The sequence below is a fragment of the Colossoma macropomum genome, unplaced genomic scaffold (assembly GCF_904425465.1).
Source record: "Colossoma macropomum unplaced genomic scaffold, Colossoma_macropomum, whole genome shotgun sequence".
NCBI lineage: Eukaryota > Metazoa > Chordata > Actinopteri > Characiformes > Serrasalmidae > Colossoma > Colossoma macropomum.
Genome location: NW_023494786.1, coordinates 33,260,868 through 33,402,299, shown reverse-complemented (window position 1 = coordinate 33,402,299; position 141,432 = coordinate 33,260,868). Strand labels below are relative to the sequence as shown.

The 141,432-nt window shown below is 39.9% G+C and overlaps 7 protein-coding genes across 15 annotated transcripts; 1 reads left to right on the top strand and 6 right to left on the bottom strand.

The window, feature by feature from the left end:
• Positions 1-21,549: 21,549 nt before the first annotated feature.
• Positions 21,550-50,716, bottom strand: ndc1 (NDC1 transmembrane nucleoporin). Of its 2 annotated transcripts, none has more exons than XM_036565402.1 (18): positions 50,556-50,716; positions 46,293-46,413; positions 45,948-46,049; positions 43,651-43,825; positions 41,577-41,709; positions 39,766-39,871; positions 39,258-39,309; positions 36,199-36,331; positions 34,171-34,263; positions 34,007-34,088; positions 32,138-32,299; positions 31,677-31,955; positions 30,880-30,992; positions 28,802-28,852; positions 27,365-27,428; positions 26,882-26,982; positions 23,427-23,587; positions 21,550-22,092 (listed from the first exon to the last, which is right to left on the bottom strand). In XM_036565402.1, the coding sequence occupies exons 1-18, from the start codon at positions 50,592-50,594 to the stop codon at positions 22,029-22,031; spliced, it is 2,031 nt and encodes a 676-aa protein (XP_036421295.1). In that variant the 5' UTR covers positions 50,595-50,716; the 3' UTR covers positions 21,550-22,028. The 2 variants fall into 2 exon arrangements, with proteins under 2 accessions (XP_036421295.1, XP_036421293.1); XM_036565400.1 differs by having other exon boundaries at positions 21,551-22,092; positions 39,766-39,874.
• A 2,934-nt stretch (positions 50,717-53,650) lies between these two features.
• zgc:113691 (uncharacterized protein LOC503529 homolog) lies at positions 53,651-54,409 on the bottom strand. The gene has a single exon (XM_036597823.1). It carries the CDS (start codon positions 54,407-54,409, stop codon positions 53,651-53,653), a length of 759 nt encoding a protein of 252 aa, XP_036453716.1.
• Positions 54,410-56,456: 2,047 nt separating this feature from the next.
• On the bottom strand, positions 56,457-69,106 carry yipf1 (Yip1 domain family, member 1). The gene is made up of 11 exons (XM_036565399.1): positions 69,040-69,106; positions 68,808-68,914; positions 68,453-68,507; positions 67,182-67,336; positions 67,017-67,097; positions 64,210-64,297; positions 64,004-64,120; positions 63,639-63,805; positions 61,160-61,342; positions 58,580-58,688; positions 56,457-57,084 (listed from the first exon to the last, which is right to left on the bottom strand). Exons 3-10 carry the CDS (start codon positions 68,484-68,486, stop codon positions 58,593-58,595), a joined length of 921 nt encoding a protein of 306 aa, XP_036421292.1. The 5' UTR covers positions 68,487-68,507; positions 68,808-68,914; positions 69,040-69,106; the 3' UTR covers positions 56,457-57,084; positions 58,580-58,592.
• A 1,650-nt stretch (positions 69,107-70,756) lies between these two features.
• Positions 70,757-77,906, top strand: lrrc42 (leucine rich repeat containing 42). The gene is made up of 7 exons (XM_036565398.1): positions 70,757-71,655; positions 72,713-72,844; positions 73,024-73,142; positions 74,389-74,474; positions 74,545-74,658; positions 75,746-75,824; positions 77,270-77,906. The coding sequence occupies exons 1-7, from the start codon at positions 71,189-71,191 to the stop codon at positions 77,545-77,547; spliced, it is 1,275 nt and encodes a 424-aa protein (XP_036421291.1). The 5' UTR covers positions 70,757-71,188; the 3' UTR covers positions 77,548-77,906.
• Positions 77,907-78,958: 1,052 nt separating this feature from the next.
• On the bottom strand, positions 78,959-82,916 carry LOC118826743 (low-density lipoprotein receptor class A domain-containing protein 1-like). Its single transcript, XM_036597813.1, has 6 exons — positions 82,881-82,916; positions 81,983-82,104; positions 81,878-81,897; positions 80,493-80,852; positions 79,430-79,435; positions 78,959-79,223 (listed from the first exon to the last, which is right to left on the bottom strand). Exons 1-6 carry the CDS (start codon positions 82,914-82,916, stop codon positions 79,051-79,053), a joined length of 717 nt encoding a protein of 238 aa, XP_036453706.1. The 3' UTR covers positions 78,959-79,050.
• A 1,799-nt stretch (positions 82,917-84,715) lies between these two features.
• Positions 84,716-101,234, bottom strand: tmem59 (transmembrane protein 59). Its single transcript, XM_036565397.1, has 8 exons — positions 100,974-101,234; positions 96,859-96,964; positions 92,389-92,483; positions 90,278-90,430; positions 90,074-90,149; positions 88,607-88,733; positions 87,031-87,148; positions 84,716-85,548 (listed from the first exon to the last, which is right to left on the bottom strand). The coding sequence occupies exons 1-8, from the start codon at positions 101,124-101,126 to the stop codon at positions 85,396-85,398; spliced, it is 981 nt and encodes a 326-aa protein (XP_036421290.1). The 5' UTR covers positions 101,127-101,234; the 3' UTR covers positions 84,716-85,395.
• A 2,400-nt stretch (positions 101,235-103,634) lies between these two features.
• Positions 103,635-134,535, bottom strand: LOC118804756 (U2 snRNP-associated SURP domain containing). Of its 8 annotated transcripts, none has more exons than XM_036565388.1 (26): positions 134,413-134,535; positions 127,817-127,915; positions 125,701-125,812; positions 125,434-125,555; positions 124,459-124,526; positions 124,283-124,371; positions 121,298-121,333; positions 121,045-121,127; positions 120,501-120,666; positions 119,599-119,810; positions 117,035-117,078; positions 114,665-114,769; positions 113,570-113,636; positions 113,310-113,476; positions 111,368-111,530; positions 110,997-111,076; positions 110,823-110,910; positions 110,458-110,598; positions 109,753-109,939; positions 107,860-107,937; positions 107,689-107,752; positions 107,440-107,602; positions 106,106-106,216; positions 105,872-105,990; positions 104,259-104,426; positions 103,635-104,131 (listed from the first exon to the last, which is right to left on the bottom strand). In XM_036565388.1, exons 1-26 carry the CDS (start codon positions 134,455-134,457, stop codon positions 103,993-103,995), a joined length of 2,916 nt encoding a protein of 971 aa, XP_036421281.1. In that variant the 5' UTR covers positions 134,458-134,535; the 3' UTR covers positions 103,635-103,992. The 8 variants fall into 8 exon arrangements, with proteins under 8 accessions (XP_036421281.1, XP_036421283.1, XP_036421282.1 ...); XM_036565390.1 differs by having other exon boundaries at positions 107,440-107,599; XM_036565389.1 differs by having other exon boundaries at positions 107,860-107,934.
• Between the last annotated feature and the right edge of the window lie 6,897 nt (positions 134,536-141,432).

Sequence of the window (141,432 nt, the reverse complement as noted above, 5' to 3'; positions counted from 1 at the left end):
TGCACATCATTGCATTTTGTTTTTATTTACATTTTGCACAGCGTCCCAACTTTTCTGGAAATGGGGTTGTACATGTATGTACGTATTAAAGGTCTGGTGAAAGTGTAACTTGTGCACTGTTGTTCTCCAACAGCAGCAGAATGAATAAAAGCGTGTTGTTGGAAATGAGAAGGTAAAAGGCAGACCTGGTGAAGAGGTGCTGGTATTTAAGGTGGTTAAGTGCAGGTTGGTCTCACAGATGGAGGCATTTATTCCCACAGGCATGGTGGCAGCTGAGGTTCCAGTCATTCTCGAACACAGCAGGAGTCTGACGAGACGTTTACATCTTCAGAGTCTTCCTGCCTGTTCAGCAAAAGAGAAAACAGCAGAAGTTAATGTCAATTTTCTGTCCTTTGTAGTGGATCTGATGTGGGGGGTTCACAATGCCAGCCAGGCAGCCTGTATAATGAAGGATCACTGATTTCTGAATTCTTTCTCGTGAAACCCCCTTAGGAGAAAAGAGGAGATCAACACCAGCATTTCACTGTAAGAGGTTCTGGTGATGAATGAGACAAGCGTGAGTTCTCCTTCTGCACTGACAGACTGCTGAGAGGGTTCTGTGATCTAGAACAGAGCTGTATAATTAAACGATGAGGTCTCACAATCCCCCATGAGCGTCGCCAGTGGCAACAGTGGCAGGGTAAAACTCCCTAGGCCAAAGGGGAACCCATCCTCCTCTGGACAACACCGGACAGCAAACAGTGCTAGAATGAAATATTAAATACAAAACAGGGAAAAACAGGTGGAACAACAGTTAATTAGACAGTTTGAGTTTATGCAGCAGCATCAGCAGCAGCAGGAGGGTCAGTTCATGAAGGTGAAGTTTGCGTGGTCAATGGTGAAGCTCAATGGTGGTCAAAACGGTCCAGTAGGCTGAAACAGTCCAGAAGGCTGGCGAGCAGTGGGCACCCGATCAAGTCAGAAGAAGCAACAGCATCAGACGCACAGGATGGACAGCTGTTCTCAGGAGCCGAATTTGAGAAACAGGAGAAAAGGTCTCACTCTGATTTCACTTCTGGACTTAACTGTGTCCAGATGAAGAGCATGAGATTAAAAGGAGATCTCATTTAGAGTATTTCTTTCCTCTGGGGAGTGTGATGAATGCAATAAGGCAAGAACTGTGTGATTAAAACCCACAGTCAAAAATACAATCATTAAATGTACTCATGGGCTCGACATCTGGCCAAGTTAATCCCAGCGATTTAAACTTTCCATTAAAATGGTGTTGGCAGCAGCGCTATTTCACTTTTACAAGTTTTAGATTATGAAACAGACAGTTCCGGTTCTAAAGTCTCACCAGCTGAACCGTGTTTGAAGAAAGAACCTGGTTCTGTTTAAACTGAGGGGCTAACAACTCTTCTTAACTAGAACTGGACTGATTAAAGAGCTAACAGACTAAACAACTCTTTAATTAACATCACAGGCTTTGAATTCTAGTACTTGCAATACGATGTACATCATACATCGTCTAAGCGACGGCCCTGTCATCATCAGGAGATCGCGAGTTCGATCCCTGGTGATGCTACAGCCGTCCACGAGTCCGGGAGAGCACAACTGGCCTCGCGCTCTATGGGTCCACTCTATTACCTTGTCAGTCCACCTTGTAGATGTAAAGTCAGAGACGATAGCTCATCTGCTGCTGCACAGTTTGTGCTGGTCATCCTCTAGTCCTTCATCAGTGGTCACGGGACACTGCCCACAGGACGCTGTTGGGCTGGATATTTTTGGTTGGTGGACTATTCTCAGTCCAGCAGTGCTGAGAATGATCCACCACCCAAATAGTACCTGCTCTGTGGGGGTCCATGGGGGTCCTGACCACTGAAGAACAGGGTAAAAGGGGGCTAACAAAGTATCAGAGAAACAGATGGACTACAGTCTGTAACTGTAGAACTACAAAGTGCACCTATATAGTAAGTGGAGCTGATAAAATGGACAATGAGCGGAGGTGGTCATAATGCTATGCCTGACCGGTGTATATGATGATTGTAAATCACTGCGGTCGTGACAAAAAGCTCGTATCTCTGAAACAGTAACCGTACAGGATGAGGAACAGGCGCTATTAACTTTGAATGGAAGTTCATGGAACAATTCATTTTGGAGCATTTCTGTTTATCCATTTATTATGACAATTTTAACACATTGTGAAGGGCGGCTGATTTTCAGGTCCTGTAAAGAAATAACAATAATAATAACAATAATAATAATAATAATTATGATAACAGAAAAACAACAAAAGTGAAGATAAAATGTTGTAACCTTACTGAAAACAACACATTCTGACTACTGACTTCTGCATTTATGTTCATCTGTATTTATTCTAATGTTTTACAGTGTCTGAACTGTTCAAACACACTTACTGCCCAGATTTCCTGGCTGTCTAAAACCTTAGTTTTTGCACAGTACTGTATCTATTTTGGCACATATGTGCTTGTTTATCTTTTGGGGGAATTCTACTGTACTAAAATGCAGCTGATTAAGCTCATAAAATTGCATAAAATGATGAAAATGCTGACAGTCCACATTTACGTGAATCACACAAATTCACCCTCAAACTACACACTACATAAACATAGTGCAGCTGTTTTAAAAGGACCTTTTAATGTAAGTGATCAAACTTTTACAGGGAGATTAAAACATGATAGTAAAGGAAAATAAAGGACAATAAAAAACGAAACATTATTTTTATATTCTGTGAACATTTAATAATAAAATGGCCCAAAATGACTTAATGCAAAATCCACTTTAAATACATACAAGAGTGTTTTTACCATTTCAAGAGATGGACGGTTTTGTTGCCACAGCGATGATAAAAACCACACTGTACATAATAATTACACTGCAAAAAATCATATCTTAGCAAGTGTAAACATCTTAAACGTAGTCAATAAATCTAATATTCCTCATTATGAGACTGTTGTAAGAATATAATCAGATTATTCCACCTGTTTGTACATTTTTACTTTATTTATTATTTTTACTTTAATTTTGCTCATTTCAAGAAATAATGATTAAAACAAGGAACATGATCTGCCAATGAAATAAGACACTTTTATAAGATAAAACTGCTTAAAAACAAGTAAAAATGTCTAGAAATAAGTTCAATAATCTCATAATAGTTTTACAACAGTCTCATAATGAGAAATAGTAGATATATTGACTACATTTAAGATGTTTACACTCACTAAGACATCATTTTTTGCAGTGTAAACGTTTAAGCTCAACTTTTTACCTTATTCTGCTTATTACTTTTTTCCAGGTGAAGGATTTGTCTACTGATATGAGCTCTTTAGTAAAGACCTGGGGCCTTTCTGTGCTCAGATGTTGTGAGAGGTCTGCTGAAGCACCCTACGTGAATCACTGACCGCTCCCATCTGTGCGGAAGCGTGTGCAGTAGGCTGATTATCAAAGACTTCTGAAGGGCCACTTTTTTAGTCCAGATGGGCTTTTGCTGACATGCTGTGTTTCAGTAAACCCTTTACGACTCTTCCAGTAATGCGCTGCACTCAGTCAACAGCCGTGTTAGCATTTAGGGTAATAAGGGAGGAGGAGCAGGAGCAAACTCACTCAGAGCCCGAACGCCTGCGAGCCTAATCACGTAATAATGTGGCTCATTGATCAGCACACGTTTGAAAATGAGTTCAAAATGTTTTCAGATTTCTCTGATCATCTCACTCGAACTGACCTGTGATGAGGTCAGTTAACATGCTGCAGCGTTGAAACCTTAATAACCAACGTCGCACATGCCTGATTTATTAGCGGCGATCGTAAACTGGTCATTAGACACACACAGTGCATAAGCGAAGATCGTAAAGAGAGCAGTGGAACATTATGAGAACCAGTATTCTGTGACTAACACAGTCATTTAGCATTACGGGTCTATTAGGACTTATCAGTTAAACTCTGTACAGTGTTTTATTCAATAAATATGTGCCTTATAGGCCAAACTCTCTGTGTCACTCTCCCAGAAGGCTTCAGTGAGGTTAAGTATCTGATCAACATCTTAAATTAATACAGAAAATCGCTGATGTCGGAAGAAAACCTCGTATCTCCATTTTTGTCACATTTCAGTTTTTGACATTATTTGAAAATACCTGTCTCCCTTTACATTGTGTGTACATTTCATGAAGAATGGACCAAAAGAAATGGCCCAAAAATACTTGGAAAAAAGTCTGGTTCCATTGACTTACATTAAAAGTAAAGTAGATTTTTTCCTTCTCCTGTAAAGTTATCATTTTGGAGATACGAGGTTTTTCTTCCAACAACAGCAAAATATTATCAAAATGCTAATAAAATCTAAACTAACTGTTTAAAAAAATATATTTTGCATATATTTTTATGGCATGTCTGTACGCATATAAGGGCCACATCTGGATCAGTTTGTTGCTGATGTGTGTAAAATTGCTTGCAATGTACTCAATCATTTCGCACTGAGTCTGAAAAGCTGCTCTGTTGCCTTAAACACATCTTTGAAGAAAAATCTGTCCGTCCACTTTATTATTATTATTTATATGGTTTTAAATGCCAAAACTAACCTCTCTACAGCCCTGTGTTTTGTTACTGTGGCTTTAAAACCAATAAAGTCTTAACACCCACCAGTCAAATTACAAATAAAAGTTAGCCGACACATCCTGTACAGGGAATAATCTTAAATATGGACCAACAGAATTTTCTTAATAGACTCAATCATTTTACACTGAGTCTGGAAGGCTGGTCTGTTGCCTTTAATCCATCTATTAAGAAAATTCTCTTAGTCTATTTATGATATTTATATGGTTTTTAATACCAAAACCACATGAATAGCCCTGTGTTTTGTTACCTCGTGGTCAAATTACAAGTGAAAGTTAGTTAACACATGCTGTACTGGGAATAATCCTAAATATGACATGTTCTGCTAATTTGAGTGCCAAAAGGTGCCATAACTTTTGCACAGAACACACTTCATGTTTACATTTTTCCCCCCAGTATGTTAAATTCAGCAAAAAAACAAAAAAGTAATTGTGCATTAAAATGTGCAATAAAAGGGTCACTTGACCGGGGCGCCCAAACTTTTGCACACGACTGTATATGTAAATGAGCTCTGTTCAGATTGGCTGCCTTGTATTGCGCCTCATTCAAACGCAGTCCGAGCTTAAACACTGCTTATAACTTCAGCTCGAGTGGGTGGGGCTAAACCGCTGCAGGCTGAATAGGCGGGTATTTTTAGATGCATCATTTTTGTGACATCACAAAAACAATGACTTCAAAGCTGCTTAGTTTTCATTTATACAACAGTCAGTTCCGGCCACGCAAGCTGATTGGTTGAGAAGTGTTCTAACTGGGCTGTTATTTCACCACAACATCACAGGTTTTTTCACAAACACTGTTTCACTCCGCTGAGACGCCGTCGCTAAGCAACGACTTTGACAGCTGTAGGAGACGCTCAAGATATTCGAACGTTTTTACTTCTTACTTTGCCACAAACAGAAAATGGACAGTTTTAAGATCACATTTGACCGACAGCCGATTTGGTCAGACTCTGAAGATGAGACGACACTAAATTCCCAAACTGTCATCACCACTGAGCAGCTTTTCAGTCGGCAGCTGAGACAGAAGAACAGCTAAACAACCTGGAATCAGCCAGAAATGAACCCAACACCATTCGCCAAACTAAATGGGCTGTAAGATGCTTTACAGACTGGCTGGAACAAAACAACATTAATACTGATCTGGCAAAAACTGACAAAACTGAGCTGAACTTGATATTGCGGCAGTTTTATGGCTCAGTCTGATTTGGTCAGACTCTGAAGATCAGACTACACGTTTGGCGAATGGTGTTGGGTTCATTTCTGGCTGATTCCAGGTTGTTTAGCTGTTCTTCTGTCTCAGCTGCCGACTGAAAAGCTGCTCAGTGGTGATGACAGTTTGGGTATTTAGTGTAAGGAGCTGGAGAACGAACTGCCGGCTGTGCAGCGAGTGGGCGGAGCTCGTTACTCTGACGTAGCAACAAGCTGCTCGTTAAGGAACTATAATTTGGTGAAGGAACTGTGAACATTAAAACATATTAAACGCCGCGTTCACGGCCCAGTTTATTAATTTATTACTTTATTTATTTAACTGTTGTATTAAAGCAATAGAACACTCGAGGAGTGTGTTATCGCCAATAACATCACGGCTGTGATGATCTACGGTGACCAAATCACAGTGATGTTATTTCACGATAACACACTCCCTCTGTGTTCTATTGCTTAAATATGGAAGGTACATTTACACACTTTCATATGTTTACTTAACATGTTAAACTCTACTATATCAAATAAATTAGAGAAATTCAGTGTTGAATGATTTGAGCTCTTTAAAGAAAGGTTTAAAACTATTTTATTTCACTCTTAAAGCCCAATTATTCCACTTTTAAAGCCAAACTGTACTGGATAAAATAAATATATATTAGATGTGATTGTGAAACTCGATACAGGGAATGATGAACGCAGCTGTTTTCCATTTAAAGCGTTAGACGGCTGTAATGGATGTTTTGTGCAGGAGTATTTGACGGGATGAATGTCCTGGACGCTGAGCTGAATATGACCAAACAGCCTCATAAAAGCAAACAGACGTTAATGCCTCAGTTAATTAGTTTTATTTTTCCGCTGACGCTGTGCAGCTGCCAAGCACCTGCTAATAACTGATCATACCCTATTAGTTATTACGCTGCAGGTTCATTAATGTCGTACTCACACTTTTCTGGCCCAGTAAAAACGTCTGTTTGAAATGTTGACTCTGACAGATGAAACAAATATAACACCACAAACATCACTTGCTTAAGTTTTTCCTGGGTTATTAAAACGGCAGCGCTTACTGAATTCCCGTCACTCCGGCTGACTCGGTTACAGGAACTGGGCTGAACTGAAAAGACTGTCTCACTTCACTTTTCATAGTTAGGCGAAAAATTCAAACGTACAGTTTTTCACCCTTTTACCCCAAACAGCTTATCAGCTACGGCATGTTTGGGGTCTGGAGTTGGCTTCTCTAGTGTAGCCCTGCTACGAGGCTAATGTGGCTAACAAGCAATGAAAGCTTATATCAGAGCCAGTTTATTATTCCATTAGAAACAATAAATGGGAATAAATGGAGCTAATTAGCTAAAAATGATAAATTAAACATGTTTCTAATCATTTGGAACAGGAAAATTCGAACAAGAAGCTGGCTGATGCACCATTTAAGGTGGAACGGGAAAATTTGAACAAGAAGCTGGCTGACGCACCATTTAAGGTGGAACGGGAAAATTTGAACAAGAAGCTGTCTGACGCACCATTTAAGGTGGAACGGGAAAATTCGAACAAGAAGCTGTCTGACGCACCATTTAAGGTGGAACGGGAAAATTTGAACAAGAAGCTGGCTGATGTATCATTTAAGGTGGAACGGGAAAATTCGAACAAGAAGCTGTCTGACGCACCATTTAAGGTGGAACGGGAAAATTCGAACAAGAAGCTGGCTGATGTACCATTTAAGGTGGAACGGGAAAATTCGAACAAGAAGCTGGCTGACGCACCATTTAAGGTGGAACGGGAAAATTCGAACAAGAAGCTGGCTGACGCACCATTTAAGGTGGAGCGGGAAATTTCGAACAAGAAGCTGGCTGACGTACCATTTAAGGTGGAACGGGAAAATTCGAACAAGAAGCTGGCAAATAAGAAGCTAACTTCAGGTCCATATAAGAAGGTTCTAACGTTAATCTATTATGAATATCTACACAGATTAAGGAAGCTATAACTTACTGAGCTACAAAGCTTTAACCATCATTATAAATAAATAAATAAATACTACATAAAGTTAAGATCCTGAATAGACTATTAAATGAAATAAGCTTAATATAAAACCAGAGGAAAAACAATCACATCAACAGGTTCTCTGTGCTTCACCAACCACACGGCCATATCTACATAAACATCACACAAACAATACGCATCACACTAACATGAGTGTGGATCACTGCGTTCCCTCTGTTATATAATCCTATCCCACTTTCTGAGAGTAATATTATTGAAATAGTGTAATTTTGGACAGTATCTTTCTTAAACTGCCGCTCTGTAATGGTACTGAACGCAGTCCAGCAGCGATGTTGACCGCCCTAAAATGGCGGCGCTGTCGACGTGCCTGGCTGGACCCAACGCTGCATCTAGGTATGTATATCTATGGTTTGCACCTACAGGTGTCAAAAACTTAAGTTTGTGCATAAAGTCTACTGAGTCCTTAGTTTCAAAATACCACTTTACTAAATTCAGTTGCACCACAAATCCCTAAGTCATGTCTTAGCCAGCAACAACTAGCTAATGAAGTGCGTCGCTTTAACATGACGATAATATGTTCAGAACCAACCTATAAACCCACTGCCAAGGAAATGTGACGGCGGCTTGCAAAGTCTTTTTGCAGTCCATGAAAAAAATCCAGGTCAGAAGAAAATGGTGTTCACATGTTCTTACAACTGAACAGAATACATAAATATGGAAATGGTGTTCAGTGACCTCAGCTGCCAAGATTATTGATCACAGATATTTGCAGTAGTAGAAATGAGAGCAGTGAAAACTGGCAGCTGAATGAAGACAAACTACCATCAGAGATATAGGATTGTGATTAGCTGAGTCACTGATGCAGCGACTTTGACTGTCGGAGGATGGCCCAGCTAGAAGCACCCAACATCAGTTCGCTGAGGTAAAACCAGAGAACTTGCAGAGAGGAGAATTATGTCTCTGTAATGTCTTCTGGGTGTCTCAACGCTAGAGGGCGCTCCCGAGCGAGTCCATAATGAATGGGTTAAGAATGAGCATTTGAGCAAAATCATAGTTTATAAATGCTGAAACATTTTTATTGTAAATGAATTAATTAATTTCCTGAAAACAGAACAGAGTAAAACATTTTAACACTGCTGTTATATTTTAAGAGCTTTTAAACTCGAGTTATAGGAGTTTAAAACAGCGCCTCATGTACGTCTATGAGGTCTGTGAGCACGAACAGCCAATGAGCTGCTCTGCTCACCAACCAATCAGCACTCAGTAACAGTAATGCTAACCAATCAGCACTCAGTAACAGTAATGCTAACCAATCAGCACTCAGTAACAGGAATGCTAACCAATCAGCACTCAGTAGCAGTAATGCTAACCAATCAGCGCTCAGTAACAGTAATGCTAACCAATCAGCGCTCAGTAGCAGTAATGTTAACCAATCAGCACTCAGTAGCAGTAACGCTAACCAATCAGCACTCAGTAGCAGTAATGCTAACCAATCAGCACTCAGTAGCAGTAACGCTAACCAATCAGCACTCAGTAGCAGTAACGCTAACCAATCAGCACTCAGTAGCAGTAATGTTAACCAATCAGCACTCAGTAGCTGTAATGTTAACCAATCAGCACTCACTAGCAGTAATGCTAACCAATTAGCGCTCACTAGCAGTAATGTTAGCGTCCTGCTGCCCAAAACCCTGTTTACTGTAGAAAAAGGAAACATACAGGTGAGTTTTCTTTGCTTTTTTAGTGAAATCCATCCTTCTACTGTCTAAAATTAGAGGAAAGTTCTGGTTCAGTGATTAGAAACTATTTAACTTTTTGTTTTTAGCCGTTGAGCTCCATTCACACCCATTCATTGAGGACTCCCTCGTGGGCGCCCTCTGCTGTTCAGCAGTCCTGTTTTTGATATAATGGGGGAAATAGGAAGCGGCCAGACTCCTCATAAACCAGCTCTGGTAAAACATCAGCGTGAGCAACGCTAACGTACTTTAGTCCATGTTTACAGATAACAGTGTGTCATACAGTGTCAAACACACAACCAAGTCTATTAGAGTCTCCTGTGTGATGATTTAATTGGTGTTTCTATGAGCTTCTATTACTTAGCTACTTTAGCCTCGTAGCTCCAGAGCTAAAACTAAAGAAGCAAATTTCAGACACCAAACATGTCTTGGCTGATCGGCCACATTTGGTGGGGTGAATATTTGATTTTTGGCCAAACTGTCGCTTTAAGCTCTGGCTAAAGGATGAATCAGTGGAGCTGCAGCCAGTTAGGATACTGAGCAGTGAGTGTGAATCTGTGAGAAAACTCAAATGAACGCAGATGGCAGGAAATTCCAGTGAAATTACAGCGGTCCAGTCCAAAACCGCCAGACACGGACCGAGCTCGTCTTCTAAATACACTGAGTGGACAGCGCATACTCACACACTCGGTGTTTACGCACCCGTCACATCTGCCAGCACACTGGCAAACACACACGTTTACAAGGCCTCTGTAAAACACTCCCAGTGATCGGCTGTGACGCGAGCTGCACATTTCAGAGCGTATAAAAGTGTGGCGAGGAGGACCAGGCCCTAAAAAATAGAAGTAGCTCAGATTACATACCTAGTTCAAGTATTCAGTGTTGAGAATCTAAAGGCGCACAGTCTAAAGTATTAGACATGTTTGTACGATGCTGAAATTGATAAACCCAAACTGGGTTTTTTTTTTAATTTCCTGTGCCACAGCAGTTCTTAGAGCTCTGAGCACAAATCCGAAATTAAAATGCAGCGTCTGATTTTCTTATTTCTAATTATTTTCTTACAGTCTTTGGTCCAAAAGACTTATTAAAAAAAATACATATTTTCAAGAAATATTAGTGTTCTGTTCTGTTCTGAAACTGAATTAAACTCAACTAAACTGAACTAATTTGAATTGAATTGAACTAAACTGGGCTGAACTGAATTGAACTAAACTGAACTAAACTAAACTGAGCTGAGCTGAACTGAACTGAACTGAGCTGAGCTGAACTGAACTAAACTAAACAGAACTGAACTATACAGAACTGAACTATACAGAACTGAACTAAACTAAACTGAACTGAACTAAACTGAACTGAACTGAACTAAACTGAACTGAACTAAACTAAACTGAACTAAACAGAACTGAACTAAACTCAGCTGAACTAAACTGAGCTGAACTAAACTGAACTAAACAGAACTGAACTAAACTGAGCTGAACTAAACTGAACTGAACTGAACTGAACTAAACTGAACTGAGCTGAGCTGAACTGAACTAAACAGAACTGAACTAAACAGAACTGAACTAAACTGAGCTGAACTAAACTGAACTAAACAGAACTGAACTAAACTGAGCTGAACTAAACTAAACTGAACTGAACTGAACTGAACTAAACTGAACTGAACTGAACTAAACTGAGCTGAGCTGAACTGAACTAAACTAAACTGAACCAAACTGAACTGAACTGAATTGAACTAAACTGAGCTGAATTAACATAACATTGTTTATTGACAAACAGAACATTATCTTTTCATGTAAATATGTAAAAAATTAAACTAAAAAGGTATAAGAAAACAATAAAAAGTACAAGGAGATGGAATAATAAGTCAAATTACAGTAATATATAGGTAACTTGTGGATAAAAATGAGATTTTTAAGAGAAATTACTGTCCAAAGTTATTTCTGGAATTTTGACTAAAATTAGAGACATAAGAGTTATTTTAAAAATTCAAATATATGTTGCTGCAAAGAGCAAATTTGAGCTATTTTTGTCAAACGGAAAAAGTCAGTATAATAAGTCGTTGGGCATGAATGAGTTAAACATCCAGCAAAGTTTAAATTCATAACAAAACTCACCTTAAAACCACTGATCACACCAATCTGAGAACTGTGTGGGTGCGGCCTAATATTCTAATGAGCATGCTTGATTGACAGTCCAACAGCACGAGTGAAGCGAAGTGAAACAGGCTCGACGTATACATGTTGCATTGTAGACCCAGACAGATGGACAGATAAGGTTGCTTGATAGCTCAGTCATGGTAGCTTTCGCTTGGTGGTGAGCTTCTCCATCTCGAACACAGAGACTGTAGAGGAGCACAGTTTGTTACAGCTGTGTGGGCGGGGCAAACCGCATCAGCCTTGTGATTGGTCAGGGTACCTCTTACGTAAGCACTACCCATCATTAGGACTGCACGGTTTATATCGAAAGATGTCAAATGGGCCGTCCCAATTGAACTGCTTTACACCTGTAGCCTTCTTTCATACAGCTCATGGGAACTGGAGCTCCACTAAGCTGCTGCTGCTTTTGTTAGTTTGCTGCTTGTTGATTATCCATAGTTCTCCTGCGAGTGTCTGTCCAGCGTGGGCTGCTGGATTATATCAGAGCGACATACAGCGCAGCAGCTGGGCTTCAGCCTGAACTACAACACTGCAAAAAATAATATCTTAACAAGTGAAAACTTCTTAAATGTAGTTAATAAATCTAATATCTCTCATTATGAGTCGGTTGTGAGAATATTATAAGATTATTCCACCTGTTTCTGTACATTTTTACCTGTTTTAAGTGATTTTATCTGGTGAAAGTGTCTTATTCAACTGGCAGATTAATTTACTTGTTTTGAGAAATAATGAAGATAATTTTGCTGATTACAGGAAATAATAATTAAAACAAGTAACATGATCTGCCAGTGAAATAAGACACTTTTATAAGATAAAACTGCTTAAAAACAAGTAAAAAGGTCTAGAAATAAGTTAAATAATCTCACAATATTCTTACAAGTCTCATAATGAGAAATTTGAGATTTATTGACTACATTTAAGATGTTTACACTCATTAAGATACCATTTTTTGCATTGTACAGATGGGTTGAAGGGTCAAACTGAGAAAATGTGTTCGCAGCATTGAAAAACATTAGTGCCAGCCCTAAATAAAAGCCCAAAACAGTTAATGTTGCTAACAAATGCAAACAGCCACCATCTAACACTATGAAAATGCTAAATGGGAGCTACTACTAGCCACAGAGCTACAAAGCAGGACAAATCTGAGTCCTGTAAACGATCCATGCACACAAACAGACCCCCAGCGTGGCTGTTTCAGACTCAGTCACTGCTGCTTTTGGGTCTTCTGCAGGAAAAATACTTGAGGATCCCCTACAGCCTCGCTGTGATCTGTTCCATGAACATGCAAGGAATTTTGGATTCAGATAAAGCCAATGTGTGGTTGGGCCATTTTAAATATCTGAACATTACAAACTGTAAAAGGGAGGAATGAGCCCAAATAAAACAACACATGTTAGAGATCCTCTTCAAACCACGACCAACAGCTTAATTTGGCGTAATATCAGTCAAAATGACTGACCCATCTGTTTCAGTGCTTTCTCAAATCAGCAGTAAAGTTTAATAAAAACTTTAAACTCAGGTTCACAAATGAGTTTCCTTTACTAAACTGCATCTGTAGGTCTCTGTTCATAAACATAAACCAGCCTAAACTAATTTACTATAAAATGAAATGTGTTTGTATAAATTCAGAATAAAGTCACGTCAGTCACAACTGCATATGAGTACATATTTCTATATTGTGGTCTGTTTACACAAAGTTAGGTTAGTTCATCATTTATGTTTAATAGACTCTCCCAAAATTTTACGCTGCTGCACTGATGTTGAACCGTGTGCTGCACTGGGTCGGTATGACCAACAGGTCAAAACAAGCTCAAAACAAAGTGACCGCTGTGCCCTGATTGGTGTTCTTACTTTGCGCTTCTTTCGTTTTGACATGTTGCGTTTTTATACACACATGAACCAAAAGGAGCGACAGATTTCTCATAATGTAGTGGAGTAAAAAGTGAGATATTAGACTCTGAAATGTAGTGGAGTGAAAGTAAAAAGTCACCCAAAATGGAAAAACTTCAGTAAAGTACAGATACACAAAAAAACTACTTAAGTACAGTAATGAATTACATTTACTTAGTTACTGTCCACCACTGTCTAAAATACACGATACATGTGAACAGTATATTAAACTATTTACGCCCAAACTGGAACGTTTACATTTCCCTGACTAAAGTGGTTCTTAGAGCTTCACTGAGCTGATCTGAAAACAAAATCAAAATTGGTTAAACACTGACACTGTCCACAGCGTCCGAATTTCTTATAGTACTACTTTAGTAATACTACATATAGTACATTTTATAGTAATACTTTTAGACTTTGGTCCAAAAGGGCTCTTATGTGTTAACATTGGTTACTGCTTTATACATTATCTACACGCCTATTTTCAAGAAGGGTAACTGTGTTTGATTGTAGGAGTTTATTTATAGTTAATGTAGAAGAGATTTTATACAGTGGGGTCCAAATTGGTGAAAATGCTTCTATTCTGCAATTCTTTAGGCTACGTTCACATTACAAGCCTCGTTGCTCAAATCCAATTTTTTGCTCAGATCCGATCTCTCTGACACGATGGTTCACACTCGTTTAGGTAAGTGACTCAAATCTGTCATTAATGTGACGAACCGGCGTCCTGAAATGACCCTCATGAGCTCATCCTACTCAGTAACGTCACGTGAATGAATCACTGCATCATCAGCACAAACTAACGAGCAGAACGAGCTTCGCTGAGAAGATCATTAACTCTGATCAGCTCTCAGCTTCATTATTAGAGCGAGACGAAGGAGAAAAAGGTGAGATGAGCTGCTTTTCCACCGTTTACAGGCTTTAACTTCTGTTCGGCGCTGCTGCCATGGTAACGCTGAATGATGGCGCAGCGCAGTGGAAAAAAAGCACATGAATTCCGATCTGAGCATCACATTAAGGTTACATGGCCACGAATCAGATACGTATCTGATCTAGGACCACATATGAAAGTGGCTCAGGTCGGATTTGAAAAGATCAGATTTGTGTCCACACAGCTCTGAAAACATCAGATCTGAGTCACATTAGGGCAAAAAATCTGATTTGTGCCACTTCAGCCTGGTAACGTGAACGTAGCCTATGCTCACATTACAAGCCTCGTTGCTCAAATCCGATTTCTTGCTCAATCCGATCTCTCTGACATGATGGTTCACACTCGTTTAGGTAAGTGACTCAAATCTGTCATTAATGTGACGAACCGGTGTCCTGAAACGACCCTCATGAGCTCATCCTACTCAGTAACGGATTTGGGCCACTTCAGCCTGGTAATGTGAACGTAGCCCGGGTTGAAGTGGCACAAATGCTGTAGATGGTTCTATATAGAATCTTTCTGAAAAGGGTTCTTTTATTATTACAAGCTTGACATCGCAACAATAGAAGAACCCTTTTGGGCGCTGTATAGAACACTTCTCAGAAAGATCCTATATAGAACCATCTACAGCACATTCTTGTGATGCAAAACCCTTTAATCATGCAAAGGGTTCTTTGGGGGTCTATATAGAACCATTGTCTTTAAAAAAGAGCCCTTAAGGAAATTTTTTTTGAGTGTACAGGGATTTTCTTTATTGTACTTTAGTGCTCTCTCTCTCACACACACACACACACACACACACACACACACACACACACACACACACACACACACTCTTATTACTTGCCTCTGTCACAACAACCAGTTCTGAGATGAAAATCCTGGTAATGAACTGAACTGAGACTCTTAGGCAGCTAAGAAACATCGTCTCTCAGCTGCTCTCAGTCAAAGCCAAGACTCCCAGCTATCTGAGATAACCGGCTCACACTGGGAGACCTTCACAGGACACGCAGTGAGACACATGGACCCCATTCTGCATTCCTCACTTCTTATAATCTGCACTGTAACCTGCACAGGCCATTTCTTCCACTCGTTCAGCAGAATCCTTTTAATAAGTTCCATCTCCAAACATGTTTGTTCTAAATCACCCAGTTAAAAAGCCATGAGAAAGATGAGCCTCTGTCCCAGCTCCACTAACCCCTCTCTACTGGGACAAACATCTCAAATCAAACCCAGGCCGGGTACAACAGCCTGGAGCGCTTACACAAACAATCGCGTTTCACAATGCTCGAAAAAATGACCCCAACTGCCCGTGAGACGCGGATCGGACGAGTGACAAGTTTCCATATGGTCTCACGAGAAAGATCTCCCACCGTGGAGGTCATTCTGTATCTGCGGGAACTTTATTCCACAGCGCAGATCTTCAGATTAATCTGAGGACTTCAGTACCGCTCTGTTCACTGACTTTTGCAGGTCTGTGTAATATATGTATTCACTGCTCATACCTTTCACACTAAATACTGTATGTATGAGCTTTATTTTATAGTTATTTTTTGATTTTTTCCATAAATTTGCATTGTAATATGTTGGTGACTGCATCAAGACAAATTCCTTGTATATCTTAGATCATATTGGCAGATAAACATTCTTATTTTGATCTTTTTAAGGCTGCCTTGTGATGATTTAAATTATAAAAGGCTTTACATAAATATAATATTCAACAATATATATACATATATATATATATACACACACACACACTCACCGATCAGGCATTACGTTATGACCCCCTCCTTGTTTCTATGCTCATTGTCCATTTTATCAGCTCCACTTACTATATAGGTGCACTTTGTAGTTCTACAGTTACAGACTGTAGTCCATCTGTTTCTCTGCATACTTTGTTAGCCCCCTTTTACCCTGTTCTTCAGTGGTCAGGACCCCCATGGACCCTCACAGAGCAGGTACTATTTGGGTGGTGGATCATTCTCAGCACTGCAGTAACACTGACGTGGTGGTGGTGTGTTAGTGTGTGTTGTGCTGGTCTGAGTGGATCAGACACAGCAGTGCTGCTGGAGTTTTTAAACACTGTGTCCACTCACTGTCCACTCTATTAGACACTCCTACCTTGTCAGTCCACCTTGTAGATGTAAAGTCAGAGACGATAGCTCATCTGCTGCTGCACAGTTTGTGTTGGTCATCCTCTAGTCCTTCATCAGTGGTCACAGGACGCTGCCCACAGGACGCTGTTGGCTGGATATTTTTGGTTGGTGGACTATTCTCAGTCCAGCAGTGACACTGAGGTGTTTAAAAACTCCAGCAGCACTGCTGTGTCTGATCCACTCAGACCAGCACAACACACACTAACACACCACCACCACGTCAGTGTTACTGCAGTGCTGAGAATGATCCACACACACACATATATATATGTCATACTCACTTTGTAATGAATCCAGGCTTCTGCTTAATTATTCAAAACAGCCTATAATTTATCTTTTACTTTTATCCAGCTAATCAAAAAGCTTTCCCACTCCATACAGGGTTCTAGACAGGGTCCTTCTAACAATGTACATTCACTAATGCAGATAAACGATCTCCTCTTTGTAATTCCTTAATAATCCTATTAATGCAGACAATTACAGACTGACACACAAACATCAGATTCAGTTTATAACACTGATGACAACAGAAAATACACAAAGTATTTTAAACGCAGAACCATAATCAATTTAAACAATATACTGAGCCATTTTATTTACCTTCCAGATCCTCCAGTGAACCTACACGTGTCTGAGAGTTTATATGGATGATTGATGATGGTAAAACAGTCATAAACCTGGAAAAACAGCCTAGGTTTTCTCTGGGGACTACTTTCCCTCACCTTGCATGTGTCTCTCCACCAAGTGTGGAAAAATCTTCTCAAAACTTTCATAAAACAGTGTCTCAGTCATCAGGCAGTGAATTCATAACCATTTCATGTAGGAACTTTCTGTGAGGGAGCTTTTAGAGGTGGACGTCTGGTTCCTATCACCACCACTGTGAACAGTTCTGACTCGGTAAGTTTCTCTAGAACAGAACGTTTCACACCAAACCACTCTGAACGACTCTGTTTATGTCTTAACCACTTAATCACTGAGGAAAATTTGGAAAACTGATGGAATTCCCCTTTAAGCAGAGTTCAACCCCCAGCTATGTGACCATCTCAGCTTAGACTATAGTCCAGCAAATTCCATATTTTCAATGTAATGCCCTTCATTCAGATACACAACTAATCTAGTGTACTTTAATACAGATGAACCTCCCCCCTCAGCCTGCTTTGCACATTGAAAATAACTGTTAAAGCTGAATACGTATTACATTTAATGTAATGACTTTCTGTGAGGGAGCTTTTAGAGGTGGACGTCTGGTTCCTATCACCACCACTGTGAACAGTTCTGACTCAGTAAGTTTCTCTAGAACAGAGCGTTTCACACCAAACCACTCTGAACGACTGTTTACAGCTAAACCCTTTAATTTGGAAAATTCGGTGGACTTGCCTTTTATATGTTAGAATGAACACCTATTAGAAAACTATTTTCATCGCTTTGGTCTTTTCTGACACTGAGATATAAACTACATAGCTAAATCAGGACAACAAATACAGGTTTAAAAGACGCTGAAGATGTTATTAATCGTTATTTTGAACATTAAAAGCGCGGTTATCGTTAATATTAGTGCAAATATCGTTATTAAAACTGTCGTAGCGCTAAAAATGACTGTGGTTGCTATAGTAACAGTACTCACCCCGCTGCTCCGCTTCAGGCCGCCGCTGCTTCACTCAAACGCTGGGAGAACGGCAGATGGATAAACCCCGCCCTCCTGCGCTCGGATTGGCTAGTGCGGCCTCGCCCCCAGGGCTCCGATTGGCTAGTGTAATTCGACCTCCCTCACCCGCACTAGGATTGGCTATTAGTCCATATTTACCGTTATAGAACGCTTCGCCGTACGTTCTAGAACTCGGACACAGACGAATCCGCCGTTTTAGAACGATGAGGTCGAAGTGCTCTAGAACTGCGCGGTACTTCGAGTATGAACCACCCGCCAATCACAGCGAAGGAGGCGGGACACTACCAGCCAATCCCGGCGAAGGGGGCGGGGCCGGCCAATCTGTACAGAACACCGTAAAAGCTTAGAGTAAAAAGCGAAAATAACTAAATAAACAGCGAGTTTTAAGAAACTATGGTGTAAATTTATTTTTGTATGTGTTTTAATGATCAGCAAATATTAGTCATATTTTGCCTCTCTTATTTCCCTTCAGTCTTGCATGCAGCGCTGTGTTACAGTGAGATGATGTTAAGTAAAGGTTAAAGGGCGACTCCACCGATTCCTCAAAATTTCTTCAAAATGAAACGGTTAAGATGTAAACAGAGTCGTTCAGAGTGGTTTGGTGTGAAACGCTCTGTTCTAGAGTCAGAACAGTTCACAGTGGTGGTGATAGGAACCAGACGTCCACCTCTAAAAGCTCCCTCACAGAAAGTTACTACATGAAATGGTTATGAATTCACTGTCTGATGACTGAGACACTGTTTTAGGATAGTTTTGAGAAGATTTTGGCCTTAAGATCCATTCATGGTGGAGGGATACATGCAGGGCGTTGTGAGGCAAAATAGTCCCCTAAGAAAACGTATTATTTCAGATTCTTCACTATTTTATCATCATCAAAAACTCAGAAGACCCGTGTAGGTTCACTGGTGGTTCTGGATAGTAAATAAAATGTCTATATTTGTGTTGTAGTCATGGCGACCCCTGGTTCCTATCACCACCACTGTAAAGACATCTGAACCATTTCACACCAAACCACTCTGAATCACTCTGATTACACCTCGCACACTGAATCATGGAAAAATTGCGAAAAATTGGTGGAGTTCCCCTTTGAGTTTAAGACATTTTGAAAGATGTTTTTCTCAGGCTGTCTACAGATCAGCATTTAAAAATGGACTAAACACAGTGCTCTAAAGCAGTCTTGGTAAAATGAATATATAAAGTACTTTTCTCATCTATTCATTTGAAGCCATCAAAGAAGCTGTAACCACTAATAATGACCAGGTTTGCTCATTTCTACTCAGAATGATCCGCATAATTAACAGGAAACTAAGGAAAATCACTCAAACATACGCAGGACAGATGTTTCCTGTATGTTAGTCAGTACTGAGTGTTTAATTTAGGTCTGTATTTGTTTATCAATTTATTTCCTTGATTTGTGAATTTTCAGTGTGTCTAAACTTTCTCACTGACAGTTTGTTACACAGAGGCAGTATTTATTTAGACAGATTAATTCAGCTCAGTATCGATGTTTTCTTTCAGAATGGTAATGAAATTGTGAGAGACAAGTTTAAATAGAGCAGACACACGACAATCTGCACATTTTAGTGTCCCAACATTGTTTTTGGCAGTAAAGCAGGTGTTTAGGTGAACGTTTTTTAGTTTGATTGAGTTGGACCCGTGATATTGATTGAATAGTTGTAAAAAAATTGTATATTTTGGAACAATGTAAAAGATTTCTGAATAAACTGAATGTACAGCAAGTCTTTTCTTGAACTATAATCATTAAAATGTTAAAATCAACAGAAATATACTACTGCATTTTGCGATGCGTCCACTCGCATCTCACTGTACTTTCCAGAAATCAGCGATTAACTTTAATGAAACAAAAAATGAATTAGAAATTAACTTTAGTGAAGGTCCAGCACTTCCAAAATCCATATCATGTCAGAAGAACCTCCGTATACATTATTTACACTGATCAGGCATAACATTCTGACCACCTCCTTGTTTCTACACTCATTGTCCATTTTATCAGCTCCACTTACTATATAGGTGCACTTTGTAGTTCTACAATTACAGACTGTAGTCCATCTGTTTCTCTGATACTTTGTTAGCCCCCTTTTACCCTGTTCTTCAGTGGTCAGGACCCCCATGGACCTTCACAGAGCAGGTACTATTTGGGTGGTGGATCATTCTCAGCACTGCAGTAAGACTGACGTGGTGGTGTTGTGTTAGTGTGTGTTGTGCTGGTACGAGTGGATCAGACACAGCAAACAACCGGCAAATATTCACTGTGATATCGACTGTTTTTAAAAATGACCCTGTTCACCTGCACATCTCTCCTACGAATGTGAATAAGGATGTTTTCTTTCTGGATCTACAGTAGTTTTTCCGTAATGCGGTAATGAAATTAGGCTCGACCCGCTCTGTTTATGTGCTATGTGTAAGTGTGAATTTAAATAGCATAAAATACAGACATTACTGTACCTTTTTAATACATTGTCAGTACAACGTCACTTAAAACCTGCAATAAAAGTGCAACAAGGCCTGAAATCATTAGAGCAACAGCGACACCTGCTGTTCATTCTGGCAAACTGCAGTTAAACCTATTGGATGACTTTCAGTGCAAACTGCAGGCAGACAGCAGAAAGAGCAGACTGTAGGGGGCAGCATACAGAAGACGTACAAACCTTTATTTACTTTCAGTAAAGCCAGAATATCTAAATATGATTCTTTTAACATGACAATTTTCACCAGGTTCCTTTGCTGGATCCACAAAACAAAAATAAACCATGTGGAAAACAGTTAACTTGCAGCTCTCAATCTCAGTATTTTGCAATAAGGAAAAGCAGATGTAGTTAAAAGCAACACAAACTGCAGTTAAATACCAAAATTATGGATGGATTTTGTTTCAGAAGTTTAAAACCTTCCTTTAAAGGTGGGTGATTTCCACTAATTTTCAAATTTTCTACATAACTGAACTGTTTAAATGTAATCAGAGAGATTCAGAGTGGTTGGGTGTGAAATGGTTCAGATGTCTTTACAGTGGTGGTGATAGGAACCAGGGGTCGCCATGACAACAACACACATAGACATTTTATTTACTATCCAAAACCACCAGTGAACCTACACGAGTCTTCTGAGCAAACAGCGTCTCAGACATCAGGCAGGCAGTCATACTCACAGAAATGTAGGAACTTTCTGTGAGGGAGCTTTTAGAGGTGGACGTCTGGTTCCTATCACCACCACTGTGAACAATTCTGACTCGGTAAGTTTCTCTAGAACAGAGCGTTTCACACCAAACCACTCTGAACGACTCTGTTTACATCTTAACCAGTTAATTATGCTGAAATTTCAAAAGGCGAGTGGAGCTCCCCTTTAAGTTCTGTAAATAACCTTTATGCTTTTTGACTTCCTATCTTCACATCAGGTCCGTTTACGGATCTTACACTCCCAAAAAGGGAAGAGAGAACCTCTGAAAGGAAATACTAACCTGTTAGTGTGGCAAAAATGTGGAGCTAAATGATTTTCACAGCAAATGAAGAGAAGCACAGTGCAGCACCAGATCGTATAGATATAAGGCTTTCAGTGATCCATCAGGTGCCAAACCCTGCGTTTATGACTGAAATACTCAGGTCCTTTAGAGAGATGGTCACACGCACACATACAAACACCCCCATCCACCCAAAGTGCATCCGCATAAGAGATAACGTAGTTACTCCTTGAATTCCATGAACTGCTGAAGTCTCTTCTGATGCTCCGCTGATATACAGACAGCACTGAAAACAAAAAGAACACACAGCAAATCAATCATTAGTCATAATGAAACTTCACGACTCATTTAAAAACTATCTGACCCTTTTTTACATTGTGTAAACACAACAAACGGAACAACAAAGTCTGAAAAGCTTTAGGTTATATTAAAGAGTAACTACAGCTGAAATGCTCTGCTCTGTAATAATAATAAACTCCAGCCTGGATTAAAATGTAAACACATCTTTCCAAACGATAAAAATATCATTTTTATAGTTGTCAGTTCCGCCTCTGCAGCGCCCCCTCTGGTTCAACTCTGCTATAGGCGCAGATGACGTGTCTTCGTACTAAAGTACAATGACACGTCACAGTATGCAAATCAGTCAAACAACGTTACCGCCCCCTGATGACGCCCTACTCGCACCGCACTCATTAATATGAAAGCACAGGAGCCGAGAGTGAGGAGAGAACCACACTCACGCTGAGCTGAACACCCCCAGCACCACCTCACAAGGCTGCGATCTGCCAGCTGTCTGTACCAACTGCACATAACCCAGTTAATCTGAGCTCAGCTTGTAACAAAGATTGATAATGTTCAACATATGACTAGGTAACCCGAAAGACCGATTCATGTTTCCCTTCACAACTCAAAATCTCGGGCGTGACTCACTGAGCAGACATCAACGGCAACACTGGAACTATGGAAAGAGAAACGGTTCAGGAAAGGTCAACGTTAATTGGCCATTGTTACCGACGGTGTCAACCTTTCGTCCGTACAGCCTTTCTCTGACTTTTTTCACCCGTTTTCCGTAGTTCCAGTGTTGCATCCTTCGCTCCTGAAAAAACAGCAGACGGTGACAGTGGGCTACTCTCCATTTTGCAAAAGGAGAGAGTTTCACCATCTTATTCAGGAGCTGAAACCTTATGTGCACTTTTAGAAATATCTGAGATGTCCACAGTCTAATTTGAGCTGATTTTGTAGACACTGGCACAACCTGCGAAAAGCAGAAGATAAACGAATCCTCGTGAAGTTTGTTAAAATCGACACAGCCGATCGGTTGGCCGAGTGAGTTCAAGTTGTCTGTGGAACTTTGCAAAATCAAACAGAGGCTGAAAACCAAAAATTGGGCTTGGTGTGTACGATATCATCAATAATACAGGTCTGTAAATTTAGTCTGAATAAATCACGCTCGGTGTGTAAAGGCCTTTAGCACACTGTGCACCAACAGGTGAGCTACAGTCTCCAACTGTGCAGGGTGGAGCTACTTCTGGAAGGGTTTCTGATAAAGTGGCCGGGGAGTGCAGTGTGTTACTGTTTTTGATAGGCTGAACGGAAGGCAGGGAAGAAAGCAGGGCTTACTTTAAGTGCTCTCCAAACGTAGAGGTTATCCTGTAGATGGCGGTCTTCAGGGAGGCCCTCAGGGCGAAGCGGAGAGTTTTATAAGTGGAGTCTCCCAGGCTGCAGCTCGTCTTCACCGGCTTACTGGAGGCATGAGGGAGCTTGAAGTGCCTGTCCACAGCCTTAACCAGAAACAAGAAGGGTCAAGGAGCAGAGTTTTGAAAGAAGGCATCACATAAATATGATCAACAGCAACAACAGGTCTGCAAAATAAAGACCAGAGTATCACAAAGAAGCCGCAAACATTGTGAGCTGCTGAGTCGCCCTGTAAAGCCTGAAATAATCATTTCAGTCAGAGGCGTCGGGTCGGGAGTTTTTCACACCACGTCGTACATCTTTACATCTTAACATCAAATAAGACTCAAAAAGAAGGCCCAGCTAGATGTTTAGGTCTCGAATGATCTCAAAATCAACATCATACTGATGAAGATGTGACGACAATAGTGGATAATTCACTCTTTCAATCACCAGATTCATCCGCTCTGATGAGACCGAAGCACAATCCACGCAACAGAATGTTGTTCTGCATGTTGTGTGCAGTTACACACTTCCACCAGAGAGGTCTCCAAATCCCAAAATCTTAAACAGTGCGGCTTTAATATTGGAAACTCCTTCCACCACAAAAAGTAGTCCCCTTTTGCGTTACAGACACGGCCACAGAACTGTGTGAATATCAGGTTGAGCTCAGCTTTTTCAGTGTCTTCCATATGAAGCTGAGTGTGGTTTTGTTCCAGTCAGTCTGTAAAGTGTTTCACAGCCCATCTCATTTGCTGAACTGTATTTTGTTGTATTCTGTGTTTGAGTGATTACAGTTCATCACAAGCTGCCGATCAAAAAGCTCACTTAGGATTACGGTCACTCTGCGGTCACTCTCTTCTACAGAATCTGAGCAAACGGGCTGCAGGTCAAACATTATCTTATAGAAGTTAGGCCTTGTCCATTTTCATTTTTTCTATGTGCTAAAATACAGGGAGAGATTCACTCGAAAGAGGCCCTGAATATTCTGTAATAACTCTCTCTAGGATGAAGCAATCTGAACCAAACAGCGCGCAACGAGCTCCTCAGTATATGGAGCTTCGAACAAGCCGGGATGCCCCTGCGTCGGAGCGGTGAGGCTGCACATCATAGGCCCCATTTTCTTTGACACCACCGTGAACAACGATGTGCACCTGGACATTTTTGAACAGTTTGTGAATCAACTGGATGATCATGAGTTAACAAAAGGTTACTTCCACGGGTCACACATCGGCAAGGAGCACGGCAGAAATTGAGTCCTCCTTCGGCAACAGGGTCATTTCAAAGGTGCTTCGGCCGCCTCGGTCGCCGGATCTGACACCACCACACTTCTTCCTTTGGGTTATGCTCAAAGGAAAAGTCTATGGGAACGAGCCTCGCACTGTGGAAGATTTGAAGGAAAAAATCCAACGTGAAGTTGCTGCTATTCCCCCCGATATGCTTGCCGATACGTTCAGGAACATGGAGCACCGCGTCGAAACGTGTCTGGCAGAAAACGGAGATCACTTCCAGCATCGCATGTAATGCAATCAATTACACATACGTTAAGGTATGTAGTAGGGCTGCAACAAACGACCAATTTGATAGTTAAATAATCGATCGATTACTGAAACGAATGATCGGTTATTCGGATTATGAATCACTGCATTACCGAATAACTTTTATGTAGCTATTAGCTTTTAAATTTAGCTTGAGCAGAATGTACAGAGCACAACTACCAGTGAAGACAATAAAGATGAATAACATTCAAGAATTAACTGTTTTAATTAACTTTCCTGCTAATACAAAAGATAAATAAATAAAACTCGTGTATTTTTCCTGTCAAAATTTATAACCAAGGATGTGCAAAGCAGCAGCAATAAATATAAACACTAAGTTGTTTTCCTTTAATCAAGTAAATAAAAAAATCTATCTAAATTTAAATGTTAAATGTAAACAGTGCAGTCTGTGCTCTGTACACTCTGCTGTCTGTCTACACTCTGCTGAAACTAAACCTTATTGAAACGGAGTAAAGTCAGCGTCTCTCCTCTGCCATCGCGCTGTTGTTAACTCTCCAGTAAGCGGTAATGTCGAAACGCCTCTAGTGAGCGCGTTCACCGACTAATCGACGTCACCGACTAATCGACTACTAAATTAGTTGCCAACTAATTTGGCTGTCGATTTTAGTCGACCAAGGCGAATAATCGTTGCATCCCTAGTATGTAGAGCACTTTTTTGGTTCAGATTGCTTCATCCTAACTGAAGTTACAACAGAATATTCGGGGCCTCTTTCGAGTGAATCTCCCTGTATATGTTTGGCTGCAGCCTAAAACAGGTCGTTGCTTGGCGACCAGTGCTCAGCGGAATGATACACTTATTGTGAAAAAGACAAAACAAAACATGCAATTATTACAAATAACACGGAAAAAAGCTTCTGAACAAATTTAATTGCGCCATATGAACTAACAGTTGTACAGTGTTGGTTATAACGTTTCAAAAATCACTGCACTTTTGGAAAAATGCACTTTTACACTCCATCATGTAGTTTAATCTTTAGAGCAGGGCTAAAACATTGATTTCAAGACGGTGCCATTTTCAGATCGCGAGAGCTGCGATTTTTTTTTTTAATTATAGCGTACACTCTTAAAAAAGACAGTCCTTCAAGGTTCTTAAAAAAGATGGTTCTTCAGTAAAGACAATCATTTTATATAGAACCATTAACACTCAAAGACCCACTTGCATGCTTAAGAGGTTCTTCGCATGGTGAAATCCTTCATCCGAATTGAAGGAAAATGTGTTGTATATGGTTCTATACAGCACCAAACAGGGTTCTGCTATTGTTACAATGTCAAGCTTATAACAACAGAAGAACATTTTGGTGCTATATAGAACCATACACACACACACACACACACACACACACACACACACACACCCACAACACAACACAACACAACACAACAAAATGTCCAAAATTTAGAGAAATATTTCATCATGCAAAGAACTTGTTAAGCATGCCAATGAGTCATTGAATGTTTATGGTTCTATATAGAACCATTATCTTCACTAAAGAACCCTTGAAGAACCATCTTTTGTAAGTGTGCACATGTTGTTTTAAGTTCTAAAAGGGGAAACAGAACCTAATAAGAGTTTGGGAAGACGAGTTAGACCAATCAGAGGCAACCAAACCTCCACGTGTTGTGACATCACAACCACAACTTACTTGCAGTTTGGCACGCTGTGTCCAGGGGTCGAGCCTCAAGCTGAAAAAGGCAGATATTCTGGACTTCTTGGCCAAAATAAATCAGGCCTGAATCTCAATTTATAAAAAAATTGGAATTTAAATTGCAGCTGCAATATTAGTGGGAAAAATCGCAATTAGATATTCTCCCCAAATCGTTCAGGCCTACTTCAGAGTTTACCTCTTGCAAAGACAACATGCTGCCGAGGATGCTGGGTAATGTAGTCTGGACCACTCCGTACTTGTCCTCAGAGAAGGAAGCAGCCACCAGATGAGACAAACCTTTCATAAAAACATTATAAATCAGTTCGGCAATACAGAACAAGCTGAACGACAAGAGGAACAACTCTAAAGTTTTTCCAAGACATTTATTTATTTATTTATTAGTCCACCAGTTCATAAACAAAGAAATCTGTGATGTCATATTCATTGATTTGTTATATGTGAGGGTTTATTGCATTATTTGTAATAACTGAAATATTTATACACAGGACTCTACCCTGCTGAGATCATCCTGTTTTATTTAATGTACTGTCAGCAATACGTTGTGTTTGTCCTGTTTACCGGATTAAAGTCTGCCCCCAGGGTAGATGGTGAGCGTGCACAGATCATAAATAAGGTCATAACATCAAACACAATGTACAGACATTTCAGCTGCTCGTACCTTCCAGAGCCCAAATATGCGCTTGGCCGTCAGCAAACAGGGCTTGGCTCGAAGCTTCTGGCAGCTGTTAAAGACGAAAAAATTAATTACACACAGAAATGAGTTACAAACTGCTGATGACTGTCAGTGATTAGTGCTGAAAAACATGGATTCAAATAAAAAGGAGCACAAGATCATCTGACCCAGAAGCAGGGCAGGAGAATGCTGACCTAAACAGTAATTAACTAAAATAACCTTATTAATAAATAAATTACTATTTAGACGGATACAGTGACGTGATTAACACAAGAAATGCTTGTAAACCATTGTTTACACAGCAACTTCATCTGAATCCATGCTTTCCAAACTTGAGACGGTTTGGAAAAAAGATCAAGTTGTGGGCTGTTACAGGACCGCCCCCCCCCCACAGCCACACCCAATACCACCCCCCCACCCACACCCACACCCAACTTCTGACTAAAGAAGATCACAGAAAGGTAACTACAGTACAAGTGTTTCGCTACAGGATTAGGACAGCAAAGAAAAAGAACTCCACTTCATAATAAGAGTCTCAAATAACTATGTACAATACAAAATAAAATAAGGCTGAGCACATTTATGAACTTATCAATAATCAGCAGTAATCGGCCAAATCAATTGGTAGGATTCTGGATTTGTCACCTTCCTCTGTAATACACCGAGGGAGGGAGGGAAAGAAAGGCAGGAGGGAGGGATAGATGGATGAAGGAAGGAAGGAAGGAAGGAAGGAAGGAAGAAAGGCAGGAAGGAAGGAGGGAGGGATAGATGGATGGATGGAGGGATGGAAGGAAGGAAGGAAGGCAGGAAGGAGAGAGGGTGGGCAGAAAGGAGAGAGGGCGGACAGGAGGGATGGAGGGTGGACAGGAGGGATGGAGGGAGGGATGGATGGATGGAAGGCAGGCAGGAGGGATCGATGGATTGAAGGCAGGCAGGAAGGAAGGTGGGAATCAATCAATCAATCAACCTTTATTTTGACTCAGAAGTACCTTGATGGACTAAATAAAGTAAAAAATAAAAATAACAGCTCAAATAGGAAATGTGCATAAAATATCAATAATTAAAATATAAATATATTTATTCATTTTTCAAAAATCTGATCATTGTCCCAGCCCTAACACAGAAGAAAACAAAAATCTTTTTTTCAGTCCTTGAACTGGAGTAAAAACTGTAAAAACCAGAGATTCCTTACTTACAGAGTTTAACATATAAACAGAGTTGTGTTTGAATGCATGTACACAGTTATTTGAAACTCTTGGAGAAAAACACCTACATGCTACTCAAACAAACAGAGACGTAATGAAACTGAAGAGGCTGAAGTGTTATACGCTACAGAGACAGGGTGCTACATCAATCCTCCACCACCCACCACCGTTAAAGCATGCTGCTTTAACTCGACCATGCACGGCTTTACCTCCTTACCTTATTAAACAAATACACTACCAGCACGCGCTTCGCCAAGAACCCTTTCACCTGAGCACAGCAGTTCAGAGCAGGAAGACAAGAGCCAACAGTTCATTTCAGGAGGAGGTGGTTTACAGGATGACAGTCAAAGTCAAATGACTTTCACAAGAGACACTGTAGAGGATTCTGTGTTCATGAGTGTGAATGTTTCCAGATAATGCTGCATTAATTAAATCAGCACTGCACAAATTCAGTTTTGGAGTACCATTACCTTCCACGACACACACTGCAGATTCATACTGGATTAAAATCACTCCACAATTATTACAGTCAGACTGTAAAACTACACACACTGCAGATTCATACTGGATTAAAATCACTCCACAATTATTACAGTCAGACTGTAAAACTACACACTGCAGATTCATACTGGATTAAAATCACTCCACAATTATTACAGTCAGACTGTAAAACTACACACTGCAGATTCATACTGGATTAAAATCACTCCACAATTATTACAGTCAGACTGTAAAACTACACACTGCAGATTCATACTGGATTAAAATCGCTCCACAATTATTACAGTCAGACTGTAAAACTACACACTGCAGATTCATACTGGATTAAAATCACTCCACAATTATTACAGTCAGACTGTAAAACTACACACTGCAGATTCATACTGGATTAAAATCACTCCACAATTATTACAGTCAGACTGTAAAACTACACACTGCAGATTCATACTGGATTAAAATCACTCCACAATTATTACAGTCAGACTGTAAAACTACACACTGCAGATTCATACTGGATTAAAATCGCTCCACAATTATTACAGTCAGACTGTAAAACTACACACTGCAGATTCATACTGGATTAAAATCGCTCCACAATTATTACTGTAAAACTACACACACTGCAGATTCATACTGGATTAAAATCACTCCACAATTATTACTGTCAGACTGTAAAACTACACACACTGCAGATTCATACTGAATTAAAATCGCTCCACAATTATTACTGTAAAACTACACACTGCAGATTCATACTGGATTAAAATCACTCCACAATTATTACAGTCAGACTGTAAAACTACACACTGCAGATTCATACTGGATTAAAATCACTCCTCAATTATTACTGTCAGACTGTAAAACTACACACTGCAGATTCATACTGGATTAAAATCGCTCCACAATTATTACAGTCAGACTGTAAAACTACACACTGCAGATTCATACTGGATTAAAATCGCTCCACAATTATTACTGTCAGACTGTAAAACTACACACACTGCAGATTCATACTGGATTAAAATCGCTCCACAATTATTACTGTCAGACTGTAAAACTACACACACTGCAGATTCATACTGGATTAAAATCACTCCACAATTATTACTGTCAGCCTGTAAAACTACACACACTGCAGATTCATACTGGATTAAAATCACTCCTCAATTATTACTGTCAGCCTGTAAAACTACACACACTGCAGATTCATACTGGATTAAAATCGCTCCACAATTATTACTGTAAAACTACACACACTGCAGATTCATACTGGATTAAAATCACTCCACAATTATTACTGTCAGACTGTAAAACTACACACACTGCAGATTCATACTGGATTAAAATCGCTCCACAATTATTACTGTAAAACTACACACACTGCAGATTCATACTGGATTAAAATCACTCCACAATTATTACAGTCAGACTGTAAAACTACACACACTGCAGATTCATACTGGATTAAAATCACTCCACAATTATTACAGTCAGACCGTAAAACTACACACTGAAGATTTGTACTTGATCAAAATAACTTGTTACAAGTATTATGCGCACTGCAAATTCGTACTGCATCACTTAAATTACAGAAACAGTCCAGGTGAAACTAATCCAGCTCCTCATGAACAGCCTAATAATGACCGGTGAAACGGTCCAGCGTGCTGTGGTACTCCAAAACTGAATCTGAAATCTGACTGTATCACGAAAGACAGACTCTCTCTAAAGTCTTTCACAAAGTCACATGTCCTGGGAGCCTTGGGAGGGTTCAGTGCGTTGCTATGGAGACATTACCTGTTCCTTCCTGTTCTGGAGCCACTGAGCGATGAAGCTGGGTTTCTGGTCTGGAGGCGGAGAGCTGGGGGCGGGAGCAGGAGACGCGGTAGCACTGCCATTGGCCTGAGAGTCTGACATCAGCACAGGATAACAAGCAAAGCAGAGAATGAAGTCACGCCCCCTCTGTGTGTGTGTGTGTGTGTGTGTGTGTGTGTGTGTGTGTGTGTGTGTGTGTGTGTGTGTAATCTGAGCTTCTCTGTTTTTGTTTAATAGCCGGTCTGACCGCGTATGCATGTTAGTCCCAATCTGTGAAAACGTCGCCCTCCCCATGTTTTGTTTTGCCCTCCGCAGACAGTGACCGTCATTGTGTGTGCATCACTTAAGGTGGAACAGGAAAATTCGAAGAATAAGCTGAGCCGCCTGAATGTAGTCTAGCTGCTGCACCTTTTAAGGTGGAACGTGAAAATTCGAACAAGAAGCTGTCGAAAAAGACGCTGACTTAAGCTTCGAGAGTTGAAAGGCATGAAAACGGATGAGGAGGTCGCTCCTGCTGCACGGGTGGGCAACATTAGCTACGTTACTTGCTGTTTGGTTGTTCACTCTAATGTTGTGTCACGGTACTGATTTGTCTGTACAACGTTTCGAAGGGTTTTATGGCCACAAAGATCTAAAACAGCACAGTCCATGAATTTGGGAGGCGGAGCTTGTGAAGGATTTGTTTGCTGTCGAGTTCAAATATCAACAACTGCTCTACAGAATCATACAGATCGGCTTTAACTGAAAAAAGTCTTTCACTTTTCAGAACGAATGCTGACCTGTGGAAGCGCTCCAGAGTTTGGGGCCTCTCCTCATGATGTGTGGGCTCTGAACGGAACCGAACCAAGTGGCCTGCTGAGGGCCCGGCTGGGGGGCCAGGCGGCGCAAGGCGGGGGTGGAGAAGGGACTGTCCAGGTCTGGGGTGAAGGGGGCAGTCATGGGGCTGCTCACGCTTCTGCTGGATGACTTCAGGAAGGCTGAGCCGGGGGTCCGCATCAGAGCGCTGGGGCGCGGAGTCTGGGGCAAATCCTCCGTCCCCGACATCACCGCAGAGGAAACTGAGAAACACATACCCTCAAAGTCAGAGGCGGGGGCTTCGCCACATTAAAGCTAGGTAGGGCAGTCATCCACCACCCCCCTCACTTTAGAACCCTGTATTAACTGTTGCCAACTAGCTTTCATTCACTGTAAGCTTCACTGGCACTTCTGTGACTCGTGTTAAAGTCAGCCTCAGCTGTACCTGAGCTTTCTGAGGAGGATCTGGCATCACTGCCGGCAGATGGAAGTTTCGCTCTGCCGTTGGAGGCCACGGCGTCATGGTGAGCCACGAGGCGCTGCGTTAGTTGATTCAGCAGAGCCAGACACTCCTTACTGATGGCGTTCCAGTTATGGGGATGACCACCTGCAGAGACAGCACAGCAACACAGGAGGGTGGATATGAGAGACCTGCAGGACCTACAAACATTTTTCTGCCTAAATTTTGTTTTACAGGTAAAGTTCGGCCCCGGAAAGATCCTCTGCATGTTGGGATTTGGTTAAGATTTGATCACCAAACAGTTTAAAAAAATCAGACGTGAAGCTACAGCACCATCTGCTGGACAAATCTTAACTAGGTTTGCAACGCTTATTCGACTTCGTCGACTAAAATCGACAACCAAATTAGTTGGCAACTAATTTAATAGTCGATTAGTTGGTAACATCATTACGCGTCTTCCTCACGCTCACTAGGATTGTTTTGACATTACCGCTTCCTGGAGAGTTAACAACAGCACGATGGCAGCCTCAAGAACAACATCTTCAAAAGAGTGGAGCTGAACTTAGAAAAAAAAGGTTGCCAGTTGTGCTGTTTGTAAAGCCGACCTTAGCTGGCATGGGAGCACATCCTCCATGCTGGAGCGTCTGAGAAGGAAACACGACGGCTCGCTGAATGGAGACGATTCCTTTCGGTAAGATACGCCGCGTCTCAAACCGCATACTAGCTCACTAAATAGTGTGTAAAAATAGCGCATATACAATTACAAGTGCACTCATTAGTGTAGTGAGTGAAGTACAGAAGTGTGTGGTTTGGGATGCGGCGACAGTTGTGCTAGCGAGCTGGTTAGATAATGTTAAAAGCCGTCCTACTTCATGTTCTGAGCTGAGCTGTAACATTTTCTATTTCGAACGCATGCTCTCTCGAATTGTTAATGGTGTTGGAGCAGAGAAGCGAGTAACTATTATTCACAACGACCCCGTTTACTTTTCAAACACTGCATCATCGTCTTAACGTCGAGGCCACCGGTGCGGTCAAATTCAGCAAACACAGGAGAGCGTTTGCAAACAGTTTTCTGCGTTCCACGATTGTTTGCCCTTGCAAACAGTTTAAGGAGGTGGTTCTCCGCGAACATACAGGGCAGCTGGACGAAGGGTGACGGCTGAAATTAGATGTTTATACAAAATCGTTCATTTAACTGTTCATAGAGAACAAGTTCGCCACAGACGTTCGCCACTTTCCCATCCGCTCCATCAGAGCGCGTCTCCTCTGCAGCAGGGATTATCTGCTCTCAGAGGAGAGCGAGACTCTCCCAGGAGCACGGAGAGACGCTGACTTCCCTCCGTTTCAGTAAAGACTGTGATTGTAGAATTTAGTTGTAACAGAGTGTAGACAGACAGCAGAATACACAAAATACACATTACTTGCTTAAAGGAAAATTGATTTAGTTTAATATTTTATTGCTACTACTTTTCACATCACTGGGTTTAAATTTCGACAGGAAAAATATACTGGAGTTTTATTTATCTTTTGAAACTTGTTAAAACTGAACTTCTGAATGTTATTAATCTGTATTGTCATTGTTTGTCAGCAAATGTGTAAAACAACCTCAAGCTCAATTTAAAAGCTGATAGGTACGTAAGTGTTATTTGGAAATGTAATGATTCATAATCCGAATAATCGATTATTCGTTTCAGCAATCGTTCAATTATTCGACTATCAAATTACCCGTTTGTTGCAGCCCTATTCTCAATGTACATAATGTATTGTGTAAAGAGTTAAGACAGTACTAAAGTACAAACCAATGTCTGAATCCTGTTCAGAAAGTAGGACAAGCGTAACAGAAATGTGAGGTACCTGGCTGGCTCAGGCTGAAAACCTCCTGTCTGCGAGAAGGTGAGTGCTGGGACAGCAAAGCCAGGTCCTGCAGGGCCAGAAACTGAAATAACACAAACAGAAAGGGTTTTAACAAGAAAATAAGGACTGCAGACCATAACTGTACGGTGAAAAACACGGAATACCTTCATAATCAGGGTGTTCTCTTCAGCCAGGACTTTAGGAAGACACTGCTCCACATCCTCAGCGAACGTGGACTGCACTGGGAATCTGTACGACTGAACAGAGACGACGAACAGCCAGTTTAAAAACAGTCACTGCAACAAGGTGCAAGCATACGAAGGGGGTTGAAAGGATACTTCAGCAGTTTTAATCTCTGTCTGTTGTATCTGTCACATACGGTCAATTACCGCAGACAAAGCAAACAATACTGTGGCCAAAGTTAAAAACTTACAGCTAGAATTATAGAAATATTTGGCGCATACAGAGTGAATTTACATTTAACGAGCAAAAACCAGCCGTGTGGTGCTTTAAAAAAGAAATTCAAAGCTCACAATAATAAGAGACGTATTGGCTTCATAATTCATGGTAGATATTTGTTAATGTGTGAAAATTCCACCGCTCTGGTGGTTTGTTAAAAGGACAACAAAAAGAAGTAAAAGTCTCCAAGGCAAGTGGCCACTTGAACCACAAGCTCTGCATTTTTAGACGCAAATTGTGTAATGCTGTGGCCAGGGCACCAGGAAACAGGCAATGTCGACCCCTGCCTATAATATAAGCCAGTGGGCAGCATAAAACAAATTGATATTTTTGGAGAAAGTATTGTAAAGAAAATTCAGTTTAATCTTTCAGAGTTTGGACTAGTTTTCTAGAGAAAACTGGGACAGAGGTCAGAACAGGATTGATTTTTTTAGTCCCACTCCCACAAAATTTCATTATCCCAGTCCTGACCTATGTAACTACTTTACATCAGTGTCAGTCAAGATTAAGCCTTTATTCAGCTTTATTGTCATGTATTCGCCTTTATAAGAGCACTTTCCACAGCTGTGACCGTCTGAGGGCTCAGTTTCTGTAACCTGCTGATGCGACCAATCATGACATTGTTCACGATTAGTTGTATCTATTTAGAACTAGTTTAGAGTATCTGGGTCATTCTACAGAAACGTCCACTTTTCTATCTCTCCATAGGAGTCACTGGTGTTACTGATCCTCATTGGTGTTACACATAATAAAGGAAACACCAGAGACATTTTTAATGAACAATGCATTTTACTAAATGGCTGCTACAAAGCATCAAACCACATGTCAATCATGGAATATCCACTAAAATATGGAATTTAATCCATTTGTATTCTATTTTTTCACAGTTACCTCAGAATAAAGTCGGTCACACCAGTGACTTCAGCTAAAAGCTCCATATGAAATCATGAGCTAAATGAGAAAATCTCTGATAACTGAAAGACACAGTGGACTCACCATGTGCTTTTCTTCATAGATCCTCAGAGAACAGGTAAAAGGAAGTCGAGTGATGTCATCAGTGTGACTTTTATTTCAAAATAAGAGATTTTTTGTTATGCAGTAACACCAGTGACCCGACTCCTGGGGACAACAACTTTCATTATATGTATCATATAATATTTATTTAGTATTTGTTTTCTTTATGATATTTAATTCACATATTTCATAGTCATGTTTAGATTATTGCAGTTAAAATTGCAGAAAAACATGTTTTTTATCTCTAAATATGTCCTCAGCCTTCACACATGACTGTGAGGACGAGCTCTTCTGTGGTGCTCTGAATTCTATATGATTGATTTATAAACCAATATTGCTAAATTGAGGCTCAAGAAGGTGTAACTGTTAAAATAACGTATTATTTTATTTTAAAACATAAATAAATTGTAACCCTAACAAGTTTAAGTGTAATATACCTGTATATCTGGCTGTTAGATATTATTTATATTTGCCGAATATTAAGTGATTTATCATTTTATTTTGGTTATTCATTAATTTGCAGGATTTCTCTATATGAATGTGTTGACCCGCTCCTTCGCAGGACACTGAAAATTTGCTCCGCGCCGCAAGATACAGTGGTGGATACGGTGCAGACCTCTATTGTGGGCAGCGCTTTCCAATGTTTGGAGAAAAAAAAAAAAAGATGATCAGAATCCCACACGACCTATAAAAGTCAAACAGGAGCTCTGGCTCTGTACCTCGGTGACGTAGATCCTGAACAGCAGCACGGTGATGTACCAGGTGAGCAGCAGGAAGGTGCCGCTGATCCACAGGTGATAAAGCAGAGAGAAGTCCAGCAGACCGGCCAGCGAGTCCAGAGAGTGAAGAGAACTAGAACGAGAACCAGTACACTGGAGTGAGCAACAGAGCACGAAATATCTGCCCAAACCCGGCGGGGGGGCCGACTGCTCGTGTCTGTCGGGTTCGGACGTCATTACGCAAAAACGAGTCGGACTCAGGCTGGTTCGAATTCCACACTGAGGTTCTAAGAGCCGCCCCCCACCATTTTACCTGCATTTCTCTCTGCTTCAGTTTACTTTTTCACTTTTCTCCATATTTTTAATCTCACATGCTGGAGTCGTCCACTCAGCTCGAGAGAACAGTGCAGTTTAGCGCAGCCAAAAGGACCAAATTTGTTTGGACACAAATATTTATATTGTTAAATGCTCAATATGTTCACTGCACCATGTTCTGTGTCAGGAGTGTTTAATTAAAATTCAAAAAGGTCCATTTAGAGAAAATTACCTCAAGCGAAGGACTGCATTATGCACTAACTTGCATCATGATTCAGAGCCATATACTGTTCACTGAAGGAGCCTAGTAGGTATATCAACGTCTTATACAGTCAACAACTGAATGTCAGATCAAATAAAGTACAGTTCAGTCATATTTCAACAACGTTTATTGTCAGTTTTCTTTTTTAAGAGCACAACATGTGAAGTAACCTCCCTCTGACTCACTTTCTCCTCCAACTACTGTTTCTCACCTCATCCCCGTGTGTGTGCGTCACTCACTTGAGTCTCAGTGCTCACTGTAATGCACAGATCTGATTGGCTGAGTAGCGTCACGTGTGATATTTAAATGTGTGCGATTGGTCTGTGAGTCTCTGGCCGCAAAAGCGGAACCGTAAAGGCTAGAAAAGCTACGCCGATTAAAACAGAACCACCCCGTCAAAATTAAATAATTCTCCATAGTTTAGCGGTTTTAGGTCGAGATCCACATAGCACAGCATCTGGGTCCGGATTCTGACCGCGGTCCGCCTATTAGTGACCTCTGTTCTATGTAAACAGGTGAACATTAAGATCTCACTAAATACATGCAGACTAAAATAAAAATCTTACATGTTGATCAAAAGAATTCTCTGATGAATAAATACATTAAAGCAGAATGTAAACTTATTTTTGGAGAGCTGATTATTGCATTATAGCATATTGTTTTACATTGTTCCATATTTTATTCATGTGAGCTCTAAAGACACTATTATTGAGGCTCAGTGATAGGGGTGGGAATCTTTAGGCACCTCACGATTCGATTCCGATTCAGAGGGCTGCGATGCGATTATAAAACGATTATCGATGCATCTTTTTTTCTATACAGCATTTATATTTTCTCACTGTGTGAGTTCAAGTTTATTTGTCATTTGCAGAACATGTCAGGACATTTACGCATTGAAATGCTTGTGATGAGGCTCAGCTAATCACTCTACAGAAAGTAAATAAGTAAAAATAAAAATACAAGAAAAACCAACTGAAATATATTAAATATACACAAAATATAGAGACAATATTTTTTAAAGTGACTAAGTGACTCTGTGCTGTTATTTAAAGTGACTTGGTACTTTTAAACCAAAGTATTTGTAATGATCCGTAATGAATTTACTTTCAATATCTTATTAATAAATCAAATGGAAGTGATGTGGCAAGTGAACCAGAAGGCTCTCATTCAGGGCTCTTGTTTGGAGCACATGAGACGCTGCTGCTACTCATCTGCGATAAAATGCGCAGTTACGGTGAAATAAGATCCAGTGGTGATGGACGACCACGCAGCACGTTACAGCTGTCCTACACGTTTTCTTTAGTGATTTTATAACTTGGGTTTCGGTCTCGTTGTAGAGACGGGGGGATCGCTGTGTCAGTAAAATGTCTTTGAGACATACATAGCGCCGAAAACCCTGTTTCGCAACGACTGAGAACCGCCGTGCAGACTGCAGGTCACATAGCAGCGATGCGTTATTCACATTCATAAGCAGCGCAGTTGGTTTCCTGGTACGTTAAATCTGCAACGAGAGACTGTGAAACACTAAGAAGTGGAGAAGCTGAAGTCGCTTCTCTTTCTAATTCTCCCGTTCCACCTTAAATGGTGCCGCATTTACATTCGGCGCCTCAGTTAGAATTTAAGGTGGAACGGGAAAATTCGAACAAGAAGCTGGAGAACAAGAAGTGACTTCAGCCTCGTAAAACAGTCGAACGCTGAGAGACATTTAACTGATCTACTTCTGAGGAAAGGTTTTCTGGCGGAGATGGGAGGAAAGCGGCTATAGGCGAAGCTTAAAGCAGAGCGGAGTAAATCTGCGTTTTCGTTTATGTTGTTTAGTCTATACTAGGACATCAGCACATACTGAGACATACGGGACATTAAATGTTGCAGCTCCCAAGCTGGTTTGAAGAGACAAAATGTCTCTTCTGATCATTTGGGTTGTGACTCCTGATCTAACCTGGCTTTAATGCAGAGGGAGCCGGTCGGATTTCTCACTCATCCAGTAGTGTTTTTGTTACGTGCTGCCGCAGACTGTCCGGGCGCTGCACTTACTCACTTCCAGGTTCCGCCTTTTGCGCTCCATCAACATTACATTATAAATTAAATATTTAGAAAATCGATTTTTGACCACAATTTCAGGACAGATTGAAACTCTAGACGTCTATTTATGCTTAAAAGTGACAATATGCTTTTCTGAGGATTTGGAGGATATCGTCAGTAATTAAAGAAGAGTCAAAAAAATGTTTCATTAAAAAAGTTAACACTACTTTCACTGGATTTAGTGCAGTTCAGTTTGTGAAAAGCTTCTGAAAGTGTCAATTTTATTGTGGCATTACTGGGTTTTTTTCGTGCACCAACTTACCGAAAAAAAACAAAACAAAAAAAATCATTAATATGACATTCATCGCGTATCGTGAAAATAACCTCCAGTATTTGCCGTATCGTCCACTCAAAATATGTAAATGAACAGAAATAATAACATTTAATATCTAAATCATACCTGTCAATCTGCAGATTCAGTGTGTTAGAGATCCACGCTCTGGAAATATGACCTGGGGGAAAAAGTATTCATATTCACTGTTAGAAATGAAGGTTCTGTGCAGGTACAATGTTTCGTTCATCAAGGTACAAACAGTGTAAATGTTCCCTCAAAGCTCCAACAGTGGTTTTAAGGTCTGATTGTGAACCTTAAATAAGTTTTTCCAGGTGAAAAGTTCGTATTTGTACCTTTTCATAACCGAATGTTTTAAAACAGAACAGTAAAATAAAAGCCTGGAGACGAGACGGGGTGTGTGGAGTCAGTACAGCTTAGAACATATCATTCAGTGGATTATGGTTCAGTTATGTTCCCTGACTAAAGGTACTGAGATGAGCCTTGAGGGAACCACCCCAGTGACCAGAGGGGGACTGACCCAGTCACAGTTTAGTACCTTTTTCCTGAGAGTGTTTAATTAAACCATTTAAATCAGTTTTTAGTGCCATGTTTAAGCAGCAAAACAGGATCTTACCAAAAAAGAAGTAGAGAGCCACATAATTCCTGACTGAATACAGAGACTGAACAGCGCTGCACTTCACCACCCACGGCAGGGAGCCTTTAAAGCGCAGGTACTTATACTGCTGTGGGACACAAACACAAATATTAGGATAACAGAGCATTTTAAAGTCTTAGCACTCTCAGTGTTACACGGCTAATATACACTGGGGGACATTGACTTAGCCCAGTAATGTCAGTAGTGATTCACCACTGAAAAGGCTTTTTTAGTCTAGGATTAAACTTAATCTGGGTCTGCGAAACCCCACATAGCCAAGAGTCCGCAGACTCCAGAGTTTCCTCTGAAAAGAAGGTGTTAGTAGTGAGTCTGTGCTGCAGTAACAGCCTCTACTCTTCTGGGAAGGCTTTACAGTAGATGTTGAACATTGCTGTGAGGATTTGATGGAGCATTAGTGAGGTCATGTACTGATGTTGGATGGTCAGTTCTGAATCACTAACTCATCCCAAAGGTATTGGATGGAGCTCCATCACTCCAGAGAACGCAGCTCCACTGCTCCACAGCCCAATGCTGAGGGGCTTTATACCCCTCTAGCCCATATGGGCATTGGGAATGGTGACCTTAGGCTCATGTGCAGCTGCTCCAGAGCGTCCCAGAGCTCCCTTACAGAAAGTTATTACATTTAATGGTTATTAAATACACTGCCTGAGGTCTGAGACAGTGTTTTACGATAGTTTTGAGAATAATTTTAGCCCAAAATATATTTTTAAATCCATTCATGGTGGAGGGATACATGCAGGATGTTTTGAGGCAAAACAGTCCCCAAATAAAACTAATTATTTTCAGTGTTGTTGTCATGGCGACCCCTGGTTCCTATCACCACCACTGTAAAGAAATCTGAACCTGTAACGCTGGATGGCTCACCAGACCACCACAGGTTTTGGGGACCCAGGACCCAAGTGCCAAGCGTCTGTACAGCAGATGGAAAAGCTGTATAAGGATAAGGACTTCAGGACCTGATGAGTCTGGGGTCAAACCCGGGCTCTATTGGTGCTGCGCGAGCGTTCTACCACTGCAGCCGTGGTGAAGGCCAATGAAAGGAGCGCCCTTATATGGGATAGCCCGAAAATGGGTGGGAAATTTGTAAACCCAAATTTGTAAACCCACCCATTTTTGTCAGGCAGGGAAAAAGAACAAAGGGCACCAGGGGAAAACTGGCTTTCTCAGAAGTCCAGAGAAAATGAAGTAACTGAAAAAGGACAAATGACTTTCCCAACAGAAACAGAACAGAACGAAGTCTTTCTTTTTTTTGAGAGCAGAGAAGGAAATCTCGAGAGGAGGCTGGAGAAAACTCGAAAAGTGAGGGGGAGCGCGAAACTCAGCCCTCTTACCAAAATTACCCACCGTTTCTGTTGGCTCACAATGAGACAAAGACACAGCAATGTGTGTCTTCTTCTCTGCGGTTATAAAGCCCTCTGCCCAGATGTAGGACACTGGGCTTGACTGGACCTGGGAGGTGTGTCGCCTCCCTCTGGTGGCCGGGAGCGCCACAGCCCTGGAGCCAGCCCTTACAGAACCATTTCACACCAAACCACTCTGAATCACTCTGTCTATCTCAAATACTGAATTAGGCAGATATCTTGAAAAAAACTGGTGGAATTGCCCTTCAAAGTAGACAAATTCACTAATTAGGAGGGGTTTCTGGAGATACAGTGTATATAATGTGTCTGTATATCTAATGTATGCCCACTTTCCACATCCCAGGGTTTAGATTAATTAAATGTCAATTACCAATTAAACTGTGGATGTGAATCGGTTTAAAAATATACCTGTATGTTCTGAAAGGACACATAATTCATATTTTGGACGACTCCCAAGAAGCTGTGACTGTATCCCATGAAAGCTCCGGCCAGCAGGAAGAACAGGTGATACTCATTTAGACAGGCATCAGGAGCACCGCCGCTGCAGCACAGAGAGAACTAAATTACTAAATACAATAAGGCACATACAGAAAAAAAATCAATTCATCTCAGAATGACTTATTAAATATTAGGTTTAAATAAAGACGATTCAATCTAAAGGTGAATGTTAGAATACTATAATGATATTCAGTACAGTATGTATGGCGGTGTTTATGGCCAATGTTAATAAGAATAGTAGACTATTACAAGAATAAAGTTGTAATATTTCAAGATTTAAAGTCGTACGTTATGATATTTCGAAAATAAAGTCGTCATTTTTCGATAATAAAATCGATTATAAAAACGACATTAAAGTAGATTATTACCCGGAAAAGTCGCAATATAGTGACCAAAGGCTTTCCAAAGGGAAGCAGCGCCTCCTGGTGTTAAATGAGGGGCAGTGAGTTGGTGGAGATACTTTCATATCGATTCACCCATAAAGAAACACTCAGTCTCCCTGTCTCTCCTGCTCATCAGCACCAGCCTGTTATTAGTATAAGAACCGGCTGAAACGGCTGAGCAGGAAACTGTGTTTATCTAGAATAAAGAGCCAGACGGACTCGGAGGAAACTGTCTGTCTGTGTTGTTGAAGGAGAATCTCAGGCAGGGTCGTCTACACGGCTATCGGGGGCTACATCTCCCCCCATTCAAAGAGGGCATGAAGTTTCACAGACAGTGAGAATGATGATCAAAATGATCCACAGAGAGACAGGAGTGAGTGGAGCTCCGGCGCCAGTACAGCAACCGAGACCCCAACACGTTATGCCCCCCCCACAGTTAGCCCCCCTACAGTTAGCCCACTTTATCCTCCAAATATTACGATTTTATTCTCGAAATATTATGACTTTATTCTCAAAGTCTACTATTTTAATTTTTATTGACAGTGGCCCTAAAACACCGTCATAAGTATGCACTCATTTAAAGGACCAAAAAAAAAAGAAAAAAAAAGCCATTTTCAAATGTGAAAGTCCCTCCAAAAAGCTTGATCTATTGTTTTTGTTGTCTATTTTCCTCTATGGTGTAAAAGCTCGGTCACATTTGTGTATTCAGTGCATTTTAAACAATTAAATAATTTGAAATGGGGAAAAAAATAAATCAATAAAATTTCAGTGAAATCTGAGATGCGTTCCAGTGAATCTTTTCCTAATTAATCCTTATTGAAACACTGTAACATCAGAGATTTAAACATTATGGGCACAATCATGTATAAAACTGCTTTAAAGGGCCTTTTTCATTGTAAACCATTTTTTTCTTGCTTTTTTTGTAAACTAAGCTGCAAAAACAGCCCATTTAAATTTGTAGTTTTTGTGATGTCACAAAAAAAAACACAGCATATTTGTGCACAGCTGCCTATTTCGCCTACAGCAGTTCAGCCCTGCCCATTCACGCTGAAGGAGCAACTGAGCCCGGACTGCTTTGTGAATGAGGCACAGGACGCCCTTTGGAACAGAGCTCATTTACATATAATCAGTCTTAAAGGCACAGCAACCAAAAAACAGCCTGAGAAACTGGAAAATGGTTATGCAAAAATGAATCCTGACCATTTTTAGTAAATAAAACCACTCAAACGCCTTTAAGTGGACCTTAAAAAGTACAATACAAAGAAAAATGCAGAACATGCCCTTTAAATGAATATGAATTTGACCTGAAATGGGGTCAGCGTATGCTGACTTCACCACCTGACCTCAGACGAGCCTCTACGTCTCCTCTTTCAAACGGGAACTTGCACCAAGTTGTCCCTTTACGGATAAGATTGCCTAAGATTGCTTTAATTGAACAAACTTTATCAGCGCCGGTGCTCCAAGCCTCGCTCATGTATTAGGCAGAGAGAGTAATTGATGTAATCGCAGGGCAACCTGAGCCCGCAAGGTGGGTGGAAAGTTTTAGTGCATGTAGAGCGAGCAGAATCAGGTCAGGCCTCAGGCCGGCGCGGGCAGCTCACCTCTCGCTGTGCGTGCAGGGAGAGCCGAGAGTGCGATATCGGCCACCGGCCGTTATGGAGGCACACCACATCACCACCATACCCACAGTGCAGTGCACCAGAGAGTGGACGCACTGCCGTGGGTGCAGCACCTTAGCCAGGAGAGCCACTCGGGAGCACGGGATGGAGGGCACAACTGCAGCACAACAGAGCGAAACACGATTATAACGAGCTTTGGGCAACATGAAACAATAGTGCACTGAATACAGTCAAACTGCTGTCACACAATATTCAGACATTTATAATATCTTAGACATTTATGCTCATTATCCATTTTATCAGCTCCACTTACTGTATAGGTGCACTTTGTAGTTCTACAGTTACAGACTGTAGTCCATCTGTTTCTCTGATACTTTGTTAGCCCCCTTTTCCCTGTTCTTCAGTGGTCAGGACCCCCATGGACCCTCACAGAGCAGGTACTATTTGGGTGGTGGGTCATTCTCAGCACTGCAGTAACACTGACGTGGTGGTGGTGTGTTAGTGTGTGTTGCGCTGGTCTGAGTGGATCAGACACAGCAGTGCTGCTGGAGTTTTTAAACACCTCAGTGTCACTGCTGGACTGAGAATAGTCCACCAACCAAAAATATCCAGCCAACAGCGTCCTGTGGGCAGCGACCTGTGACCACTGATGAAGGACTAGAGGATGACCAACACAAACTGTGCAGCAGCAGATGAGCTATCGTCTCTGACTTTACATCTACAAGGTGGACTGACAAGGTAGGAGTGTCTAATAGAGTGGACAGTGAGTGGACACAGTGTTTAAAAACTCCAGCAGCACTGCTGTCCCTCATGGCCACATGGTGAGCATTGTTTTAAAGTAAATGTGTCCCAAAATCTGAAATTCAGTGTGGAACATTAAGAATTGTCCGACATTTTATGCAGTTGAGCACTTTTTAATGTTTTAATGAAAATGTGATGATTTTATATGTGAACAGCTGCTCAAAGCTGTGCTTATGCACTGGCTTAGGTTCTTTTCTGCTCAATATTAGCCAACATTGTTACTGAAACAGTCACTATTTGGTAAAGATTTGGTCAAGTTTCGATAGTTAAAAGTCCAAAACGTGTTCTCAGCTCTGACTCTGAACCAAATCGGCAGAATGATCCATATATGATGTGCATCGCATTCAGAAAAACGTTCTGGCAAAGTCAAATTTAAAATCTGTTGTGAAAAACTATGAATACAGTTGTTATTCTATAACGTTCCACATAGTGTGCTGCACAAAATCCAGTTAAAGGGGTAATTCGGCACTTTATGAAAAATGCAGTTGGTCAAATAATCATGCTGATTCACAGAGTCATTTTTACTGAGTTTAACTGAGTAACCGTCCTACTGTTTTACACTACCTACACAAATATTAAGGGTATGGCCAACCTCCCAGCGACGCTGTTAATAAAAATAGACTAAGGCCCCGTCCCATTTCACCCCTCGGCCCTACCGCTCAGCCCTAGCCCTCTGTTTTGCGCGTTCTCGTCTAGGGGTAGGGTGTCCCCATTCTTGTTGAGATAGAGGGGGAGGGTGAAGTGTTAGAGCTACATGACCCTCCAAACGGAGGTTTTTCAGAGACTCCAAACAGAAAGTTATGAGAAAAAAAGAAAAACCGGTGAGATGGAGAACAAGAGACCAAAGAAACCCACAAATGTGAGAATTTTCTGTTAAAAATTACAATAATCACTGTTTTATCTTAGTTTAATGTTGTTTCAGTGTATTTTGGTCCTTTTCTTCATAACAAGCATAAGAAAATCACTAGTAGTGCTGATGTCTCGCTAGCTAGCTAATTTTCCCATTCCACCTTAAATGATGCAGCTGTTGCATTCTGGTGCCTCAGGCATCACCATTTAAGGTGGAACAGGAAAATTGGAACAAGAATCTGGTGAATATCTGACTTCAGCTTCATATCACTGAAGAATTAGGGGTGGGTGATAATAAATAATTGCCCCCCCTCTTTGAAGATCATATGATGCCCTAAATGTAACTAAAGCCCAGCAGTGAGGAGCTGAACTTTACCCTCCTCTGCTGTCACTGCAGACTGGCAGGGTCGCCTACAGAGCAGCGCTGGTAGCTGTTAATGAAGTGATGCTCTTTTTATTTGAGGGTCCCATTTCAGAGGGAAGATTTCAACCACTACCCTGTAACTCAGTTGAAGGGGCAAGGAGACACTCAAAAACTAGGGGTAGGAGTAAAAGAAATGGGACTGGGGCTAAAACACTACAAAAAATGGGAGAATATCCAATTTTAGAAAATATATGCCTTTACTTACCTGTATAATACTCCAGGTTGAAAAAGCCAATCACCAGCACGACTCCACTCAGCAGGAGAAGGGAGAAGATGGTACCCGCCGCAGTCAAAAGTGCTAAACATTCTGTAATAAAACAGAATTACTTTAGTTACAGCATGGATCCACGCAGTGGACACAAGCATTTTACACCAAACCACAGGGAATGACTTCGCTTGCACCTCAACCAATTGTGGAGAAATTTTTAAAACTCGGTGGAACTCCCCTTCAGAGACCTAAGCCTCAGCTCTGCCACATGAGAACAGAGGAAGTAAGAGCCTCTGTCGAGTTCATATTTATAACCATCACTGCTGAACACCGACTGCCTACCTGAGGTCCACTGGATGGGGTGAAACAATCGGAACCTAATGAGGAAAATAAAAAGCGTCGTTGTGGCCGGCAGAAGCAGCACTGACCACGCAACACTGGCAATGGCTCTCCATCTAATCACCTGGAGAAAAGAAAAAAACGAAGAAGGATTAAATACATCCATGACCAACAACTCATTACATCAGTCATTATAAATTTACAGAAATAGAAACTAACTCAGGTTATGATCTCAGTCCACAGTTTCATTTTCCAGAACACTTTAGCCGAGAACATGATTAAATGGTTCTCTGTGTGGTGAAAACGTTCTTCAGATTGATGGTTAATGTGTTAGATCAGGGGTCTTTAATTAAAATTCAATAAGGTCCAGTTAGAGAAAATATCCTGAAGCAAACGTCCGAAACATCATAATGTCTAACTTGCATCATGATTCAGTGCCATATACTGTTTCCTGAAGTGGCCTAGTAGGTATATCAACATCTTAAACAGTCAACAACTGAATGTCAGATCAAATAAAGTACAGTTCGGTCATATTTCAACAAGATTTATTGTCAGTTTTCTCTTTTTAGAGCCGTCATGTGAAATAACTTCCCTCTGACTCTCTTTCTTCTCCGACTGCTGTTTCTCGCCTCGTCCCTCCCCTGTGTGCGTCACTCACTCGAGTCTCAGAGCTCATCGTAATGCACAGATCTGATTGGCTGAGTAGCGTCACGTGTCATATTTACAACGCATGCGATTGGTCTGTGAGTCTCCCCGACTGCTAAAGTTACTGTAAAGGCTAGAAAAGCTACGCAGATTAAAACAGGACCACCCCACCAAAATTAAATAATTCTCCATAATTTATCAGTTATAGGTCCAGGTCCCCATAGGCCAGCGTCTGGGTCTATTAGTGACCTCTGTGTTAGATGTTTCTAAACAGAACCTTTTTGAAAAGGGTCCTATATAGCACCAAAAGGGTTCCTCTATTGTTAAAAGCTTGACACTGTAACAATAGAACCCTTTTTGGTGCTATATAATTAGGGCTGCACGATTTTGGCGAAATATCTAGTTGCGATTTTTCTGTCCAATATCGCGATTACGATTTAAATTGTGAATGTTTTCTACAAACCGATATCTGGGCATTTTTTTTTTTACTAAGGAGACCAGTGTACACGTTTCCGTCTTGAGGCTTGAACTCTTAACACGGAGCACCAGCCTGCCGGTTACTCGCGGTTCTGATGTCACAGCACAGGGTTGTTTGGTTGCTTCTGATTCGTCAAATTCATTTAAAAGCAGTTCACGAGCTCCGTGTGACCAGGTTAAATCTCCCTACTAAAACCTTGCAACGTATAAACATTCGCACTTCAAAAAGATGGTTCTTTAAGGGTTCTTTAGTAAAGAAAATGGTTCTATATGGAACTATGAACCCTCAAAAAGCCCTTGGCCTGATTAAATGTTTTTTTTGCATTGTGAAACGGTTCTTCTGATTGACAAATAGAAAATGTGTTGTGTTGTATGTGGTTCTATATAGCACCCAAAAGGGTTCTGCTATTGTTACTAGCTTGACAATGGAAAAACCCTTTTGGGTGCTATACAGAACCTTTTTCAAAACCATCTACAGCACATTCTCCATCAGCTTGAAGAACCCTTTCACGATGTGAGGAGCCATGTCATTTAATGCACAGCGTTTCCTGAGGTGTGCACAGTTCTATATAGAACCATTTTCTTATATATATATATATAATATATATATATATATATATATATATATATATATATATATATATATATATATTATATATATATATATATATATATATATATGAATGAATAAAATACCCGGTTCTGTATAGAACCATCTACAGCATATTAACCATCAATTTGAACAACTATTTAATGATGCAAAAGAACCCTTTAATCATGCAAAGGGTTATCTAAGTGTTCATGTTTCTTTAGACAGTGGTGGTCAGTAACTAAGTAAATGTAATTTGTTTCTGTACTTAAGTAGTTTTTGTGTATCTGTACTTTACTGAAGTTTTTTGGGTGACTTTTTCCTTTCACTCCACCACATTTCAAAGTCTAATATCTCACTTTTTACTCCACTACATTATGAGAAATCTGTCGCTCCTTTTGGTTTATGTGTGTATAAAAACGTAACATGTCAAAACAAAAGAAGCGCAAAGTAAGAACACCAATCAGGGCACAGCGGTCAGTTTGTTTTGAGCTTGTTTTGACCTGTTGGTCATACCGACCCAGTGCAGCACACGGTTCAACATCAGTGCAGCAGAGTAAAATTCTGGGAGAGTCTATTCAACATAAATGATGAACTAACCTAACTTTGTGTAAACAGACCACAATATAGAAATATGTACTCATATGCAGTTGTGACTGACGGGTCTTTATTCTGAATTTACACAAACACATTTCATTTTATAGTAAATTAGTTTAGGCTGGTTTATGTTTATGAACAGAGACCTACAGATGCAGTTTAGTAAAGGAAACTCATTTGTGAATCTGAGTTTAAAGTTTTTATTAAACTTAAACTTGTAACTGAGTTCAAATAAATCTTAAACTGAAACTTTGCTTGTTTGTAAAGTGATTTCAGAGCCACTCAGTTCTACCTGATGGAAACTGTTTGCCTTCAGTGTTTTGTGTTTATGATAATTTTAATAGACATCAGCGTCACTAATTAATGACTCTATTAAAGACTGGTTTACCAAGAGAGACACTGGAGTATTTACACCTAAAATGAGTTAATGAAGCGAGTCTTGTTATAAAAATGATAACAGGACATTAAAGTCATAATTAATCTTTTAGTACTTTTACTTTCGATACTTAAGTACATTTGAAGGTGAATACTTTAGTACTTTTACTCAAGTGGAGGTCTAAAGGGAGGAACTTCTACTTTTACTGGAGTGATATTTTACCTTGGGTGTCTCTACTTTAACTCAGGTACATGGTTTGTGTACTTCGTCCACCACTGCTTTAGAGACATTTCTTTACTAAAGAACCCCTGAAGAACCACGTTAGAACCAGACACAACACATCCTCCAGCAATCTGGAAAACCATTTAACTATGCAAAGAACCATTTAAGCATGCAAACAGTTCTACAGAGAACTCATGGTGGTAAACAGAACCACTGCCTTTACTAAAGAACCCTTGAAGAACCATCTTTTTTTAAGAGTGCAGTTGAAAATAGACCATAAAACTATGATAAAAATTGCAGCAATGCGATTTGAAAAATTGCGATTTTGATATAAAAACGATTAATCTTTCAGCCCTATATACATATATATATACACACACACATATATATATATATATATATATATATAAAAAAAATACCCGGTTCTGTATAGAACCATCCACAGCACATTAACCATGATTTTGAAGAACCATTTAATGATGCAAAAGAACCCTTTAATCAAGCAAAGGACCCTTGAAGAACCACACCAACACATTCCCCACCAATCTGGAGAACCATTTTACCATGCAAAGAACCATTTAGGCATGCAAACAGTTCAATAGAGAACTCATGGAACCACTGCCTTTCCTAAAGAACCCTTGAAGAACCATGTATTTTAGGAGTGCAGCCCAAAGGGGAATTTCGACTTTAGTTACAGAGGCAGGGAACAATAAAATATTCTACACAGAACCGCCTACAGAACATTAACCATCCATTTGAAGAAGAACCATTTAATGAGGCAAAAGAACCTAAGTCTTCATGGTTCTTTAGAGAGATTTTTTTTTACTAAAGAACCCTTGAAGAACCATGTATTTTAGGAATGCAGGCCAGAGAGGCCTTTAGACTTTAATTACAGAGGCAGAGAACAATAAAATATTCCATACAGAACCGTCTACAGAACATTAAATGGTTCTTCTTCAAATGGATGGCTAATGATGCAAAAGAACCTTAGCGTTCACGGTTCTTTAGAGGCATTTTCTTTACTAAAGGACCCTTGAAGAGCCACGTTAGAACCATAGACAACACATTCTCTAGTTAACAATCTGGAGAACCATTACACCATGCAAAGAACCATTCAGGCATGCAAACAGCTCCATAGAGAACTCGTGGAACCACTGGCTTTCCTAAAGAACCCTTGAAGAACCATGTATGTTAGGAGGGCGTTTAGTCTCTCGTTACAGAGTCCGAGAACAGCAGACTGGACTAAGCCCCCCAGTGCACCCAGTGCCCCCCGCCTCGGTCTTCAGCGGCGTTTCTGTGGTTCTCCTCCGGAGAAGCTCCGACTGAGCCGGTTACACAGCCCCGCCAATCAGCGCCTCACCTTCCGGACGAACCAGCTGCTCTCGGTGAAGGAGGACATCTCAGCACGCGCTCATCTCACCGCGTTAATATTAATATTAATATCTAATATTTCGGTTTTGATTTTCGCTCCTGAAACTCAAACTCACCAAGGAAATACCGCGCCACACATGCCGAGGACCCCGCGAGGGCCGCGGCTACGGGCTACGGGGTGCCTAAAGAGACTGCCTGAGCAAAAATCCGAGGATTCGTTTTTCAATGTTTTATTCTATTTAATTACTTTCGTTAATTTATTTACTTATTTATGGGTCTGAGAGCTTCTATCTGATAGACGCGAAGATCTTTGTACCTCTCGTTATAGTTAGTAGTAGATAGTAATTAAAGTAATTTTTTGATTCAGGGAAAAAGCAATAAATGAATGAATGAATGAATGAATGAATGAATTCTCTGAACAGGTTCACAATCTAACGAGCACTACAGATTACTGAAAACTGCCATAAATAAAAGGGATTTATTAGAATGGATGAATGAATGAATGAATGAATTAATGAATGAATGAATGAATGAATGAATGAATGAATTAATTAATTAATTAATTAATTCTTTCTCCTGACAGGTTCCGCACCTAACGAGCACTACAGATTATTGAAAACTGCCATACACAAAAGGGGTTTATTAGAATGAATGAATGAATGAATGAATGAATGAATTCTCCCGACAGGTTCCACATCTAACGAGCGCTACAGATTACTGAAAACTGCCATACATAAAAGGGGTTTATTATATACAGATCATTCTACTGAAGTAGTTCAAACTGCGCTCTAACACTAAACAATAAACCTGTTTAAAAACAATGAATTATTCAGATCTTAGATGTTTACAAGAATTATGTTCTGATCTAATTAAACTCAAAGCATTAATAGAGATAGTAATTAGCTAAATATGTACAAAATCATCATCATAGGGTTCTCTCTATGGGGCGGAGTCTGTCCCCGACCCCTAACCCCTAAATGTACACTTACGTTACATTAAATAATACTTTTTTGTATTTTTTTAAAGATCTTTTTGATCTCTTTTAAACTGAACTTGAAAGATTTAAAGTTGTCATGAGTTTCATTTTTAAATAAAAACTTTATTTTAAAAATGTTGTCCCGTGTTTTCATGTCACCACCGAAACACAGCGTTTTAGTCTGTAGGCGGGGCCTTATTTAGCCACGCCCCTGCATTTTAGAGCAGGAAGTGAGGCTGCATCCCTGTCCCTCATGGCCACATGGTGAGCAGTTAGATCCCATTGTTTTGAAGTAAATGTGTCCCAAAGTCTGAAAATCAGTCATATTTTCTGCAGTTCAGAACTTTTTAGTGTTTTAATGTAAAATATGATTTTCTGTGTGAACAGCTGATCAAAGCTGTGTTTGCTGGTTTACTGGCTGAGTTTCTGAGCTTAAAATGAACTAAAATTGTCCCTGAAACAGTCATTACTGACACATTCGGTACAGTTTGGTAGAGTTATGATTGTTTTGGTAGAGACAAAATGGAACGTTTACTCATTAGTATTGATACATATATTTAAGGTAAAGAGTCACTCAAAGCAAAAGGATTTTAGTCTGAAGCCAAAGTTGGTTACAAATATGTTTAGAACTGTGAACCAGTTTGGTAGAACGATAACATTAAACAAACCCTAACCAGGTGTAAAAAAATCTAAACAAATCTAACCTACATGCAAATATATACACAGCTTTGAACATATTTCTAAATTATATATTTGAAAATTGTATCAAGTTTGCAGTATATTTCCATATATGTATGATACATATGTACATACTGAAATCGACACAATTACATATATTTCAGTATATTGTCATTTATGTGCATATATTGGCATATATTTAAATATTTAAAAAACGGCACAGTTCAATAAATATTTAGCACATTTTAAAAACATTGCACGTGTTTATTGCACATATATATTTTTACACATATATATGAGCAAATATAGGTATATTATTCTTCCATGTGCGAATAAGAGCACAAGTAAACGTTTTCATGCAGTCAGACATGCAAAACATAGGCTAAAATCTCATTAATCCTAAAACATTTATTTACAAATTAATATATCAGCAGAATTAACACAAAGTAAACTTGGTCGCAAGTACAAAAACAGGATGTTATTAATGCCAATTCCTTTGAAGTCTGTAAACAGCTAAAGTATCAGCATAATTAACTCAAATTAAACTCTCATGCGGTCACAAATACAAAAAACTAAGTCTAAAAGGTCATTAATGCTAATAAATTCATTGGTTGCCGTCGTTATTATCAGCTCAACACAAGCAAAACTCTCCTATGGTCACAAATACAAAAAGATGGTGTCATTAAAGTTAATTGATTTGAAAACTGATGTCAACAGCTGTCCAAGTGTCATTAATATCCATACTCCGTATTCATTTTGTCCACACCGCTAAAATGACATTAAAGGGGAATTCCACTGAATTTTCCAAAATTTCTGCATAGTTCAGTGTGTGAGATGTAAACAGCATCATTCAGAGTGGTTTGGTGAGAAATGGTTCAGATGTCTTTACAGTGGTGGTGATAGGAACCAGGGGTCGCCAAGACTACAACACAAATATAGACATTTTATTTACTATCCAGAACCACCAGTGAACCTACACAAGTCTTCTGAGTTTATATGGAATGTTGATGATGGGAAAATAGTGGAAAATCTGAAATAATAAGTTTTCTTTGGGGACTATTTTGCCTCATAGCGCCCTGCATGTATCCCTCCACCATGAATGGAGTTTAAAAATACTTTTTAGGCCAAAATCTTCCCAAACTATCACAAAACAATGTGTCATACATCCGGCAGTGTCCTCATAACCATGTCATGTAAAACCCCTCTGTGAGGGAGCTTTTAGAGGTGGACGTCTGGTTCCTATCACCACCACTGTGAACAATTCTGACTCTAGAACAGAGCGTTTCACACCAAACCACTCTGAACGACTCTGTTTATATCTTAACCACTTAATTATGCAGAAAAATTGAGTTCCTCTTTAATATCAGCTCAACAGAAGCTAAACTATCTCCAACGGCCTTCAGTACAAAACCAGACCTAGTTGAGTCCAGTCATGGTCCGTTATGCACTGCTTTGGTCTCATTTGGTATAAGAGCCGTTTTTTCTCGATGGCCGCCGTTCGTCAGCGTGATGTTGCGCCTCTCCACGCTCCTGTTCTTCTCACCGTCTCTTCTGGGTTTGGTCTCAAAGGCGTTTGCAGGCAGGATGTGGGCAGAGCTGATGGACATTTCAGTTTGGACGGCCTTGTGGGCCGCAGCCTTCTGGCCCGGTCGCTGCGGAAGGGCCGGCAGGGACAGCGGCTCGCGCTGTGACTGCTGGGCCTTCCTGTCCTCCCAAAGCTTCAGCAGCCTCCTCTGGTTGTTGGTCATGTCCTTGAGGTTCTGCTGCAGGGACTGGACTTGGTCCTCCAGCAGGGTTTTGGAGGTCACGGTGTTGGCCAGCTCAGAGGTCAGCTCGTCTATGGTCATGCTGAGCTTGCCCGTCTTCTCCACCAGCGAGCTGCACTGCCTCTCTTTCTCGTGCAGCTCGTTTATGATGTCCTTGGTGGTTTTGCCATGGAATTTGGGGCTGGACTCCAGCCCCAGCTCGGCGCGCAGAGTCTTCACCTGCTTGCGCAGCTCCTTGTTGTCCAGGGTGAGAGTTTTCACCTTCTGCTTGAGAGCCTCGGTTGACCTCATCCTGGACTCATGCTGCCTGAGTTTATCCCTCAGGGCTCCCTCACGCTGCACAGCTTCGTCCCTCTCCCTGCGGCACTTCTCCAGCATCTTTAACGTCTCATACTTAGACACCTTTTCTGCTTTCCCAGCCATCGTCACATGCCCTGCGTCAAACCCTGCAGTCCATGGCCTCGGTCAGAGCACGCCTTGAGGTTAAAGTCTCTATAAATAGGTCTTCCATGTGTAGTGGAGCAGGAAATCCAGTCATGCGCTCGATAATCCAGAAAACAGAGTTTTCATCCTAATCCGACGCGCACCGCTCACCTGCTGAACAGGTGCCATTGGCCTGCGGAGCTTATGGCTTTGGAAAGAACTGCAGTGTAACTCTAGGCCAAGGCTAGAATGACCATTAATTAGGACACACCTCAGGCTGACACAGTTTCAAGTGTCACGATTTTTCTATTATGTTAATTAGGAAAGTGCACCTTTGTCGTTTACACTGTCAGTCTATGAAAAGATTTATATCTTCATTAATTAATGTGGCAGGCAGGATAAAAGGCAACAAAGGCAGCAGATATCATTACTACATTCCTTCAGCGAAGGTTCAGCTCAGAAAAATGAAGGCATGCCTATATGGATCACTATACTGAGTGGGTTCAGAGTGAGAAAACACTTCACAGACTTGGACTTCAGACTAAAATACTTTTGCTTTGAGTGACCGTATACCTTAAATATGTTTATTCTATTAAAATGAATGATTTAATATTCTATAGTACCAAAACAATCATAACACCCAAACTTTACCAAATGTTACTCCTGTTCTAATTCTGTTCATCACTGATAACAGCCGAATAAATATGTGCAATTTAATTTAACTGTCCCAGTTGAATATTTAAATAAATGCCAATATATGCGAATATATGTCAATTTACTGAAATATATGTAATTGTGTCAATGTTAATGTCTACATATGTATCATACATATATGGAAATATACTGCGAACGTAATACATATTTTGAAAATTATACAGAAATATAGTTGCTTATGGGTTAGCTGTGGATTTTTTTCACACCTGGTTAGGCTTTATTCGTTTATCATTCTACCGAATTGGTTCAAAGTTCAAAGCCTTTTGCTTTGAGTGACTCAAAACCTGAATTATATTTATTAAAATGACTCAACGTTCCACTTTGTCACTACCGAAACAATCATAACGCTACCCAAACTTTACCAAATGTGTCAGCAGTGACTGTTTCGGTGGTGACAATTTTAGCTCATTTTGAAATCAAAAACTCAGCCAGTTCATGACCAGCAAACACAGCTTTAAACACACAGAAAATCATCATATTTTTCATTAAACACAAAAACTTAAACGCAGAAACTGTGTTCCGGTAGAAACAATTTTAGCTAATTTTCCTGCTCTAAAATGCAGGGGCGTGGCTAAAATAAGGCTCCGCCTACTGACTAAAACAGTGTTTCGGTAGTGACATTGAAATATGCAACAGTATTTTTTTGTTGTTTAAAAATTAAACTTATGATAAATCCAAATCTTTCAACTTCACTTTCAAAGAAATCAAAAAGATCTTTATTTTTTTTTTTATTTGTAAAAGAAAAAAGTGTTTGTGTATATAAATATATGCATATATAATGGGACAGACACCTCCCAATAGAAAGCACCCTATAAATGATGATTTTGTATATATTTAGCTCATTACTATCTCTGTTAATGCCTTGGGTTTACATAGATCATGACATAATGATCTATTCAGACTTCATGTAAATATGTAGATATGTAAATAGCAACTCAGCGCTGTGGGTCTGAAAGGATGTGTAGCTGTCAAGAAGAACCTCACTGAGAAAAGGAGACGGACACATCAAACAAAGAAGCTGAACGATGGACTGACCACCCCAGAGTCCAGACCTCAACACCACTGAATGTGTTTGATTACTTCAGAAAATGATCAACCAGCTTCTAAGACTGAACTTTGGAGGTGTGTCTGCAGATTCTTTGAGGAACTGAAAGTGAGGCTCCTGAAAAGATTGATAGCTGGAATGAAGGGAAAGAGTGACCCACTGAACTAGATTTAGTTGTTGAGGCCTCTGTGTCCTTTCTGACACTGAAAAATGAATAATTTGAATTTAACGGCTGTTTTGACTGGAAATGAACTTCATGAATCCAATAAAATCCAAGACAGGAAGAAATACGATTTAGTAATTGTTTATTAAAAAGTAGAGAAAACCTTTACAAAGCTTTAATTAACATTTCTGTTAGTATGTACATGCGTCTTCAGTAAAGGCACATATTGTTAAGCTCTATCAGCCTCCCGAAATAAAGAATTATGATACAGAACTTGACAGCAACTCAGATTAGTATGAATATACTAAAAGTTTAAAATGTGAACTTTGGCACTCGGACAGTTACCCTCACCATAAACAAGTGCTAAGTACTATAAGTTGGCCAACAGAGTCACAATGTCCTTTAGTGTATGTACAGGTCACAAATGGCTGAAACAGAAGAATGGCCCGTTTGGTGGACATCTCAGGTTCAATTATAGCATAAATATTTCAAACCCCGCTATATACAGTGTTCTATATCCCTTACCAGAGTCTACTCCGTAACAGTACACTTACAATTTATTTTTTAAAAGCAGATCAGAAGCATATTCTACATTCTATAGGTCAGGTGGACGAAGATGCCAGGCACGAACCACAGAGGTGCCAGTGATAAACTCACAGCTGAACACACGGGCCGCTAATCTGGTGAAATCCAGACGAGCCGTGACCTCATGAGCAGGAAACTTGATTCTGACCAATAAGGCAACAAGAGATCCTGCAATTGAAGAAGAATAACACATGCTTTAGCAAGGAGAAATCATGTACAGGAAGCTTTGTCTCAAGTGTTGACATGATTGCCCCCCTACAAGAGGCACTTCAAGCAAAAGAGTGCAGAAGAGAGGCCTATTTATCAGCCACCACGTTTGGTGTCTTAAGTCTGCTTCTTTAGCTTTAGGCTACGTTCACATTACCAGGCTGAAGTGGCACAAATCTGATTTTTTGCCCTAATGTGACTCAGATCTGATGTTTTCAGAGCTGTGTGGACACAAATCTAATCTTTTCAAATCCGACCTGAGCCACTTTCATATGTGGTCTTAGATCGGATATGTATCCGATTCGTGGCCATGCGACCTTAAGCTACGTTCACATCACAAGCCTCATTTCTCAAATCTGATTTTGTGCTAAAATCCGATCTCTCTGACACGATGTTTCACACTTGTTTAGGTAAGTGATTCAAATCAGTCATTAATGTGAACCAGCGTCCTGAAATGACCCTCATGAGCTCATCCTACTCAGTAACGTCAGGTGAATGAATCACGTTCATCATCAGCACAAACTAACGAGCAGAACGAGCTTCGCTGAGAAGATCATTAACTCTGATCAGCTCTCAGCTTCATTATTAGAGCGAGACGAAGGAGAAAAAGGTGAGATGAGCTGCTTTTTCACCATTTACAGGCTTTAACTTCTGTTTGGAGCTGCTGCCATGGTAACGCTGAATGATGGCGCAGTGGAAAAAAAAGCACATGAATTCCGATCTGAGCGTCTCATTAAGGTCACATGGCCGCGAATCGGATACGTATCCGATCTAGGACCACATAAATTACAAAAATTATAAAAGTAATTTTTACAGAGCAGATCACTGAAGAGACGCCATCTGAGATCCAGTTTGTAGCTCCGATTTGTGGAAAAATGGGTCGACTTTCAGTAGAAAAGTTCAGCTTCTTTTATTATAAGGGTTTAAAATTACATCACCCATCTATTTGACTGGAGAGAGGACAGTTACAGCTCTCATACGACCCCCACCTTTAGAATGTAGCTTATAAAATATGAAGGTTATGAAGAATATGACGAAGTGTGTTTTCGATCCACTTGTGGTTCCAAGGAGTTAAAAAGGTTAAAGAAAGCGACAACACAAGACATTAGCAGTTAATGTCCCCCAGCAAACAGTAATCGATATCATGGTGGTTTATTTGCTATTTTATTTAAATTATTTTAAGTGAAACAAGGAAGCGCACAGTGAGATACTGTTGCTTATGGCTGGTGCATTAGCGCTGGGCTTTTATTCTCTCCTGTATTTTGTTTGATTTTGACTGTGGTGAATTATAAAGCATAGTCAATATTGTACCTTTATAATGCTGAATGATCTAACATACCCAAATTTAAAAAATTAATATATTACCATAAAGCACATTATCAGTAACTTCTTATTTTCACTGTATCAAAAAAAACATATCGTTACAGCTCTACTTATACTCCTCTGTTTGTCTTACCTAAAGCCGGAGCTTAGTGTGCCTTGGTGGTTAAAAAGCCCTTCGTAACACTCGCTGGTCCTGGAGCATTTTCAGTTGTCAAAGCCTCGTAGGTGCTGAAAAAATAGGCCTGAGGAAGGAAAGAGAGAGGGCAGATTTATTATACCCTGACAGCGCTTTTCATTCTTCAGCTATTCTGACACCACGTGAGCTAATTAAATCAATGTAATTGATGATATTTGAGAGCCATAAGGACATGCTTTTGTGCACACTGGGAGGTGAACAATCTGGCTCGTTTCCAAGTCCGTGCACAACTATTGTCATACTTTCCAGGAATGGTGAGCGTTCCCTGGGAAAACAAACTCGACACCAATCCGTATAATCCTTTCACACTGTGACACGGAGCACCAAAAGTACTTAATGATACGCCACAGTAATAAGAAGAAGATTTTTAGGCCAGTTCGGAAATAACAACCTATTACAAAGACTGTTAGATACAGTTAGACTGTTAAATACAGCTATTCAGACTGTTAGATACAGTTAGACTGTTAAATACAGCTATTCAGACTGTTAGATACAGTTAGACTGTTAGATACAGCTATACAGACTGTTAGATACAGTTAGGCTGTTAGATACAGCTATACAGACTGTTAGATACAGTTAGACTGTTAGATACAGCTATACAGACTGTTAGATACAGTTAGGCTGTTAAATACAGCTATACAGACTGTTAGATACAGTTAGACTGTTAGATACAGCTATACAGACTGTTAGATACAGTTAGGCTGTTAGATACAGCTATACAGACTGTTAGATACAGTTAGACTGTTAGATACAGCTATACAGACTGTTAGATACAGTTAGGCTGTTAGATACAGCTATACAGACTGTTAGATACAGTTAGACTGTTAGATACAGCTATACAGACTGTTAGATACAGCTATACAGACTGTTAGATACAGCTATACAGACTGTTAGATACAGTTAGGCTGTTAGATACAGTTAGACTGTTAAATACAGCTATTCAGACTGTTAGATACAGTTAGGCTGTTAGATACAGCTATACAGACTGTTAGATACAGTCGGACTGTTAAATACAGCTATACAGACTGTTAGATACAGTTAGACTGTTAAATACAGCCATTCAGACTGTTAGATACAGTTAGACTGTTAGATACAGCTATACAGACTGTTAGATACAGTTAGGCTGTTAGATACAGCTATACAGACTGTTAGATACAGTTAGACTGTTAAATACAGCCATTCAGACTGTTAGATACAGTTAGACTGTTAAATACAGCTATTCAGACTGTTAAATACAGCTATACAGACTGTTAAATACAGTTAGACTGTTAAATACAGCTATACAGACTGTTAGATACAGCTATACAGACTGTTAGATACAGTTAGACTGTTAAATACAGCTATTCAGACTGTTAGATACAGTTAGGCTGTTAAATACAGCTATACAGACTGTTAAATACAGCTATACAGACTGTTAGATACAGTTAGACTGTTAGATACAGCTATTCAGACTGTTAGATACAGTTAGACTGTTAAATACAGCTATTCAGACTGTTAGATACAGTTAGACTGTTAAATACAGCTATTCAGACTGTTAGATACAGTTAGACTGTTAAATACAGCTATTCAGACTGTTAGATACAGTTAGACTGTTAGATACAGCTATTCAGACTGTTAGATACAGTTAGACTGTTAAATACAGCTATTCAGACTGTTAGATACAGTTAGACTGTTAAATACAGCTATTCAGACTGTTAGATACAGTTAGGCTGTTAGATACAGCTAGACTGTTAAATACAGCTACTCAGACTGTTAGATACAGTTAGACTGTTAAATACAGCTATTCAGACTGTTAGATACAGTTAGGCTGTTAGATACAGCTATTCAGACTGTTAGATACAGTTAGGCTGTTAGATACAGTTAGACTGTTAAATACAGCTATTCAGACTGTTAGATACAGTTAGACTGTTAGATACAGCTATTCAGACTGTTAGATACAGTTAGACTGTTAGATACAGCTATTCAGACTGTTAGATACAGTTAGACTGTTAGATACAGCTATTCACTGTTAGATACAGTTAGACTGTTAGATACAGCTATTTAGACTGTTAGATACAGCTATTCAGACTGTTAGATACAGTCAGACTGTTAGATACAGCTATTCAGACTGTTAGATACAGTAAGGCTGTTAGATACAGTCGGACTGTTAGATACAGCTATTCACTGTTAGATACAGTCAGACTGTTAAATACAGCTATTCAGACTGTTAGATACAGTAAGGCTGTTAGATACAGCTATTCAGACTGTTAGATACAGTTAGACTGTTAGATACAGCTATTCAGACTGTTAGATACAGTTAGACTGTTAGATACAGCTATTCAGACTGTTAGATACAGTAAGGCTGTTAGATACAGCTATTCAGACCATATCCACGTGTATCAGATAACACTTGCTGTAATATTCACATTGAAACCACGCTTTCCCTTCAAAATATGTATTTCATAACCTGTAAAACTGTCTTTAAATGCTGTAGAGCATCACAATATTTTGATTCCTGTGACTGCTACTAAAGCGTACCTTGCAACCAACAGCAAGCAAAACGTGAAGCACTGCAATGGCTGAAGTGACCGCTATAACGATGCGTGGGTGGTCGTCCCGGATTGCCGGCCAAAACGTCAGAATCAGCACAGATCCAGACAGGCAGAGAGCCAAAATGATGGAGCACCATCTCAGCGGTTCACTCGGTATGATCCACAGAACCTGCCAGAAACACAGATAAAAGTAAACATCGTATTGATTATATAACAGGAATGTTAACACGTAAGTTAACAAATCCTCTATAGAGAACACACTTTTTTCTAGTTTGACCAGGGGGTCAGTTACAAATGACTGTTTATACATAGCTGCTGAGAACAAAACCTTGTATGCTGCACTTTACACTGTGCAATAATCATTAGCCACGTTTACATGCAGCCTGACAATCCGATAATAATCTGACTAATATCTCTGTCGGAATAGAATGTGTCCATGTAAACACCTCAATCGGAATAGACTAGGTTTCTATCCAATTGAACAAGGTGGGTAATCCTGTAAATAATTCGTTAAATAGAAGAATAATATCCGTGTAAACGCCTGTATCTGATTACATTCCCTATCGGAAAGTTTAAGTCCGTTCTGATCATGTTCATCACGTCATAGTGAGAGTTTATACCGTTCAACATGGCGGAGCAGAAACTGGTCTGCAGAGGAGACGAAGTTTATGCTCTGATCTTTAAAAGACGGCGGTGGGACGGACGTCCAGCTTATGTGTCTCAGAACACGACGTCTTCCTCTCGGCCTTCTTTAATACGGACATGTGAAGGACGTTTTCCTGAGTGTGACATCATTTTAAAGTGATTAAAAACACAAGCGCTGCTCACTGCTGCTCATCTCACTCTGACTGGACTCACGTGATGCTCGTTGTCATGGTAACGACTACACTAAGCGGTTCTCGCATGCACGTAAATTTGGATAGGATTACTTGTAGTGAGCATGTAAACAGAGATTTTCCATCTGTTTGTTGAGTAGAGTGAGAATAAAGTCTTCATCTATAATCAGAATCTTCAATCGGATTGGCTAAAATCTTTGCATGTAAACACAGACAGTGATGTTTTTTCCTTTTCCTGTGAAATTATTATTTTGGAAATAGGAGGTTTTGTTCTGACAGCAACAATATATAGCGGAGATGGAGTGGTGACCAACACTTTAAAGACTGGCTCTCCAGCAATCAATCTAATCAAACACATTTGTACACTATATTGCCAAAAGTATTGGCCCGTCTGCCTTCACACGCATATGAACTTGAGTGAGATCCCATTCTTAATCCATAGGGTTTAATATGATGTCGGCTCACCCTTTGCAGCTATAACAGCTTCAGCTCTTCTGGGAAGGCTTTCCACAAGGTTTAGGAGTGTTTATGGGAATTTTTGACCATTCTTCCAGAAGCGCATTTGTGAGGTCAGACACTGATGTCGGACGAGAAGGCCTGGCTCGCAGTCTCCGCTATAATTCATCCCAAAGGTGTTCTATCAGGTTGAGGTCAGGACTCTGTGCAGGCCAGGCAAGTTCTTCCACACCAAACTCGCTCATCCATGTCTTTATGGACTTTGCTTTGTGCACTGGTGTTCAGTCATGTTGGAACAGGAAGGGGCCAAACTCCCCAAACTGTTCCCACAAAGTTGGGAGCATGAAATTGTCCAGAATCTCTTGGTGCTGAAGCATTAAGAGCTCCTTTCACTGGAACTAAGGGGCCGAGCCCAACTCCTGAAAAACAACCCCACACCAGAATCCCCCCTCCACCAAACTTTACACTCGGCACAATGCAGTCAGACAAGTACCGTCTCCTGGCAACCGCCAAGCCCAGACACGTCCATCGGACTGCCAGACGGAGAAGCGTGATTGGTCACTCCAGAGAACTGGTCTCCACTGCTCTAGAGTCCAGTGGCGGCATTCGACGCTTTGCATTGCGCTTGGTGATGTAAGGCTTGGATGCAGCTGCTCAGCCATGGAAACCCATTCATGAAGCTCTCTACGCTGTTCTTGAGCTGATCTGAAGGCCACATGAAGTTTGGAGGTCTGTAGCGATTGACTCTGCAGAAAGTTGGTGACCTCTGCGCACTATGCGCCTCAGCATCCGCTGACCCCGCTCTGTCATTTTACGTGGCCGTCCACTTCGTGGCTGAGTTGCTGTCGTTCCCAGTCGCTTCCACTTTGTTATAATACCACTGACAGCTGACTGTGGAATATTTAGTAGTGAGGAAATTTCACGACTGGACTTGTCACACAGGTGGCGTCCGATCACGGTACCATGCTGGAGTTCACTGAGCTCCTGAGAGCGACCCATTCTTTCACTAATGTCTGTAGAAGCAGTCTGCAGGCCTGGGTGCTTGGTTTTACACACCTGTGGCCATGGAAGTGATTGGAACACCTGGATTCAATTATTTGGATGGGTGAGTGAATACTTTTGGCAATAAAGTGTATACAGATGTGACCAGATGATGGAGTCTGTAGGACTCACCACAGCAGGAATGTAGATGGAGAGCGAGTAACCGTACACACACACGATCTCCAGGAAAGAGTAGGACACTGTTCGTGAGATTTTACTGTTCCTCCACGTCAGAAATCCCCACACAGCCAGCGGAACAAACCAGGCGTAGCTGTAGATCGCTGTGGCTGCGATGGTCACTGAAAAACAAGAGCCATTTGGAGCCATTTAACTTTTCCCTCTACCTTCCTAATAACGTTACATATCAGTGATATCTTACTCAGCCATCCGCTTCTCTTCTGCACAGTACCATACATTATGTTTAGGGTAAAGAATTCCAACAAAAGTGTTTCAGCCAATCAGTGCACAGTGTGAAAGGTTCACAAGTATAACTTTACCTTTCCTGAACTCGGGTACGTATTTGTACTGAGGCTGACCATAGTTCACCAGGAAGCTGCAGATGTTTCCACTGATGGCGACGGCGAAGACGAGCGTGGCACAGATCCAGAAAGGTCCTACAGAAGAAGAGTTCATCGTCAAAGCCATTTCTAATTGGGTCTCTATGCAGAGAGAATTCTTAATTTTATAATTTGCATAAGATTACCATAGAGGTCAGGGTTGTTCCTGATATAGAAGCGAACAAAGTTTTTCCCGGGCCATGGCACGACTGAGCCAATGATTCTGTCCTTCACCTGGAGACAGACAGACAGACAGACAGACAGACAGACAGACAGACAGACAGACAGAGAGAGAGTGTTTTATTTATTTTCACCATTTTCATCATCCACTACATACATGCTGCTCTGAAATACCTCAAGAACAAAAGAACGAGAGTCTACAAAGAATTTATGCTTGAAAATCAAACTTTGTTTGAATTACAAACCTCAGTTCCAAAAAAGTTGGGACAGTATGTGAAATGCAAAACAAAATTCAGAAAATGGTGACCAACTTTAAGTTGTATTTGAACGAAAACAGTCCAAAGTCAAGATATTTAATGTTTTATATTATCAACTTTATTGTTTTTTTGTAAATATACACTCATTCTGAAATCGATGCATGCAGTTCCAAAAATAGTTGATACAACAACTGTTAAATGTTCAGAAAACATTTTATAAGAGGTGATGTAAGTATGCTTGGGTGTAAACGGTGCCTCCAGGTAATGCCAAGTCCTTCATGAGTGAGGATGGTCGAGGCTCGCCAATGTGCTAAAAAAATGCACCAGCAAAAAATTCTCGAAATATCATACCGTACAACGTTTTTCTCAAAATATTACGACTTTTTTCTCGAAGTCTACCATTTTTATTTTTAAAACACTGCCATACTCTCCCTACTACTACGAGCTTCTTTTCCCAGTAGAAAGAGAGAGACCTGGGAGACAGGAACACTCGTGCAGAGAGACGAACTAAACTGGAAGCTCCAGAGAAAGAAACACCTCTGAAGCCTGCAGTAGTGAAGAGCTATTCACTCACAGCCTAGCGTTCTTTTGTTTTTGTTAATGTTTGGAGAGAAAGAATAAAACACCCTCCAGGGCATCACAGTCACATATCAACAACGTTCAGAAACGCCGCCGACTTCTCTGGGCCGAGCTCATCTGAAATGGACTGATGCTCAGTGGAAACGCATACTGTGGTCTGACGAGTCAACCTTTTAGATTGTTCTCAGAGCCAAAGCAGAAAAGGACCATGCAGATTGCTACCAGCATAAAGTTCAAAATCCAGCGTTTGTCATGGTGTGGGGGGGGGTATAAGTGGGTAACCTGCACATCTGTTAAAGCACAATTAACATATTTTAGAGCAACATATGCTGCCTTTAAGACACCGTCTTTTTCAGAGACGTCTATGATTATTTTATTATAACAACACATAGAAACATTCTGCACGTTACATCAGCATGGATGCGTAATCAGAGAGTGTTGGTGTAATAAATACAACAATGAAGACCCCGTATAGTTGCACAACAATGAAGACCCCGTAAACATGCACAAGTCTCAACTTTTTTGGAACGTCAAGGTATCAAATTTCTAATGAGCGTACGTTCACAAAAAATAAAATAAAGTTCACAGGGCAAAACACTAAATACTGTATTTTTGTACTGCATTAATTTAATACAGGTTAAACCGAATATAGTTATTTCACATACCTGTCCCAACGTTTTTTAATTTGAGCTTTGTAAGTTAAACATCAGCAATGTTTACTACACTTTGACGTTAACTGTCACCAAAGTACACATTTACTGTCCTGCTTGTTCTAAATTACTGTTAATATATAACCAGCCATTTTCACGTTGACATTTCCTCAGGTTGTATTGGCTTTTATACTCAGTTGTCTTTATCCGTTTATTTAACAGGGCAGTGCACAAAGTCAACAACACTGTTTTATGATAGAAATGTGGCAGATCTAGCATGGCTAAATTTCTTCTGCTGTTCTTAGACAGATTAATGTTGAAAATATGAACACTACTTTTACACGACAGCATTAAAAGGCCTTAAATAATACAATAAATACTACAATAAATACCCATTTCAACACTTCATGACAAACAGAAATGATCCAAATATCCACAAAAATGACATAAAACAGACTCACCATAGATACATACATTATAGCCTCTTATGCTCCTTGGAACCACCGGTGGTTCCAAAACGCACTTCATCATATTCTTCATAACTTTCATGTTTCATAAGCTCCATTCTAAAGGTGGGGGTCGTATGAGAGCTGTAACTGTCTTCTTTCCAGTCAAATAGATGGGTGATGTAATTTTAAACCCTTATAATAAAAGAAGCTGAACTTTTCTACTGAAAGTCGACCCATTTTTCCACAAATCTGGGCTATAAACTATAAACAGATGGCGTCTCTTCAGTGATCTGCTCTGTAAACATTATTTTTATAAAATAATACAAAGAGCGTGGACAAACCAAAACATACCCTGGAGAATAATATGTTTTCTCACTGCTGTGGACGACAATTTACATGTACAAAGTCTCTCCTGTGAATAACTTTCCAATAACCAAAAAACCGCCAACATAATTTGCCAAAATTCTTCTCTTTCGATGTGAAACAGGCATTCCTAAACTTGGGAAGAGCTTATGTAAGCAGTATCCTCACCAAACACAAGGCTGATGTGGTTTGCCAACACAGCTTTGACAAAACTGTGTTCCTCTACAGTCTCTCTGTGTTCGAGTTCAGAGAAAGCTAACCACCCAGCGAAAGCTACCATAACTGAACTAGCAAGAGTGTCCACTCAGTCAACCTCCTGTGCCATCGTTCCCTGACCCAGATCCAGCAGTACAGTGAATAAGAACCTTCTTAAGGTCTCCATATAAAAGCTGGGTGATGTTTCTAGCGAGTGGAGACAGTGAGGTCTGTATGTAGAGCTCATTTCACGAGTCAACAGAAACTTCAGAGAGCTTACCTGGCTAGTGTCCACATCAAAAAATGTCTGATAGTACTCAAACGTCCAGAAGGGAGCGTTTTTCTTTTGACCAGAAAGAAGCTGTTGAAAAAAATATAAGAATGAAAATCCACTCATGAGCAAAAGTCCACAAAATCAGGCTTTTTACTGATACATCAACCAAACCTTATCTGTGTCATCACTCTCCAGTGGATCAGTCTCGTCCTCCTCCACAACTCCTGCAACTCTCCGCTGCTTTTGAGGTTTGGTGGTGTGGTCATCAATGGTGATTCTGGTAGTTCCGGTACTACTGCCCATTAAATCTGCATCATCTCCAAAATCTATTAACAGCAAGAATAAAATTACAATCCTACATTTATAAACTCCCTGGCCACTTTACTAGAAACCCCTCTATCTTGCTGGTGTACAGTTAGAGACTGTAGCTCATCTGTTGATGCACAGTTTCTAGCCCTTCATCAATAGTAGTTTCTGTCCTCAGAGTTGATTTTAACTGGATAGGTGTTACTAATAAAGTGGCCAGTTAGCAGATAAGGAAGGTGTTTCTAATAAAGTGGCCAGTGACTGGAAGTACAAGGCAGGTGTTTCTACTAAAGTGGCCGGGGAGTGGTAATACTAGGGGTTTCTAATAAAGTAGCCAGTGATTGGAACCACAAGGTAGGTGTTTCTAATAAAGTGGCCAGTGACTGGAAGTACAAGGCAGGCGTTTCTACTAAAGTGGCCGGGGAGTGGTACTACTAGGGGTTTCTAATAAAGTGGCCAGTGAGTGGATGAAAGGTAGGTGTTTCTAATAAAGTGGCCAGTTAGTGGATAAAGGTAGGTGTTTCTAATAAAGTGGCCAGTGACTGGAAGTACAAGGTAGGTGTTTCTAATAAAGTGGCCAGTGAGTGGAAGTACAAGGTAGGTGTTTCTAATAAAGTGGCCAGTTAGTGGAAGTATAAGGTAGGTGTTTCTAATAAAGTGGCCAGTTAGTGGAAGTACAAGGTAGGTGTTTCTAATAAAGTGGCCAGTGACTGGAAGTACAAGTCAAGTGTTTCTAATAAAGTGGCCAGTTAGTGGAAGTACAAGGTAGGTGTTTCTAATAAAGTGGCCAGTTAGTAGAAGAAAGGTAGGTGTTTCTACTAAAGTGGCCAGTGACTGGAAGTACAAGTCAAGTGTTTCTAATAAAGTGGCCAGTGAGTGTATGAAAGGTAGGTGTTTCTAATAAAGCGGATGGAGAGTTTCTGTACAGGTCACTCTGGTCACTAAGTAAGTTAAAAAGTACACGTTATCTTTACCGATTTAATATAAATCTATTCTTCAGCAGTTTAGAGTGGTGCTGTTTGGATTTCAGAGTTAGATCTCTTACACCTCTTGACTGTTTTGACTATTCCTTATCTACAGACGTATTTTTGTTTTCCAAAGTTCCTCCAAAAGTGATAAAATAAGAAAAAACTGACCTTGAAACTGCAGATGGAAGTCTGTGTTGGCCATCAGCAGTGTGAATGTGGGTTACTATAGAAATACAACAAAAACAGCAGGAAAACACTTAATATAACCTTTATTTACAACATGTTATTAAACTGTAGACGCGATCTTAAACGAGGCTGAAGTTGGCTTTCTATTCGCCAGCTTCTCCGAATTTCCCCGTTCCACCTTAAACAGTGCAGCCGTACATGTGTGCACTGGAGGAATGATAGTAGTTACTACTGCACCATTTAAGGTGGAACGGGAAAATTCGAATAAGAACCTGCCTTCAGCTTCGTTGATTTTAATATCGAATGAGTGTCTCCGAGGTCTGTCTCGCAGACTCACCGCTTTAATCTTCAGCTCTCCGGTTAAATCTCTGTTTACTGAAGTTACCCAGCCTGTCAGCAGCAGCTACGTCTGCGGAAACTACGGTGCTGAGCTACAAATCAGCCCTTCAAAGAGACGTTTTACGTAGAATTACTGTACAAATACTCAATATTTCACATCGTTACGAGTCATCGATAAACTGTAGACACAACAGAAACAAATCTATCCGGTCTGTATTGGTTAATTTTACCATTTAAGACTTTCCAACATGCTTGTTTTGTTTAGCACCAGTGCCGATAATCTGCCTTTCAAAATAAGAGTGGTAATCTTAAAAAACACTCGTCGTTTCACAGCGGTGGTACAAACCCTGTACCTGAGTTAAAGTAGAGACACCCAAGTTCCTCCCTTTAGACCTCCACTTGAGTAAAAGTACTAAGTATTCACCTTCAAATGTACTTAAGTATCGAAAGTAAAAGCACTAAAAGATTAATTATGACTTTAATGTCCTGTTATCATTTCTGTAACAAGACTCGCTTCATTAACTCATTTTAGGTGAAAATACTCCAGTGTCTCTCTTGGTAAACCAGTCTTTTAATAGAGTCATTAATTAGTGATGCTGATGTCTATTCAAAATTATCATAAGCACAAAACACTGAAGGCAAACAGTTTCCATCAGGTAGAACTGAGTGGCTCTGAAATCACTTTACAAACAAGCAAAGTTTCAGTTTAAGATTTATTTGTAACTTAGTTACAAGTTTAAGATTAATAAAAACTTTAAACTCAGATTCACAAATGAGTTTCCTTTACTAAACTGCATCTGTAGGTCTCTGTTCATAAACATAAACTAGCCTAAACTAATTTACTATAAAATGAAATGTGTTTGTATTAATTCAGAAAAAGACACGTCAGTCACAACTGCATATGAGTACATATTTCTATATTGTGGTCTATTTACACAAAGGTAGGTTAGTTCATCATTTATGTTGAATAGACTCTCCCAGAATTTTACTCTGCTGCACTGATGTTGAACCGTGTGCTGCACTGGGTCGGTATGACCAACAGGTCAAAACAAGCTCAAAACAAAGTGACCGCTGTGCCCTGATTGGTGTTCTTACTTTGCGCTTCTTTCATTTTGACATGTTACGTTTTTATACACACATAAACCAAAAGGAGTGACAGATTTCTCATAATGTAGTGGAGTAAAAAGTGAGATATCTGACTTTGAAATGTAGTGGAGTGAAAGTAAAAAGTCTCCCAGAAAGGAAAAACTTCAGTAAAGTACAGATACATGAAAAAACTACTTAAGTACAGAAACGAATTACATTTACTCCACCACTGGTCGTTTCATTGTATAAATTGAATTAAAATAGAGATATGTGTGTTGTTGTTGTTATTATTATAGACATGTAGTGATTAATTAAATTTCGTTCACATGTACTGAACTTTTTAAAGTAATTTTAAAAGATACGCTTTTACCTCTACATAAGAATATTCATGATAAAACGGATCCAGTTTTTAGTCCCTTTTCATCTTTGGTTTTATGTAATTCTGCTGCTTTGAATCGCCTTCAAGACTGCTTTTCTACGGAGCCCTGCTGGTGACATCCTGTGTAAATAAAAATAACACGTGGCCACAACTTAGTAAGGCGTGGGAACGAGATAAGTAAGTCGTGGCCACGACTTAGTAAGGCCTTAGTGTGGCCTGTCACCAGCAGGGCTCCGTACTTTTCATTTTAGACCAAAAGGAAAGAAGTTGCACTGCAGTTCCTCAGGAGTTTTTTGGATCTGATAGGTTAGGTTTTTTCACTCAAGTTGGTTTTGGCGACTTTCACTTCTAGATTATTATTATTATTATTATTATTATTATTATTATTAGAATCAGTAGCAGTAGCAGTAGCAGTAGTCTTTTAACAGCACTATTACTTCTTTCTTTCATTACGCCTATTACGGAACTTTTATTTTGGCAGGTGGAGTGAAATCAGACCCAGTGCTGTCTCAGAAAGTGCCACAGCAAAAAGGCGGCCTGTTTCTAAAACTCGGAGATCTAAATCAGCTTTTTAAACACTTTGTAGTTCAGAAAGACAGAAATCAGAAAGTCGGTGATCTTTAATTTTGTTCTGGATTACAGCGAAGCTAAAATCAGCGTCTTCTTCGCCAGCTTCTTGTTCGAATTTTCCCGGTCCACCTTAAATGGAGCCCCAGTCATTATAACACCTCAGGCTCCGGAACGCAACCCCTGCACCATTTAAGGTGGAGCGGGCAAATTCGAACAAGAAGCCGGCGAATAGGAAGCCAACTTGTGCATTAAAGCGAGCTGATCAGGACCATGTGGTAGAATATCAACAACTGGGGGGTTGTTTATTGGTTATTGATCAGATATTACAAATAAATGTCTGATCAATGCGGTCAGGCTGCTCGGACTGTGTGATGAGGATGTACTCGGAGCATGGCAGTGTGTATGTGAGGGAGGAAGGTGAGCTGCACTGTGTAAGCGCTGATGGTCAGCTGCTCTCCACACATAAAGCACCCAGGCTATTTCAGAAGGACTTTACTGTGAGACTCTGCATTGAGAGTTCAGCCCCCATCAGCAGGCAGAGGAGTGACCACTTCATCTTCACCTACAACAGAGAGGGCAGCCTGTGCTACACGGTCAAACCCCTACTGGACATCTCTCTGCTCTTCATAGCTGATAATATTGAACATGTGGACTCCCTGGTTGGTTTTCCTGAACAAATGGCTCATAAGCTGTTTGTGGCTGCAGAGGAGAAGCAGAAGTTCACAGACCCTCCAACCTCAGCCAGGGCACTGCAGGTGTTCAGTGAGGCCTACGGAGAGCTGGTGTTAAAGTCACTGTGTCTGAGAGACAGGTAAGCTCCGCAAATGAGAACATAAGCACATCGTGTCCATATCTACACCGGTCAGGTTTCTACGCTCACTGTCCACTTTATCAGCTCCACTTACTATATAGGTGCACTTTGTAGTTCTACAGTTACAGACTGTAGTCCATCTGTTTCTCTGATACTTTGTTAGCCCCCTTTTACCCTGTTCTTCAGTGGTCAGGACCCCCATGGACCCTCACAGAGCAGGTACTATTTGGGTGGTGGATCATTCTCAGCACTGCAGTAACACTGACGTGGTGGTGGTGTGTTAGTGTGTGTTGTGCTGGTCTGAGTGGATCAGACACAGCAGTGCTGCTGGAGTTTTTAAACACCTCAGTGTCACTGCTGGACTGAGAATAGTCCACCAACCAAAAACATCCAGCCAACAGCGTCCTGTGGGCAGCGACCTGTGACCACTGACGAAGGACTAGAGGATGACCGACACAAACTGTGCAGCAGCAGATGAGCTATCGTCTCTGACTTTACATCTACAAGGTGGACCGACAGGGTAGGAGTGTCTAATAGAGTGGACAGTGAGTGGACACAGTGTTTAAAAACTCCAGCAGCACTGCTGTGTCTGATCCACTCGTACCAGCACAACACACACTAACACACCACCACCACGTCAGTGTTACTGCAGTGCTGAGAATGATCCACCACCCAAATAGTACCTGCTCTGTGAGGGTCCATGGGGGTCCTGACCACTGAAGAACAGGGTAAAAGGGGGCTAACAAAGTATCAGAGAAACAGATGGACTACAGTCTGTAACTGTAGAACTACAAAGTGCACCTATATAGTAAGTGGTTATATACATATATTATGGGTGCATGTGTGTGTAAATGTGATGTGACCATAAACGTGATTTGATTTGATTTGATGGTCTCACAGGTGTCTCGTAACAGTGAATATTAGATGTATTGTCTACATTCACTTGCTATGTTGTCATATGTTGCAGTGTTTCTGTTGCCGATCACTTCATTACTCATTCGGTTGTTTGTTTATTGGGTTTTTATTTTTCCATAACATACAGTTTTTGTTATTTCAGGAAACTTCTGGTATCTGAAAGGATGGAAGAGATCCGGGTGTTTCATCAGTTGGAGGTCCTGGATCTGTACGGGTGCGGATTAGGAGACAATCACGACATTTTCAGACACCTCAGCTCAGAGGCTTTCACCAGGTAAACAGTGGAAAATTAATTATTACATTACAAATTATTACAAATTAATTAATACGTTATTGATAAACACAGCAGATCAATTCTGAATGATTGTAGTGGCTCTTCAGTTATAAGAGATCAGCTCTCAGACACGTTCAGCCTTTTTAATGGTGTAGTTTTGTGTTGTGCTCTGGTTTAAGGCTGGTCAGACTGTTTTTGGGAGATAACTGTCTGACGGATCAAGGCCTCCAGAGACTGACCGCACCAATCAGAGTGATGAAAAAGGGGCTGGAGAACCTCCAACAACTGGACCTGTCCAGTAAGTAAAACAGCTCTGATCAAGGCTGTGAAAATGCCTCAGTGCATCAGACTGCATAGTTTTTGGGAAGTTAAAATACATTGTAGTTATATATAACTACTATATATATTATATTATATATACTATATATATATATATTATGAAGCAAAAGTAAAATCCACAAACCATTTTCAAATTTAGACATACAGAAACATATTTTTCTGTATTCCACTGCTGGGTAAACCGTTCCTCCAGTCACATCTGTGTATTCGGTGTATTTTTAAATATAATTATTAATATTACTGAAATAACGGAATCAACTCGAATCATAATGAAATTTTACTTCTTCATGATGCTTTGAATCTTTGCCTGAAGAATTGTAATCAAATACCTTTAACAGATTTTCCCCTCTAAATCAAAGATAATAAGAATAATAATAATAATAATAATTACAAAATGAATTTATTAAACACATCTAAAAAGAAAAGTCTTAAGATTCGTCTTAAAGAGACGAAAATCACAGATTTCTTAGAGTGAAATATTTTCCTGTCTGACCAAAACAATCTTACAGCACCCAAAATAGACATGAATACAGATTAGGGGTGTAACGATATACATGTTTTCAAGTTTGACACAGTTTTTTATTCTTAAGTAAAGATTCAACTCAGTTGTTTGATGTGTTTTGTGCTAAAATGTCTAATTCTGTTCTATACAGGTCTGTTTCTCCAGTAGAACTGTTTCAGTGCCGGCTGTGCCACACACTAACACAAAGTCATAAAATAAAGCTGCATAAGCCCCGCCCTCTCTTCGCCCACTTTATGCTGATAGGCTGCACCCAGAGGCCTAGTTCTGATCTTGTCTGTGAAGAGACCAAGAACCATGTCTAGAACCGTGTCTGTGGATTTCTCTCTCTCTCTGTCTCGGTCTCTCACTCTCTCTCTCTCTCTCTTTCTCGGCCTCTATCTCTCTCTCTGTGTCTCTGTCTTTCTCTCTCTCTCTCTCTCTGTCTCTCTTTTTCTCCCTGTGTCTCTGTCTTTCTCTCTGTCTCTGTTTCTCTCTTTCTCGGCCTCTCTCTCTCTCTCTGTGCCTCTGTCTCTCTCTCTCTCTCTCTCTGTGTCTCTGTCTTTCTCTCTCTCTATCTCCCCCCCCTCTCTCTCTGTCTCTCTCTCTTTCTCGGTCTCTCACTCTCTGTCTCTGTGTCTCTCTCTCTCTCTCTCTCTCTCTCTCTCTCTCTCTGTCTCTGTGTCTCTCTCTCTCTCTCTCTCAGATAACCCCCTCTCAGAGAAAGGACTCTGGTATCTCACCTGCTTTAAGAAGCTGGAGGAGCTGGACGTCTCCGGGGCGAGTGTGAAGGTACCTGCTCTCAGACTGTGAACGCTGCTGGAAGGTTCTGCTTGTGTAGTAACTGTGGGTTCTCTCTCAGTTAGACGCATCGCTGAAGAGCTTCTTCAGGGTGAAGATGAGGATGGAGCTCTCAGCAGAACCGCTGAAGATCTTCACTCACTCGGAGTGTCAAACTGAGGGATGGGCTGAAGAGGTAACTGATAATGTTTGGACTTAAATACATACATTCACTAATGCACACTTGGAAAAGATGGTTCTTCAAGGGTTCTTTAGTAAAGAAAATGGTTCTATATAGTGCCATGAACACTCAAAGAACACTTTGTATGTTTAAAGGGTTCTTTGCATTGTGAAATGGTTCCTCAGATTGATGCTGCAAAAGGTTCTACATAGCACCAAAATGGTTCTGCTATTCTTACAATGTCAAGCTTGTAACAGTAGAAGAACCTTTTTTGGTGCTATATAGAACGCTTTTCAAAAAAGGTTCTATATAGAACCATCTTTTGCACATTCTCCGTCAATTTGAAGGACAGTTTCACCATGCAAAGAACCCTTTAATCATGCAGAGGGTTCTTTGAATGTTCTTGGTTCTATATAGAACCATTTTCTTTACTAAAGAACCCTTGAAGAACCAGAGTGTAGTTTTTAAAGCTCTTTGTTCTAGCACCTTAACACATTTCTGATAGCTGATGTGTTTTAAGATTATCTAGAGCTGCATGTATGAAACCTAAAAAGAGAGGAGAGGTTCTGTTTTTATGTACCGAAGATCTGGAACACGTTACCAATAACGTTCCTCGGGCTCTTTCTGTTTGTAAAAAAACAGTTAAAAACATATTTTTTTAAGCGTTTTTATTTTTTTCTTAAGCATTTAACTCGGTTTTTATTGTTTCCCTTGTTTTTACTGGAATATTGCTTGTATTTTCCTGTTGTATTTTTATTGTTTTTTTATTTATACTTTTATCATGTAAAAAAATTATTATTAATACATCCTCTTTCCGCTGTTGCTTTTATTTGTTGGATTTTTTTATTATTTGTTTATTTTATCTTTTTTCTCTTCTGAGAAAAAATGAAAGGTGCTATATTATGATTATTGTTGTTGTTGTTGTTGTTGTTGTTGTTATTACTATTATTATTATTATTATATTGATACAACCTTTAAATTCTTTTTGTCCATATTTGGAGTTCATCGTATTCATAACATATATTAATATTAATTAGTTAATAAAAAATATTCCTGTTGGTATTTGGAGTTCATGTTTCTTTTGTTTTGTTTTCTTGCCCAGGTAATAAACCAGTGGGAAAGGAAAGCTTCAGAGTTACCAAACAAGGAGCCTAAACCAAGAACCAACGCTCTGCAGTTCTGTGAGTTAAATCTGTGTTTACATTTTTCAAGATACACATTGGGTGCATATACATACACTAATCCGATCATAATCAGACTTTTGCAGTTGAGTTGACTGAGAAATCCGAAAGAAAACAGAGTGAGTTTTAATGCACTGAGAAATCTGATTACTGACCTAAAATCCAGCCTCTTTATCAGATTTCTTAATCTGATTTCTAGATCAGAGTATGGTGTTTACATGACCATTTTAATAATCAGATAACTGCAGAAATCTGATTATGATTGTCTTATTGAGTGCATGTAAACGCACTCAGTAGCCACGTTTACATGCAGCCTAATAATCCATTAATAATCCAACTAATAGCTCAATTGGAAAAGTCCAGTCCAATTGAGGCCATTCAGAATACAGTCTCTTTCCGATTGATCGAGGTGGGTAATCCTGTAAATAATCAGTTAAATAGAAGAATAATATCCGTGTAAACGCCTGTATCTGATTACATTCCCTATCGGAAAGTCTAAGTCCGTTCTGATCATGTTCGTCGCGTCATAGTGAAAGTTTATACCGTTCAACATGGCGGAGCAGAAACTGGTCTGCAGAGGAGACGAAGTTTATGCTCTGATCTTTAAAAGACGGCAGTGGGACGGATGTCCAGCTTATGTGTCTCAGAACACGACGTCTTCCTCTCGGCCTTCTTTAATAAGGACATGTGAAGGACGTTTTCCTGAGTCTGACATCATTTTAAAGTGATTAAAAACACAAGCGCTGCTCACTGCTGCTCATCTCACTCTGACTGGACTCACGTGATGCTGGTTGTCATGGTAACATCTACACTAAGTGGTTCTCTATGCATGCACGTAATTTTGGATCGGATTACTTGTAGTGTGAAGGTAAACGGAGCTTTTTTATCAGATTGTTGAGTAGAGTGAGAATAAACACCTCAGTCTGAATCTGTAACTGGAGTGTATTAAATCGGATTGGCAAAAATCTTTGCATGTAAACACAGCCAGTGTTAAAGAGACATAATTCCAAGCGATTTTGGAGCATTTCTATTGGTCCATTCATCATGAAGTTACTGGAGGTACTGGATTTTTTTTTCAGACAGTGATGATACACACCAATCAGGCATAACACTCCACTCAGACCAGCGCAACACACACTAACACACCAACACCACGTCAGTGTTACTGCAGTGCTGAGAATGACCCACCACCCAAATAGTACCTGCTCTGTGAGGGTCCATGGGGGTCCTGACCACTGAAGAACAGGGTAAAAGGGGGCTAACAAAGTATCAGAGAAACAGATGGACTACAGTCTGTAACTGTAGAACTACAAAGTGCACCTATATAGTAAGTGGAGCTGATAAAATGGACAATGAGCGTAGAAACAAGGAGGTGGTCAGAATGTTACGCCTGATTGGTGTATAAATGCAAAAATTAACATGTATTTGTTAAACGTTCTTTGCAGACGGAAGGGAAAAGTTTGTCCGAGAGAGGATTCACTCCACCTGTAACGATCGCAGAACCAAAGGACAGATGACCATAATCCACTTCTACAAGCCTCACAGCACAACACAACAAACAGGACACAGTAAGGACACCAGTGCAGCCCTGACCACCCTGATGGGCAGAAAGAGGAGACTTTCCAGCGAAAAGGAAGAACACGCTGAGAGAAGCCCACCTGCCAAACGCCCACCTGAGAGCACCTTCTCCGCTGAAGACTTAAACCTCCTGAACAGTTACTGACAGACGCTTCACAGCCAGAGACGCTTTATAACACCGGTCACCATCACTGGACCTGGAGATCTGCACTCTTAATAATGATGGCTCTTCAAGGGTTCTTTAGTAAAGAGAATGGGTGTTCATGGTTCTATATAGAACCAAAGAACCGTTTGCATGATCAAATGGTTCTTTGCATCATGAAATGTTCTTCAGATTGATGGAGAATGTGCTGTAGATGGTTCTATGTAGAACATGGTTCTGCATAGGACCCAAAAGAGTTCTTTCATTGTTAATAATAGAAGAACACTTTTTGGTGCAACATAGAATATTTGCGTGATTAAAGGGTTCTGCGCATCGTTAAATGGTTCTTCAAATTGATGGAGAATGCGTTATATTTGGTTCTATATAGCAACAAAAAGGATTCTTCTATTGTTACGATGTTAAGCGTGTAACAATAGAAGAACCCTTTCTGGTGCTATATAGAACCTTTTTCAGAAAGATTCTATATAAAACCATCTGAAGAACCGTTTCACAATGCAAAGAACCCTTTAATCATGCAGAATGTTCTTTGAGTGTTCTTGGTTCGATATAGAACCAATCTTTTTACTAAAGAACGCTTTGCATGATTAAAGGGTTCTTTGCATTGTGAAAGAGTTCTTTAAATTGATGTTGTTCATGGTTCAATATAGAATCAGTCTCTATACTAAAGAACCCTTAAAGAGACCATCTTTTTTAAGAGTGTACCTTCCTGTGGAGTCCGGTTCCAACCACAGTCTGCCCCCCTGCTCCGCCTCAGTAACGTCCTCAGGAGTCCCTGATTGGCTGGATCAGGTGCTTTAGTGTTCAGTACGGAGGGGGAGCAGCAGTTAGATGAAGGCTGGAACTAAACTCTGCAGGACAGCAGGTCTCCAGGAGGATTGCTGACCAGCAGAGGAAACTCACCACAGGCCTTATTTTGAAAGGTGACAAGTAAACCGTTTTAAATTCCCAGAAACGCATTAAAACTTCAATAATAAAGGACTAAAGCAGACCAGGCCCCATGTTTATTTACATTATTACCTTAATTAGAAGAATTATTCACATTGAAGACAACATACATACTGTATATGCAGATTAGCTTAACATTAGTATTTAAAAACACTCAAAATGCTGACTGTATATTAAAATACATGCGTCAGGCTCCAGTCCTCGCGGGCCAAAGCACAGCAGACTTCATCACACTGCCTCGTTAAACACACCTGATTCAGCTCATCAGCTCTTCAGTAAGGCCTTCATGAACTGAATTCAGAGCGTTGGATGAGGGTAAATGCTGACCTCCACAGCACTTTGGCCTGGAAGGGCCCCAGATTGACGCCTGTATTAAAAGGAGGTGATTTTAATTTTAATTTAAATAGATTTTATTCCATCTTATTTTGGATCATTTCTATTGGTCCGTTCATCACTCGCTGCAAACAGCAGCATGTTTTCAAAACAAAAAATAGGGGTTTTGAGGTTTTGGTAGAGAGAATATGCTCCTTGTCTTGTTTTTTAGGTTTTAGGGCAGATATATTCATCTGACCAGTCGAAGCAGTGTTGCCTGCCATCACGGCAGAGGCTGCGGGGGACACAGTCACAGTACAGGAAGTCCACTGGAGTGCAGGACCACCAGTCTCCACCGCAGGGGGGGCACCTCGCATCTGTCCACAGATAACATGAGCTTTCTTAAGTTGGGAAAAGGTCACATTTGTATATCAGATATGTTAAGAAACGTTGAATTCAGACACCACTTTACTGTATCAGATCAGATTCTGAATTTTGTATGTTGTTACAGCTGCGGGACACATTTGATCTTATTTAGCGGCTAATGTAGCTAACAAGTAATGGAAGCAAATAGCCACCAATTAGCATCATGCAAACAAATGATTACTGGTGCCTAGAAATTTCTGTTTTGTCCATTACAAAGAGGGAAATGATGTAAACTTGGTTTTGGGCTAAACTGTCTCATTAACCACATGGCAAATTTAAACTAGACTGTAGAGGAATTGATACAGTAGCAGCTGCACATTAACAGCTTTATACAACACTTAGTTCCCGGCCAGGCAAGCTGATTGGTTGAGAGGCGTTCTAACTGTGCTGTTATTTCACCATAACATCACAGGTTTTTCACAAACACTGTATCACTCCGCTGAGACGCTGTTGCTAAGCAACGACTTTTGTCACAAACAGAAAATGGACACTTTCAAGATCACATTTGACCGACAGCCGATTTGGTCAGACTCTGAAGATGAGACGACACTAAATTCCCAAACTGTCATCACCACTGAGCAGCTTTTCAGTCGGCAGCTGAGACAGAAGAACAGCTAAACAACCTGGAATCAGCCAGAAATGAACCCAACACCATTCGCCAAACTAAACGGGCTGTAAGATGCTTTACAGACTGGCTGGAACAAAACAACATTAATACTGATCTGGCAAAAACTGACAAAACTGAGCTAAACCTGATATTGCGGCAGTTTTATGGCTCAGTCTGATTTGGTCAGACTCTGAAGATCAGACTACACGTTTGGCGAATGGTATTGGGTTCATTTCTGGCTGATTCCAGGTTGTTTAGCTGTTCTTCTGTCTCAGCTGCCGACTGAAAAGCTGCTCAGTGGTGATGACAGTTTGGGAATTTAGTGTCGTCTCATCTTCAGAGTCTGACCAAATCGGCTGTCGGTCAAATGTGATCTTGAAAGTGTCCATTTTCTGTTTGTGGCAAAGTAAGAAGTAAAAACGTTAAAATGTCGTGAGCGTCTCCTACAGCTGTCTAAGTCGTTGCTTAGCAACGGCGTCTCAGTGGAGTGAAACAGTGTTTGTGAAAAACCGGTGATGTTATGGTGAAATAACAGCCCAGTTAGAACGCTTCTTAACCAATCAGCTTGCCTGGACGGAACTAAGTGTTGTATAATTCGTGATAACACACTCCCTCTCGGGTTCTACTGCTTAAATACACAGCAAATTACACTTACAGACACCAGCTTCATCTGAACAGTCCCCACAGTCATTAATGCGGTTACATCTTTTGTCTATGAAGGTCCAGATGTGAGGATTTCCACACCGAAAAATCAGGTTACTTGGAAGATTCTCAGGTAAATCACCTGCAGAACAGACAGGGCTGTAAAACACTGTAGGAGATGAGAATTTATGGATGTGGATTAAGTTTAGAACCGTACTGCACAGGAGTTCTCTCTCGTCGGCACCGTCAGGACAGTCGGGTGCGCCGTTGCAGAGGACAGAAGGAGGAAGGCAGGTCACTCTGTCATCACACAGAAATCCTGACCCATTCTGCGCTGTCCTGCAGTCACGAGTCACTGACCATAAAGAATAGCATAATTAAAAAAAACTGAGAAACTTTTTATGTTCTAAAAATTCTGCTAACAAGAACTGTATTTATTATTTACACTGATTTTTAGGGAAATTATCCCTAAACTAACACTTTTAGAACCTCATTCTGGACGTTAATTTTATTAGAACTTCATTCTGGACGTTAATTTTATTAGAACCTCATTCAGGACGTTAATTTTATTAGAACTTCATTCTGGACGTTCATTTTATTAGAACTTCGTTCTGGACGTTCATTTTATGAGAACCTCATTCTGGACGTTCATTTTATTAGAACCTCTTTCTGGACGTTAATTTTACTAGAACTTCATTCTGGACGTCATTTTTCATTAGAACTTTATTTTTGATATTAATTTTATTAGAACTTCATTCTGCAATTTCATTTTTATTAGAACTTCATTCTGGACGTTAATTTTATTAGAACTTCATTCTGAACATCATTTTTATTAGAACTTCATTCTGGATAATACATTTATTAGAACCTTTTTTTGGATAATACATTTACTAGAACTTCATTCTGGACGTTAATTTTATTAGAACTTAATTCTGCAATTTCATTTTTATTAGAACCTTCTTCTGGATGTTAATTTTGTTAGAACTTCATTCTGGATATTAATTTTTATTAGAACCTTCTTCTGGATGTTAATTTTACTAGAACTTCATTCTGGATATTAATTTTTATTAGAACCTTATTCTGGATGTTAATTTCATTCTGGATGTTAATTTCATTAGAACCTCATTCTGGGTGTTAATTTCATTAGAACTTCATTCTGGGTGTTAATTTCATTAGAACCTCATTCTGGGTGTTAATGATGTGCTGCGCGGGCTGTTCCTAGTCTCGGGGTAGGTCGTCAGCTCAGCAGTGATTCCCATTAAAGTCGCTTTTAGACCTTTGATTAAACTTATCAGTCTTATTTTGGCCCATTAATACAATGTTTACATGTCTAGAACATAACAGACACGCAGTACTGTAACAGAGAGGACAGTGTGGTACACAGAGAGAACTTAGCGTGGCTGTGGAATGAAGAGAGATGTATGAGGAGAATGTCACACATGGAGGAGGGTCAGGGAGGGCAAAGGTCACGATGAGCCCGCCCACCAGAGCAGTGAGGCCAACGCAGCAGAGCACAACCCCGAAAACACAGAGCGCTCCACTGCTGCGGCGTCCGCAGCCACGCCCACCGCACCCACCGCCACACCCACCGCACCCTCCACAGCAGCCTGAGGGCAAACCTGCATTATAACTCATACTTAGTCTACATGCTTAAAAAAGATGGTTCTTCAAAGGCTCTTAAGTAGAGACAGTGGTTCTATATAGAAGCACAAACTGCTTGAATGGTTCTCTGTACAGTGAATGGTTCTTGATTGATGGAGAGTGTGTTGTATATGCTTCTATGAAGAACCTTGTTGAAAATGGTTCTATATAGCACAAAAAAGGGTTCTACTATTGTTACAAGCTTGACATTGTAACAGTAGAACCCTTTTTGGCTCTATATAGAACCATATACAACACATTCTCCATCTGAAGAACTATTACACCCTGCAAAGAACCATTGAAGCACACAAGTGGTTCTTTGAGTGTTCAGGGTTCTATATAGAACCATTGTCTTCACCCTTGAAGAACCATTTATTAAGAGTGTAGATGGAGCTCAAAAAGTGACTCAGTAAATTATAAGTTAACCCAAGAAATCAAAATAAAAATCAAAATCATTTTAAAATGTTTTCTTGACTTGTAAGATTTAAGATCGGAAGAAAACCTCGTATCTCCATTTTTGTTGTTTTTCAGTTTTTGACATAATTTGAAAATACCTGTTTCTCTTTACATTGCGTGTAAAGTTCATGATGAATGGACTGAAAGAAACGACCCAAAATGACTTGGAAAAAATTCTGGTTCCATTGACTTACATTAAAAGAAAAGTATGTTTTTTCCTTCTCCTGTAAAGTTACCATTTTGGAGATACGAGGTTTTGTTCCGACGGCAGTGAGATGTATCTCACCTTTCTCAGTTCCAGAGGACTCGAACCGGCTGCCATCACGTCCCTGCAATGACAACAACTCACACAGTCAAGCACACGTACTGCCTTCATCACCACAGCCAGACTTTATATCAGGGCAGCTGTACTGAAGGTCTACTTAAAGTACTTCATTACTTTTTCTGTACTTTAACAAAGTATTTCCATTTCTTTGAGACTTTTACTTTCATTTTACTACATTTTGCAGTATCGTATGTTTTACTCCACTGTTCAGAAACTAGATTTTCCATAAAGCTTATACACTTTTACAAATAAACCAAACCAGTCACTAAATATCCTCCCCGAATACCGAGTTTCCAATCATAGCTGAATAAAGGTAGCTCAGCTGTCAGGATTAAAGAGTTTACAGTAAAGTTGTGCGGGGCGTTTATATATATATATATATATATTCCAAATGTGTTTACCAAATATATTTTTGCAATGTATGAAAATGGCCAAAAAATGTATGAGGCATAAGATTATGACCACCTCCTTGTTTCTTAAGCATCTTTTGAAGAGTGTAAGCATGTAATCCAGGTAAAATGCAGACCCAATTTTAAGATTTAATAATGATGTTTATGGATCTGAATCAGCAGATATGTACATAAAAGTGTAATTAATACAAACCAAACGAGTTCCAAACGAACTCACCTGAGGATGGGTCCTGTTGGATCTCATATTTCACAACCTGGTCAGTTCAAAGGCTCATTTTCTGACACGTAGAACCATGAATGTGGGTTCCTGAGTCCAAAGCTGCTGCTTGTGGTTTAGTATTGTATCTTAGTGACCACTTTATCATTCCACCGGCTGTTTCTCTGGAGCCAGCTTTGTTTTGCCTACGCCAGGGGTCAGCAACATGTGGCTCCGGAGCCGCATGCAGCTCTTTTACTGTCCTGCTCGGCTCCACAGCAGAATTAGTAAAATAAATATAAAATAATCCTCCTTTACAGTAAAATAAAGCTCTGCTGATCGTTCAACACAGTTTAACAATAAATGGTCTTAAACTCTGGAGTTAATGTAGAACTGCTAATTCACCCTTTAACCCTGAAGATCAGCGCAGACTGCTGGTCACCATAGCAACACGGACACCATAGCTAGCAGCTAACGAAAAGGCAAAGAGAAAGATTTAAGACAAGCATCAATAATTTAGAGACGAATGGACTTATTTGTGTTTATAATCACTCCAGCTGGTTTCCTGATACGTTTAATCTGGAACAAGAAACTGAAACACTAAAAAGTCACAAAGCTGAAGCCAGTTTCTCGTTTGCCAGCTTCTTGTTCAAATTGTCCCGTTCCACCTTAAATGGTGCAGCACTTGTTTTCTGGCATCTCAGGCACCATTTAAGGTGGAACAGGAAAATTAGAACAAGAAGCTGGTGAATGAGAAGCGACTTCAGCCTCGTAAAAAGCCGAATGTTGAGAGACATTTTGCGAGAAACTGTTCTACTTTTGAGGAAAAGTTTCCTGCTGGAGATGTGAGAAAAGCAGCTATAGCTGAGCTAAAGCTTAAAGCAGAGCAAAGTAAGTCTGTGTTTTTGTTTATATTTTTCTGTCTATACTGGGACATCAGCACATACTGAGACACATTTACAGCCAGGATGGTAAAATGGATATAAACTGTTGTGGCTCCCAAGGTGGTTTGATTTTTGTTGAAAAGACAAAATGGCTCTTCTTAACATTTGGGTTGCGACCCCTGGTCTACACAAATAAAAATCAGGGCACTTTCAGCTGCTCCACATAAACGACTCGCCTCTAAAACTCTGTAGGAACATCAGAGCCTTTTTAGTTCGAGGAGGAAGTAATGACTACAGCACACAGGATCCACGTTTGATCGTGTTTATTCAGGAACTTTTTCAACAGAGCAAAAGACAAACAGAACCTTAGAAAAGTTTAATTTTCAGTATCTAAAACCGTATCTTAACTGCTCACCTCAGCCTTCATAACCGTCCATCAACACCACAACTGACCATCATCCACTCACAGGAAAAGCAAATAAAAAGCAGCTAATGTTGCTAACAGTGAATGAAAGCGAATGGTCACCAGTTAGCATTTTGCTACTACCTTCCATTTATCGTTAGCCACACTGGCATGTTTGGTTGATCTCCTCCTTTAATGCATTTTCAGTCAAGGGATGACCACAGCATATATACATACACAACACCAGGACTTCAGATCGCCACTGTGCTAAACCCCAACCCAGAAGCTGTTAGTGATCACTAAAAAAAATAAATCAATAAAACGAGCACTTCATCACTACAAATGGGCAAGAAAACGCAATCGCAAATCCTACAGAGCTGTCAACGTTCTCAGAAAACCCCAATATACAGACAGAATATTATCTGCAATCTAAAAAAACAAACAAACAAACAAAAAGAAATAGAAAATGTGCTTAAAGAAATAATTAATTACAAAGACTGAGAACATCTAAGAGTAAGACCTCAAAAAGCTAACTGCCCATTTGTTTCATCTGATTCTTCCTTCTGCGCCGTGGGAGTAATCCTTAAATATTAGACTGGTCAAGCGCGACCTTGGATGGAAGCGGTCCAGCCTCGTCCTCCTTCCCCAAAGAGCTGATGATCACGAGGGAGGACTGTGGGTAAGGGGTCAGTTTCTGATCCTTCACGTACTCCAAATCTCCATAAATGCTCAGCTTCTGTAAGAATAAGGGCTTTTTTAGAGCTTATTAGGAAACAGACGTCCACCTCTAAAAGCTCCTGCACAGAAAGTTATTACATGAAAGTGGTTATTAATTCACTGCCTGATGTCTGAGACTCTGTTTTATGATAGTTCTCAGACAGGATTTTACATTTTTTAAATACTTTTGTGGTGGAGGGATACATGCAGAGGGTTGTGGGGAAAAAATAGTCCCCAATGAGAACTTATTATTTCAGATTTTTCACTATTTTTCATCATCAACATTCCATATAAACTCAGAAGACTCGTGTAGGTTGACTGGTGGTTCTGGATAGTAAATAAAATGGCTATATCTGTGTTGTAGTCATGGCGACTCCCTGGTTCCTATCACCACCACTGTAAAGACATCTGAACCATTTCACACCAAACCACCCTGAATCCCTCTGTTTACATCTCACATCTGAATTACACAAAATCTTTTTTTTTAAATCAGTGGAATTTCGAAAACAAGTGTGACTCAGTATTATAGAAACTTCTTAACTCTGAAATTTGATCTGTTTAGTCTCCATGACGACTTCAGTAGGGACTGAATTTCGGACAGTAGCTGTTACAGAATAACAGTTCCTACCTTCATAATCTCATCATGAACTCCAGATAAGAAAACAGCATCACACAAACATGCTAACTAGACTAAACCTCCTAAATCCTGTCCTAACTTTAGGATGAACCCCAACAGGGTCCTCACTTCTGTTTAAGGTTTTTAGGCAGCTGAGTCAGCAGCATAGTTCACTACCAGCATAATGAGCTCCATTTATTTCTACTGTAAAACGCTGCTTTCACTGTGAGACGATTTTCTTTTCTAACTCTGCGTTTTAAAGATCTCAGACGCTGCAGACTCGATCTCCACCGCCCCTCTGATCACCTTCAGTGTGTTAATGTTGATGATGAAATATTACAGTGATGGTGGTGAATAATGAGGAGACGGAGCTGAACGTGTGTCTGTTTATTAGGAGGAGTAACGTTAGCGCGCTCGGCTAAAGCGTTTGGGAAATGGAGACTGAAACTGGGGAGCGGCGAGCTCTGATAAACAGCAGGGGGCGCTCTCACAGTATTCACTACTTACAGTTCATCATACTTTAGTTTTGTCTGACCTTTTTTACATTAGTAACAGCAGCTCTCTGGCTAACTAAATTAATTATTTTGATATGTTTCAGCTGTGTATGGATCGTCGGTTGCTTGGCAACAGACATGACAGCTGATTGTCAACTTCGAGTAGGTTAAGATTTCCTAACTGGAGATAAGATGCTGGAAGATGACATAAGATTCCTAAATGAAGATCAGATTTGCTTCTGTAATACAAATGTGTGAAAATCTTATCCTGACCTGTCAGATCTTAGAAAGAAAGACAGGAAGTGTCTGTAACACTGGCCCAGTTCTCTAACTGGAGGAGTTCCATCACTTCCATTACACACCCTAAAACCATAAAGGAGGGGCTGTTTACCTCAGCAGGGACGTACTGATCCACCGCAGTGGCCACTGTAGAGCAGCAGATCCAGATCAGAACCAGTACAGACAGAACCAGAGTGGTGGTCAGAATCCAACCAGGCAGCCAGGGGTTCCTGACGGTCAAACAAAACATCATGACTCACATACGCAGCCAGATCAGCAGCACTGTGATTAAACAAGAAACATACAGCGTAATAAAATACAATCTAGCACTCCATACGTTCCTTTACAAATCCACCTGTTCCATCTGTTTCTCTGATACTTTGTTAGCCCCCTTTTACCCTGTTCTTCAGTGGTCAGGACCCCCATGGACCCTCACAGAGCAGGTACTATTAGGGTGGTGGATCATTCTCAGCACTGCAGTAACACTGACGTGGTGGTGGTGTGTTAGTGTGTGTTGTGCTGGTCTGAGTGGATCAGACACAGCAGTGCTGCTGGAGTTTTTAAACACCTCAGTGTCACTGCTGGACTGAGAATAGTCCACCAACCAAAAATATCCAGCCAACAGCGTCCTGTGGGCAGCATCCTGTGACCACTGATGAAGGACTAGAGGATGACCAACACAAACTGTGCAGCAGCAGATGAGCTATCGTCTCTGACTTTACATCTACAAGGTGGACTGACGAGGTAGGAGTGTCTAATAGAGTGGACAGTGAGTGGACACAGTGTTTAAAAACTCCAGCAGCACTGCTGTGTCTGATCCACTCGTACCAGCACAACACACACTAACACACCGCCACCACGTCAGTGTTACTGCAGTGCTGAGAATGATCCACCACCCAAATAGTACTTGCTCTGTGAGGGTCCATGGGGGTCCTGACCACTGAAGAACAGGGTAAAAGGGGGCTAACAAAGTATCAGAGAAACAGATGGACTACAGTCTGTAACTGTAGAACTACAAAGTGCACCTATATAGTAAGTGGAGGCGTGTTTATGTTTATTTCCTATTTTTCTATGTACTTTTAATGTATTGTATTCATATTGAACTAAATAAATAGAAATTATGCACTAATATCTGCTGAAATTGTAGAGGATGTGTTAACTTATTTGGACTTAACGTGCTATTTAAACTTTTAGGGGGGCACCTACACTGCATTTCTGTTGCTTTGTTCCTGAGCTCTCTGACCATCTGAACATAAACACCTACCATACAGGTGCACTCTGTAGGTGTGCAGCCACGACTGCAGCCCCATCTGTTTTCATGCACAATGAGACACAGCAGTGCAGCTGGGGGGGGGTTTACACATGTCACCGTCACTGCTGTAGCGAGAACAGACCACCACCCAAAAATATCCTGCCAACAGCGGTTCTGCGGTCAGAAACTGAGCAGTGCTGAATGAGGTAGAGGGGCCTGAAACTGCACAGCAACAGTTGGGCTACAGTCTGAAACCGAACACCTACATTGTGAAGCTATAAGGTCCATAGTTAAAGATGGTGATTTAAGAGTTCTTTACTGAAGAGAATGAAAGAAACATGCTTCATCTGTGTGTAGGCGAAGGAAACCATCAGCCACGTTTGCTTTCTGAGAACTCAGCTACTGTAAAACACTAGCAGGTCCATCTAGGACTCACCTGGAGAGGCAGTTGAAGAGGTTGTAGTCGTCGTCTGAGCTGCTCCGATCTCTGGACATGATCACGCCTCTCTCCTGAATGTAGTCCCTGTGGTAGTCTTTGTAAACGGGCTCGCTTATCCCTTCATCTGTGACAGTGACAAACCAGAAAAACGTGCTGCGTTAGTGTTTACTGGGTCAGTGTGATGCATAAATATAAATAAATATTGTGACTGCAAAACACACATTACTTACAAACATACACTTAGGTGCCCTGGATAGTGGGAGAATTACAGAGCCTTTTCATAAGTTTCTCAAAAGGTTTTTTTTTTTTTTTGGTATTATATTCTGGGGGTGTATATACATATGCATATTAGATCATATATACTTCCAAAGATTATGTTCTGATCTATTTAAACCAAAGGCATTAAGAGAGACAGTAATAAGCTGAATATATACACAACCATCATTTATAGGGTACTTTCTACTGGGAGGGTTCAGTCCCAAAACCATAACCCCTAAATTAACACTAGTCAAAATAATACTTACTTTCTGTTTTGTATTTTATATTTTTTTAAGGATCTTTTTAAAGTGAAGCTGAAATGTTGAGATTTATCGTTAGTTTCATTTTTTAATTAAAAAATGTTTTCATGTCACTACAGTGTTTTGGTATGTGGGTGGAGCCTTATTTCAGCCACGCCCATGTATTTTAGGAAGTGAGGCTGCATCCCTGTCCCTCATGGCCACATGGGGCGCAGTAAGTAAATGTGTCCCAATGTCTGAAAATCAGTGTGGAACATTAAGAATCGTCATATTTTCCGCAGTTCAGCACTTTTTAGTGTTTTAATGTAAAATATGATGGTTTTCTGTGTGAACAGCTGTTCAAAGCTGTGTTTGCTGGTCATGTACTGGCCGGGTTTTCGAGCTCAAAATGAGCAAAAATTGTCACCAAAACAGTCACTACTGAAACATTCAGTAAAATTTGGTAGAGTTATGATTGTTTTGGTAGTGAGAAAATGGAATATTCAGTCATTAGTTTTAATAAAATAATCATAATTGAGGTTTAGAGTCACTCAGAGCAAAAGGATTTCAGTCTAAAGTCCAAAATCAGTTAAAATCCCAAACGTGTTTCAGCTCTGGGTTTGAACCAGCTCAGTAGAATGACCCATATACAGTCATACAGTTAAATGTTTGGGCACCCCTGGCCAAGTATGTGTTTTGCTGATGAAATAACTCCCTCTACAGAGAACAAACATCTGCATTTTAATTCAGTCACTCTGCTTTTGCATGATCTGCTGTTGGCTGTTGTTTCATGTAACCGCATTTGATATGATCTAAAAACGTCATGAGATGTGCTTTTACTGGACCCCCCCTTTTTCCTGTGGTACTGAAAATGGTTTTGAATATAAACAATTTCTTTAAGAGTCTCAGATCCAAGTTGAAAATTCCAGTATTATGACAAGGTTATTGCATTCACATTAGCACTTACATGAACTCTGTGGCTCCTCCTTCAGTTCCTCTCTCTGAAAGTCATACTGAGGGATGAACTGGACCTGTGGAGCCGTCTGCAAGACCAAAGACACAAGCGACATCAATACTAATGAAGTTACCAAGGAAGTATTAATATCTGTTCCAGTCAAATGTGAAGAAAATGGACAATAACTGAAGACACAGCACGGTTACCACTCTTTACCTGGAACACTACGACTTTGCCATCGTCAGCCTGCAGGTAAAAAGTCCAGGACGAGGTGATGAAGTTGTGGGCTTGGCTCATGACATCATCCCAAAACCCCCTGACCAGGGTCAGCGGATACAGGAGATGAATCCTGGGCATCATGGCCAACAGCTTAAACACAGATGAGGAAAACACACCAAAGATCAACACTTTCCTTACTGATGCTCTTCTTACAGAGAAGGTTTCAGCAACTGTTTTACTTTTTATTATCCTTTTTATTTCTAATATTTATTTTATTAGTTTTTTTATTTATTCTATTCTTTTTATTATTGTCAATTTATTGTCTTACATCTATTTCGTTTTCTCATTTTATTTCATTAATTTATGTTTTTATTTATTTTATCCTTATCCAATCTGTTACTTAAGTTTAAATGGTTTATTGATAACTTATTATTAAATTTTATTATTATTAAATATTATTATGATTTTTATTATTTTATTATAACATTTGATTTATTTTTACTACCCAACTTCTCAATCCCTGATTTCCGTATTGCTCGGCTACACTGTAAATGAGGGCCTCCCTCCATGTACTCTGAGTTTAAATAAAGGTTGACTGATTGATTGATTGAATGCAGAGTAGAGCTGGGCGATATGGAAAAAATATAATATCGCAATACTTCACATTTTCACGACAGATGATATGTCACAATATTCATTTTTTCAGCCAATTGATCAGCTAGAACAGAGAAAAAAGAACCATATTTTTTAAAAATACTGCCAGAAATTGTGAACACAATTGTTTTTATTCAATATTTGGCCCTAAATCCAGTTAAACAGGACTAATTTTGCTCTAATTTTGCACAATATGTTTAGAAAAGCTTGTTGTATCGTGATATAATTTATCACAATAACTATAATTATTGCCATATTACCCAGCCCTAAGCTGTGTGCATGCGAAAGAAAAACAAATGGATGGAATGAAAACAAAATAAAATAACAAACCACCTCTCTAGAGGGATTCAAGAAAGAGTTCACGAGAAACTCACTGATCTTATCAAAAGTTGATTCATACCTCTTACAAACCACCTGTGCATGATGTTGACATACATGATGTGTATTTAGTTACATGCAGGATGTGTATTTAGTTACTGCTGAAAGAGAAGCTTTTATTGGGTTAAGAACGAGCAAATATTCAGCTTTGCGTCTGACTTATTGGTGCAAAATTTTCTCCCCAATGTAGTCGTGTCCAATTCCACCCACTAGTTAGACTAGCTAGACTCCCCAAATCACAATATACCATCAGCGCTAGGAGAACGAAAGCTAGCACAGGCTTCCTCAGAGTCCTGTAAGGCGCCGTCGCATCTAATGCAACGTCACTGGACGGCCGAACGTCAGCTAACAGACGCCTGCACTGGCTAGCATTGCGCTGGGTGATGCGGGGAAACGGGGGGGCCATCCTACAAAAAACTGGATCATTCGGAAACTCTGCATTACCGTTTAGGGCCCTAATGTCATATTACAAAATAATGCGATTAACTTTAATCGTTTCGCAGCTCTAGATTAAACATCGTTTTCAAATCCAGGCGGAATTGTTAGGAAACCAAGAACAACGCAGAAAAGGTAAAGTAGTAATGATCAGCCGAATGATCAGAATCATCAGAATCAGATTTACTGGCCAAGTATGTTGACACACAGAGCTGTTGGTGTCTCTCTGGTATTAAATGCAATATATAAACAATGTACAAACAATTTATAGACAATACACAATATGGAGGGAGCCATCCTTGTGATGGAAAGGACGCCGGTTTGATCCCCTGAGCCGACAGTACGTGACTGAAGTGCCCTTGAGCAAGACACCTAACCCCCAACTGCTCCCCGGGTGCTGTGGATAGGGCTGCCCACTGCTCCGGGCAAGTGTGCTCACTGCCCCCTAGTGTGTGTGTTCACTAGTGTGTATGTGGTGTTTTTTCCCGTTGTGGGGCTAATAAGGGTCTCTTAATCTTCATATAAGTAATCTGCAGACTACATATGGACAAGTAATATACACACTGTACATATTATTTACAGACAAATATAATGATATAATAAATATAAAGTACATATTATTTACAGATCTCTTGCATTACCTGCTCCTGCCTCTGCTCTGCGAATGGAAGTTGACTCTGGCAGCCCAGACTGCAGGCATACTGCTCATCTACCTGACTGTAGGCCTCACGACAGGCTGAAACAGGAGGAATCACAGACGCAGGTTACTGAACAGCAACATCCATAAGGGACCAAATCAGTGATGCACTGATATGAAAATTCTTGGCTGAAAACGAAATTCAAGACTCACTAGGCTGAAATCAGAAATAAAGCTTTCTGTCTGTATAATCCGCCGTTTTATTTATTTACTTATTTATGCTGACGATAATTCAAAGGTGATAACAACGGTGCTATGAAAGAAAACAGAGGACTAATTTATTTTAAAACAGATTGCTAAATAAGATTATATATTAAAATTATGAAAATATATGGAAAATACTTTGGTTTTTAATATGTAAGGTGTGCAGACATGGAACTCCCATCTAGCAGTGTGAAGTTTCTCCAGCAGGAGGCACTGATAGCACACGAGTCACTTTAGTGCTCGTCACTTAAAAAAGAAATGGCCATAAACCCACACCAGCAGGATCTGACCAACACAGTAACAGCTTTCAAAACCAGAAATGAAACGTTCATTACCTAAAGACACCGAGTTACTCAGTAACGTTCACTACCTAAAGACACCGAGTTACTCAGTAACGTTCACTACCTAAAGACACCGAGTTACTCAGTAACGTTCATTACCTAAAGACACCGAGTTACTCAGTAACGTTCATTACCTAAAGACACCGAGTTACTCAGTAACGTTCACTACCTAAAGACACCGAGTTACTCAGTAACGTTCACTACCTAAAGACACCGAGTTACTCAGTAACGTTCACTACCTAAAGACACCGAGTTACTCAGTAACGTTCACTACCTAAAGACACCGAGTTACTCAGTAACGTTCATTACCTAAAGACACAGAGTTACTCAGTAACGTTCACTACCTAAAGACACCGAGTTACTCAGTAACGTTCATTACCTAAAGACACCGAGTTACTCAGTAACGTTCATTACCTAAAGACACCGAGTTACTCAGTAACGTTCACTACCTAAAGACACCGAGTTACTCAGTAACGTTCACTACCTAAAGACACAGAGTTACTCAGTAACGTTCACTACCTAAAGACACCGAGTTACTCAGTAACGTTCACTACCTAAAGACACCGAGTTACTCAGTAACGTTCATTACCTAAAGACACCGAGTTACTCAGTAACGTTCACTACCTAAAAACACCGAGTTACTCAGTAACGTTCACTACCTAAAAACACCGAGTTACTCAGTAACGTTCATTACCTAAAGACACCGAGTTACTCAGTAACGTTCACTACCTAAAAACACCGAGTTACTCAGTAACGTTCACTACCTAAAGACACCGAGTTACTCAGTAACGTTCACTACCTAAAGACACCGAGTTACTCAGTAACGTTCACTACCTAAAGACACCGAGTTACTCAGTAACGTTCACTACCTAAAGACACCGAGTTATTCAGTAACGTTCACTACCTAAAGACACCGAGTCACTCAGTAACGTTCATTACCTAAAGACACCGAGTTACTCAGTAACGTTCATTACCTAAAGACACCGAGTTACTCAGTAACGTTCACTACCTAAAGACACCGAGTTACTCAGTAACGTTCACTACCTAAAGACACCGAGTTACTCAGTAACGTTCACTACCTAAAGACACCGAGTTATTCAGTAACGTTCACTACCTAAAGACACCGAGTCACTCAGTAACGTTCATTACCTAAAGACACCGAGTTACTCAGTAACGTTCACTACCTAAAGACACCGAGTTACTCAGTAACGTTCACTACCTAAAGACACCGAGTTACTCAGTAACGTTCACTACCTAAAGACACCGAGTTACTCAGTAACGTTCACTACCTAAAGACACCGAGTTACTCAGTAACGTTCATTACCTAAAGACACCGAGTTACTCAGTAACGTTCACTACCTAAAGACACCGAGTTACTCAGTAACGTTCACTACCTAAAGACACCGAGTTACTCAGTAACGTTCACTACCTAAAGACACCGAGTTACTCAGTAACGTTCATTACCTAAAGACACAGAGTTACTCAGTAACGTTCATTACCTAAAGACACAGAGTTACTCAGTAACGTTCACTACCTAAAGACACCGAGTCACTCAGTAACGTTCATTACCTAAAGACACAGAGTTACTCAGTAATGTTCATTACCTAAAGACACAGAGTTACTCAGTAACGTTCACTACCTAAAGACACCGAGTTACTCAGTAACGTTCATTACCTAAAGACACAGAGTTACTCAGTAACGTTCACTACCTAAAGACACCGAGTTACTCAGTAACGTTCATTACCTAAAGACACAGAGTTACTCAGTAACGTTCACTACCTAAAGACACCGAGTTACTCAGTAACGTTCACTACCTAAAGACACCGAGTTACTCAGTAACGTTCATTACCTAAAGACACCGAGTTACTCAGTAACGTTCATTACCTAAAGACACAGAGTTACTCAGTAACGTTCATTACCTAAAGACACCGAGTTACTCAGTAACGTTCACTACCTAAAGACAGAGTTACTCAGTAATGTTCACTACCTAAAAACACCGAGTTACTCAGTAATGTTCACTACCTAAAGACACCGAGTTACTCAGTAACGTTCATTACCTAAAGACACCGAGTTACTCAGTAACGTTCACTACCTAAAGACAATGAAATTATTTCCTTTAAATAATTTCTTTAAATCAGCTGAATGTTAAAAAGCATGCGCATCCTACACTTTTATTACATTAACATTTTTAACATTGTGTGCTAACAGCGCCCCCTGCTGGAGAAACTTCAGACTGCCAGACAGGAGTTCCAAAGCCTTGTCCAGGTGCTCTACATCATTAAAAAGGAGATGTTTTCCATCATTAGCGCTGAGCCTCTCTGGAAACCAGCTTTAGATGCCTTTGGGAAAGCATTAACAAGCTGTTTAGAATGAAATTAGTCCTCTAGTCTTTCACAGTACAGCATCAGAAAAACAGGTGCAGTGCAGGTACATGTTTTGCTCATGAACGTACAAACAATGTAAATGCAGACTGTGCAGTGGATCGTATTTGCACTTCACTGTTTATCTGCTGATCAACCTGTTCGAAAGCATCTCTGCTGAACCAGCGCAGGAGAGCGAAGAAAACAAAGAGCGTTTCTCATTTCTATTACTATTCAGATTATTTATATATTATATATCCCTGCTGTTGGAACAAAACCTTGTATCTCCAAAATTGTAACTTTACAGGAGAAGCAAAAAACATACTTTACTTTTAATGTAAGTGAATGGAACCAGAATTTTTTCCAAGTCATTATGGGTCGTTTCTTTTTGTCCATTCATCATGAAATTTACACACAATGTAAAGAGCAACAGGCACTTTCAAATTATGTAAAAAACTGAAAAACGACAAAAATGGAGATACGAGGTTTTCTTCCGACAGCAGCGATATATACACATAATTTTTATTATGTGGGTCATTCTACAGAAACGTCCACTTTTCTATCTGTCCATAGGAGTCACTGGTGTTACTGATCCTCATTGGTGTTACACATAATAAAGGAAACACCAGAGACATTTTAATGAACATTTTACAAAACGGCTGCTACAGAGCATCAAACCACATGTTGTCAATCATGGAATATCCACTAAAATATGGAATTTAATCCATTTGTATTCTATGTTTTCACAGTTACCTCAGAATAAAGTCGGTCACACCAGTGACTTCAGCTAAAAGCTTCATATGAAATCATGAGCTGAATGAGAAAATCTCTGATAACTGAAAGACACAGTGGACTCACCATGAGCTTTTCTTCATAGATCCTCAGAAAACAGGTAAAAGAAGTCGAGTGATGTCATCAGTGTGACTTTTATTTCAAAATAAGAGATTTTTTGTTATGCAGTAACACCAGTGACCCAACTCCTGGGGACAACTTTCATTATAGAGTTTTATAAATTTATTTTACATTTGTTTTCTTTGTGTCATTTAAATCATATATTTCATAGTCATGTATAGATTATTGCAGTTAAAATAGCAGAAAATCATGTTTTGTCTTCAAAATATGGCCTCAGCCTTCACACATGACTGTGGGGACGAGCTCTTCTGTGGTGCTGGGAATTCTAGATGACTGATTTAAAAACCAATATTGATAAATTGAGGCTCAAGAAGGTGGAATTGTTAAAATAACTTGTTTTATTTTAAAACATAAATAAATTGTAACCCTAACAAGTTTTTGAATTGTAATATATCTGTAAACGCCAGGGACACAAAAACAGACGTTTCTGTAAAATGACCCATATATTTATTAAACACTAAGTTTAGATTAGACATATTATTTAATCTTCAGCTTCTTTCAGCCTTTTTTCTCCTTTTTCTCTCTGAAAATGTTTAGTGTCCATAATTTTGGTGCATCACTAGATTAAATAAAAGGTGCTTGTGCAACAGTGTTTACCAGAGTCACACTCGGATTTGGTCTGGTTGAGATTTTCACTGTCGCCGACAAACTGGCAGATGGAGAAGAGCCTGCAGCCCCTCTGACAGGCGTAGAGCTCCTCCTCCTAAACGAGAAACAGACACCAGGCTCGGTCAGTCAGCACAGCGACAACAATAACACTCACAGTCGGGTCAAACTCAGCATCATCACCCTTTTACAGCAGAGGTCGTCAGTATGGAGCACCTGATCTGCCAAAATGAAAAATAAATAAAATTTAAAATAAATGACTCAGTAAATTAATATATGAATTAGAATTGCACAGAATAATGATGATAAATCTAAAAATAAATAAATATATTTAGACAATAATATATTAATAAATAAAACCTTACATAAATCAATGTCTGCATTTACCATTTACTTATGTCTATTCAGTAATTTCCCCCCTCACTAATTTTTGTATTTATTTATTTTGTTATTTATATGCGTCTTATTTAACTTACTTTTCTTTTTTTTATTCATTTATTTCCATAACTATTTTTATATTTATTTATTTCTCTATTTATTTATTTCTGTATTTCCTTGTCCTTATGCTAATAAAGGGGCTGTCAATCAATGATGTCATGGCGTCTTAATATTCCTATAGGTTGATCGATATCAGATTCTGTAGATCGATTGTACATGTCTTGCTCTATCTAATAAATGAATTAATGAAAAAAAATAATTAATCAATCAATAAATAAAGCGAACAATTGTTAAAAAATAGACACAGACAAATATACAGAAATGAACACAGGCATTATTAAAAAAATGAGAATACAGAAATAAATCAATTGAGAAATATATAACTGCAGAAAAAGGAGATATGTATAATTACAATCAAAATAAGCGATATATACTTTAGTTACTGATTGTTATTTAATGATTAAATTACCGAGTCATTTTTTTTTATTTTATTTATTTTTCATTTTGCCAGATCGGGTCCTCCATAGTTAGTGCTCAGGAACAGAAATCGAAAAAAATGATCCATTTACTGAAAGCTACACTGTTTAAATCATTAAAAATGCCCAGAAACCCAAACGTTACCAGCTAAACCTTAAACTTACTTAAACCATCTATGAGTCTAAACGTCAGACACACTGATTCTACTGCTGCATATCAAACATAATGTCTTAAAGGGCCCATATCACGGAATTTAGAGTTCTGATAAAAATCACTAAACTTTCAAAATTCAGTGCTGAGTCCATACAGTCCATTTTGAATTCACTGCTTTTGTGATGTCACAAAACCAGTGCACTTATGCACATCCACATATTCAGCCTGCAGACATTTAGCCCCGCCCACTCACGCTGAAGTTATAAGGAGTGTTTCAGCCCAGAACGAGGCTTAATACAGTGCAGCCAATCAGAGCAGAGCTCATTTACATATATCAGTCTTAAAGGTACAGTAACAAAAACAGCCTGTTTAATCCTAAAGAGATACAGACAGAACATAAATGACCATGTATAAATGAATTACAGCAAACAAACCCACACAAATGTTATAAGAAAAAAAAATAAATACAAGAAAAATATAAGATACTGGCCCTTTAACGTTTTTAGCTTCTTAAGCGTGTCAGTTTTGGTGATTAAGTTAATAAAGTATTTGTCTAAAATGTCCCTAGAAGACACTCCTGAAAACAAAGGTGTCAGATAGGGTTCTTAACCCTCTATTGCACAGTGTTGCCTCAGGGCAACAAACCCATTTTCCTCACTTTACAATAACATTATCCATATTTAAAGACAATGACAGGGTGAACAGTAAAGGGAGCAGTTTAACTATGTCAACAAAAAGCATGTTCCTGGTCATACCGTCTCTTAGTGGGTACTTTTAAACCTGTTTTTTAACATTCAGTCTCATTATTTTCGTTATGAGAATTTGCAAAAATACATTTGTTGCCTAGAAGCAACATTGTGCGACAGTGGAATGGATTTAGTCAATCACAAGCCTGGCCTCACCACTTCAAGGCAAAATGACCCCTGCACACATTATTTTTTAAAAAAATGTTTTGATATTTAATAATCAGGGGCCGTATTACAGAAATCTTTTAAGTCTGAGATCTGCTTTGTTGTCATGGCAACTTCAGTTAAGACTGAAGTTAAGAACAGAAGCCATTACAGAACAACAGTTCTTAAGTCTATAAATCTTATCCTATTTCCAGATAAGAAAACTGTATTACAGAAACATCCTAAGTTGCCAAAATATCCTAAATATTTTCTTAACGTTAAGATAAACTCAGAGCGTCTTAACTTCTGTTTAACCGTCTGTTTCTCTTGTTTTAGGCAGTGACACAGCACAGTCCACTATAACCAGCATAATGACGCCACATTTATCTACACTGAAAACTGTGATTTGAGTTGCGAGGTTTTTCTTTTTAGACGGCGTTTAAAAGCCCCAGACGCTGCAGACTCGATCTCCACCGCCCCTCTGATCACCTTCGTGTGTTAATGTTGATGATGAAATATTACAGCGATGGTGGTGAATAATGAGGAGACGGAGCTGAACGTGTGTCTGTTTATTAGGAGGAGTAACGTTAGCGCGCTCGGCTAAAGCGTTTGGGAAATGGAGACTGAAACTGTGGGGCAGTGACTCTGATAAACAGCAGGGGGCGCTCTCACTATATTCTTAACTTTCAATTTATTGTGCTTTAGTTTTATTTGACTTTCTTTACACCAGTAACTATAGCTAACGTTAGCTGTCTAACTAACTAACTAGATTACGTGTTTATGTTTCAGATGTGCGCGTATGGTTGGTTGCCAGGCAACAGACACGACAGTTGATTATCGACTTCAGTCGAGTAAGTTAAGATTTCCTAACTTGAGATAAGAAAAGATGCTGTAAGATAAGATCAGATTTGCTTCTGTAATACGAATTTGTGAAAATCTTATCTTGACCTGTCAGATCTTGAGTTAAGACAAAATGAGAAGTTTCTGTAATACGGCCGCTGATCCATTTTATGCAAGAATAGTAAATCGACTAATTAATTGCTCTCATAAAACGTGCAGTAGAGGGTTAAAGAACCATGTTAGAAACAGAGACGTGTAAACGTGAGGAATCTTCTGAAATGCTTCACAGAATATAGCGGTTCTTCACCAACTTAAGTGTTCTTCACAGAACCTTTACATTGGTAGAGGTTCTTCAAATTTTAAAAAAATGGTTCTTCACATTTACACCTCATCTACAGAATGGCCTTCTACAGAACCACCCACTTACAGGTTCTTTACGGAACAAAAAGTGGCTGTTCTATGGCACTGCTCAAAATATTCTCGTGGCATTCCAGTGTAGTGGAACCCCTGTTACTTCAGCTATGGTTCCATCAGAACAGTGTTTGGGTCCCTTTTACTCTGATCATCCAGGGAGAGGGAGAATCAGAACGCAGCAGTGACGCTGGCCTCCTATTCCAACCTTCCGTTCCACCTTAAATTGAGCAACTGTTCCATTCCGTGTAACCTCTGCACCATTTAAGGTTTTACGGTGTGTTTAATGTGTTTACTGACGATGGTTGGATTTTATTTCCCCACATTATTTATTTACAGTGAAGGAAAATCTGAAAAATAAAAGTTTTCCTGGGGGGCTTTTTTGCTTTACATGAATCCCTCCGCCATGAATGGATTAAAACGGATTAAGTGCATTTTAAGGCAAGACGTTATCACAAAACAGTGTCTCAGTCATCAGGCAGTGAATTCATAACCATTTCATGTAGTAACTTTCTGTGAGGGAGCTTTTAGAGGTGGACGTCTGGTTCCTATCACCACCACTGTGAACAGTTCTGACTCGGTAAGTTTCTCTAGAACAGAGCGTTTCACACCAAACCACTCTGAATGACTCCGTTTACATCTTAACCACTTAATTATGCAGGACGGTTAGAAATTTGGTGGAGCTGCCCTTTAAAGAAGTTAAGGGAAGTCAACTAATGAAGTGAACCAACGCCTATAAGATACCGACAGCATGAAACGGTTCTAATGAACAGTTCTCCGTGCTGTTCTAATGTCAGCAGGCTGTGAGCGATAAGCAGCCCTCAGCGCTGCTGGTTTAATGCTGTTTTGGTGTGTTTCGGCGTGTTTTGGTGTGTGGTGTGTGTTTATCCTCCTTACCCGCGGGTAGGTGTGCAGGCTGTAGGTCATCCTGCATGTTTTAACGCAGGAGGCCGTGCTGCCCAAAACTCCATCAAACACGTCGGAGGAAGCCGAGCAGAAGCGCAGCAACACCGCGCAGCTAAAGCCCAGCAAAACCGCGCCGAGCTTCATCGCCGTTTTCCCCGCAAACAAACAACAAAATAAACAAACAGCAGCAGCAGCAACAACAACACGGATCCTTCTTCTTCCTCGTTCGCGACGGGGTGAGATCTCGCGAGAACACGCGGGGTTTCCCGCTCCGCGGTTTGTAAACATTAGCTAGCGCCGCTGCTGATGTTACGCCGTATTATTTATGTATTCATTATATTATTTCTGTGGTATAGAAATGCGCTTTTAGTCCAAAATAATGTTCAAAAACCTCCCCAACCCAGTACGAGGGTGAAGTTGGGTCCATATTCGCCAGCTTTTTGTTAGTATTTTCTAGAGGTGGGTAATCCAGGTCCAAAAAGTAAAAACCCTCTCCCAGGATTTTGTTCCAACTGCATGACTTCTCTAATTTGCTCAATCCAGCAGCGAAGGTGTTCAGGCAGTTGGAACAAAATCCCGGGGAGGGTTTTTACTTTTTGGACCTGGATTACCCACCTCATACCACTCGGTGCCTGCTGTCATGTAAATACAACAGCTGTTTTATATGCCGTGTAAATATGCAAACAGATATACTTTATTTCTACTCTTCGACTTTGTCTGTTTTTATTTTCCTGCATAGTTTATGTGAAATTATGTGTTGGTACTGAAACACTGCAATTTCCCTTCAGGATCAATAAAGGTTGTTCTTTCTTTCTTTCTTTTTTCCTTCCATCCTGTCTTTTTCTTTCTTTCTTTTCTGTCTTTCTTCCTTCCTTCCTGTCTTTTTCTTCCTTCCTTCGTGTCTTTTTTCTTCCTTCCTTCCATCCTGTCTCTTCCTTGCTTCCTTCCGTGTCTTTCTTTCTTCCTTTATTCCTTCCTTGTGTCTTTCTTTCTTTCTTCCTTCCTGTCTTTTTTTCCTTCCATCCTGTCTCTTTCTTCCTTTCATCCTGTCTTTCTTTTTCTTCCTTCCTTGTCTTTGTCTCTTTCTTTCTTCCTTCCTTCCTTCTTGTCTTTGTTTCTTTCTTTCTTCCTTCTTTCCTGTCTTTCTTTCCATCCCTCCTTAAATGTAACAGCAGTTACATTCTGGCGCCTCAGGCGTTATGAAACCTGCTGCACCATTTAAGGTGGAATGGACAAATTCAAACAAGAAGCTGGCGAATGAGAACCTGATTTCAGCCTTGTCCAAACTGTGCTCTGAAAATTAGCACTGAAGCATAGAGGCTTTACAGCAGTGTAGCTGGCTATACTGTCCTTACATGACTAAATCAGTTTCAAGTCATTCAACCTTTAGGCCAAATTAATAGACATGGATTAAGCCTAGTCTTATTACAGTGCCAATGATGAAGCACCACTGAAAATCCTTTCTGGTCTAGGTTTAGGCTTAGTCTGGGTTCAGGGAAACAGGTCCTTCATTAAGTTAAATGGGCATGATGGAGCAAAGGAATGACTGAACTCCTCATTTAAGGGGAACTTCACAGACTTTTCAGACTTTCTACATAAAGAACCCTTATGATGTGAACAGAGTGGTTCAGAGTGGTTTGGTGTGAAACGCTCTGTTTTAGAGAAACTTAGGGAGTCAGAACTGTTCACAGTGGTGGTGATAGGAACCAGACGTCCACCTCTAAAAGCTCCCTCACAGAAAGTTACTACATGAAATGGTTATGAATTCACTGCCTGATGGCTGAGACACTGTTTTAGGATAGTTTAGAGAAGACACTGGCTTTCAATATATTCATGGTGGAGGGATACATGAAGGAGGTTGTGAGGCAAAATAGTCCCCCAAAGAAAACTTGAACCACCATCAACACTACATAGTTTTTTGATAGTAAATAAAATGTCTATTTCACACTAAACCACTCTGAATCACACCTCAACAATTAAATCATGCAGAAATTTTAAATTCCCCTCTAACACCCACAAGATAAACACTGATATATGGGAGAATGTGCAGGACATGGAGTTTCCTCTTAGTTAGGTACACTTGCTTGCGCCTACACTCACTGGTCACTGTAACAGACACACAATGTATGTTATTATTGTAGGCGTACAATTACAGACTGTACCCCGAGTGTTGTTGCACAAGTTGTCTTATCTCTACACCAGGGTAGAGGAGGAGGGCCAAAGTGCAATGTTTGAGGGCCAAAAAGACAAAACAATATACAAATAAAGTATAAAGGTTTGAAATCAAGTTATCATTTCAGTTTAATCATTTAAATTTGGTATATGTGTGTGTGGGGTTAGGGTGACTAGGGTCACGGGCCATCTTTGAGCAGCACTGCTACACACCAACCATCACTGGTCAGTTTCTGATCCCAGGACCATCATTAAGTGGTTGTCATTTGGATAGTTGACCATTCACAGCACAACAATGACTCTGACACGCTATCAATGCAGCTGCATTGCTGGAAGTACGTGGATTTGGGCTTGGAAAAACCTGAATTTAATCTTGGAATTGGGGAAAAAATACAAACTGTTGCTTAACGTAGAAGGAGGCACGTAGTGGACTGTATATCAAAGGAAGTCCAAACATCAGTTTGAAGTATAAAATGCTTCTCAGAGGTGACATAAGTTGTGTCTTTATTGAAAATCAAAACATCTATACAACTGAAACATATACACTATTTTAATTTAAGTCATTTTCAAGGGATCTAAAAACCATGACCAAAAATAATGCCATAGTTCTGAGACGTCAACTCATTTTCTGTCGTGACGAATTAAGACGTCGGAGGAAGCCCCTTATTTGACAATATAAAATACTCCTGTGTAGACCCTTGAGGACACTGTACGCGTGCAGATGGGAGTGGACTTCGAAGGGAGAGAGGCTGAACGGGGAACGCTTCCCACACAGATTTACAGGACGAAATTCAGGCACAAAAAGAGATTCCAGCTGCTCTGTGGCTCCAGCTGCGTTTCAGTGCTTGCTCTTTTTGGATTTCTTGTGAGAACGGTGTGGCGATCGGGAACGCGACCTGGATTTCTTGGAGGATTTCTTGGGCGTTCGCGATCTGGATCTGCGGGAACGTTTGGGTGTTACAGGTGGGGAAGGTGACCTGCAAGATAAACAGGTGAAAGGGAGAAAGAAGTCGGAATTACAGATACCAGAATGTAAGTGATACTAATAGAGAGTAATAATCTGAGGATACAGAAATGGAGAGAAGCGAGTAAGAGTCGGTTTACCTTTTGGAGGATTTCCTGCTACTGTCTCGTGGCGAGTCTTTATAAGAGGACCGTGAGCTGTCCTTGGTGTAGGACCTGTCTGAGCGCTCGGACCGTGGAGACGGGGAGCGGCCGCGACGGCTGGAGCTACTGCGAGTGGGACTGGGGGAGGGACTGTGCCTGCGTTTCCTGATGAAACAGAGAAAAGCAAGTGGACATCAGACACACACCACAACACAACTCTACATCAAAGTTCACTGAAACCGAAAATTCAGAAATACAGCCTGATGTTCAGAAACGTGATAATCTGTGACGCAACGGTACCGTTAGGAAAGAAAAACACTGCAGCTGCCAGGGGGACGCAGAAACAGTCCAGTTACCTTCTACCTAAATTAAATTATTCTATTAGCCTTTAGGTGATTCACCTGTCAGCTTCGAACCCTTTTGTCTCGGGCTGAAAAAATGACTAGTTACGCAATTACACTGCAATTGCAATACATCTGGCAATTTATCACATCACTGTAAATTAGGAAAATAATCAAATTAGTTCCAGTGACTGGATTACTCTTCAGGTCCCCAGAGCTGTCACACGATCACTCAGCCTGCAACTGTTTTAGTTCATTTTAATTGATTCTTAGTCGATTTAGTACATTTTTATTATTCATAATAATTCATAGTACATTTATTTATTATTCGTCTATAGTTTTATTATACATTACTTTCATCCGTCTTAGTCGACCGTTCTGATTATTTTGCCTTCCTTAATGTTTTTAATTGTCCCAGTGGTCAACATTTTATCATAATCCTATATTTATCACTTGTTTTCTTCCATCTTACTGTTTTGTTGCTGCCGAAAATGTAAACAGTTCAAAAGAGTTTAATGTTGAATATATTAATGTTACTAAATCAATTAATGTGACGTTATTTATTTCATTTTATTTAGTTTTTCCCCAATTTAGTCGTGTCCAATTCCACCCACTAGTTAGGACTCCCCCAATCGCACGATACCACAAGCGCTAGGAGGGTGAAGGTAAACACAGGCTTCCTCCGAGACCTGTGAAGCGCCAATGCATCTTTTTGAACTGCTGCTCACGCAACGTCACTGGACAGCTGAATGCACATGGAGGAAAGCGCCAACCGTGAGTTCTGTTACGTCAGCTAACAGACGCCTGCACTGACTAGCATCGCGCTGAGTGATGGGGGGAAAAAGGGGGACCATACTGCCCACCCAGAGAGAGCGAGGCCACTTGGGCTCTCTTGTATCACCAGTGATTGAATTTGCGATCTCCTGATGAAAGGGTCAGCGCTTAGACGGCTGCGCCGCTCGGGAGCCCGCAGTGTGATGTTATTTTGGCTTAAATAATTTCCTTTTTGGCATTAGATGAACACACAAAAACACTCAGAAAGTCACTGAAGCTGTGACTGGTCAGGAGCATTAACTGCACATGGTAAGCAACGCTGTGATGGGTTAGTGGGCGTCTGTGATCAGTACTGCGAATACCACGGTCATGATAACGATTAACAGATTTTGTGCAGCCCAACATGAGACCCAACCCAAAACGACTGTGTCTGAACTCAAACCCGTCCATAAGCTTGAACTTATGAACCTGCTGTGCTTCCACAGTGTAGCTTACTTTTCTTTTCTGTTGGATGAAGACTCCTCTTTTTCCTTCTCTTTGTGCGTGACTTCGGCTTTGTCTTTTTCTTTTTTCTCTTTCTCCTTCTCTTTATTCTCCACCTCTTTTTCCTTTTCCTGTAACAGATAAAGAAGAACTTCAGTACAGCTGTTCTGTGCTCTAAAACAAGCCGAAGAGCAAGAAGTCTTCAGCATTACAGACACAGAGAATGTTCTCAGAATAGTTACTCACCCTCTGCAATAACTTGTCCCTGTAGAGCTCCACTTGTTCTTGAATACTCTGTCCTGATTTTTTCGGCCGTTTCCCCGACTCCAGCTCATCCTGGAACTTCATCACTTTGAGCTGCAAAAAGCAGAGGGAACATTTTACAAACATGTTTTGCATTTTGGAACAGTCAACAAATCCACAACCCAGAGAACAGCATTGTTTTTGTTTAATGTAATAAAAATTAATTTTTAAGTTGCGGGGCGATATGACCTCAAATCAATATCAAGATTAACTGAATATTTTACCTCGATTACGACTGATGGACAACTATTTTGTTTTGTTTGTTTTTTTGCCCTCATAGTTCACTGAAAAGGTTTGTACTGTAAATATGTTCTGCATATCTTAATGTAAATTGTCTCAACAGCCAGATCGGATTTCATGCCGCTTTTACGTCAATCCAACTCTACATTCGTCATAATTTCGCACTGCTGGGACCTAATAAACATTTGGGCTGATATTTTTGTACAGAAATTAGAAGAGACTCATCCAAAACCCTCCATGTTTGAAGAGATTTTGAAAGAAATGTCCGAATGGGCAAGATTATGTCTGTTTATATATATATATATATATTTATTAATTAGGGGCGGGCAATTATACATACATACATACATACATACATACATATATATATTTCTTTTTTCTTCCTTTCTTTCTTCCTTCAATTTTACTGTACTTGAGTTCACACTATAACTCATGTATAAAAGGCAGCCTAAGACACATCAGACCAAAATATGTTAACTGTTAATGCTAGTGAAGTCGTTCCTTAGGCAACAGTTTGGGCACTCCTGGTCAAATTCCATGTTTTATTGATTTTCTAAGTGTAAATAAGTGAACACACTACTGCACATTTACACAATTACTGTCCATTTAGTGAATTTAACATACTGGGAAAAACATACAACAAAAACGCTGCCTGTGCAAGAGTTATAGTGGCAAACGAATAAAAATCATGCCCTAAAATTTGCAGAACACCACCATATTTATGCTCTATTATCTTATTTACATTTAGAAAATTTAACAAAACATGGAATTTGACCAGAGGTTATAAAACCTTCATAAACGACTATATAGGTCGAATAGGTAAACGGATCACTGAAAGTCATTAGTGTGTTTAACACGGTATCTTGGCTCAATATTTGCTCCAAACTGCCGTGATATCCTATTGAAAACCCATGAAAAAACTCTATGGTGTGACCACGGGTACAGCGGGCAACAAATGAGGGAGCAACTTTATGATAACAATAATAAAAGTCCCATTTATCAGCATATTGTGCAGAAAAGAGCACGTGAACACAAACCTCGATTTCCCGCAGTTTAGCGCGCTTCTCCTCACTCATCTCTGACAGCTTGGCGGATTTTGAGTCTTGGTATTCTTCTTTAACAGGCTGGGAGTGAGATGGCTGTTCTGTAGAGTAGACGCTCTTCAAAGTCTCTTTGACGTCGGTTTCATGTGTTTTCCTGCTACGTAAAATATTTTAGTCATTATAAACGGCATCAAACAACAGAACATTAAATCTTACTAAGCAACTAAAAGACTTAGTTTTTACCTCTCGTTAGTCTTTTCAGACTCTTCTGGCAGTTCAAAGATTTCCCATTTTGAAGTGGTTACAGCTGCAACGCAAGGACAGTGAGGTCATTTTTCGGGATAAATAACAGCTCCGAAAACGGTAAGGAAAATCAAAGAGGCAGCCGTAAATGAAAAGGCAGTAATGACGGACCTTGAGCCTCCAGAGCCGCTCCATCCACTTCCTCCCATTTTGATGGAGCCATCTTAAAAGCTGGTTTTGGTCCATCTACTGAACATGCAGGCAAAATCAAAAAGTTAAAGCATAAATTAAACAAAAAGAGATGATTATTTCTTAACAGTCACAGACAGCAGTCTAAAACACTGTCGTCTGAAATTACAGGTGGTTATGACTATGACTGTGTGAGAAAAGCTAAAAGTCCAGACTGACGAACTGAAACACTAAAAAGACAAAACAGTTCAGTGTGAATCTTGTGTTGTAAGCAGGATACAGATCTTTAAATGAAGAAATGTGTTGATTTCTAAGTCATTAGTTAGCTGGCCAGCACTGATGTGAAGTATCAGAACATTAAACAATTTCTTTGACGAAAATAAAACCCACTTTATACAGTTTTGCCTGCATCCCAAATGTACAGGGTGTCCCAAAAAAACTACATCATTTGTAGTCTAATAACGGCCAATTCTCCCTCAAATGATCTCACATTTTAACAAAATGTGTGAAAACTAATCAAGTTTAATTTTTAATGTTGTTTTTCAGGTTAAAGAATGGCGTCCACTAGAAATGATAAGGCATTGTGTGTGTTAGAATATGCTCGAACACAGTCAAACGAGAGTGCAGCAGCATTTTCGAGAAAATTCAATAAAAATGCACCAACTGTGCAGGACAAAGGGGTCTGGACGACCACCAGTATCGGAAGATATTACGTTTGTGAAGCTGTGAAATCGGTTATAAAATCTACATCCCTCTGAATTTCTTGTTTGAGTTTTGATAAATAAATCTTGTATTGTTCAACATGAAGCCTGTTTGATTTCATTTGCCTCGAACACGTATTTACTCAGATATTCACACCTCAAATGATTTTTTAGGCACCCTGTATTTGATCAGAAGCTACGATGCTAAAGCAGCTAAAAGTGATGAGTTTAATCAATTATTAGCAATGAGCAAACTGCATTACGAAATCACTGCGTACCTTAAGATTACCTGAAAACTTTTGAGGCAATGTGCGATTAGGCATGGAGTTAGCACCATGCTAACTGGTGGAGTTTAAGCTATCACACACGTTAGCCACATTAACCTTGTAGCTGCAGAGCTAAAACTAAAGAAGCGAACTTCAGACACCAAACATGTCTTGAGTGACCGATAGGAAAGCACTGGAACTTTAGCCACCAAAACATTTTGGGCAAAAATGGTCAAATGTGGCTTTTTTAGTTTTTGGTCAAAAGAGGGGAAAAAAGCGCCAAAAAAAAAAAATATATAAATAAATACAATTAAAAAAAAACAAATCAAAAGATGAAACAGGCCTACAGCCAAGTGTCAAAATCCAACACAGATCATTTCAAAACGGTAATGAAAACGAGCAACAGTGATTAAAAACCACTGTTTCTTTGCTCTCCTGTGCCGATCAAACCGTTTAAACAGATTGATCAGCAGATCAACAGTTAAAGTCACTGTTGGTGCACCGACACCATCTGTACACTCAGATAGATAAACATTCATAAACCACAGACAAAGAGCAAAGAGTCACTAACGGATTAATGCAGCTCATGGTCTTGAATGATAAACAGTCTTTGTTGTCGAGGACGCTGGATTTCATGGTGCTGTAGCTACACTGTCATCATTTCAGTAAGTTTATTTTACATAAACTGTTTTTCTTCATCATCGGTTCAGTTTTGAAAGCTTTATCACTAAAAATATTTCCTTAACTTGTAGTTTTATATGTTTAGTATGTTTATTGTATGTTTAGTATGTTTATAGTATGTGCATCTTCACTGATCAACTACGTTTGGGACAAAGCCGATCAAATAAAATTCCTGGCTGAGCCGCTTTGACCGAACCCTCTGTGTTGTGTTGATCTGCGTCACTCACAGGGAACTCCGTCCAGCTCATCCTCCGTGCCCTTTATGGGAACTCCATCCAGGTCGTCCATCATTGGAGCTCCATCCAGAGGAGCTCCGTCGATCGGAGTGCCGTCGACGTCCTCCAGAGGAGCGCCGTCCAGCTCCTCCTCCACAATAGGGGCGCCATCTATATCCTCCACCTGTTCAACGGGCTGCTAACATACAGGACATTAACTCAGCCATCACCCAGTTCCTCTTTAAACTACACCACAGATGTAAATTACATTTAAATTATATTTAGATTTAATGCTAAAACAAAAGCCATGAAAGTGTTTCTCTGTTAAGAAGTCAGTTCAACAGAAATAAAAATAAAACCTAAATAAAAAATGTAAAAAATACACAAATAATATTAAAAAAATATATATTAAAAAATCTGATACTGACAAATGTGTGACAGAATGGATGTAATGAACTCAGCAGTCCACTTCCCACAACCGAGACTCAGATAAGTTAGGTTAATTTAAATTTACATTATAGTCCTAAATAAATATATATATATAATATATCCATAAAAACTGACACTGACCACACATTTACAGTGCACACTAACAGAATCAGCGATCCAGTGCGCTCCGTTTCATGTGACTTACATGAACAAAGCGGAAATTGAATTAAAACCTTAATACAATGACAGCCTGAACATGGTTATATACACCACAGACACCAGACTCACTTCAGACACCAGCTCTGTGGGGGTCTCTTTGTCTGGATCCAGACTGACGAGTCCCAGGAAAATGTTCTGGAGTTTGATGAGGAACGGATCAGGATACACCGCCCAGTCCTCCCATGCCCGGAAACACGACATCACTCGTTGCTGTGGGGGGGGGCACTAATACTGTCAGTGTTTACTAATATTTACACGTGTAATATTGTTCTCCTCCAAATCAGCCTGCTGAGGCTGCATGCGAATGCATGCATCTTACTAAAGTGCCGGTATGGAAATGCGCAGCATAACGAGAGAATATGAAAGCAAGGCCAACAGAGGCTTCAGGAATTACAGGCCACAGCAGCTGAGTAAAAGGGAAGTCGACCACGTACCTTAAAATGCTCCGACTGCAAGTGGCCCTGTATCGTCTTGAAGGTGGCGTTGAGATCAGAGAATATCTGGCAGAGTTTTGCTTCGAAGCTGTGAAGGAACAACAGGAAATACATGAATGAATGATTGATGTGATGAACGAAGCAATGTGCGAAAGGAAAGAGTGATGCACTTACAATTTTCTGTAGTAGGACGCATTAGAGACTTTAGCGGAGGAGTTATACAAGACATCTGACACCAAATACAACCTCGCAATCTGGTGGAAAGCAGAAATACACAATTTTGAATCAAGAAAATCAAGAAACAGAGGGAAAATCTTTCATTCTTGTCATAAGAACAGGTTCGTACACCTCTGCGCTTCCTACTGCGTTGGCACATTTAAAAGCTTACAGCATGAATTTTGCTTTTAATTCACGCTTTTAATATACAGGTTTACATACATATATATATTTGTATCGTATAATACTTCTAAAAAAATGTATACAATGAAAAATGGTTGACGTATAAATGATGCAAACATCTCTATATTACGTCTGAAGTGTCTGACCTTTTTCGGGAGTGGAGTTTTAAGGATGGACAGAGATTCAGCGACACATTCCACGATCTCCTCGGCTGCGTCTGCGTGGGTGAGGCAGAACAGCATGGCCTCAGCAACATCACTCCTCCTCGGGGTGAGGCCACGGAGCATCTCCTCCAGCTTGTCTCTCTCACTGCACAGGGAAACAGGGTTTAAGTGATAGGACCAAAAATCTAATCTACGCAATGTAAACAGGTTTGGTGTCCAAATGTTTCTTCTTTAGTTCAGTGCTGGAGTTACGTGGCTAATGTTGCTAACAAACACTGGAAGTCAATAGCCACCCAAATCTTTTCTCTGAATACAACCCCAAATCCTCTCTCAGTCAGCTCAAACTGCATCCATGCCTTCAGTTAGACGCCACAGACATGTTGATGTGGTTTATGACACAGTATGACTGCAAACAATAAAAATGAACGATTCGCATGACGGATGATGGATGACTTCTGACTCCCCCACAGAATCTGACTCTACATCAGAGGCGCCTATTAGTGACCATGGTCTGAGTCTGGACCCAGACGCTGTCCTATGTGGAGCTGGACCTATAACCGATAAATTATGGAGAATTATTTAATTTCGACGGGGTGGTAGCTTTAGCAGCCCGGGAAACTCACAGACCAATCGCATACTTTGTAAATATCACACGTGACGCTACTCAGCCAATCAGATCTGTGCATTACGATGAGCACTGAGACTCGAGTGAGTGACGCACACACAGGGGAGGGACGAGGCGAGAAACAGTAGCTGGAGAAGAAAGTGAGTCAGAGGGAAGTTATTCACTTTCAGACATTCAGTTGTCGACTGCATAAGATGTTGATATACCTACTAGGCTACTTCAGTAAACAGTATATGGCACTGAATCATGATGCAAGTTAGACATTATGATGTTTCGGACCTTTGGTTAAGGAAATTTTCTCTAACTGGACCACACTGAATTTTAATTAAAGACCCCTGCTCTACATGCACGCACATCACGCAGACAGACACTAAATTACATCTGCAATTTCTGTTCATGTTTTGATGAACAAATCTTCAGATCGGTGATTCACAGTTACTTATAAACAAAAATAATCAGAATTTGGCACAAAACTTGTCCAAAGTGGCTGCACTTTTGAAGTTTCTGAGTTTTCTTTATCATTATGGCTCACAGTAAGTCATGCAGGGTCCTAAACCTCATCAACAAGTCAGTGTGACCTTAATGAAGACTGCGATGCGGTGTGGGGGAAGTTTTGGGGATGTATTTATGGAAAGACTTTGGGTGACTATTGACTTCCTGTACGTCAGTGACAGTAGTCTCAGTACTAATAAGCACACATTAGTGACCGGACCTGTCTTAGCTGCTTAACTACATCCAGGGTAAGGGTAAATTTTAGCTTCAATTTTAAGCCTAAATCTAGTCTATTTGAGATTACTTACCAACTCGACATAGTTTAAAGTAGGGCTGAACGATTAAACATTTTCATATCAAAATCAAAATTCGAAAGAGTGCAATTTTTAAATCGCAAGAGCTGCAATTTTTATCGTATAGTACATTATCAACAATGCTGTCTTAACAAGTTTTAAATGGTGAACTGCCTGTGGATGAGCTGGACCAATCAGAAGCTACGAAACAACCATGTTCTGTTTACGTGACATCACAACTGGTAGTCTGACGAACTCAAGCGTCATGCCAGAGAAAGTGGATATTCTGCTCTTCTTGGCCAAAAAACAGGCCTGGAAATCTAAAATCACTGCATTTAATTCGCAGCTGCAATATTGGTCAGAAAAATCGCAATTAGATATTTTCCCCAAATCGTTCAGCCCTAGTTTTAAGCACGAGTGTGATGATTAAATTAACAGCCTATTAAAACTGAAGGGGGAGAGAAAAACATCCCACTGAAAAACAACACGCTTGGCATCTTTCTGAGGAACATACTCGTCCTTCAGGGATCCCTTCTTGCTGCTTTCCTCTTCGTCGTCATCATCACACTCCTCGTCCTCAGGAGTGCCGTGCAGGTAAGGGTTTAGAGGAGGCGGCCGCCAATAAGAGCCGTTCTTAAACAACCTAAAGTCATCTGTCTTCCATTTAGTTGGAGAATCTCCCTGTGGACGATATTTCAGAGTTTAGTTTCACGACTGAATCTAAATTTGTAGATTTTTAATCACAGATCTGTGTTGATGCTGAATGAGACTCACCTGTAGTATGGAATACAGCTTCCACCTGTAATACACATGAGCTGGGCTCTGATTCTCAAATAAAAACCTGTAGAATACAAAACAATGTTAGTTATTTCTATGCAGAATACATTTCTCTTGCATTTTTGTTCCCAAAAGCCCATTTACACACAAAAAAGATCATAATTCCATTTTTCCAGGACCCAAAAAAAAGTAGCCCACGCTGAAACACTCTTTAAAGGGGAACTCCACCAATTTTTTTAAAATTTCTGCATAATTATATAGTAACATGTCAAAAAAACCCTTTAGAGTGGTTCTGTATGAGATGCTTTATTCTAGAAAATCTTACAGAATCAGAATTGCGATAGGAACCAGACATCTGAGACGTTTAGTGCCTCTTAAAGCTCCTTCCCAGAAAGTTATTACATGAAATGCTTATGAATATGCCCGAAGAGACACTGTCAGTAGTTCTGTCACAAAGTTTTGGTCTAAACGCATTTTAATTCATTTACATCCATTCATGGTGGAGGGGTATATGAAGAGTGTTCTTAGGCAAAATAGTCCCCAAAGAAAACTTATGTTTTTCAGATTGATGGTAAAATAGTTACACTAAAAACTCAGACATGTACATTGTAGTCATACATTTGCATTGTAGTCACTGTGACTCCTGGTTCCCATCACCACCACTGTTAAGAGTCCACAAGTTTCTTTGCAAATTAACCATTTCTTGTCAAACCAATCTGAACGACTTTGTTTACATCTCAACCACTGAATTATGCAGAAATTTCTGAAAAATTGGTGGAATTCCCCTTCAATATGACTAGGCAGAGCTTAAGGTTCTGTTGGGCACAATAGCCAGAATTATGAAATATGTGCCTGTTTTCATGACATCACAAAAACAAGGAATTCAAATCGGGCTGTTTTGGCAGCTAAATATCCACATACAGACTGCATGGATTAAAGGGTCAATGGTACCGTTTACCCACTACATCAAACTCTTAGTTAAGCCAAGACACTTGTTTTTAAATGATATGGGCCCTTTAAAGGGATTACCACAGTAATAAACCATTTATAGACCCGCAAAAAAGTCATCTGAGCAACATCACCGAAACTTGCCTGTATAAAGGATTGTTGATTTCTCTGTTCATGATCATGGCCTCAAACATGGGTCCCTCACGCACCACAAACTCGATCATTCGGTGGATGAGACAGAGCAAATTCCTACAAGAAAAACACAGTTAAAGCGAAACAGATTCAGAGCCAGCACCAACAGCCACACCACAAGCACTGCTAACGCTACGACATTACCTCGAACTGACAGCAGCTTACTGCCCCTGGCACATACAACAGTTCTAACTCAGTGTTACTGTATATAAAAGTACTCAGGAAGAAAAGATCTGAGCAGAAACTTTAGCAAGTAAGATTTAAAACTGACTGTCAGACTAAGAATGAGGAAAACTATAATGCTTTGATTCAATAGTGCTACTAAATCACAGCCATAGCATTGCTCCCTCACTGCACATGTAACCTCACCTTCTAATAAGTCACTACTTAGATTATAAGGCCAAGTGACATTTCTTAAAGCTTTTGACAATGGAAAAAGTGTGGATGGAGAGAGAAGAGAAACCATATTAACATTTCTATTCTGCCATTTAAGAGTATTAGGGTTTATTTTGGACCTGCCCCCCCTCAAAGTGGGCAATAAAACAAAATGAGTGTTTTTTTAGGGTGTCAAAATGTACTGTAACACAAATCACAAAGTATTGGAGCCGATCATACCAATGTCAGGCAATCATTCTGTATACTTTCCCCAATCCATCCTGTGACGCTTTTCTGGTCCCTCGCTGCTGCAGACAGTTCAACTTGTGCTGCTCACCAAGGCCAATGTCAAAGGTCACTGAGACTACGGGGATTGGGTGGCTGTTTGTTTTGACCCATGCTACTGAGGCAGTTGGAGTGAGCAATAGCCAGAGGCAGCTTGGGTAAATAACACTGTATGCAGTTTTACTGTGTGTCGTTTAAAAGAACGGCGCATTACTAACTACCTGCCTTACCAGCTTGAACAAACCTACCAATGGAAGGAGGAGTGAAAGTGCAGGGCATGCCTTAGAACAACCTATACACACATTAGGGCTGTCACGATTCCCCAGCTACACTACATCAGCGATTCGAATATTCTTTCTCGATGAATCTGCAATGATTATTTGGAATTTTTTATAAATTTGCTTGTTTTAAAACTGTTCAAATATAAAGTGTGGGGCCGGATTCACACAAACATCCAGAAGAAAGAACAAAAAGAAAGAAAAAAAAACAAACACAAAATAGTCTCATCTGTCTGTCCCCTGGGCTCCGATGGTGGCCACAAGAACCGGCAGGAAGGCGGGGCCCAAGCTCTGAGTGGCGACGAAGCCCGACGAGAACGGTGGGGAGAGAACAGCGAGTTAATGGGGGACGGTGCACGAGTCCCGAGCCCTGCCTCCTGGGCGAAGCCTCAAGTCCCGCAGTGAGGCCACTTTAATTTGCCTCACGTTTGACCCGGGTGGCCGGACTGCCGAACAGGGGGCGGGGCCCGGGCGGCGGAGTTCGGGAGTCGCTTCCCGCCTTTGTGCGTCTCGTTGTTGTCATCCTTGTCCTCCCCTCTCTGGTGGCTGATGTCCTCCTCCCGCCGTCACTCGCTTTGGGATTCGCGCACCATCCCCCACTAACTCGCGGTTCTCTCCCCGCTGCCCTTGCTCTGAGTTTATATATGTCACATAAGAGTTTCTTTCTCACGACGTTTTGTGAATCCAGCGTCTGCTGGACATCCCTAGCTATAATAATCACACTATGTCTTAATATGCTTTTTCTCAGCATATCATGAATATTACCACTACTTAAAGAACACTCACCTCCATGTCTCACTGCAGAGTGTTCTTAATCCTGGTTAAGTGCGGAATTTAAAATTATAGTATTTTATTAAAATGTGGCACTAATGGATCTTCTTCCTTGTTCCAACATCAAACTTCGAAAGAAAAAATATCTGGAATGGAACGGCTCTGCATAGTTCATTATGGCTCAGTTGATGCCTAATAGTTGGCCGTAAAATGGACGCGTCGTAAAGATCTGACTCCTTATTTATCTGTTAAAATAACTGGCAGATTACTAAACTACTACCATGATCCACAGTGACAGCCCTATTAGACACAGACAGACAAACAGGACAGTATGAAACACTGATGTACTTTAACAGACATGTCAGATGTTTCCAAAGCTACCGTCTTATAATTTATGAAATATTCACTTTCCTCAGAATGCGTTGTTGTACACATGTAGTCCAGAAGTGTGTGCATGTATGGAAAAAAAGAGAGTTAGTGTGTGTGTTCATGCACGGCCTCAACTGCTGCTCACCCAAACGGCTCTCTGGTAGCATGCATATGCCCAATCAAGCAAACTATAGAGATGTTCTCTACATTTCATATGAATTTGGAAAAAAAGAAAAACATGTACCTTTCTGTTGGGATAACCACTTTGACTATGGCTTGCGACAGAGTCTGGATATGAAGTCACATCAGATAATAAACATAGAATATATGTGAGTATTGTTAAAAAGGAACAAGCATAATTACTATATGCAACATACTCCTACAAACAACAAAACGTGTTCTACGGTGGTCAGTTTTAAAACTTATAACTGAACTAGCTCCTCAAGTGTAAAAAAAATTTTAAAAAAGGAACTGCGCTAAACTCAAACATACATTCTACAGCACATTTACTACTGATCTGAATATGTTTAATGCTTATTATAATGAAAAATAACTCTAGTACTCTAATATAAAGGAAAAAACAAACAGAACAAGAGCATGGCATCATTTTAATTCGCTTTGAAGAAATAACATCAAGGCCTACAGGATATTAAAAAGGTGATTTTTCATTCTAAAACACTTACCGGTACCTTTGTATAGAACTTACACTAATTTACAGCTAACTAATATGATGACTGAGTAAACCTGCTGAAATGGGCCATGTTCCTCACAGCTGGCTGACTCTGGTAAACTACGGTTCAATAGCATGGCTGTGCTGTAGAGCAGTCACGATTGCTCAGTTTGTTGAGGTAAATTTGACTGAAATCGATAAATAAATAAATAAATAAATCTATTCAAATGTGACTCCTTGACGAATCGGCAGTGATCAGGTGGTCAGTTTGCATGATGATAATGCATATTTTATCTCACTGCTCTCCCTAACAGTAACAAACTGAGGCTGACGGACACTCTTTCATATTCATTTGTTCAAAATCTCATTGAGTGGTTTAGTGCGAAATACTCCGTAATAGAGAAACGGAATCGTTCACAGTAGCCACGTTTACATGCAGCCTAATAATCCGTTAATAATCCGACTAATAGCTCAATCGGAATAGAACACGTCCATGTAAACACCTCAGTCGGAATAGTCTAGTCCGATTGAGGCCATTCAGAATACAGTCTCTATCTGACTGATCGAGGTGGGTAATCCTGTAAATAATCGTTAAATAGAAGAATAATATCCGTGTAAACGCCTGTATCTGATTACATTCCCTATCGGAAAGTCTAAGTCCGTTCTGATCATGTTCGTCGCATCATAGTGAAAGTTTATACCGTTCAACATGGCGGAGCAGAAACTGGTCTGCAGAGGAGACGAAGTTTATGCTCTGGTCTTTAAAAGACGGCGGTGGGACGGACGTCCAGCTTATGTGTCTCAGAACACGACGTCTTCCTCTCGGCCTTCTTTAATAAGGACATGTGAAGGACGTTTTCCTGAGTCTGACACCATTTTAAAGCAGTTAAAAACACAAGCGCTGCTCACTGCTGCTCATCTCACTCTGACTGGACTCACGTGATGCTGGTTGTCATGGTAACGTCTACACTAAGCGCTACTTCACGCATGCGCGTCATTTGGGATCTGATCACTTGTAGTGAGCATGTAAACGAAGATTTTCATCAGATCGTTGAGTAGAGTGAGAATAAACACCTCAGTCTGAATCTGTGATCAGAATGTATTCAATCGGATTGGCAAAATCTTTGCATGTAAACACAGCCATTGGTGGTGATAGGAACCAGATGTCCACCTCTATAAGCTCCCTCACAGAAAGCTATTACATGAAATGGTTATCAACACGCTGATCTATGCTTTATGATAGGTTTAGGTCTAAAACTTATAAGTGGTGGAGGGAGACATGCAGGGCGCTGTGAGGCAAAATAGTCCCCAAAAAAATTTATTATTTTAGGTTTTCCACTATTTTTCCATTATCAACATTCCGTATAAAACTCAGAAGACACGTATGGGTTCACTGGTGGATTTGGACAGTAAATAAAATGTCTATCGCTGCTGTCAGAAGAAAATCTTGTATCTCTGTTTTTGTCGTTTTTCAGTTTTTGACAGTGTGAAAATGCCTGTTGCTCCTTATATTGTGTGCAAATTTCTTGAAGACTGGACCAAAAGAAATGGCCCAAAATGAACTGGAAAAAAGTCCAGTTCCATTGACTTACATTAAAAGGAAAGCAAGTTTTTTCCCTTCTCCAGTAAAGCTATCATCTTGGAGATACGAGGTTTTCTTCCAACAACAGCGATATATTTGTGTTGTAGTCATGGTGACCCCTGCTTCCTATCACCACCACTGAAAAGACAGAGTCTCTATAATCAACCATTTCACACCAAACCACTCTGAATCACTCTGTTGAACAGTCTTGGATAAAAATAGGTAGAATTCCCTTTAAATAAGTCTTCGTAAAGGCTTCCTTGTCCCAGTGAATCATTTCGGAACTGCTGAAAGGCTCTGAGTGGTTTGTTATTATTCAGTTAAGTCCAATTTTATTGAAAGATGTAGTACTGTAGCGTCTTCAGCTTTCTTAATCTTCAGCTCCAGCACTCAGTTTATTTTAAAATGATCTAACCAAAGCCAGCAGGCTATAAGGAACATCGCCCTGTTCTTAGAAACAAATGCACTCAAAGAAGAAAATAAGGAACCTCATGTTCTTTCCTTAACTAACAACACTAATCAAAAGCACTGTTTCTCTGCCGCATTGCCAAGTTACCTTCTCAAACTCCTCTTTGTTCTTGGGCGGAGGAGGCATTGGAGCGTTTGGGTTCTTCAGCCTCTCTTTGGGCTGAGCGTTGAAGGGCAGGCCGGAGGGCGGAGGGGGAAGAGTGTGCTCCATCATGGAGGGGGGAATGTAAATGGGGTGAGGTGGAATTGGCACGCCTTTGCCCCATCCCAGTTTCATTTCAAAGTTCATTATCATTTTTCCTGAAACAGAAAACGTCTCATGAGTATAAACAGACTAACACGCCATTAGTGACAAAACATCACTGTCAACTTCATAACTAACAATAACACCAGAACCGTATAAACACAAACTGCTTCCCGAAAACAGTCACAGCACATTCTGAAACAAGTTAGGCTCTGAGGTGAACTAAATGAGCCAGGGGAAAAAAAAGAAGATAATATAATAATAAGGCAATATTTATTCACTATCAGCACCCAATCACCTCAAATCTTTATATTAATATCATTTACCACTGGCAAAATTTATACTGCTGAACTGGAAGGACAGAAACAAAATTTCAATAAAGCACTGGGTTGGGGTGGTGATGTGGCCAAGAAATACTGGCCTGGGGAAAAAAAAATTATATATATATATATATATATATATATATATATATATATATATATATATATATAAAATAAATAAATAAATAAACTAAATACTGAAGTGCCACATTTTGGGGAAAACATATTTAAGTGAGCTCTCTCTGGAGAATGTGTTATGATATTGGATTACATGAATACTCTTAATACACCAACAGAAACTCATCTGGAGCTGTGACTGGTTGGAGGACTCATTTGCATTTTCATTTGCAAGTCGCCCAAATCTTCCTTGGCTCTGAAGTGCACAGGGGTGGAATACGGGTTATATCAGAAATGAATTATCTGTACCATTTAAGTGTTTAAGCGCTCGTTCTGCATCTCTCCTTGTCATGAATGCGACAAAGCCACAGTTCCTCTCCCTGGCCCTCTCCTCATCCGTCCTGGGCCACATGATCTTCACACTGGCCAGAGGACCATAGCGGCCAAACTCCTGACAGAGCATCTCCTCATTCATCTAGAATCACAGACAGCAACATATCAGAGACTTTTTCATGTACACTACTGCCAGTGGTGATACATAAACAAGAAACTGGGACCAAATTTAATTTATTTAGCATTACAGAGAAAAACATTTCTGTAAAAAGGTACAAATGTAATAGAATAGAAATACTCCTTCCAGAGTGCAATAAATATATAAAATATCAGTTTAGAACATCGACCAAATCTAAAGATTCGTCCAATGTCGACGACTGCTTAAAGAAAATATCTGTCAATAGAGATATGATTCCGATATCGCTGTGCATCCCTACTAGACACGGAATTTTCCCTCATTTATAATCTTCCTGCTACAACAAAATAGCAGGGCGACTCAAACACACAATAACGCAGTTACCTGAGGATTTATATTTCCCAAGTAAAGGTTTGTGGTTGATGGGTCACCAACGTCGTGTGAGCCCGGAGCAGAGTCATCCAAAACTGAAAAACCAAAAGCACTAGTTGATCAACTCACAGGGTCACCTGGGTTTAATTTATCTTCACCACCATCACCATCATCATCATCATCATCATTCATCCATCCATGACAGATTACACACACAGCCAAATGCTCAAGTGATTGCATTACACAGTATATAAAGCAAAATTACCACTGGACGGACGGTTTCTTCGTGAAGAACCATCCGCTAAAAGAAGCAGAAAAGCAGTGTAAATTTTGTTTCCACGATAAAACACACACACGCTGCTATATAGTGGGAGTGGCCACGACATGAAGGAGCAGCGTTTTCACAAGTGAGTTCAACAGGCTTAAAGTCCAGAGTTCAAAGGCCAATTTATAGTCTAGGCAACAAGTGTCGCTTGACAAAAACTGTGGCTGACAGACGTCGCAGCGCTGTAGGCTTTCACAGTCCTGCGCCAGCGAGAAAACGCCTTAATAGAACATCATCCGCAGTGAAAACCGCACAGAACAGAAAACGGCTGCGGCAGTGAAACTGCATTAACAGCAGGAGCTGCAGTGTCGCTACAGCAACCAGAAATACTGCTTGTTTTTTTTCACACTCATGTTTAACTCAAGTTCACACAGGGTTGCCAGATTCACGGTTTACCCAAAAATTCCAGTCAGTCTGAAAGTACTTTGTAAAGTAATTGCAGTCGTGGAAAAAGGTAAAAAAATGAAAACAAATCTTTTTACAAATGTATATTGATCACAGTTCTGAATACATGGCAACCCGTTCTATTTCTGAAAGTAGCAGAGCAGCCAGAATGTAAACAAAGCCTCACACCGTGACCAGAGCTTGAGTTTCAATCCAATCAGAGTGTCCGACGAGGCCTGCGACGAGGCCTGCGACACCCTAGCAGACACAAATTTTGTTTCTTTTATGCAATTTATTTTTGGTCAAGCGGCGCCTGTCGCCTGGACGATAAATTGGCCTTAAGTCTAACAGACAACCCCTAATAAATCCCCACTGACATATCTAGTGCTGGGTGATACGGATGAAATTCAATATCACAAGATTTTCCAAGTATATCACTGAACGACAGCATCATATGATATATAGACTGGGATTAATGCTTACATATTTAATAGATTTTACATTGTTTAAAACAGTATGAGGCACCCAGTTAGTGCCATACCTTGCAGTTAACTGTCAGGCCCTGGATTCCACATGGAAAAACTAAAAACCTGCACTGCTACTGTTTTATGCGCATTATATGACGGTGTATCAGCATCACAGCAGGAGTGGTGATATGGAAAAATAATACGATACTAGAACAGACAAAAAAAGCACCAGCAGAGCCACCTAAAGACTAACTCCACAGTGATTTCTGTTCCACACCCTGCACAGCACTAAATCCTAATTGTGCTCTCTCTGTAATGAGACATGCAGCTGGTTAGTGCTCTCTAAACTGTCGGGACTCCACACTAATGCTGCCCCGTCATCCCGGGGATGATAAAAATAGCACAAAGGATGGTGTTTAAACCATTTTGGGACGCTTCAGAGACAACCTGCGTCCACAATCTCAGCATCTAATGTCTGTTTTTAATTCGCTTTATCAGTACAATCTTAAAACAGACTGTGCTTCAAGCGTTCTTTAGTAAATAAAAGCGCTCCATATAGAACCAAAGAAGCTCAAAGAACCCTCTGCGTGATTAAATGGTTCTTTGCATCATGAAACAGCTCTTTGGATTGATGGAAGATGTGCATTTATGTGCTACAGACGGTTCTGTATAGAACCTTTTTGAAAAGGGTTAGCACCCAAAAGGGTTCTACTATTGTTACACGTTTGACACCGTAACAATAGAAGAACCCTTGTGGGTGCTTTGTGGACAGAACCATCTACAGCACATTCTCCATCAATCTGAAGAACGCTTTCACAATGTAAAGAACCCTTTAGTCATGCATCATTCTTTGAGCATCCATGGTTCTATCTAGAACCATTTTCTTTACTAAAGAACCCTTGAAGAACCGTGATGTGTGTGTAGCACACAATTTCTACCACAATGCTAATTTCCATGGACAACATGGACAATTAAAGCTTGAGAGATTCTCTGTAATCTGGTTTATTATGGCAGCAATATTCACTGATCGTAATCCAGCGCTTGTTGTGTTCAGTGATTAGCCAATAAGGTCACATCGTGCCCCAATATTTAACCCTTTCAGCCCACATTATGTTCCAGGGCACCAAGATGATCTTAATCTATTCTTACTCTAAAACCAGTCGTAAATGATGAGAAATCAAACGATCATCGTCGTATTACAGGAAACGGTTATTGCTAGAAAATCCGAACACAACTTAAATTTACGGTTTTGCGTTTCGGGAATGCAGTCAAGAATAAAGTGGCGTTTTAAAACGTTGAAATGTTCAGTTACAGAGTTTCTGATACACACACTCATACTTACACATATTGCTGTTGTCGGAAGAAAACCTCGTATCTCCATTTTTGTTGTTTTTCAGTTTTTGACATAATTTGAAAATACCTGTTGTCCTTTACATTGTGTGTAAATTTCATGATGAATGGACTGAAAGAAACGGCTGGAAATTACTTGGAAAAACGTCTGGTTCCATTGACTTACATTAAAAGTAAAGTATGTTTTATCCTTCTCCTGTAAAGTTGCCATTGTCGAGATACAAGGTTTTCTTATGACAAGAGCGATATAAACGCATGTGTTTGCATGAATGTATGTATAAAAACGTATGCGCTTGTTAACTGTGTTAACGTATGTATTGTGTGTGTTGCTATCTGTCGTTTCATTTTTGAGAATTTTTCTGAGAACAAAAAAATTAATAGAGAAATGTAACGTGATTTTAGACGGTCAATTTTCACCTTGGGACAACTGACAAAATTTTGGGAGCTCTGAAAAAGAGTTCTGCTTTAAATGCTGACAATATAAAACATACTGAAGCATAATTTATCCCAACAACGACAAAATATTCGTCATATTTCCCACCCCTTTATCACGATATACCGATATCAGCGACATATCGCCCAGCACTACATACAAATGTCCCCTACACATAATCCTGAGCTTAACAAAAATATTCCTATTACAACGTGTCATACATTACACTACTCTGCAGTTATATCATCTATATTTCATGTGAATAAAACAAGTTTTGAATAATATACTTACACGATCTTCTTCCCTCCATGGCTGACACAGGCTCAAATCTACTGACTCTCCCCTTCAACCGGTGGCGTTCATCACGCTCCTCCTGGATCCTACAGAACAACACAGACCACGCATCTTTTTCTGCACCCATTACAAGTTGCCTTTACTTCCACACAAAGGCAGCAGAGAAGACTTACTGTTTAAGCTCCTCTTTGAAAAGTTCAAGGTTGCTCTTTTTCTTTTCTTTCTCTCCTTTCTTTGACGCCTTGGGAAGTTTAAAGAACAAAATTATTACATATTTACAAGACAAGACGTATCTACACCGATCAGGCATAACATTATGACCACCTCCTTGTTTCTACGCTCCATTTCTTGTCCATTTTATCAGCTCCACTTACTATATAGCACTTTGTAGTTCTACAGTTACAGAGAGGACTTCTTCAGTGGTCAGGACCCCCATAGACCCTCACAGAGCAGGTACTATTTGGGTGGTGGATCATTCTCAGCACTGCAGTGACACTGACGTGGTGGTGGTGTGTTAGTGTGTGTTGCGCTGGTCTGAGTGGATCAGACACAGCAGTGCTGCTGGAGTTTTTAAACACTGTGTCCACTCACTGTCCACTCTATTAGACACTCCTACCTTGTCAGTCCACCTTGTAGATGTAAAGTCAGAGACGATAGCTCATCTGCTGCTGCACAGTTTGTGTTGGTCATCCTCTAGTCCTTCATCAGTGGTCACAGGACGCTGCCCACAGGACGCTGTTGGCTGGATATTTTTGGTTGGTGGACTATTCTCAGTCCAGCAGTGACACTGAGGTGTTTAAAAACTCCAGCAGCACTGCTGTGTCTGATCCACTCAGACCAGCGCAACACACACTAACACACCACCACCACGTCAGTGTTACTGCAGTGCTGAGAATGATCCACCACCCAAATAGTACCTGCTCTGTGAGGGTCCATGGGGGTCCTGACCACTGAAGAACAGGGTAAAAGGGGGCTAACAAAGTATCAGAGAAACAGATGGACTACAGTCTGTAACTGTAGAACTACAAAGTGCACCTATATAGTAAGTGGAGCTGATAAAATGGCCAGTCAGTGTAGAAACAAGGAGGTGGTCAGAATGTTATTCCTGATCGGTTTGTATTTAAAAAGCACAAAAAATGAATACTTACGTTACGTTTGTCTAACGCAAGAAACTGTGGAGGTGTTTCCAGGGGCAGAAAACTTTTGGCCTCCAAAACTCTTGATTTTGGTTTGTAGAGCTTTCCTCTCTTATCATCAGCTGCAGCTTCCTCTGCGAGTGAGAAGGAGAAACACGTGCAAACAAGTGCACAACACATGCTGCTACTCTAGGATAAATGCAAGTTGCAGTGACCAAACATACGGTCACATGCAATTGATTGGCAACCGTGAAATGACAAATTCAGGATGCAGTTTACCTTTGCTGGCATTAGCGATGCCCCCTCGGACAAACGTCTTGACTCTGCCTTCACCTCCTTCAAAGGCAGCGAGGAATTCCTCATAGATTTCTGCAGCTGCTTTTTCATCCTCCTGTTAACGTTCAGCACAACATCGTATTTAACTAAATAATCTACTGAAGACAAATAAACCATCTTGAAGGCAGTGGTTCTCAAACCGGTCCTCAGGGACACTAGACGGTCCACATTTTTGCTCTACCGCACGTGCAGCGAGTTGGGTTGGAGCGAAAACCTGGGCTGTCTGGGGGTCTGGTTTGAGAACCACAACATTCGCTTTGTATTACTGTTTTAATTTGGACGTATCCAGAGAAACTCCACGCTGCACATTCTTCAGAATCAGAATCAGAATCAAGCTTTACTGGCCAGGTTTGCTGACACATACAAGGAATTTGGTTTTGGTTACAGGAGCTCACAGTGCTCAGTATCAGACAGACATTTACATGTAGTAAAAATAAATAAATAAATAAATAAATAAATATTCTAAGTATTCAAAGTATTCTTCTAACTGTTCCCATTACAGAATGCGCATTTAATTCAAAAACTCAACATGAATGTGCATAAACAAACAAAAGCTAATGAATATTTAGCTGTCATGGTAAAACCCACATGATCCGTATGATGAAAAAGCTACATCAGAAACAACAATCAATTAAAGCCACATTTTCTTGTCTTCAAAAAATGCCAATACACTGTAGATCCTTAAAGGGGAACTCCAACTATCTATGTTGTGGCATTTGTGCCTAATTAAATGGTTAATGAAGTTCTTTAAAAGAATTGTTCACAGTGGTGGTGATAGGAACCAGACGTCCACCTCTAAAAGCTCCCTCACAGAAAGTTACTACATGAGATGATAATCACTACACTGCCGGATGTCTGAGACAATAAGTGTGTTTACATGCACTCAATAATCCAATCATAATCAGATCTCTGCAGTTGGATCTGATTATTCAAATGGTCACGTAAACACCACACTCAAATCTAGAAATCTGATTAAGAAATCTGATAGAGAGGCGGGATTTTAGCTCAGTGATCAGATTTCTCAGTGCTTGTAACTCTTACTCTGATTTCTTTCGGATTTCAGTCTGCGCATGAGTGAACACAGACTGCGGTACCAGAAATAAGCATCAGCGTCGCCGCGAGACGCAGCAAAACACTTTCGGAGCGGCGCTGAAACCAAACACGAAATGAAGGATTTAAATGTTCTTCATCTTCCAGATGATCTATGTTCATATTTTCAGGAAAAGTGGCGCAAGGTTTAAAGAAAAGCTGCAGCATGAAGTCTGAGTTCACGTTACGTTTACGTCACGTCTTCTTCTGTGAGTTTACTGGAGCAGAAATCTGATTACTGTCTGACTCATGTAGACCTGGAGTTTCCCCTTTATCTGATTACTCAAGTGCACGAAAACGTATTGCTGACAAAATCTGATTTCCTTCAGTTATCGGATAATTAAGTGCACTCCCTCTTTTACGACAGTTTTGAGACGGTTTTTGTCTGGAAACATATTTTTTAAAACTCATCCATGGTGGAGGGATACGTGCAGGCTGTTGTGAGGTAAAATAGATCCAAAAGAAAACTTATTATGTCAGATTTTCCACTATTTTCCATCATCAACATTCCATATAAACTCAGAAGACTCGTGTAGGTTCACTGGTGGTTCTGGATAGTAAATAAAATGTCTATATCTGTGTTGTAGTCATGGCGACCCCTGGTTCCTATCACCACCACTGTAAAGACATCTGAACCATTTCACACCAAACCACCCTGAATCTCTCTGATTACATCTCACACACTGAACTACGCACCGAGTTTCACGCATTTAACTTTTTTGTTTGATAATGTTTGTGGTAATATGTGAGCTAAAGGCCAAAAAGACAAGATACTATATAACTAAAAACGGTAGTTCTACATTTTTTATGCATTTTCTTATGTTACACTAAATTTTATTTAAAGGTTTTAGGCAGCCATGCTTTAGACCTCCTATGTGACTAGCAATCTACCCAGAACTGACCAAGTAATACTAGAATTACAAGCAAAATCCTATGAAATATATTAGATTTAAAGATTTAACACACTCACCTTCTTCTTGAGCTCATCTTGCTCCTTTTTGCTCAGGGTTCTTTTAGCCACAGCCATCTTGCCAATGCTGAAGGCTTTCAACTTGCTTTCCAGCAAAGCCTGAAAGAAAGAAAAACCAAAGTATATTACAACATTTACGGTATTCACTATAGAAAACAGGAACAAAGCAGGCTGAGACACACACTCTATTCTCTTTCCCTAAGAGTCAGACAGTGTCTGAAACCACCTGGAGCATCTGAAAAACAGGAAACAGCAGCATCGGTTCATTTTTTTTTTCTTATTTTTTGAGGCTAAACTGTTTTAACCATCCCTGATCTACAGAGCGCCTAAGAAGTCTTCACACCGTACACTCTTAAAGATGGTTCTTCAAGGGTTCTTCAGTAAAGAAAAATGGTTCTATGAAGAATTATGAACACTCCTGGTTCAAACTCCAGCAGAAGGATTCTGAAAGAGCTGCAGCTCTTTAGCGGTCTTTTTGGAAAGTCCAGTTAAGAGGCCATTACAGTCGTCCACCCTAGCCTCTTCAACTCCTTGGGACCAGTGGTGGTTCCAAAATGCATTTCGTCATATTCTTCATAACTTTCATATTTCATAAGCTCCATTCTAAAGGTGGGGGTCGTATGAGAGCTGTAACTGTCTTCTCTCCAGTCAAATAGATGGGTGATGTCATTTTAAACCCCTTATAATAAAAGAAGCTGAACTTTTCTACTGAAAGTCGACCCATTTTTCCACAAATCTGGGCTATAAACTATAAACAGATGGCGTCTCTTCAGTGATCTGCTCTGTAAACATTATTTTTATAAAATAATACAAAGAGCGTCTAAGATTTTTGGCTTTCAGTAGTAAATTGTAAGCATATAGCAATATGTGGTGATCATAAAACATGTTCTGTTAATTTATTATTTTTTTTTACAAAAAAACAAATAAATAAAAAAAAATTATTTCATGCAGTTACTGAATAATTAGCCTTATGATTTGGTCATGTAAATTAAGACAGACAAACCAAAATATACCCTGGAGAATATGAGGTTAAAAGCACACTGTTTCTGGCATGTAGTTGACACAGCAGCAGTAGCACTTTAAAAAAAGGTTCTTTAAGTGTTCTTTAGTGAAGAAAGACTGTTTCTTTTAAGACATTATAAACGTATGTGAAATGCTCTCTTTAGGATCCTATTCGCTTGTTCGTTCTTGAGAAATAAGTTTGGTGAATGAGGCCCAATGGTTCCATTTAGAATCATGAGTTCTATCTACAACCATCTGCATGCTCAAGTGGTGGAGATGGAGAACGTGTTGTATATGGTTCTATATAGAACCTTTCCGAAAAAGGTTCTATATAATAGCACCAAGAAGCTTCTACATGGAACCAGTTCATGCTTTAGTTCTTAAGATTGAAGAAGAATGTATTGACAACTTTTTGCGGTTCTGTGTAGAACCAAAAATGGTTCTGCTTTTGTTAAGATGTCAAGCTTGTAACAATGGAAGAGCAGTAGTACACAGTAGCAGTAGCACTTTAAAAAAAGGTTCTTTAAGTGTTCTTTAGTGAAGAAGAACTGTTTCTTTTAAGACATTATAAATGCATGTGAAATGCTCTCTTCAGGAACCTGTTCGCTTCTAACAAATCTTAGAACAGTACACTTTTAAAAAAGATGGTTCTTCAAGGGTTCTTTAGTAAAGAAAAATGGTTCTATAAAGAACCATGGACACTGAAAGAACGCTTTGCATGATTAAACTGTTCTTTGCAGAATGAAAGCGCTCTTCAGATTGATGGAGAATGTGCTGTGGATTCTTCTATAGAGAACCTTTATGAAAAGGGTTCCTCTATTGTTACAAGCTTGACATCCTAGCAACAGAGGAACCCTTTTCAAAAAGGTTATATACAGAACCGTCTACAGCACATTCTGAAGAACCGTTTCACCATGCAAAGAACCCTTTAATCATGCAAAGGGTTCTTCGATCTATCATGGTTCTATGAAGAACTATTTTCTTCACTAAAGAACCGTCTTTAAGTGTGCAGAACGTGTCTCGGAGAGATGGACGTGTTTACGCTGCTACAACGTGGCTCAGATGAGTCTCAGTTCACCTCCTGAAGTGGTTTAGGTGATCAGATCTGTATCCGCTTTAAACGCATGTTTGTGTGGTTCGGCCTCCAGATATAATCCTGGGGCCGCGTTACAGAAACTTCCTGAGTCTGAAATCTTATCTTATCTGTTTGGTCTCCATGACGACTTCAGTCCGGACAGAATTTAAGACAGTAGCTGTTACAGAAACAGTTCATGACTTCATAATCTCATCATTAACTCCAGATAAGAAAACAGCATCACACAAACATCCTGACTAGATTTAGGCCCCGTCCCATTTCACCCCTCGGCCCTACCACTGAGCCCTTAGCCCTCTGATTTGCGCGTTCTCGTCTAGGGGTAGGGTGTCCCGATTCTTGTTGAGATAGAGGGGGAGGATGAAGTGTTGGGGCTACATGACCCTCCAAACGGAGGATTTTCAGAGACTCCAAACAGAGAGTTATGAGAAAAAAAGAAAAACCGGCAAGATGGAGAACAAGAGACCAAAGAAACACACAAATGTGAGAATTTTCTCTATTAAAAATTACAATAATCACTGTATTATCTTAATGTTGTTTCAGTGTATTATGGTTGTTTTCTTCATAACAAGCATAAAAAAATCTCTAATAGTATGCTGATGTCTCGGTAGCTAGTTAGCTAACTTTCCTGTTCCACCTTAAATAGTCCAGCAGTTCTGACGCCTGAAGAGCCAGAATGTAACTGCTGCTCCATTTAAGGTGGAACGGGAAAATTCGAACAAGAATCTGGTGAATATCTGCCTTCAGCTTCATATCACTGAAGAATTAGGGGTGGGTGATAATAAATAATTGCCCCCCTCTTTGAAGGCATATGATGCCCTAAATGTAACTAAAGCCCAGCAGTGAGGAGCTGAACTTTACCCTCCTCTGCTGTCACTGCAGACTGGCAGGGTCGCCTACAGAGCAGCGCTGGTAGCTGTTAATGAAGTGATGCTCTTTTTATTTGAGGGTCTCATTTCAGAGGGAAGAGTTCAACCACTACCCTGTAACTCAGTTCCAAGGGTTAGGGTGACACTCGAAAACATGGGGTAGGGGTAAAAAGAAGAAACAGGACAGGATTTAGGAGGTTTAGCCCCAGTCCTAACTTTAGGATGAACCCCAACAGGGTCCTCACTTCTGTTTAAGGTCCGTTTCTATGGTTTTTAGGCAGCTGAGTCAGCAGCATAGTTCACTACCAGCATAATGAGCTCCATTTATTTCTACTGTAAAACGCTGCTTTCACTGTGAGATGATTTTCTTTTCTAACTCTGCATTTTAAAGATCTCAGACGCTGCAGACTCGATCTCCACCGCCCCTCTGATCACCTTCGTGTGTTAATGTTGATGATGAAATATTACAGTGATGGTGGTGAATAATGAGGAGACGGAGCTGAACGTGTGTCTGTTTATTAGGAGGAGTAACGTTAGCGCGCTCGGCTAAAGCGTTTGGGAACTGAAACTGGGGAGACGGCGACTCTGATAAACAGCAGGGGGCGCTCTCACAGTATTCACACCTTACAGTTTATCACACTTTAGTTCAGTTTGACCTTTTTTGTACATCAGTAACAGTAGCTAACGTTAGCTGTCTAACTAACTAACTTTATTACTTTGATTACATGTTTACGTTTCAGCTGTGCGCATATGTTTGGTTGCTAGGCAACAGACATGACAGTTGATTATCGACTTCGATCGACTAAGTTAAGATTTCTTAACTTGAGATAAGATAAGATGCTGTAAGATTAGATTCCTAAATTAAGATCAGATTTGCTTCTGTAATACGATTTTTTTGGGAAAATCTTATCTTGACCTGTCAGATCTTAGGTTAAGACAAAAAGACAGGAAGTTTCTGTAATACGGCCCCTGATACTCAAGACGCATGAAGTGACCAGATGTAAACGAGGTCTTAGACCTGTGGACTCAGGTTAGCTAGTCGAGCCCAGAGTCCGAACTACACATGGTGAAGCAACATCAGCTGTTAAGCTGCTACAACTGGAACAGACAGCCAGAAGATCTTAGATGAACCCAAAATGCAGCAATTTTAAAAAGCAGGTTAAAAACATTTCTCTTTTCCCTCTTTGAGCTCTAAAACCTGCACTCTATTTCCAGTGCACTTTACCTTTAACCTCTTATTCTCCAGGGTATACTTTTGGTTTGTCCATCTGAATTTACATGACCAAACTGTAAGGCAAATTATTCAGTAACTGCATGAAATAAATGCTAATTTTTATTTTTTTTATTTTTTGTAAAAGTTCAAAAGATGCTCAAATTAACAGAACATGTGTTTTATGATCACACATATTGCTGTATGCTTACAATTTACTGCTGAAAGCCAAAAATCTTAGACGCTCTGTATTATTCTATTAAAAATAATGTTTACAGAGCAGATCACTGAAGAGACGCCATCTGTTTATAGTTTATAGCCCAGATTTGTGGAAAAATGGGTCGACTTTCAGTAGAAAAGTTCAGCTTCTTTTATTATAAGGGTTTAAAATTACATCACCCATCTATTTGACTGGAAAGAAGACAGTTACAGCCTCATACGACCCCCACCTTTAGAATGTAGCTTATGAAATATGAACCACCGGTGGTCTCAAGGAGTTGAAGAGGTTAAGCTGCTACAACTGGAACAAACAGCCAGAAGATCTTAGATGATCCCCAAAAGTAGCAATTTTTAAATCCAGGTTAAAAACATTTCTTTTCCTGTGTCTCTGAGCTCCAAAACCTGCACACTATTTTTAGTGCACTTTACCTTTGATTATTTTATTATTTCAATAACACTTAAGCTCTTTGTTTTAAATCCCTTTTAGGTTTTTATTCTGCTCTAAGCACTTTGTACTTTCTTTTAAATCGTGTTTTTATCTTTCACTGATTTTCACTCGAACACTTTTGTCTTTATTTTTCCTTTTGATGTTCCTTTTTGCTTTTGTTGATGTAAAGCACTGAATTCAGCCTTAATCTCGTCTGACTTTTTCGAAAATGAAACCCTGCAGCAACATCAGTGCCCAGAACTCTAAACGTTAGAGGGATTCAAGTCAAACAGGTTTAAATAATTAAGTGTTTGGTTAAAAGCGTCACTTCGTGCAGCTCCAGATCTTCAGCTCACCAATTTCGGGACACGTTCTTAATTTATCCGTACGCGTGATAAACTCACAGGATGTGGATAAAATCGAGCAGCAGATGTTCTATCAGCTAAAACATGGACAAACACACCTTAAAGAAAAGCTGGTTCTTCCAGGGTTCTTTAGCAAAGACTACAGGCCTCATATATACCAACCAACACCATCCTAAGCTTTTTCCTAAGTTTGTTCTTGAGAAATAAATCTGGTGAATGAGGCCCAAAGGTTCCATTTAGAATCATGGGTTCTATCTACAATCATCTGCATGCTTAAGTAGTTCTTCGCGTGGTGAAATGACCCCTCAGACTGATGGAGAACGTGTTGTATAAGGTTCTACATAGAACCTTTTTCGAAAAAATATCTATAATAGCACCAAGAAGCTTCTACATGGAACCAGTTCATGCTTTAGCTCTTAAGATTGACGAAGAATGTATTGACAACTTTTTGTGGTTCTGTGTAGAACCAAAAATGGTTCTGCTTTTGTTAAGATGTCAAGCTTGTAACAATGGAAGAACCCTTTTTGGTGCCATATAGAGCCAATTTTTTAAAAAAGGCTCTACATAGAACCATTTACAACACACTCTCCATCTATCTCAAGAACCAATTTACCATGCAAAGAGCCATTTAGGCATGCAAAAGGTTCTAGATCGAACCATTTCCTTTACCAGAGAACCCTTTTTTAAAGTGTGTAGGCTAACGTTAGCTTAGCCAGAGAACCCAACTGGCTATACGAGGCTGAAGTTGGCTTCCTACTCGCCGCCACCTTGTTCGAATTTCCCCGGTCCACCTTAAACGCGATTGTGACCGCTGCACCATTTAAGGTGGAATGGGGAAATTCGTACAAGACGCGGACGAAAAGGAAAGCCAGTACTGTTTACTCACTCACGTGTCTGAGCAAAGTTTTGGTTTTATTTGCTTCATCTACCAACCCCAGTGATTCAGCATAACATGTACATTCAGTCCAATGAGACAAAGACGAGAGAAAAACAGAACAATTATGAAACAGATAAGGAGAAACAGCACTACAGCCGTGCGGGGCGAGCTAGCGCGTTAGCCTGTTAGCTTGATCCGATCTCTGCTCAACGTCCACAAAAACAGCGTTTAGAGCCACATTTATGCGCCGCATTCGATATTATATCACCAGATAGGTTAACCGGGCATGTTTTGAACGCGGGATAGGTTTTATATAAACCGCTCTGTGGCCAAACAGATGAAGTTAGCCAGTTAGCTTTAGCTGGCAGGCTAGCGTTCGGTTAGCAGTGTACACCGCCGGCCTGGTCAGGTTAAAAGCGGACAGGCGGCGGTGAATCAGCACTGTTAGGGCAACAAAAACACAACATAAACACGAGTTGGTTCCCCCGAAAGCAGGTTTAGAGTCGATTCTGGTGCTAAAATATGATAAATTACCTTCGAGTTGGCCTTATGAGCCCCGCCTGGCGTTTTGTCCGCCATTTTCAGAGCGATGCAGCAGCGACAGGCTGCGTTCAACCGGCAGCAGGAGTTAAAATCAGACTCACAGCCGGAGTTAAAGTCAGACTCACAGCAGAAGTTAAAATCAGACTCACAGCCGGAGTTAAAGTCAGACTCACAGCCGGAGTTAAAGTCAGACACACAGCAGAAGTTAAAATCAGACTCACAGCCGGAGACAAAGTCAGACTCACAGCCGGAGACAAAGTCAGATTCACAGCCGGAGTTAAAGTCAGACTCACAGCCGGAGACAAAGTCAGATTCACAGCCGGAGTTAAAGTCAGACTCACAGCCGGAGTTAAAATCAGACTCACAGCGGACGGCTGGACATAAACCGCCTTCGCTTACATTGAACTGAGGAGATCTACGGAAATCATTTCCCACCACTTAGAATAATATTTAAAAAACAGCACATAATTATATTTTTTTCATTATTAGATGAAGTCAATATTTTGCGATACTAAGTCATTATTTTGAGATACTATCTCGTTTCTGAGTGATGCTAAGTCATGACTTGTTCTGAGATACTGTCTCATTATTTTGAGATGCTCAGTCATTATTTTGAGATACTATCTCATTATTTTAAGATACTATCTCATTATTTTGAGATGCTAAGTCATTATTTTGAGATACTATTTCATTATTTTGAGATGCTAAGTCATTAGTTTAAGATACTATCTCATTCTTTTGAGATGCTAAGTCATTATTTTAAGATACCATCTCATTTTGAGATGCTAAGTCATTATTTTGAGATACTATCTCATTGTTTTGATATGCTAAATCATTATTTTGACATAAGTTCATTATTTTGAGATATGATCTCATTATTTTGCGATACTAAGTCATTTTGAGGTACTATCTCATTACTTTTAGATACTATCATTATTTTGAGATGCTAACTCATTATTTTGAGATACTATCTCATTAATTTTAGATACTCTCATTATTTTGAGATGGTGTCATTATTTTGAGACACTATCTCATTATTTTGAGATACTATGTCATTATTGTGTACAGTGGCATATTGCTACCAAGCAGAATTAAAAATAAACCCTTCAGCACGTCTTTATTATGAGATGTAAGGTCATAATTATGAAACAGCATCATCATTGCAAGAAATTGTTATTACAAGAAAGTATGTCGTAAAAACAAGATGTTATATATATTAAGTGTATTAATGTTATATATTAAGTTAAAAACAGAACAGCAGCTAGCCTGTTTACTAGCCAACAGATATTATGGCATTAACTTATTTCACAAACATTAGATATTTCATATTTGTAGGAATAAGATATTTTTTTGTAATTATCAGATAGTCTTCAATTATGACAAAACATCTTTTTATGACATATTTTCTCATAATAATGAGATACTTTCTCATGAATATGAGTTGTTTTTTTTCATAATAACTACATAACATCTCATTATATGTTGAAGCGTTTATTGTTTTATTCTTCCTGGCAGCAGTATGCCACTGTAATGTTGAGATGCTAAGTCATTATTTTGAGATGGTTTCTGCTTTTGAGAAGAATACATATGTCTATATATATATATTCTTCTCAAAAGCATAAAGCATCTCAAAATAACGAGAGAATTTCTCAAAATAACGAGAGAATTTCTCAAAATAATGAGAGAATTTCTCAAAATAATGAGAAAGCATCTCAAATCCATGAGATAGTACTTCAAAGTCTTGACTTAGCATCTCAAAATAAGAAGGTATTTAAAACTAATGTATAGAAAGTATATAGAAAGTTTATAAAAAGTATATAAAATCTAATGAGTGTAGAAAATATCTAAAAGTAATAGCATAGCAATTCAGTCAGAAATTTTAAGTGGCGGGAATGGGTCTCTATAATGATCAACATTAAAATACAAAAAAAGTTGTTACGCATCCAAAATTATACACAATATACTGAATACTGAAACTCTCATAATAAAAATTGCAACACTAAAGACATTCTTTAATATATTCAACCAGGATTTGTGATCAATAGGACAAAAATCATGAAGGAATTTTATTGTATTTCTGTCATATTTCATTTACCTTAACATCACCAAAAGAAAATATATTTTTTTAAATGAATACTAAAAATAAAATAAATAAAATTAGTAATAATAATAAAATAAAAACAGACAATTAACTAGATAAAAAAACAACAAACACATCAACTGTATTCCACATTACAATATGTTAATAGTTTTGCTCATATTCATGTTTTTTGTTTGTAGTACTATTAAACACTATCATGAGAAAAAGCGTCACTCTATTTGGTTAGAAACATTTCGGCCTACGTGCAAGGCCTTCATCAGATGTGATTAAATGTGAGAAATCTCTGTATGTAAGGGACAAGGCCAAAAACCAGTATTTGCTGGCCGTGATATTTGGGCCCTCAGGCAGTACTGCATTAAAAACAGACATGATTCTGTAGTGGAAATCACTGCATGGGCTTAGAAACACTTCTAAAAACCACTGTCTGTGAAAACAGTTCATCACTGTATCCACAAATGCCAGTTAAAACTCTAAAATGCAAAGAAGAAACTGTACATAAACAAGATCCAGAAACACTGCCACCTTCTCTGGGCCTGAGCTCATTTAAAATGGACTGAGAGGAAGTGAAAAAGTGTCCTGTGGTTTAATGAATCAACATTTGACATTTGTTTTGGAAATCATGGACACTGGTCCTCCAGGCTAAATACCACTCAGCTTGTTATCAGTGCACAGTTCAAAAGCCAGTATTCATGATGGTGTAGGGGTGCATTAGTGCACATGGCATGGGTGACGTGCTCATCTGTGAAGGCACCATTAATGCTGAATGATATATACATGTTTTGGCAACACATGCTGCCATCCAGACGATGTCTTTTTCAGGGAAGGCCTTGATTATTTCAGCAAGACGATGTAAAACCACATTCTGCATGTATTACAGCAGCATGGCTCCGTATTAAGAGTCCGGGTGCTAAACTGGCCTGTCTGCAGCCCAGACCTGTCACCACTGATAACATTTGAAATGAAAAATACAACAAATGAGACCCTGAGCTGATGAGCAGCTGAAATCCTGTATCAAACAAGAATGGAAAACATTTCACTTTCAAAACTACAGCAGTGTCTCCTCAGTTCCCAAACACTTACAGAGTGTTGTTAAAGAAGAGGTGATGAGACTCAGTGGTAAACAGGCCCCCGTCCCAACTTTTTTTGGAACATGTTGTTGGCATCAAATTCAAAATGGGCATATATTTTTCAAAAAACACTAAAATTTCTCAGTTTCAACATTTGATATGTTGTCTTTGTAGTATTTTCCTTTAAAAATATGGTTTACATGATTTGCACATCATTGCATTCTATTTTTATTTACATTCTGCACAGCGTCCCAACTTTTAGGAAATGAGGTTTTAGATAAAGTGATCCTTTTCCTGAGGACAGAGTGAGTGTTGCACCTTTCCAGCTGAGAAGCCCTTTTTTGAATTTCGGTAGTGCCTCCTCTTTAGTTGGTGGAAGCACAATTTTTCTTCATCATGTTTATTTTTTCCTCATATGTTAAACTCAGCACTGCTGTGCACTGAGCTGACATCATGAGACTGACCTCACCAAAACCCTCCACACAATCCAGCAGGCTTTGTCCAGCCTGGTAGTTTAGAGACTTTGTCAGTTTTTGCCCAAATCTCCAGTCACCTGGTGCTGGTAATATGGAGTGTTTATATGAATTATTAAAAAAATCAAAGAAATATTCAGAGCTTAGATATTTACAAGAATTATATTCTGATCTATTTAAACCCAAAGCATTAAAAGAGACAGTAATCTAAATATGTACAAAATCATTTATAGGGTAATTTCTATTGGGAGGAGTCTGTCCCCGACCCCTAACCCCTAAATTTACACTTGCCAAAATATTACTCATGTAATTTTTATCATTTTTAAGATATTTCAGTTTCTTTTTAAAGTGAAGTTGAAATGTTTAGATGTATCATGAGTTTTATTTTCAAAACGCTGTCTCAAGTTTTCATGTCACAACCGAAACACAGGGTTTTACTATGTGGGAGGGGCCTTATTTTAGCCACGCCCCTGCATTTTAGAGCAGGAAGTGAGGCTGCATCATCCCTCATGGCCACATGGTGAGCAGTTAGATCCCATTGTTTTGAAGTAAATGTGTCTGAAAATCAGTGTGGAACATTAAGAATCATCATATTTTCTGCAGTTCAGCACTTTTTAGTGTTTTAATGTAAAATATGATGATTTTCTGTGTGAACAGCTGTTCAGAGCTGTGTTTGCTGGTTTACTGGCTGCGTTTTTGAGCTCAAAATGAGCTAAAATGTTCACTGAAACACTCACAACTGACACATTGTTTGTTTTGGTGGTGAGAACATGGGATGTTCAGTTATTAGTTTTAGTAAAATAATCATAATTAAGGTTTAGAGTCACTCAGAGCAAAAGGATTTTAGTCTAAAGTCTAAATCAGTTAAAATCCCAAATGTGTTTCAGCTCTGACTCTGAACCAGCTCAGTAGCATCATCTATATAACAGTGCTGAAGTTTAAAGTGGAAATTCCTTTGATTTTTTTAATACTTCTGTATAATTAAATGGCTAAGATGTAAACAAAGTCATACAGAGCTTCTCAAAACCATCGTAAAACAGTGTCTCAGTCATCAGGCAGTGAATTCATAACCATTTGATGTAGTAACTTTCTGTGAGGGAGCTTTTAGAGGTGGACGTCTGGTTCCTATCACCACCACTGTGAACAGTTCTGACTCGGTAAGTTTATCTAGAACAGAGCGTTTCACACCAAACCACTCTGAACCACTCTGTTTACATCTTAACCACTTAATTATGCTGAAATTTTGAAAAATCAGTGGTATTCCCCTTTAAATTCCTACAGTAACTTATATCAGTGCAGTTTTGAGATGATAATGTTTTATAACACTTTATAACTACAAGATGGATTCTGTTTAATAAAGACATTTTGGTCAGTGGAGAACTACACCAACTGACCACTTCATCAAGGCCACCTCCTTGTTTCTACGCTCATTGTCCATTTTATCAGCTCCACTTACTATATAGGTGCACTTTGTTGTTCTACAGTTACAGACTGTAGTCCATCTGTTTCTCTGATACTTTGTTAGCCCCCTTTTACCCTGTTCTTCAGTGGTCAGGACCCCCATGGACCCTCACAGAACAGGTACTATTAGGGTGGTGGATCATTCTCAGCACTGCAGTAACACTGACGTGGTGGTGGTGTGTTAGTGTGTGTTGCGCTGGTACGAGTGGATCAGACACAGCAGTGCTGCTGGAGTTTTTAAACACCTCAGTGTCACAGCTGGACTGAGAATAGTCCACCAACCAAAAATATCCAGCCAACAGCGTCCTGTGGGCAGCGTCCTGTGACCACTGATGAAGGACTAGAGGATGACCAACACAAACTGTGCAGCAGCAGATGAGCTATCGTCTCTGACTTTACATCTACAAGGTGGACTGACAAGGTAGGAGTGTCTAATAGAGTGGACAGTGAGTGGACACAGTGTTTAAAAACTCCAGCAACACTGCTGTGTCTGATCCACTCGTACCAGCACAACACACACTAACACACCACCACCACCACGTTGGTAGTAGTTCTCTGACTTCATTCCCATTCAGTGATGTTTCCCCATCAGTAGTGATTCCAGTTTTGGTGTTTAATCATACGGTCAGAAGAAATTCAGTTCATTAATGAGGCTCTAATCTGGGCCTTTAAAGGGCCAATATCCTATATTTTTATTGTAGTTTATATTTGACCCCTTGAAGTCCACTTATGACATTTGTGTGGATTGTGTACCAAAAACAGTCTTCATTCATTATTTCACAATCATTTTCCAACATCTTTGAATTAAACGGGCTGATTTTTGTTACTGTGCCTTTAAGACTGTTACACTAAAATGTTGTATCTCCAGAAACAGTAACAGGAGAAGGAAACACATTGAAACTCTGAATGGACGTTAATGGGCCCAGTAATTTTAGAGCATTTCTATTGGTCCATTCATCCTGAAATTTTAAAGAGCCCTTATTTTACATTTTTCCTGATTTTTTTTTCCTCTGATGTCCTCTCATACACACTGAAAAAGATGGTTCTTCAAGGGTTCTTCAGTAAAGAAAATGGTTCTGTATTGAACCAGGAACACTCAAAGAACCCTCCGCATGATTAAAAGGTTCCTTGAATGGCAAAAGGTTCTTTAGATTGATGGAGAATGTGCTGTAGATGGTCTATACAGATCCTTTTTTAAAAGGGTTCTATGTAGCACCCAAAAAAGGTTCTTTTATTGTTACATATTGTTTGAAATCGTAACAATAGAAGTACACTTTCTGGTGCTATATAGAGGATCTATATAGAGACATCTACAGCACATTCTCCATCAATCTGAAGAACGTTTCATGATGCAAAGAAACCCTTTAAGCATGCAAATGTTTTTTTGAGAACCGTAGAACCATTGATTTTACTTTGAGTGTGTAGTGTTCATGATTTTATGTACAAAAATAGTCATAATTCATTTTTCCGCGACCATTTTCAACCTTTCTTTATCCCTTACAATTAAACAGGCTGTGTTACCGTGCATTTAAGACTGATTAATGCAAATGAGGTCTATTCTGATTGGCTGCCCTGTATTATGCCTTGTTCATAAAGCAGTTCAGGCTGAAACACACTTATAACATCAGTGTGAGTGGGCGGGGCTAAACTGCTGTAGGTTGAATAGGCTGATGCACATCAACGCACTGGTTTTTATGACATCACAAAAACAATGAATTCAAAATGGAGAGTAAACGGTACTTTTTGAAACCACACATTAGATCAAACTTTTATTTTAGAAATTCCATAATATGTGCCTTTTAACTCATTTTAAAAAGCAACAGACAATTTAAAATTTTGTTTAAAAAAAATTTAAGACAAAAATGACAATATGTAAGTGACCTCTGTTCTGATTGGCTGCCCTATTTTA

Bases quoted from the DNA above. Each gene is read 5' to 3' on its own strand.
- LOC118804756 (XM_036565388.1), bottom strand. From the start codon at position 134,457: ATGGCGGACAAAACGCCAGGCGGGGCTCATAAGGCCAACTCGAAG. The intron at 121,334-124,282 runs GTAAGTATATTA...TGCTTCTTTTAG, and splicing joins CATGGAGGGAAGAAGATCGT to CGGATGGTTCTTCACGAAGA. The intron at 110,911-110,996 runs GTAAGTGCATCA...GTTCCTTCACAG, and splicing joins GCGTCCTACTACAGAAAATT to CTTCGAAGCAAAACTCTGCC.
- ndc1 (XM_036565400.1), bottom strand. From the start codon at position 50,594: ATGTCCTCCTTCACCGAGAGCAGCTGGTTCGTCCGGAAG. The intron at 34,089-34,170 runs GTATTCCGTGTT...GTGTTATTTCAG, and splicing joins AGAACACCCTGATTATGAAG to TTTCTGGCCCTGCAGGACCT. The intron at 23,588-26,881 runs GTAAACTCTGAA...TTTCTGGTTAAG, and splicing joins GCATGTTGTCTTTGCAAGAG to GCTGTGGACAGGCACTTCAA.
- LOC118826743 (XM_036597813.1), bottom strand. From the start codon at position 82,916: ATGGCAGCCGGTTCGAGTCCTCTGGAACTGAGAAAG. The intron at 82,105-82,880 runs GTGAGATACATC...GTTTGCCCTCAG, and splicing joins GTCCTCTGGAACTGAGAAAG to GCTGCTGTGGAGGGTGCGGT. The intron at 81,898-81,982 runs GTGGGCGGGCTC...TTCATTCCACAG, and splicing joins GCGTTGGCCTCACTGCTCTG to CCACGCTAAGTTCTCTCTGT.
- tmem59 (XM_036565397.1), bottom strand. From the start codon at position 101,126: ATGAAGCTCGGCGCGGTTTTGCTGGGCTTTAGCTGCGCGGTGTTGCTG. The intron at 96,965-100,973 runs GTAAGGAGGATA...TTTCTCGTTTAG, and splicing joins GCCTGCACACCTACCCGCGG to GAGGAGGAGCTCTACGCCTG. The intron at 85,549-87,030 runs GTAAACAGCCCC...TTATTCTTACAG, and splicing joins ATCAGTACGTCCCTGCTGAG to AAGCTGAGCATTTATGGAGA.
- yipf1 (XM_036565399.1), bottom strand. From the start codon at position 68,486: ATGGCCAACACAGACTTCCATCTGCAGTTTCAAG. The intron at 67,337-68,452 runs GTCAGTTTTTTC...TGCTGTTAATAG, and splicing joins CTTCCATCTGCAGTTTCAAG to ATTTTGGAGATGATGCAGAT. The intron at 61,343-63,638 runs GTGAGTCCTACA...TGTTTCTGGCAG, and splicing joins CCATCTACATTCCTGCTGTG to GTTCTGTGGATCATACCGAG.
- zgc:113691 (XM_036597823.1), bottom strand. From the start codon at position 54,409: ATGGCTGGGAAAGCAGAAAAGGTGTCTAAGTATGAGACGTTAAAGATG.
- lrrc42 (XM_036565398.1), top strand. From the start codon at position 71,189: ATGCGGTCAGGCTGCTCGGACTGTGTGATGAGGATGTACTCGGAGCAT. The intron at 71,656-72,712 runs GTAAGCTCCGCA...TTGTTATTTCAG, and splicing joins TCACTGTGTCTGAGAGACAG to GAAACTTCTGGTATCTGAAA. The intron at 74,659-75,745 runs GTAACTGATAAT...TTTCTTGCCCAG, and splicing joins CTGAGGGATGGGCTGAAGAG to GTAATAAACCAGTGGGAAAG.